The sequence below is a fragment of the Alligator mississippiensis genome, chromosome 1 (genome assembly GCF_030867095.1).
Source record: "Alligator mississippiensis isolate rAllMis1 chromosome 1, rAllMis1, whole genome shotgun sequence".
NCBI classification, from domain to species: Eukaryota; Metazoa; Chordata; order Crocodylia; family Alligatoridae; genus Alligator; species Alligator mississippiensis.
The window spans coordinates 253,190,245-253,334,423 of NC_081824.1; the positions used below are offsets into that span (position 1 = coordinate 253,190,245).

Genomic DNA, 144,179 nt, shown 5'->3' on the forward strand with positions numbered 1-144,179 from the left:
CACACACAGAGTACTTTTGGGTCAGGTCAGCAGAAGCTTTTATTCAAAAGAAACTACAGCTGTAGGGGGAGTTCCAAAGTGACATGGATTTCCCAAGCACTTGGAAGGGGTCCCCCCCCAAGAGCAAAATCAGGAGGCTTATATACTTTTTAACAGTCGCTTACAACTCACGTGATCATATAGTGAAATTAGCATGAAAAGCGGCTATAATATTACTTCATTATTTCTTTGCTGTAATCAGGATGGGAATTATGGGGGAGGTGAGGTTAGTTCACAAACCTCCTTCTTGCACCTGGAAATCTACTTTGTACATACTTTTTTTTGCTACCTTCAAGGCTGCGGTGAGCGAAGCAGTTGCAGAAGAGTTACAAAGAACAAACACTTGCCCTTATCTGTTCTACTGCACAGAGCCAGCAATTCTACACAAAGCGGTTATGTCATCTTATAACTAAAATAATCAAAGTTTAAGGCATATATTTTTTCTGATTACACACCTTCAAAGTGGATACTGAAGTAAGTGCATAACTGCAGGATAAGGACCAAAGACTCATTGTAAAGGAACATGGGCTCAAGCCATGATAAATAAAGGACTGCACTGAGCTGTTCCCTGGCGTGGAAGGAGTGTGCATGAGTGCTATATAAAGCATAACCATATGCTATGGCACAGTGCATTTTCTATAGATTAAAAACTGTGTAGGGTTGTACAAAACTATAGATGTATTTGAATAAATAGGGGAAGGTCTGGCAGGATACTGGCAGGTGACATTAGAGAAGTGGAGGTGTTCAGGTTATCAAGGAAACGACTAAGCTCTATGTCAAGACACACAACCTGGTTGGCAGAATCTCCCCAGCAGAGATACTGGTGGCATAAAGGGGCTGTGACTTCTTCTCCTCATGGAAGCAGGTGATGAGAAGCAAAATAGGCTCAAAATGGGTGACTGGCCTGGAGGAAGATGGGCCCATGGCAGCTAGTGGAAACTTGGAGTCAGCCTGCACTAGTCTTTTCCTGTTGCATGGACATACTGTCCTCTGCTTGGACAGTTCATGGAGTACAAGCGCTGAGATTGTTGGCTGTGATTTTGCCATCAGCATTTCTCCCTCATGTCTCATGCTGAATCAACTCCCAGTTGCTGTGGGGGCCTTCATGCTGTTCTCCAAGCACAAAAGTGAGCCAAGGTCAAAGACAAGATTAAAAACCATTAACTTCTGGCCTGGTGTTTGGTGCCGTCCCATCTCCACTGCCCAGATGGGTGACAAGAACCTTTGTATTGGCATCCTCATTAACTATATTTTGGCCACGGCATGCTTAGGCTGTGGACTGTACAAACACATTATGGTTAGAAGTCTGTTGTCCTCCTCTCCTGAATACATGAGAGAAGTAAACACTGGAGTTGAGGGAGGGTATGTAAGACAATACTAAGAAGCACTGAATGCTAGGCTGGACTCCTGGGTTCTGCTGGCATGCCACTGATTTACTCTGTGACCATGGCCATTTCCCTCCATTTTGCCATCTGCAAGTAGGGATAATGATACTGACCTGCCTATACAAAGTGCTTTGAGATCCTTATACAAAAGCAGTTACCACATGCTTTGTTGCTTTGATGGCTATGAGGGGGACAGCCTGTAAGGGTGTAGGAGGAAGCGCAGAAATCCTAAAGCCAATTCTATTTTGGTCTGGTAAATAAAAGGAAACAAGTGAACCCTTTTCATTTTGTTTCATTTATTTGGCAGTTATATCCAAACCTCTCCTCCCTGCTTCAAACACATTACAAAAACAAGTAAAATAAGTTTGCTAAAGAGACCTATGGAATACTGATAAATTTCACACACGTACACAAGGGAAATATAGAGAGAATGGGAGCTTTTTTGTTTGTTTCTTAAATGGTGGCTTAAAAAGTTTTGCCTTCCCTGCACCTTGCAGACTCTCCAGTGACTTATCCTAGCAAACACTGCTTGGAGCTGTTCCTTCCACATTGGGGCAGTACTGTCCCCTGTGATTACAGAGAAGAGATGTTCATGCACCATGTATGTACCAACGTACCATGGCCCTCGGTGCTGACCACTGTTTTCAACAAATGTTACATTTTAAAGGGTATTTTTCTTACTAGGTTACTGGGGTGGGCAGGGGGAAACTCTGTAGGTAGCAGACCTGTTATTATAAAGACAATTTAACAAGCCCCAGCTGTCCTGGTCTTGGCTGCATTGGGGTGCAGTATCACATAGCTCATCAGGGACTCCACATATTTTGCCTTAACTGGAGCAGATTGTAGTCCTCTTGTGGGAGATGCAGGGCAGCTGAGACTACATATCCCAGCATGCACTGCTCCAAAGTGACCAGAGTAGTTTGGCTGCATTGTATGCTAGAACCTGAAGCCTTTTCAGCTTGCACATCTAAAGTAAGTTGAGGATTGATCACGGGCCATGCTGCATAACTCTGCAGGTTGTATAAAACCTCCAGCTGCAGTCTAGCCACCCTTAACCGCACAGAATTACTTCTTTGGTTGACCCCTCCCACTTTGAGATCTTCCTGGCTCAGGAATATGCTGTGTCCTCCCACCAATGAACACTCCTGCTTTAAGGCATGGCATTGTGTTTTCTCTAAGGCACTTTAACAGGCTGGAAGGAACAAGCCAGGAGCCACGAGGGACTTCCATGGTTTTAGACTATAATCAAATAAGGCAAAGAGTCCAAAGCAGTGCTCCGGCAACTCCAAACACAATGCATAAGCTTGTTCCCGCATCTGTGGGGGACTTGGGAAGAAGAGGATTTTGAAAAACAGCTCCCATTTTACTAGTGTTTCTTGCCCTGCAAAAGGTGAAGAGGAACCAAAATAACATAACCTGTGGAGCAGCACTGCCCTTTTCTTGATCTGGGAGACTGCCCAAAGCTCTGGAGGCTGGTTCTCCTCTCATGCATGTCAGTACGTGGATGTAACTCCACCCATCTTTGGATTTATACTAAGGAAGAAAGGAGGCTCACCCCCTTGCTTTGTTTCTGTAAAGCCTGTGTGTTCTGAGGGGCAGATCGCCCTCTCCCGCTCTGCACTAAATCCTTGTCTCTGGATTTACTCAGGCATCACTGAGAACAGAGCCCATGCTCTGATATCCAAAGGCTGCAGAGAACATGGTGATAGCAAGACAAAGGCAACTATGAAAGGGGCTGGTTGCTCACTGTACTGGTTATAAACTGCCTTTTTTCTCTCTGCTCACTGGGTACTGCCTCTTCCTTTTCTCTGTCAGCCAACTCCTTTGAAAATGGGGAAGTTGGAGGCAGAAGTCCTGCTGACCTTTATGCAAGCAGAACAAACTTCTGATGTCACTAGGAACTGCAAGACAGGCGGTGACAATTGCTGACATTAGGCAAAAGGAGGGTGGGTGGTGGAAAGTGAAGCTGCAAGAAGACATCTGGACTCAGCCTGTGTGTGACCATCTGGAATGTGCTTCAGGGACATGAGTACATGGCAGTGGGGTGTGTGGGCATGTACCTTGAACACAGAAGGCCCTGTGGGACCCAGCACAAGGGTGTTGCCAACAGAGTAACATGTTTATAACTGGGGCAATTCTAACAAAAAGCAGTTGGAAGAAAATGTTTCAGGAAAGATGATCATAATGGTCAGAGACCTGGACAGACAGGCCTTGTGGGATGTCACAGGGGTCCCTCCCCTCAGCCTGGTTCAGCTGGAACCTTGGATTAGAGGGAAAGGAGAATCCAGCTGACCTCACAGCAAAGGGAAGTAGAGAGAGAGAACACCACTCCTTTATCTAAGGCTTCAGCTAGCAGTGTGCTGTTAAAGCATCCCTTTTGGTGTTACTTTCCTACTGGGGCACCCCTCTGGCCTTTACCTAGCACAGCTCTCAGTCCCATCCACACACATTAGGGAGACCTTGTACAGTGACACAAAGCTGGGATAATCACTCTAGAGCAGGGGCGGGCAGGCAAAGTCCAGTCCATGGGCTGAATCTGGCCCTCGATGGGCTGCATTTCCTAGCAGCCCCTGCCCGCATTGCTGCAGCTAGTTTCTATGGAGACTCCAGGAATGGTGGGGCCATGACAGCGTGGAGCCAGGGTTTCCATAGAGACTGACCCAAGCAGTGCTGGCAGGGCACGTGGGTGGGCGGGGAGCTGTTCCAGGGCCAGGATTTTGTGGCAGTGAAAGTGTGAGGCAGAGCTGTGATCCGCTGCCTGCATGCCCTTGGCAGGGGCATGTAGGCAGCCGACTGCAGGTCTGGACTGGCTTCAGACCACGTCGTCACCGCCACAAAATCCCAGCCCCAGCTACTGGGCAGCTCCCCACCCACCTGCGTGCCCTGCCAGCACTGCTTGGGTCGGTCTCCATGGAAACCCTGGCTGCTGCTGAGGTCTCCATGGAAACTGGCTGCAGTGATGTGGGCAGGGGCTGCTGGGAAATGGCATCCGGCTCCTGGCAATGCTGATAGTTCCCTGCTCTAGAGCCTAGAGAGAACCACAGGATCTGGTTGTATCCAACCACCCCCACAGAGAATCCCCATTCTATTTATTACATGAAATCCTGTTTCATTACCATGAGGGACACAGCAGCACCTGCCCTTCAGCTCTGGGCTTATAAGTTGATTGTACTTGCTGGGTACACTTCAATACAAACCGTGCACAGAAGCTACAGCACTTTCATTAACAAAAAGCATCTTGTGTTTCCTTGAAAGATCTAGAGCTACAAGATACAAAAGCAGAATTGCTACCATAGAAAATAAAGTAATAAAAAAGAGGGAGTTGGCCTGCAAGTGCAATGAGAAGAAATACTGTAGCACCTTTAGGAAGGGGTGGGTGAGATGAGGTCAAAGGGAACAGTGCCACGTTGGAGCCCACACTGCACTGGAGTTGCTGCTGGGGACTGGCTGGCTGAAGGCAAGGGGCACATTGGATCGCTGTCAGTGGAATGTCACCAGGGACTCCAGGTGCCTCATAGCCCATGGGAGACAGGGTTTAAGACCCTCCCCACCCCCACCCCTACCCCAACACTTCCCTGGGATTCTCACTTTAGCTATAAAGCCAAGTGCCAATTTTCTCTTAAGTCATTTCCCTATACAGGGGAGCAGATGGAGGACGAGAGCCACATGGAGGAAGGGCAGTAGCAGGGGTGACCTGGAGCTTGGGGAAGGACACAGAGTGGGAGATGCGATGAGGGGGGTGGTGTAAGGCAGAAAAGTTAATGGAGAGTGGATGGCCATGGGGTGAGGGAAGGCAAAGGTCCCTGGATGACAGTGCTACACAGGAGATGCACTCAGTCACAGTGCTGTCCCTCACATGCTGCTGCAGTCAGTGCTAGTGGATGCTGTTCCTCAGAGCTCGTACTGGAGCTTGCCAGCAGGCTGCAGACATTGCATAAGGTTAAAGACTCCCTCCCCACCAACACTGACCCGCTCTCCTTCCCCAGATTCCCCTCTTAGCATAGAAACCCACACTGACTGGCCTCCATGGCCATTGTCTACACAGATCCATAGATCCCCTCCATAAGAGAGATCACAGGGGCTGTGGTAACTTCCTCCTGGCCTTGCTACCCCCCAGCAGTGAACACTCCCTGAATGTGTGGGCTGCACTCCCCTCCCCCACTGCATTACAAAACAAAAATCCCAACGCTATACAATGTAAATATCTGTGTGATTGGGCAATGGTAGCAGACACTTGTGCATACTGAGGTCGGCATGGAGGGACAGGGCAGCAGGTCAGGCCCAGCCTCCAGGCTCCTCTAGCACAGAGTCCCCTTACATCTCTTTGGTGCTCATTCGCTTGGTCTTCTCAGCTGTCTCCTGGGGAAAGAAAGACCTAGGTTAAGGGTAGGCAACATTTTTTGGCCAGAGTGCCGAAAACCACCACAATGCCTACCTTGGAAGGTGCTGGAGTGCCGGCATGGCAGAAAAACAAAATGAGGGCTGGGGTACATGGCAGGATGCCCTGCTTGTGCCCCTTGCCCCCCACCCAAAGCCCCTGCTCCCCAGCCCTGCCACCCTGTGCCCCCCACCCAAAGCCCTTGCCTCCCAGCCCTACTGCCCCATGCCCCCCACCCAAAGCCCCTGCCCCCCAGCCCAGGCTCTGTGGCTGCCAGCACCTACCCCGGCTCTGGGTAGCTACTGGAGCCTGGGCTGCTCGCAGCAGGGCTTGCAGTGTCCCAGCTGCCTGCTGGGAGCAGCCCGGGCTCCCAGCTGGCAGCAGCTCTGCATAGCCAGGGCTGGCTGAAGCTGGGAGGCTCTGAAAAGCTGTGTTGGGCTCCACAGCTCTGGCATCAGCTCCGTGCTGGCACCCTGCTTGCTTGCTGCAGCTGCCCAGAGCCCAGGCTGGCTACAAACAGCTGTGCTGGGCTCTGGAAGCCTGCCATCACCTCTGTGCTGGGAGCAGGGGAGAGACCGGGGCTGCGCTGCCTCAGGCTCCTCCCTCACCGCCCGCTCCAATGCGCGGGTGCACGCACCAGTGCGGAGCTGGTGCCGGAGCCCAGCACAGCTGTTTGGAGCCTCCCAGCTGCAGCCGGCCTTGGCTCTGGGGAGCTGCTGCCAGCTGGGAGCCGAGGCTGCTCACAGCAGGCAGCTGGGACACTGCAAGTCCTGCTGGGAGCAACCCGGGCTCCGTCGCTAGCAGCAGCTACCCAGAGCTAGGGCTGGCCGTGGTGTGCCAAGCAAAATGGCCTCACGGGCCATGCTTGGCACGCGTGTCAGGGGTTACCAACCCCTGACCTAGGGAAAAACCTTGCAGTTGTACTGGGAAAGCTACCAGCAGGTGGAAGGCTCCCGATTATCCCACAGGACTGCAAATGCACTCCCAGGAGCATCTACGTCTCAGCACCATCCCCATCAGTGTTACCCACTCCTAACCTGATGCTTCTGCAGCTCCTGAACGTATCTGGCCAGCTCCTCCTCAGTCAGGTCTTCATGGCGCTGCTGCCCCCGAGGAGACACTTTCCCATTCTTTCCTATAAACACGAGCAGAAAATCAGGATAGGCTCAACCTGGCTGAGACCACAGTGAACTTTACACTTGCTGGGGCTTTTTCTGGAGAAATAAAAGGTGCCCTGACCTATAAGGCAAAAGGGTAGTGTCTGCCCTACTTTCTGAGGTGTACATCCACACAATTCTTCCAATACAAAATTAATAAAAAATTAAATGTATAAGGGATGAATTAAATTCTGCCTATTTCCCCAACTTATTTGGCTGGGTAAATAATGTTTTTGTAGATAAGAGCAGACACCATGTAGTCCACTAAAGTGGAAAATGTGCTTCCTCTGGCATTTCTCAGGCCAGTGATAAGGCAATAATTGATGCTTAATGAAAGCAGGAATTCTGCTTAAGAGATGCATCTAGCTGATGTAATGCTGTTCAGATATGTTTACTCCTTTAACAAGAGCCTCCAATCATAGCTAAGATGGGGGCAGAAGCAAAAAGAATTGCTGCCTCACTGCATGCTTCCCTGAACCTTAAAAGCACTTGGTTGCCACATGATCTCATAGCTGCATCTACTGATCCAGGCAGCCAATTTTCCAGCCACCCTGGGCCTATCTGATAAGATAGTAGTGTCTACAGCATCCTGGGTGAAACAGCATCCCCTCTGAATTAAGGGACAAAAACTAACAGCTGCTTAATTCAGAGGCCTCCATTCTGTATTACCAAAGAAATGTTGCAAATCATTTGATAATAATAAAAATACTTTTCTCTGTTTTACTGTCCCTGTATCTGGTCAGGGGGCTGGTATCTCCTTGTGGATCAGAGCTGACAGTTTGCAGAAGGAGATGGCAAGCTCTGAAAAAGGAAAGGGGCTATATTCAGGTAAAGACCTTAGTTACTAAGGAAGGGGGCAAGAAGAATGCAGAGTAGAACTGGGAGGGCAAACCCAGCTGGTTGTAAAGAGGAGAAAGCATCTTTCAGAGTTTTACACAGAGGATCCATTGTCTTCTCCCTCTAAGAGAAGGCTGTCCTCCAGATGGGAAGCCTGCAAACGAACAATTCTTTAGGACTTAATTTGTGGCACTGCTGTCCAAGCTGGATTCTGGATTCAGGGGGAACACCCCAGGGGACAAAAGAGGGATGGCCAACCATTCTTCACACCAACATGTTATCTTCCTTCTCTACAGCTTTTATTCCCAGGATGTCATGATCGGGTCCTAGCATAAAGGATCTCATCACTCCTATAAGGATCACAGTTCTAATTTCACAGGAGCTGGAGACAGAGAGGGCAAGTAGCTCTCTCAGTGTGTCCCAGGAAGATCTGAGAACAAAAATCAGAGATACAGGTGCCCATTGCTACCCAAACAGCTAGAGATCACAACCTTCCTTTATCTGAGTGCAGCCCTTCTCATCTCCCCAGTCTGGAGCAGGTCATACTTACCATCACAGGTCATGGCAGTGCACACCCAATTGCCACAGGCACAAACGCAGCTGTTACACTCCACTTGGGTCTCTGCTCCATCCTCATAGGTTTCATCTTCAAGGGCGCATTCTGGAAGAGGCACAGGTGAAAGGGCATGGGCTGTGATGGATGAGGCGGACACCAGAACTGAAATTCTGGAAGCCCCTTTGTACAAAGAGGAGCAAAAACTTTTCTGATGATTAACTATGATTATCCCCCACAGTGAAACAATCCAAGCACTTCTTAAATTATTCTTTATTTTGCCCACAAAAAAACCTCAGGGTTTTCCTAGCATTTTTATTTGGGTAGTGAACTAGAGGACCAACTCTCCTGCCTGGGAAGTTCAGTCCTGTTTTGTGCAGAAAAGGATGGCAGATAATACGTGTGACTGTCGAACATCTCACTAGAAGGGACAGCACAGAGTTCCAGCAGATGGCTCTCCAGAAGTACAGCCTTATGGACCTCTGCCACTGCCACTAAAACCGTCCCAACCTCCGCCTTGAATCTGGTACCACCTGAGTGATGGAGAGAGCACTGCCGATTGAGAAAATTCAATCAGCCACTGCAGAATGTTTAATCATTAGAACGCTGAGCAGTTTCCAGGAACACTGCAAGTCTAAGCTGGGTCCAAAAGCTTACGGGATGTGTGTCAGGGAGGATGTCTGGTAACTGAAAGGCAGAACAGGGCTTGACTTTTATACATCATTTTGGAGGATCAGATGAGACCAAACACACTCCTCCCCATTCACTGCTGAAGAGTTGCCTTGATCTCCCAGACAAATGTTCCTCACCTGCCCTGATTTTGAAACTTATCTCCCATTCTCCATAATGGTAGGGGGTGCTGCAGGCAGTTAGGACTGTATTGCCAAAGAGGGAGAGGGCACCAAGACTGGAATAGCAGGGGATTCTGTACATGAGGAGAAAGGGGCATTGGCAGAGCTGTGTGGGAAGCCAGTGGGTGAACTAGTAGGGGGAGCTGCAGGGCCACGAGTGAGGTGTACTGGCTGAGTAGAAGTAGCAAAGCTCATAGGTGCCAGTCCCCTGTGCCCAACTCAAAGCCAACCTCTCCCCTCCTCCCTTCCTGTTGCCTGTCTGCCCCTGGTGCAAAGGGAAAGCCCGTACTTTTCTCCGGCGGGTTGAAGGATGGGCTGAGGCACTTGAGGAACTCATTGAAGCTGAGTTTCCAGTCGGCATTTTCATCAGACAGCTCAATGAGGGCATCCACACAGAGTCCCCTGAATGGAAACAAACACACACAATCTGCTTGGGGCTCAGCATCCCACCCTGGGGGGTTCCTGCTCCTCCTGAACACTCTGTGCTGGGACTTCAGGCCAGGCCTGCAAAACACCTATTTTAAGAGATGCCAGAAGGTGCAGACAAGGGGAAATGAGCTCAGGCTGCTCTCTTGCTGGTAAATGGCAAGAAGAAAGACATCTCCAGCTCAGCCTCACCCACGCTACTTTAATATCAGATTCACTGCAGGGCTGAGGAGTGTTTGAGACCTCCTGTGGCTGTTTCAGGGCCCCATGTTGCTGGCATAGGCTCTTACCACTGAGACAAAGCTACTGGCTACCTCACTTGGATTGCAGACAGACAGAACTTTTACCCTACTTTAAAGGGGGAGGATTTGCCACCATAAAGCCAAATCTGGAATAACTGATCCCCTGTCTGCTCTTAAACTATAGAAAGTGAAGCTGAGCTGCCATCATTTTCTCATTTCATTCAGGGATTAATTGTTCTCATTGCATTCATGTGGTTTAGTTTCACTAACTGAAGGTTAGGAGTGGACAGATGAAACGCACTGGATCAGCTCACATGAGCTCTTGACTGTTAAGTGCAACTTCCCCCTGCCTCCCAACTTTAAAGCGTTGTAAATGTATGTCTGTTCATGCTCCTACTCTCCGAGCCACATGCACACCTGCATGCTCCCACACCACAGGCTCCTGTACCTAGAGGAACATACCAGCAAACACAGATTCCCATCATCACATAAGTGCATCCCCAGAGTAATGCTACCCCTGCAGTGAGTTGCAGGACTCCCTTTGGGTGTGAGGCACACTGAGGACACTATTCAGTGCTGAGTTACCAAGGTCCTCAGTGTCTCAGTGCACAGTGTCCTGCTGAAAGCAGAAAGCCCTTGTGTCCCTGGGACATCAGTGTGTACCTGCCCTTCTCTGACAGCCATTATGCTTCTTACTGAGCACATACCAAAACACAAAGCCCAACCTGCTTGGACTGCATGTTCCAAAACCAGTCAGAGATACCAGAAAATGGCAACTCCGAAGGAGCCTCAGACGTGGAAGAGTTCTGTGCACAGCACACAGGCTGGTTTATTTACAGCCCGCCCCCCGCAACCACCCTTGGATGAAAGGCTCTTTCCTTGGGCTGCAGATAAAAGGTACAGGAGAAACAGAAAGGATATGTTTAGTTTCTCTTGCCATGTAGAAGAATGCTTCCCTGGGGTGTTCGATGGGCTACAAGCAGTCAGCTCCCCCATCACACCTGTTTTTACCTCATTGCCCCAGCCCACCTGAGTAGCTTGTTGGTCTCCTGGTCCATGTACGTGGTGATGTTGATGGCTGTTTCATTCTGCTCCACAAACTTCAGGAACTCACTGGAGTCCAGGCGAGAGTCACCATCATCAAAACTCTGCGGGGACACAAGAAAGCATATGAAAGAGGCTAAGGTATTTCCCATTCCTGGCCCTTTCCTGAAGTGCCATGTGCTTGTACTTAGCACCACATGGCACTTTGCATTTTCAAAGCCTCCACTATGCTGGAAGGCAACAGAGGCTTAGGGAGCTTATTCAGTGCCTGGGGCTGGCAGAGGGGTGGTATGCCAACCGCTGTAGAGCTGGGGCGGTATAGTGGGCTTGATTTATGGCCGTAGCAAGACAGCATCACTTCCTCCTTTGGTTCTAATTGGACTCTGTGAACTTTCTGACCTGTCCTAGCTGGTGCTCTGTTGCAGCTCATGCTGCCTTTCAGACAGGTATAAAACCAAAATCTTGTCTAATGCCAGTGATCTACAAAAACATCACAGGAAGAGTTGCTGTCTGCTGACACTGAACGGGGGACTTTTTTTGACTAAGGAAATGCATGCTGTGCCTTAGAGTGCTTTGTCAGCCTCTGCTTCATGTTAGAGATTCTGTCAAGTACCTTCCCCAACACATTAGTGTCAGTCTTCTTTCAAGTGACTGGAAAAAACAGAATGCCTCTTGGCCTAGCCACTTCTGGCAGCTAAGGAATCCCTGGCTCTAAAATGGACAGTTTTTAGCCCCAATATTCTGGTTGAATTCCAACAAGAATAATTACACTCCTGCCTTCCTAAATTCCTTCTGCACTTTCATCTGCATGCAAAGCTCTCTTTCATTTCCTGCCCCAAACTGATACACTCCTCAGTAGCAGCTGTGTCCTGCCTCAGAGGTGGATGTACTGTACTGATGAGAAAACTGTATCCCATTCCTAGAGTCCTACAATAGATGCTGGAGGATTTTAGCTGGAGGGCAAGTCACTTCTTCTCCTTGTCCCATTTTTGTGCTCAGAGGCTGCAGATTGCTCTGGAAAGTGTTAGGGCAGGGAAAGCCCTTATTCTCACTGAAAACAGTACATAACCCTCACATGTTGCCCCAGCATTTCCAACAAGGGGCTAGTGTTCTCTGCCGATCCAGGTTAAGTGAAGACTGTCTTTTCTGCCAATGACAGCTTTGTCCTGTGCTGGAGGACTCTGGTAAAAAGGAACCGTCTCCTAACACTCGAACAAGAGACATAACTGCCTTTGAAACAAGGCCCTTGAAGATGTAGGCCTTGCTGGTTTGTGACCATGCTCAAAGTGTACCAGTGAGCTGCACAAAGCTGGCTCTGAGTAGGGAAAGAGTTTTGAGCCTAGTGGCTGGCCACTCCCCAAAGCAATGAGGAAGGTTGTTTCCTCTCATCCTAGTCCCTGCCCTTCAATTCAACCAAAGTGGCATGCTGTTGCCATCAGGGAAGGCCTTAAGATGCGGTAGGGTAGGAGCGAGGAGCACTGGCAGAGCTGTGGGGGGAGCTCAGGGCTGGAATAGCAGGAACTCTAAGGGCTTTATTACATGTATAAGTGCCACAGTGCTGGGTGCTTTGAAAAACTCCCAGCGCTGTGATGCATGCAGTTGTATAGGTGGTGAAATGTGCATCAGAGTGCAGAAAATGGCAGCGGTGTGCTTTTGAACTAAAACTCCTCGGAGGTGCTTTACTTCAAAAGCTCACGGCCGCCATTTTCTGTGTGCTCATGTGCATTTCACCACTTTTACAACTGCACACGGTGCAGCAAAGTGCGCATCAGCTCACGTGCAGAGCAGACCCGATTAATCAAGTCAGCTCCGAAGTGGTGGATCTCTGGCGCACTGTGGGACAAAAAAAGTACATGTATAAATGCCCTAGAGGTCCGGGCTGGGGTTCATTTGTTCAACTGTGTGGAAACAGCTGCACTTTCTCTGCCTCATCATTCAGTGTGTCCAGCTCAAGCCAGCCCCGTCCTCATAGAAATTAAAATTCACCCCAAAGTCTTTTAAGCTCTTCAGGAATGTTTGCTTTTAAATACCACAAATAATCAGGGGCAAGAACTCAGCTTCTCTGCTGAGGAAAGAGATGGCTTTGTCACAGGGATATTCCCCCTGCCTGTGTCTGGAATCAGGGGCGAGGGAAAGAGGAAGCAGCAAGATGTTCCGTCCTGCACAGGGGAGCTTGCTTGCCACTGCACTTCAGGCTGAGATTTTCATTAGGCCTGCAGTGGGAGGCAGCTCCTTATTGTGCCCATGTCAGCTCAGTGAGCACGTGGCCAGCTTTGGGTAACACAGCAAAGTGTGTGGCACAGGGAGGCGCTTTGAGGAGGGGGCTGGGGCTAGCAGGCTTGTGGGAGAAGGGATTGTGATGCACAGCTCTGCAGGTCACCACATTGTTCGGGGTGACAGCAGGAGCCCAGGGGTGTGCACGAGGCAGTGGGTAATAGGAGGGCCCCCACGAAAGGCACCAGTGTTAATGGCTACAAAGGCTCAGATCCTCGGGGGGGGGGGGATGCTGGTTCCTCAGGTCTCCCTGGGGGGTTGGCCATTGCCATGGCAAATTTGCTTTTAGTGGTAACTCCTGTCAGGCATCGTTAATCTCTTGCTGTCAACAGCTTCTTATTTAAACCCACCCCCCACCTGCCCCTCCTGCCCTGAGGCTGGGCGCTTTGAAGTCTTTATCAGGCATGATGGGAAGGCAGAGGCATGTTGAGCCTGGCAGGAGCGCTGGTGGGGCTCACAACCTGCTGGTTACCAAGGGGTGGGAAGAGGGGAAGAAAGGTTTGTGCATTCCAGGCTGAATAGATAAGGCTGCTGATCTGGGGGGCCTTGGATCTGAGTCTCACACCACAGCAAGGGCTGCATCCCTGAAGCTGGGGACCTGCAGAAGCTCCCACATGCCTCCCACCTAAGCTCAATGGTGCTGGTTTACACTGCAAGCAAGGGCCAGCAGTACCCCCACTGTATTCTCTTTCCTGCTTTTCACAAAAAGAGTCACCTCCCCCACCCCCAGGTTTAGCTACTCCCTGCTTCCCCTTGCCCTGCCTTACTGGGTTTCTTGCCTTTGAATTTTCAAAAACTTTCACCCTCTCCCTTTTTATCCTTTTCCTCAGCAGCTCCCAGTTCCTAGGGATCCATCTTTTCCTTCCTCTTCCCCACCCCTCCCCTGCCCAGGTCTGCCCTCTCCTCCTTTTTATCCATAAGGCATGTCTGCCAGCCCGCACCACCAGCACTCCATGGAGCGGAGCCACATTGGGCTTTGTGCCGCTTCTTGGCTGCTCCCAACACCCTGGGATGTGACCTTGCTCACCCCTCGTGCTACCATATTTACTGCATACACACCCCCTTCCTTCAAATATTATGTATTGGGGTGCATGTCTTAAACAAGGACAGCTGGGGAACATGCGGGAGTCGAGCTGCTCAGTCCGTCTTCTCAAGCCAAGTGGGCAGCCAGCAGTGCCTGTGACCTCCTACAGCCGCTCTCCCTCTATTGCTGCTGCCTGTGTTTCCCCTAAGAAAACGTGTATTGACATTTTCAAGGAAAGACCTTTTTTTCCCTTCATCCCACCTTCCAAAAAAAAGCACACGTCTTATTTGAGGGCAGGTGGTACATGAGAAAATATGATATATTTCTAGGATCACCTGAGGCTCCCTGGTGCCTCACTCACTGAAGTCACTAAGAAGGTGGAATGTGAACGCAGCGCTACCTCCAGCCCAGGCGCAGGCTCCTGCCTCTGGGGAAGGCCTCCTCACCTTGAAGTATTTGTCCAGGACTTCACTGTAGTTGCTGCCCTTAGAGAACCAGCCATCAGGGATGATCTCTGCCTCCAGCCACTGGATAACTCGACGTCGAAGCTCATCCCGGTCGGATTGGTAGCAGACAACTGTGAAAGGGTGGAAGAGAAGCAGAGAGAGAGAGAGAGAGAGAGAGAGAAAAAGAGAGAAACATTTGAAGAGCAAGGCCCTGCTGTGAGTTTCCAGACCTCTCTTGCTGGTGCCACAGAAGGCGCTTGTACTGCGAAGGAGGAGTTATTTCAGTCCTGAATCAGCCATGCTGCAGGGTGAGTCATGGACAGGCCAAGAGTGACACTCTGTGGAGACGCAGGGGAACGACAATGTCTCCATCCTGCCCACTGCTTTGGCAGGTTCCTGCCACACTTGTTCATGATGCCCATGGAAGGGGGTAAAGTTTGATTTGGAGCAAACACTTTCTCTGGCCAAATACACTTAATTCCCATTGGCTAGAAGAACATCCAAGCTAAGCGGGTCCAAGGTGTCTGCACAATACAGCAATAGCTTCCCTCATGCACCCTTTGCCTGTGCCCCTTGGCCCAAAACCTGAGAGTCCCATCTCTTTGGAGGAGAGGGGATTTCAGTCTCCAGGGTCAGCCCCATGCCTGGCCTTTCCACTGTCAAACAGGGGGACAGTTTATGATGACCAGGAACTGATTGTCCCAACTACCTGCCACAGACAAGCCCACAACTTTCTTCCAGTGGTCGCTGTATTGTTCACTGAAACAAAAACTCAAGGCCACATTTTAAGCTTTTCTAAATTGCCAGGTCTTCATTGAGGTCAGTGGAGCTAACAATTTGCAGCAGCCGGGGCTCCAAGCCAGACAGACGGACAGCATGGGAGGATTCTGTGAGGCCAGGTCGAAACTACTTTTTGACTGTTGGGAGGTGACAGCATAGGTGCTGAGTATGTGGGGGCCCAAGGGCCCTGGCTCCCCTTGGGTAGACGGTAGGGTAACCATCCATCCCTAATTGGGTGGCACAGTCCTGAAATGGGAACATCAGGTCCTGGTCCTGGGTTGCATGACTCTGGGGCAGCATTTGTCCTGGATTCTCAGTATTGTGCATGGATCCAGGTTTTTCATTCACCACAGAAAAATGTGGGAAATGGCGGGTTCCAGATTGCAAGGGGCTGTGGGGAGTGGGATTCAGGGGGTGCCACAGGCATGTGTGCGCGTGTGTGCGTGCACACACACACACGCACACACACACACACGGCCAGGAATACAGCCCCAGGCAGCAGTGGAGAACAGCTCCTCCAGCTGCCTGCAGGTAAGTCTAGCGGGGAGGTACAGATCAAGGCCCCCATGGTAAGGGAAGGAGTGGGGCAGGGTCTGGGTCTGCTGCCTACCCACAGTGGTGCATGAGGCCTGGGGCCAGAGCAGAGAATGGGACAGAGCCACAGGTGGCTCATCCGGGGGGCGGTGGGAGGGCGGTGGGGTGGGCAGCAGCTCCCTGCTGCTGCACACACTCCTGGGGAGGAGGGCATGGTGGGGGCACATGCCCCCCAGATTTGTGTGCGGGGTGGAGACAGATGCGGGCTGGCCGCTGCAGGCTCAGAGCTCCCCGCTCTGCTGCCCTCCTCCCAGGAGTCCTGCGCTGGCCACACCACCAGCAAGGCACCCCCTGCCTGCCTTGCAGCAGTGGGGGGTGGGGGACGGACAACTTGTGTCCCCACTGCTGCTTGGTGGGCAGGGGGTGGCTTGCCATGGCGGCGTGGAGCTCCCAGGGCAGCGAAGCAAGGCGAGGAGCCACGAGCTCACAGCAGGCAGCCTGCATCTGCCCCTGCCCCTTGCACGGGCTCCACTCCAGTTGTGCTGCTGGGGATGGGGTGGGGGAGTATCACCTTAGCCCTGTCCCCACCAGGCAAAAATAAAAATCGGTGCCTTCAGGTGACACCATGCTCCAAAGAGGCCCTTTGCCTTAATTATGCACTGAGGTTTTGACCTGTTCAATAAGATTATCAAACATCAAAAAAGGCAAAAATATAGTAGGCACGGAATGAGAATCTTCATTCAGATGGGGAAGGGGACCCTGAGGTACAGGGAGATGATGGTCAGAACCCTATTTCTCTTAGTGGACAACCAAAGTACAGCCTGAGACTAATTCTGAGTTACCTGACTAAAGCATAGGAGTGATTTCATTGCCCAGATTCCATTACTCTGGGAGTTGCAGCAATTAACGCTGCCACCACTCCCTCGACACAACATTTTTAGACCTGAGGGGAGCCCCAGGCACCACCTATGCTGGAGAAAGAGAGCAGGATACAAAATAGTGAAGACCAGTTGTTTTCAACCTTTTTTCATTTGCAAACCCCTGAAAAATTTCTAATGCAGGTGCAGGCCCCTTTGAAATGTAAGTGTGAGTATTGACATACTTTTGATTGATCATAGTCATCTTTCACAGACCCCTTAGACATAGTTTGAGGAGCCCCAGGGGTCCATGGACCACAGATTTTAAACTACTGGTATAGACTGGAGTAGGCCTTAAGCTGTTTTAATGATAGGTTAGTACAGAGTTACTTGTATCTGCTGGAACTACAGTTTGGTTCAAAGGAGAACGGGCAAAGGAAATGCTCAGGTGAGAAAAGGATGCAAAGTGTGAACCATTTTACAAAGTTTGAGCAGAACAGATGGAAACTAGGGTAAAGGTTGCAAGGTCATCTCAAGTACACTTACTGGTTTGATGACAGACTAGGCTGAGTTTAGATAATGCTTATATATGGAATAATAAACAGACATATGACTATTAGAGTAGCACCTACTAGAAACACACACACCTATATATATATATATATATATATATATATATATATATATATATAAAATATATATATATATATATATATATATATAAAAACCTTATTTAGTAATTTTTTTACATTTTAGCCAAGGTATGGAGAATAAAAACCAGGTTCACTGTGGAGTTTTGTTCTTAAGTCTTGAACTGAAGCTTACAAGGCCAGGCGACATTCTGTTTTTTTCAGTCAATTGGAACTGCAGCTATCAAAGGTCATGAAGGGTAACAAGAAGGGTTTCTACAAGTATGCCAGTAAAAAGAGGAAGATCAGGGAACGTGTGGGTCCCTTATTGAATGGGGGAGGTACAGATGATGTAGAAAAGGCTGAAGTACTCAATGCCTTTTTCACCTCAGTATTCACAGGCAAGGTCAGCTCCCAGAGTACTGCACCTGGCAGCACAGTTTGGGGAGCAGGTGAGCAGCTGACAGTGGTGAAAGAACAGGTTGGGGACTATTTAGAAAAGCCAGACACATACAAGTCCATGGGGCTGGACACAATGTACCTGAGGGTGCTGAGGGAGTTGCCCAGTGTGACTGCAGAGCTGCTGGCCATTATTTTTTAAAACTTGTGGTAGTCAGGAGAAGTCCCAGACAATTGGAAAAGGGCAAATATAATGCCCATCTTTAAGAAAGGGAAGAAGGAGGATCCAGGGAACTGGTCAGCCTCATCTCAATCCCCGGAAAAATCATGGAGCACGTGCTCAAGGAATCAATTTCTAAGCACCTGGAGGAGAAGGTGGTGATTAGCAAGTCAGCATGGATTCACCAAGGGCAAGTCATGCCTGACCAACCCGATTGCCTTCTATGAGATGACTGGCTCTGTGGATGCGGGGAGAGCAGTGGACTTATAGTTTCATAGTTGGTAGGGTCAGAAGGGACCTGAGCAGATCATCAAGTCTGACCCCCGTGCCATGGCAGGAAAAAGTACTGTGGTCAAACGAGCCCAGCAAGGTGTTCGTCTAACCTCCTCTTAAAGACCCCCAGGGTAGGAGCCAGCACCACTTCGCTTGGAAGTTGGTTCCAGATCCTAGCCACCCTGACAGTGAAGTAGCGCCTTCTGATGTCTAGTCTGAATCTACCCTCTGCCAGCTTGTGACCGTTATTTCTAGTCACTCCTGGTAGTGCTCGGGGGAACAGGGACTCCGCCAATGCCTGCTGGTCCCCTCTGACTAGTTTGTAACATGCCACTAGATCCCCGCTCAGCCTTCTCTTGTGGAGGCTGAACAGGTTCAGGTCCCTTAGCCTCTCCTCGTAGGGCCTGCCCTGCTGCCCCCTGATCATGCGGGTGGCCCTCCTCTGAACCCTCTCAATGCTGTCCACATCCCTCCTGAAGTGTGGTGCCCAGAACTGGATGCAGTACTCCAACTGCTGCCTGACCAATGCTGCATAGAGGGGAAGGATCATCTCCTTGGACCTGCTCGAGATGCAACTGTGGATGCATGACAAGGTGTGGTTGGCCTTCCTGACCGCATCCCCACACTGTTGGCCCATGTCCATTTTGGCATCAATAATGACTCCAAGATCCTTTTCTGCCTCTGCACTGATGAGAAGGGAGTTCCCCAGCCTGTAGGTCTGCTGCTGGTTCTTCCTCCCCAGGTGCAGCACCTTGCACTTGTCAGTGTTGAAACCCATCCTGTTCTCATCTGCCCACCCCTGTAACCTGTCTAGGTCCAATTGCAGCCTATTCCTCCCTTCTAGTGTGCTCACATCCCCCCCACACTTGATATATCTTGACTTTAGCAAGGCTTTTGATATTCTCCAACAACATTCTTGCAATCAAGCTAAGGAGGTATGGGGGTTGGATGAATGGATTATAAGGTGGATAGCAAACTGGCTGGATCATTAGGCTCAACAGGTAGTAATAAATGGTTCAATCGCTAGTGGGCAACCAGTATCAAGTAGAGTGTCCCAGGGCTCAGTCCTGGGGACAGTTTTGTTCAATATCTTCATCAACAACCTGAAAGATGGGATGGAGTGCACCCTTAGCAAGTTTGCAGATAACACCAAGTTGGCAGGAAGTAGTAGATATACTGGAGAGTAGGGCTAGGATTCAGAGAGACCTCAAGAAATTGAATGACTGGACTGAAAGAAATCTCATGAGGTTCAGTAAGGACAAGTGCAAAGTTCTGCATCTAGGACAGAATAATCCCATGCACTGGGACAGGCTGGGGACTGACTTGCCAAGCAACAGCTCTGTAGAAAAGGACCTGGTGGTTGCAACAGACAGTTAACAGTGTGCCCTTGTTGCTAAGAAAGCTAATGCTGGGCTGCATTAGTAGGAACATTTACAGCAGACTAAGGGAAGTGATTATTTCCCTCTATATGGCACTGGTGAGGCCACATCTGGAGTACTGTGTCCAGTTTTGGGCCCCCCATTACAGAAAGGATGTAGACATTTGTTATACGGGGGGAGACTGAGGGAACTGGGTTTATTTAATCTGCAGAAGAGAAGACTGAGGGAGGATTTGATAGCAGCCTTCAACTACCTGAAGCGGGGTTCCAAAGAGGATGGAGCTAGACTGTTCTCAGTGGTGGCAGATGACAAAACAAAGAGCAATGATCTCAAGTTGCAGCAAAGGAAGTTTAGGATATTAGGAAAAACTCTCATTAGGAGGGTAGTAAAGCATTGGAACAAGTTACCCAGAGAAGTTGTGGACTCTCCATCCTTGGAGGCTTTTAAGACTTGGCTAGACAAAGCCTTGGTTGGGATGATCTAGTTGGGGCTGGTCCTGATTTGAGCAGGGGGCTGGACTAGATGACCTCCTGAGGTCTCTTCTAGCCCTCATTTTCTGTGATTCTTTCTGAATTGTCCAACTGCAAGTGTATCTGGGTAGTGCTATATAAAGACTTTGTTTTGAAAGACGGTCCTTTCCCTAACAGGATGGCCACCTGTTAAAGGCTTTTTAAGACTTGAGGACTTAGAAATTTTAAGGTGACTTTGCTTTCAAACATTGATTATAAGCATTTTATAAATTTTAATCATTTGCTTGCCATGCCTTATCTGCACTGCTTAATTAGTTACATCTTTTCTGCTTTTTGTTAGTGAATTTGCTATTAAAAATTGAAATATCCTTATGTTGTGAGTATTTAATTTGGTGGGACTGGCTCTTCAAACCGTTCTTGGTTCTCAGGATCCATCTGAAGGTCAACAATAGTCACCATCACAGTGGCAGCTGACTGTGCCATTGCCATTAGCACAGCAGCAGCCAGTGCTGCCCCAGGCATGCAGCTACCTTTGCTATGCCCTCCAGGGAGACCTGTAGGCCAGATGATGTGGCCCAGTGCACTGGAGCAGGTTAGTGCACAGGATTGGCCTATGACCTGATTTGGTGCACGGTGTCAGTCCATGGGCATAATCTGGCCACAGACTAACACCACAAGATGACCTAATCCATCTTGAGGACTGACCCCACACCACTCATCCAGCCTGCTGGACTGGATGGGTTTGGCACCACTGCTATTACCCATTATGGACATGTAAGCGTCCCCATTATAGGAACAGAGCTAGTGTAGCAGGGGCTTGGGCACAGGACACCTATCAGGTAACACAGCATCTAGAAAAGCCCCTCCCAGACTGCTTACCTGGACTGCAAACCAGGAAGACAGATGGGACAGGCAAGGAATAGGGAACAGCTGGGGGAACATTGTACACAACAACCATGAGCCAGTCACAGAGGCACAGGCAGAGATCCCGGACTGGTTGGTAAGGCTGCATGGATCACATTTGAAGCTGCTGGAGGCGGCATGTTGGGGTGAAGCACCAGGAAAGCTCCAGAGGAGTGGAGCCACACTCCCTCACTCCAGAGGAGTGGAAGCCTCCTCCCTCACTGGACAGGAGATGCAGTGGATGGCAGGTAGCAAGCAGTTTGGCCTGAGGGACTCCCAGTAACTTGGCTGACCCCAGGTGGGCAGGCGGGTAGCACCTAGGGAACTGGGAGGGGAGTAGCCAGAACCAAGGAATGAGGCTCAGGAAGAAGCAGGAGGTGGGAAAGGCCTGCAGTAGCTGGAGCCCTCAGGCTTCCAGAAGGGCTATTGCACTGTTTGGAATGACTCACCAAAGGAGCCCTGGTTTTGTTTATTTGTTTGGACTTGTGACCCTTAAAAAGTAAGGCTTTGGAACAGGGTCCAGTGTTCCTTAAAGAGGCAAAGCTAGAGGCAAAGGAGAAAGGAAAATCAGAGGGGGTACAGTATGAGGCTTGAAAGAAAAGCTGTCAACATCTGCTACAGAACACCTCATCTGGAGGCGTGTGGGCAGGGTGATGAGAAAGGAGGGCGGGGCTGTCAGTTAATACTTCTGCCACTGGAGGGTCCTAACCTTTGCCCCAACTACAACTAACCTCCAGAGACACCCAGGCATCTTATTCTTTTCCTACAATGAGGGCGCTTACTTGTCCAGAAAGGGTAGCACAATTGTTCCTGCACTTCAGTTGGGGTAATTCAAGTGTAAGACTCAAGCTGCACTTAGACTGCCCACTAGGGTGAGGTAGGCATTCTGCTAGCAATGGCCTGCTGAGAGGTGATAGCCCTGAGATCAAGCCCAGGGACTCCACTTTCCTAGACAAGTGCCCTGTTTCCTGCCCAGTGCTGCTTCGCTTTCCCTAGCCAGTCTTGAAGCAAGATCTGGCTTTGAAAAGCACTCCCATAGAACAGCATATGGGGCTCTGTTTTCATTCCATCTCTGAACCACTGAACTCAAGTAAAGAGAGGGCTTTCCCATAGTCAAAATGGGCTCTTTCCACCTTGTGCCTCTTTCTTAGTACTTCTAAGCTGCAACGGCCCACTGGAGCATTCAGTGCAGAGCCCCTCACTCTCAGAATCCTGCAATGAGGACTTTGCTAACAATTCAGCTGGCAGTGCATAAACCTGAATAGAATGCAACTCCCTATGCCAGGGCTGTGCGTGGGAGGGCCCATGTTGGGGGGAGGGGGAAGATAACAGGGAGCTCATCAGTAGCTTCAGCAGCTCAGGTTCTGCCACAGCCAGGGAGCCCATCTGTGGGGCAAAAGGCAGTTTTCTAACCTGTCTACCATCTAATAATAAATTAATAATGATAGTTATATAATTTATAAGGTTCTCCATCTTCAAATCATTTTGAATCAAATGGCTTTATCACGAATTAAGATAATATTCCTCATTTGATAGAGAGGCCTAGGCAGGAGAAAGTGAAGAGTATTGGCCAAGGAGAAACAGAAAAGCTCCTGGTTCCCAGTCCTGTGTGCAGACCTCCAGAGCACACCTTTCCCTATCTCCCTGTCAGGCAAGAGCTGGTTCTGGACCACACCAGTCTGCAGGTGACCCTGCAACCACATTAGGGGTCATTCTACCCTGGAGCCTTGCAGTTCCTCATCAAATGATCCACCTGCTTCCCTACAAATAAGCAGGTTGAGGGCTATGTCCAGATGTCAGGCATAGTGGGGGTTGGGGTTTTCTTACCTGGGCTTGCAGCTGGATTCTCAGCCTTCTTTTCTATTAATAAAAAGAGAGGATAGGACATTACTGAGGCAGGAAACACAATCACTGGCTCATTTAGGCCATGGTTCTAAGCAAAGAGTAACTCAAGACCCCTCTCACCCCAGGAGCAAACAGCTGATGTCAGAACATGGCTCTCTACTCCATACGTGCAGGTTTCCCATAGCCTAAGGGCACCCAAAATGTTTGTCACAGAGGGCCAGATGGACAACTGCCCAGGAACCAAAGCATTCCCCCTCTCTCTTGGGCGAAAGCTTGGAGTGAGCCCTTGTTCCTGAAGCCAGAGTAGGCTCTGCTTATGCAAGCAGAAAGGATGGACTTCAGGAGTTGGCCCATCTTCTACATCACTCCCTAGACCTGGAAGATGCTTGATGAGTAAATCTGTGACTGGAAATGATAGGCAATTGGGAGCCATTTAACCCCTCATTCTCATCCATGAACTCTGTCAGGGATCAAAAGGCATCTGCCTTCAAGAACAGATTCCCCTCTACCCCCTCCCTGGGTGGCCTTGTTTGATGTGGGCACAAAGCCCTTAGGGCTGGCTTTACCTTTACAATGGCCATCATAGTCCACCTGGATCTTGGAGCCAGTGAGGCAGGCGTCACGGTGTAACTCACAGTGGTTCAGGTAAGTCTTGCCATTGCTGCCACACACAGGCCGCTTGTGAGCTTTGCATTGCTGCAAAAGAGCCCCCAGAGGGAAAGCCTTACCCCCTGCCTTGAATCCCAGGACAACCAGAGGCTTCAGAGTCACCTCATCTTTGGTGCATTCTACATAGCTCCCTCCACAGGACTAGGGTTTGAGAGACAGGACCAGACTCATAGAAAATGAGGGCTGGAAGGAACCTCAGGAGGTCATCTAAGCCAACCCCCTGTTCAAAGCAGGGCCATCCCCAACTACATCATCCCAGCCAGGGTTTTGTCTAGCCAGCTCTTAAAAACCTCCAAGGATAGAGATTCCACAGCCTTTACTATCCTCCTAGAGAAAGTTCTTCCTAATTTCTGGGCTAAACTTCCCTTGCTGCAATTTTAGACCACTGCTCCTTTTTCTGTCATCTGCCACTACTGAGGACAGTCTAGCTCCATCCTCTTTATAGCCACTCTTCAAGGTAGTTGAAGGCTGCTATTAAGATGCCGACTACAGGGACCTTGAGGAGCTCATGTAGGACCAGAGATGTCTACGCCAAGGGGATCATAGACATCTGATGACCCCAAGCTTCACAGAGCTTAAAAGCAAATCAATGGTGTAGAGGTACCCCATGGAAAATGCTAGCTCTTAGTTTTCACTCATTTTTTGACTACAGAAAAATACTAGAGCAGTTCTTCTGTTTGAAAGGAAGAGAAAGACCAAAACAGATCAGAATACTGTGGATTCTTATTTGAAATCCTTGGATTTATCTCATGAATCATGTTTGCTCACTTAACACTGCTAACCCTGTGTGGCACCCTACACCACCCTTGAAAGGATCTCAAGGCAACACAGGGTGCCATGACACACTGGCTGAGAATCACTGGTCTATACAGTCAACTTCCAGCCCTGACAGTGGTGCCCCTAGGTGCTCTACACAGCTCTGGGCTGGCTGCTTCTTAAGCAGAAGCTGAGTCACTGCCTTCATATGACATCTGGGAATGAACTAATTGGCACGCTCACTTAACATAGCTAATTAGCCCACCCCATGCTAATTAGTTTGCCCATGCATCTATGGCCCCACTGCTTTTGGTTTATCTTGCCCACAGTGCCAGCACAGTTGCTACTTTACTGAATAGTCATAGCTCAAGTGTTCCCAAGGCTGGAAAAAGCTCATCTCTTTATCCAAGCATCCCTGCACTACACACAGCAGTCTGCACTGCTTTTCTAACATGTGTACGTGGGCCATCCTTACAGCAGGCTGGCTCAGAGAACAGGCACTACAGGGATTCCTGTGCCAGGCAAACTGCATGTTCACATGCTGCTGTATCCTTCCCCACATGAGGAGTCCTCTCGCAGGGTCTCCCTTACCGGGAAAGTCTGAGACACAGGGCAGGGCTCCATACTAAAGTGTTACAAACATCCAGGTCACACAGATGAAAGGGATTTTTATTTGCCTTCCCTCAGAAGCACTGGGTGGTGACTGCAGTTGAGGCTAGGGATTTTAATTGGGGTGTTCTGATGCTCCTGCTAGGACTTAAAACTAGAGGTTCCTGGTTACAGGATCCTGCCCTTCTGCTCAGGGTCAAACTAATCACCACATTTGGGTCAGTCCATGGGCTCCATCCCATACGGAATCAGCACATGGGGTTTGTCATGACCCAATGATTGTGTGTGCGCTTTGGCACTGCAGAATTATTTCCCGCCACATGGAGCTTTCTTTGCACGGTGCAATTCTCAGCTGCAGAGAGAAAAACCCCAGTGCAAAGGAGTTCCCGCCACCCGTATGTAAATTTGTTCCCCATTATTGGCTGTTTCTAAATTATTCCCACGTGGCGGCTAGCGATTGGCTTGCTAGCCATATAAGAGGCTTGAGCAGTTTCCGCCCACGTCGGAGATCTCCGAGAATCTCAGGAGGATCCTGAGAACCCCGATTCCGAGAATTCTGGAAGAAATCCGAGAGAATTCCAGCAAGGAGTCCACGATTATCTCGTGGATTTCTACGTATATCTCGGACCGAATGATGGTTTGATCAGCCATCAAGAATCTCTCCCCATCACCGGACGATCCCTGACGTACCCCTGCCCTGCGTGCTCGTTGAGAGTCACAGCACGGACTCTTGTATCGGTTTAGAGAGCTCTCATCGTTTGAGTTTTCTTCTTTTCTTCTATCTACAACTGTAACCAAGCAAGTTTTCCTGCCTGCACTGCGACCATCTACGGTGTAAGTAAAATAATCTTTAATCAACCTCTACGCGTCAGTGCCTAATTCTAGTCTGCCGTGCCGACTTCCCCGGCCCACGTGCCCGGGCTGCTGGCCACAGCCCCTCGGCCCCGACACGTGGGTGTCATAGAATCATAGAAGTAGGGTCAGAAGGGACCTTGTAGATCTTCAAGTCCGACCCCCTGCCTGGGCAGGAGAGAAACTGGGCTCAAGTGACCCCAGCCATGTAGGCATCAAGCCGGTTCTTAAAGACCCGCCACCCTAACCCTAACCCAGCACCACTTCCCTTGGAAGTTGGTTCCAGATCCTAGCCGCCCTGACTGTGAAGTAGTTCCTATGGATGTCTAATCTGAACCTACTCTCCAACAACTTGTGGCTGTTATTTCTTGTTATCCTGGGGGGCGCTAGGGGAAACAAGGTCTCCCCCAAACCCTTCTGGTACCCCCTAGTGAGTTTATAGACGGTCACAAGGTCCCACCTCAGCCTTCTCTTGTGAAGGCTGAACAGGTTCAGGTCCCGTAGCCTCTCATTGTAGGGTCTTCCCTGTTGTCCTCAGATCATGTGGGTGGCCCTCCTCTGGACCCTCTCTCAATGTTGTCCACATCCCTCTTGAAGTGGGGTGCCCAGAACTGGACACAGTACTCCAGCTGTGGCCTGATCAGTGTCGCGTAGAGGGGGAGGATCACCTCCTTGGCCCTACTTGAGATGCACCTGTGGATGCACGATAGGGTTTGGTTAGCCCTGTTGACAGTGACCTCGCATTGTCGGCCCATGTTCATCTTGGAGTCAGTGATGACTCCAAGATCCCTTTCTGCCTCCGTGCTCTCAAGAAGGGAGTTTCCCATCTTATAAGTGTGTTGCCAGTTACTGCTGCCCAAGTGCAGCACCCTGCACTTTGTCGTATTGAAACGCATCCTGTTTTTGTCAGCCCACCCTTGAAACCTATCCAGGTCTTTCTGCAGTCTTTCCCTCCCTACTAGCGTGGCCACCTCACCCCAGATTTTGGTATCATCAGCAAATTTGAACAGATTGCTTTTCACCCCGTTGTCCAAATCGCTGATAAAGAAATTGAACAACGCGGGCTCAAGGACCGAGCCCTGGGGGACTCCGCTGCCCACTTCCCCCCAGGTCGAATATGACCCGTCCACCACCACCCTCTGAGTACAACCCTTCAGCCAATTAGCAATCCATCTGACCGTGTAGGCATTGATGCCACAGTTGCCTAGATTTTTTAACAAGGATGGGGTGAGAGACAGTGTCAAAGGCCTTGCTGAAGTCCAGAAAGACTACATCCACGGTGACACCTGCATCCTATGCTTTTGTGACCTGATCGTAAAAGGCAATCAGGTTGGTCTGACATGACCTGCCTCTAATGAAACTGTGATGGTTGCCCCTCAGCATCACCCCTGATGCCGGCCCATCACAGATGTGCTCCTGTGTGATCCAGCATTCTGGTGTGACTCCACATGTCTGCATCCAGCCACACGCTGGTACAATCTAGTACACAGGGCCTTATCTGGCTCACAGGGTTTCCCACAAGTCCAAAAATTTGGCAGCAAAGGAGAGGCAATTAATGCTGCCACTGCTCCTCTGCTGCCATATTTCTGGACCCTTGGGCAGCCCCATTGGCTGGATGACTTGGCTCTGCAGGCTAGATCTATCCCACAGGCTGGGGGTTAAGCACTCCTGCTTTAGAGAATTTTAACAAACTATATCCTGGTCCTTGGAGTGGCAGGATGTGGACAGTGCCCTCATTCCCTGTTTTACTTGTGATAAGTTAAAGTGTGTTTTTGATGTCCCAGACCTTGTGCCTGGTAGTTGTGCATGAGCATGAGGGCTGTTCCCAAAGCTTTCAAAAACAGGTCAGAAAGTGCTTGTTTGGTATGGTCTGGATAAGGATGATCCTGCCTTAAGCAGGGGACTGGCCTGGATGTGATCTCCCGAGGTCCCTTCCCAACCTACTTTTCTACGAACAGAACAGTTGGAGACGTTTCCTCTGGTATCTCCAACCCAGTAAATGGTGGATGGAGTGTCACTGCAATGAAATTTGGCACCCGGGGCAAAGCCCATAGCGGAAGCCTGCCCTCGCCTCATGCACAGATCAGGAAGGCAACCCCCCCCCCCCCCCCCCCATGCTTCCCCGGGAGCGCATGCAGCAGTGGGATCTGCCCTCCCCCTGCCCCCTAGATGAGCCGCTCGCGGCTCTGTCTTGTGCCCTACCTGGGCTGGGAAGCACCTGTTGACACCTCTTTGCGTTGACTCTTGGGGCAGTCACCCCGCTCACCCTGCCCCCCCCCACCCCAATGGCACTGGGTGGATGCCAGGCTGGGTACTGGACTAGAGAGTAGATCACTCTAGGTCAGGGGCAGGCAATTATTTTGGGCAGAGCGCCGCTTACTGAGTTTTGGCAAGCCATCGAGGGCCACATGACAGGCAGCCAGGGGCAGATATATATTAATTTTCTAAATTTTTTAGGGGCCCCACAGACCAGATACAATGGCCTGGTGGGCTGCGGGCCACATTTTGCCCACCCCTGCTCTAGTGCTATCCAGTTCGATGCTATTCTTGTATAGCATCCACACTTGCCACAATGCGAGATAGAATACTAGGCTAGATGAACCACTGGTAACCCAGTATGGCACTTCTTATATCCTTATGACTCTTACCCCCATACCCAGGTCAGTGCCTGTATGCTAGTTCTCAGCCATAGCAGATACAACTGAATAGTGGCAGGGCACTGAAAGCTGTTGTGGGTAATGGGAGCCTGTTTCTGGTGCATGGGAGGAGACCGTCAAAGTGAATTACAGAGACTGTGAAAAGATGCATGAATATGGAGGTGAAACTAGCTGGGAACTGTAGACAGAAGGTGCTTCTTAATTTGGGACGGACTAAGAGCAACTCCCACTGAGGCCCCACTGGCTCCTGCTCCAGCCTCATGGATCTTTGGTTGGATCCTGCCTGTCATCCCAGCTCTCACTCTCCCTCCCCACCGCAGCATGTGGCAGCTGCTCCGGGCCCTACCTCAATGCAGAGGCAGGTGGGCTCTCCCTTCTCCGTCACTGCGCATTCCCGCCCGGCTCCACAGAACACATTGGCGCACACCTTGGATTTGCTCTTGGGCTCTTCCTGTGAGATACAAAGTAAAAGAAAGAGGATGGGTTACTCAAAACAGCACGCAGGTCATCCCACTGTCTCTCTGCACTACTATGCTAGTCCCCATCCTCCTGTCTCCGCTGGTGGCAATTCCCACGCACTGCAGAAGAACAGTACTTATGCTGGATAATTACACAATTGTTTTCTGGGGGGGGGGGGGGAGGGGGGGGGAAGAGGAGGAGGAGGAGGAGGAGTAGGGCAGGGAAGTTTCTGTCTTGTCCCAGGCAGTTAGTGGTTGGCTTATGTTTTGAGGCAGGCTGATTTATAAACCTCATCCATTTTTATGTCAGTTGGTGTCATAGTAAATATTCTTCTTCTTCATTCAATCCTTTCCTGAATCCTGTTAAACTCCTGGACTCAGTGTCAATCAGAGGCACTGACTGCCATGGGTTAACAGCACCTTTCATAAAATGATGCTAAAATTTCTCATTTTTGATCTGGTTTCCATTTGCTACCTTTTAATTGTATTCAGTAGCTCCGTTTCCTTGTGTTCCGAGAGACTATGATAGCTCACTAGCAAGGGCACTGAGGGAGACCCAGGTCTGGTACCATGTGCTCCCATTGACTTCCTGTGTGACCTCAATTTCCCATCTGTACTTTGGGGTAACAGACCTGCCCCACTTCATCTTTTAAAGGTAAGTACAGGAAATAATACAAGGTTAACAAGGGCTGTGTTAGTACCCTAGGCAAGGTAAGTAGGAGTGTGGGATGGACCTTCTCAACTCCAGCCATTATTTTACATTTCTTTATCTCCTTGTTTCTATTTCTCTCCCTGCCAACCTAAGAAGCAAGAAGTTTTCTAGTCTCCCATCTGACAGCTGTCCCCTGCCTCAGAAATGATTGCTCTTGTTGTTTATTTCTACAGTGTGCTGTGGAGAGGAGGTGACTGGGACTATACACAGTATTTCAGCTGAGGGTGCCCTACTGATTTATCTAACAGTTTCCTAACATTTCTAGTGCTATTTTCGATCCCATTGTGCATGCACCCTAATAGGTTTTTTTGCTTGTTTTTAAACCACTGCAGCATAATGGAGCTGGCATTTTTATTGAGCTGCCTTCAGTGATTTTTCTTTTTAAAATTACCCTGCACTTCTCTGTAGAAAGTCTCATCTGTCATCCTGCTGCCTGTTCCCCTAACTGGGCTGGGCCCCTCCAAAGAGCTGCATAATGCTTTCTTCACTGAACTAACTTGAATACATATTGTATCAACTGCTAATGTTGCTGCTTTTCCTCTTCATCTCTTTCTTCAGATAATAAATAGATGTCCAGGGAAATGATAATTCCCCTCTATGCGGCATTGGTGAGGCAGCAGATGGAATACTGCATCCAGTTTTGGGTGCTGCACTTCAAGAGGGATGTAGATAACCTTGAGAAGGTTCAGAGGAGGGCTGCTCATATGGTTGAGGGCCTGCAGCTAAGACCCTGCAAAGAGACTGAAGGACCTGAATCTCTTCAGCCTCCACTAGAGAAGGCCGAGAGACGATCTTGTGGATGCCTACAAACTCATTTGGGGGGGGGGGGCAGCAGGGAATAGGGGGTACTCTGTTTACCATGGCGCCCGTTGGGGTTACCAGAAATAGTGGCCACAGACTGAAGGAAAGGAGATTTAGATTAGACATAAGGAAGAAATTCTTTATGATGAGGGTTGCCAAAATATGGAATGGGCTTCCAAGGGAGGTGGTGCTTTCCCCGACCTTGGAGGTGTTCAAGAAGAGATTGGATAGGCATCTGGCTGGGGTACTTAATCCCAGCACTCTTTTCTGCCTGGAGTAGGGGGTCAGACTTGATGATCTGCCAGGTCCCTTCCGACCCTAGAAATCTATGTAATCTATGAAATCTATATTAAACACCACCAGTCTTAGTGTAGAAATATTGGGCACTCCTTGGATGACCACAATCCACAAGAATGAATACTGATTTCTTCCTAGTCAATGTTTTTTTTCTTCTATTTTCTCACAATTACTTTCTAGTTCATGACAGTACTTTCTCTCTCCCCCATAAATATGAGTCCTTAATATTCTCTGTAAGAGGAACAGGTTAGCTCAAAGGTGTCAAACTTACAGCCTACAGAACCATGTCACGTGGCCCACAGGGCTGGTAAAGGCACCAGCTGGCAGCGGGAGCTGGGAATGGGAGGTGGTGGTCAAGGAGAGGGGTGGTTGTGTTAACCCCTGTGGCAGCACTGGCTGCCACCACTGCCACTGCATCCAGATCTGCCTGGAAGGGCAGGGCAAGTGCGACACTCTTGGGTAAAATAAACTAATCAAACTTTTTCCATTTTTGATTTCTGTTCTAGGAATCATTTTACATTCTGCTGAATGTCTTTGCTTCTGGAGTGGACACCATGGCTGTTTAACAGAAGCAAATATGTGCAACAGCACAGATCAGGGAATGAATAATATTTTCAGTTATGAAAAGCATAAGGAAATGTTTAGGTTGGACAACAGAGTAAAAAAGCATGCTGCATAATCTCTAATGATCTATTTAAGATTTTTCTGCAACGCCCATTATTACACCAAACTCAGTGTCTGGAACAAAAAGAAACAAAGTTTACACCATATTTTGAAACTGAGCCAACCAGGGCTACAATTCAAATGCCTGGCAACAGGTGGCAGTATTGCCCCTCTGCCTACCCACTCCCATATGTTGGTGCTGCAGTCATCCCTTCCTCTGGCTGGGTCTGTGCTGAAGCTCAAATGTGTCTCCGGTTCTCATTAGGCTGTTTAGACAGAGGACAACTGGAGCTGCCGCGGCTATGGACACTTGGCAGAGACTCTGCTAAGGATTCTCCACACTCCTGATCCTGCCTAGTCAATACATCCTGGGCAGCAGCCCTGAGCAGGTTCCCCTGGTAGCCAAGCTGGGACGCAGCCAGGGGGCAGGTTGGAATGCTGGCAGGAGCACACGGCAGGAAATGATCCTTAAGATCAACTTCCCTTTTTCATGTCCAGGTGCTGGACTGGGAATAGTTGCTCTGATTCTTCCCATTAGGCAAAATGTGGTGGTTTGGCGTTTTAATATTAACCTATGTGGGCCATGCATCGTGCATCAGGCTAGAACTTAAATCCTGGCTACTCTGACTGAGTCAAGGTCAGGCTGAAAATAAAATCAGGTCTCAGGATGGTGCCTTAGGGATGGCATGGCTCATTGGGCCTCAACCTTCCTGCCTCCGGCTGCATCCAACCGGTATCCCAAGCAATCACTGGCAGGGATCCCCAGTGTGGAGTCTTAGGTACTGCTCAGTGGAGGGCAAAAAATACTGCAGTGGTAAAAGCACTTGTGCCAGTCAGGGCTCTCAGGCTCAGCTCCTGACTCTGCCAAATTATTCTTGGTGACAGCAAGAAAATCAATGCTGACTGAGGGACCTCCCTATGATACCTGGTGTTTCTTTTACTTCAAGCTCTACCTCCTGGAGTCCCAGGAATAAGCAAGAATCTCAGCTTTGGTTCAGTAGCAGAGAGACAGTCCTGATGGTCACTGAGAAACACACAAAAGAATACACCTGCACAGCCCAAATACCAGAAAGCAAACAAAGCAGATCACCTTGTGTTATGGTTTTAAATACAATCACTGTTAAGCAAGTCTCATGATTTGGGGGAAGGGGGGGAGCTGACCTGTGATTTTAGCTACATTTTCCTTTTTCTCCGAGTGTCAGTATCTCACCTGTTGCAGCAGGTTGGGATGATGTGTTCTTTGAGCGTGTACAGACATTTGCTCTGCCAGGACAAAATCTCGCAGAAGTTATTTAAGTCTGGTTGTTCTCAGGTTTTTTTTTTTTCTTGGAGAGGCCATTTTTACTCTGGGAGAAAAAGCCTGTATACTCATGGTTTCTCCTGGGAGAGCAGCAACTCTCCTAGGAGAAACTGAATAGGTGTACAAGGCCTTTGTTTATTAGCATATAGAACAAGAAGGACAGAAGGCCATGATAGGGAAGAATGCCCAAGGGACTCTAAGGGAAGACACTTCCTCTTTTCTATCTTGGGTGTGATTGACACCCCAGTCAGCTCAGGCACCTCAGCAGCCACCAGGGAGACATTACATTTAATCTGTGTGAGTGCAGCCATAAAAAGTCCATCATGAGATACTGGAATCCCTTGGGGTCTCCTCCACCAAGTACCAAATACTATTCCCAAGCGTCTCTGGACAGGGGACTTACTAGTCCCTTGCTCTTCATCCCCCGCCCAAGGAACTGGTCCTGAACACTCCGCCCTTTTCTCAGGACTGAGCACCACCCCTGGCAGACTTTCCTCACTACACTTGTGCATAGTGGAGCAGACCTGAGCCAGCTGCACATTTACCCTACCTGCACTGGGCCAGGGAGTGCATCTACCCACCCAATCTACAATAAGGGTGGGAACACAACCTAGAAAGCCAGTCCCAGCTCAGAAAGGGGGAAGGGTGGCAGATCCTGTGCACAGGACCTGAAACTGTGCAGCAGGGTCAGCAACAAGATATATTAACTGCCTCTTTCCCCAGCAGCCACTAGGTGCAGAGAAGGTGGTGAGGAAGAAACAGACATTTCCTAGGTACCTGCAGGCTGTCCCTGGCTGGGAGCAATTGCCATGGCAACAAGCAATGCAAGCCCTCAAGGTGAGATCTAAAATTAGGTAGTGGGGCTGCTGCTTCTCATCTCCAGCAGAAACTGCTAGTGAGGGCAGGCAAGAAGCCCCCTGCACAGAGTGATCCAGGGCTGGGGGCACATCAGAGCCTGTTTTCCTCAGCCCTCGGGACATGTTACCTGTGTGTATGTGCTAGCAAGAGCACATCACTGCATGGCTGAGTGTTCTACTTAGCACACACTTGCATGAGTTTTGTGCTTTTCTGAGTGTGTGTGTGTGTGTACACACCCATATACTGGTCTGCATATGCTGGCAAGCCCAGGTCCATACATGTGTCTGTGTCCCTACCTGCAGGGGAAACATATGTGACCATGAGCAGCTGTTTGTGTGTCCTATGTTCTGTGCATAGCAGCACATACACAAGTGCGCAAATGGCATGCAAGGGTGAGTGGAGGTGTGTGGGTAAGCATGACCACCAGTCTGCAGGAGGAGCTGGGATGCTGCACTGAGGAAAAAGTAAATATCTCACCATGTGCAGGGACCTGTCAGGTTTTTTCTGGGCAGCCTGTGTTCACTGCCCCTTTCCTGGCACTGTGTGCTGGTCTTCCTCATGCTAGGAACTGCCACCCCTCCTCCACTCCCCACCTTTTACTGTGCTAGCTTCATGTGGGGAAACACAGACTTTCCACAAGAAAACTAGGAAGATTTGGGGAAGGCCAAGACATGAAAAACTCTGCAGCACCAACAGCTCTTTGCAAGGGAGGATAGTGGCTTCCATCAGCAACTTCAGTATAGGTGACTGTGTGTTCCCCCTCTGCACACCCCAAACACATCCCAGGGCCTGGCAGGGATTCCTGGCATCACACACACAATGACAAGTCGCAAAGAGACCAACGTGCTGCAGAAGGGGGCACTGATAACCTTGAAAACCAAGTACTGCCCAAATTGCTTTGCATAGATAAAGCTCTTCTCCTCTCTTCTCTGCTCTGCTCTCTACCAACCCTGGCCCATAGCCCTAGCTACCCTGGGAAGAGAACTTGGGCTCTTCAGCTGGGAGTCAGTCCTTCTCTCACTGTTGATTGTTGCCTATGGAAGTTCATACCTCTCTGAACCAGTTAAGTCTCAGAGGGCCTTTACACACATGTGAGGAGCCTGCTCTGATGCGCTGGAAAACCAGCATATTGGAGCACGTAAATTGATGTGCTCAGGCAGCGTCACGTATCATGTGTATTAGTGGTGCAGCGTGTCTCCGCACTGAGAAAATGGCGGCGGAGCGCTCTGAACTAAAACATGTTTGATGTGCTTTAGTTCAAGGCACACACACCACTGCCATTTTCTCAGTGGGGACATGAGCTGTGCTGCTGACGCATGTGTTCCCGATGCAGTGCCGGGCACTTTTAAGTAGTACAGCTCACTAACGAAAAGCACTTGGCCCCATATTAAGACGGCTTGTAAAAACGCTCTAAGGCACCACCCTAGCCTGCCTTCTACCTGGCCTCAATAGGGAGCTCTGCCATTGATTGCAGTCTGAGTAGGTCTGGGTTCCTTCTCTTCCTCCTCTATGCCAGAATTACCATATTTCCTGGGAGGAGGGAGGGGAAGGGACAGCAGAGGGTGATGAGGTGGGGAACAGCGGGGCAGGGAGAGTGGGACAAGCAGTAGCTGTGGCTTGGGCCGGAGCTGCAGCAGCTGCTTGCCCCTCTGCTGCCTTGTACTCGGTTCCAAGATGAGAGGGGAAGACGGGGAACCTAGTCTTGGAATCTAGTAAATGCGGTAGCTGTGGAAACCTAGTAAAACTACCAAGACTGGTCATTCATACAAGGCCCAGTGCTATCGCTGGCAGTAACAGGGTTTTGCATCCCTGTCCTGCCTTAAGTCCAAGGAAATCAAAGTGTCTTACACAGACTGATGAGAAGCAGGTCAAGATTATCATCTCTATATTACACAAAGGGAAACTGAAACAGGGAAGCATTGTGTACACTAGGAAAACTGCCACTGAATATTGGCTAGAGCATCCTGATATTTCTAAAACTGCTGTGACAGCTTCCTTTCAGTGCAGTGCAATAAGTGGTTCAGGCCACCCAGAGCCAGGACAAACACCTAGACCGCCTGACCCCCAGAACTGTGCTCTCTCCATTGAGGGAGGCCAGCTCTGAGAAGCGGCCCTGAAAACCAATGGCCCTCAGCGTATGCATGGCTGGGGAAAGAGAAAGTACATGGCTCATTCACCTCCACCCTATCACACGATTATGTCTCTAGGCAAATTAGGCCCTTATGGAGCAAGACCTCCTGTTAAGATCTAGGAAGAGAGGCACCACATGCATGGAAGGAAACATGGGCAGCCTGTGTATATCTCCAGTGAGCTGTGTAGCCTTCTCAGAAAGGATGTTTCTGGTTTATGGCTAAAGAAAAAAGGCTAGGTTCTCTCTACAGCAAACCTTACCTCCCTTTTAGGCCAGAGCCCTTTGGATTTGGAGGCAGCCTGGTGTGACGGAGAGAAAATTCAGAAACTGCTGCACAAACTGAAAAGATCAGCAGTGAAACCAGCTAACGATGTCAGCAACAGGACAATCAATACATAACTAGCTTGTAAAATTATTGGTAAAACCTTGTTAAGGTGGAAGTTTCAATTCTCCCCTCCCAGAGCTGCTACCTCAGGTGGGGCACCTCACACGCAGTACATAAAGGGCCTGTTTGGGAGGTTTCTTTTATAACCGTTAAGGACTATTTATTGATTTTTCCCCAAATGCGGCCTAGGGTACTAATCTGAGACTTGGGTTTCAGCCCAATATCTGTGCCGAATCCAGCCCGCCCTGAGAATAGCATCCCATCCAAGAGGCAATACCAACAGAGGTTAATTAGGTACAAACAGGGGTTCAGAGCCAACTATTTGCCTCCCCCAGCACCAAATATTTTTTAGAGAATGTCCCCAGAGCAGGTATTTGCAACCCAGCCTCTTCTCTCAGACCCAAGTCTGGCCCACCCTGCACAGTTCTGAACTCAAGATCTGCTCAAACTGGATTGTGAGCACAGCCCCACTTGCAGCTCCCCAGTGGTGGCAGGTTTTATTGTTGCCAACAGGGTAACATCAGATCTGTGACAGGCATGTTTTGCTACCCAGACGCCAACGTGGAAGCCTCTGTGCTTCTAGCACCTTTCCTGTGGGGGCTGCCTTCAGCTGGCATCAGGCTTGCAGTACTGACAGTCCTCAACTGCCTCCACTTCTCAGCTGTGCCCTTCCCCAGTCCCCTGGAGCCCTCCTGCCACACTATAGACAACAGTCCCTAGTGTTCAACACCCTTCTGACTCTTTTGGTCCTTGCTCTTTTTCTTACAGCCTCTTCCTGTTCCATTCCCAACTTAACTTTGCCTCTGACAGTGCTTCCCTTGTCAAGGCATTTCATTCCTGACAGATCAGCAATGTGCCAACAAAGAGGCCAAGGGTGCCAACAACTGATGGCCAATGGGACACAATGCCAGGAAGAAAAGCATGGCTCTGGGGAAACCCCAGTTGCAGAAAAGTCTTCTCCACCCTTTGTCTGCCCATTCAAGTTAAATGAATCTGCACTGTAGGAGCTCAGGCCAGCCACAGGCTTCTCACATCCCCTGCTCTCATACCATACCATGGGCTGGGCCATTGTAAATAGATCACACCACACAGTGATGCCCCTGGAGGATCTGTAAAGCTTAACAGATTAATATTTCATAGGAGCTGTGTTTTGCTAATGGAAAACAACTCAAGCCAGGCATTTCCGAGTATACTGGGAATTACAGCATGTTCCCATCTATGATCAACCTGAAATGAGAGGCGGGTGGACTAGCCAAGAACTTGTCTGACACCCTGAGGGTTCAAAGGAGGACATTTTATTGGTTTTCCTCTCTTCATATTTTGGCATGTCCTCCTAGTTCCATCAAGGAGTGGAGAAATTCCAGTAGCTCAAAAACAGGCTCCTTCCAGGAGAGAAGGACAAGACAGAGGCCATGTCTACACTGGGGAAAGGCACTATGTAGATCAGTGGTGCTCACCCTTGGGCTCCTTGGGCCAGATGACTGGCACAGGGCTGGACCATGGGCCAGAACCCACCCAGCCCTGTAAGTCCAGATCAGGACCCGTGCCACCTTGGCCTAGCTGTACGAGCCTGGAATGGACCTTGCGTCCCCCAGCCCTGGGTACGCAATTGTCCAACAGGGCTCCCCACAGGTCCGGAAATTCAGCAGGAGGGAAGTGTCAATTAAGGCTCCCTGTTTTCCCACTGCCAAATTTTAAAATCTGTGGGGAGCCCAGTGGGGCCAGATGACATGGCTCTGCAGGCTGGATCTGACCCACAGGTCTGCAGTTGAACAGCCCTGATGTAGAGAGTTATTTAATAGCAAATGCTCCAACAATGCAAATAGGCCATAACAGCCCCAGGGAGTATTACTCCCTGGCAGGGGCTGCTAAGGTTGCCTCCCACAGCTCAGCATTCTGCCCTCATGGGCAGCTAATTTGGCTCAGCATGAGCAAGAGCAACCTGCTCAGTAACAGCTGTTCTCCTGAACCAAAGCTGAGCTCTGGGCTGGAGGGCACAGTAGCACAGACAGCCCTGAGATGTATCACAGGTGCAGCCACACAGATGGTAACAGAGAAGCCTGAGCCCCACATGGCTACACTACACTTACAGCCAGCAGGGAAGGGAGGGGGAGTAGGTCTTGTCAAAGCCTTGTGCCAGGACTAAGAGAGCTTTCCAGTGGTGGCTCCAGGTGCTGAAGAGGGGCCCTGTGCCCTGGGGAAACAGAGAGTCATTTAACAGGCAGGACTCGTGCCTCCTCTTCTAGCAAAACTGTTTGCAGGGAGCTGCTCTGCAAGCAGCTCCCCTGCAATGCAAGTCTGTTTTTTTTTCCTTTTAAGCTAGTGTCTGATTCCCAAAAATTTCAGAGTTATTTCAAACATAGAAATCCTATGACAATACTCTGAGGCCCAGTAGTAAAACTAAGGCCCTATTTACATGTTACACTTAAGGTGTGATTAATCAATTAATCATGTCTTAAGTTGTGACCCAGACACATTCAATCAATTAATGACATGATAAAACAAGGAATAAGCCACAAAGTTCTTCTACAAAAAAGTGTGATAACTTTGTGGCTTCTTCTTATCAAGCCATTCATTAAACATGTGATCAGGTGCTCCCCAGGCTGGGAGCCTCATCACCTGTAGGGCTCGCAGCAGAAGCTGTGAGCCTTGTGAGCTGTGGGGCTCGCAGCCATGGGGAGCTTGCTACTTGGCGGTACGCAGGGAGCTTAGGATCAAGATCCTGGGCTTCCCCTGCACAGGCAATAAGGCATGATTGGTTCTGATACTGGCCATCAGGTCTGCCGGAGTGTGGCAATTACCATGCTCCAGCAGCATCCTGCATCTTGTGTATCAGCATCCCTGCACTTTGAAATGGTGGTGAGGGCACTTTATTTAAAGCTCAAACAAGCTCTAGATAAAGTGCCCCAGCTGCCACTTTGAGGCGCAGGGATGCTGCTCCAGGCGCTTTAATTAGAGTGGCTGTCAGAGCCAGTCTAATTAAAGCACCCCTCCCCCATCCCAGAGCATGTGTATAAATGCCTTCTAACGTGAGGTACTAAATTAACATGCATTAGGTTGCCCTAATGCACAGTAGTGCAAATGCACACTTTTTAGGTAATGCTTAATGTGCAGTAGCTATTTTACTGTGCATTAGCGTAATAGCACCGTTTTTTATGCACTGCTTTAATGTGCAGTAAAATAGGCTACTGTGCATGATTAAAGTGCACTTAGATGCACCCAGGAGGTGACAGTCTTAAACTGTAATGAGGGAGATTCATCAGGTCATAGATTAGGAAGAACTTTCTCCCTCTGAGGGTGGTTCAGCTTCAGAAGAAGCTGCCCAGAAAGGCTGTGGAATCTCCATCCCTATAAGTTTAAAGAGTAGGGCAGACAGACGCCTGTCTGGGATGGATTAGACAGGGACAATCCTACCCTGAGAGAGAAGTTGGACTCGTGATCTCCTGAGGGCCCTTTCAGCCTGACTATTCTATGAGTCTATATTCCAGAGAGGGAAGCTGAAGCCCAGCAAGGTGAAAATGAAATGCTCCATATCTCCCAGGGTCTAGGCAGCACAAGAGGAAGAACACAGCTCTTTGGTACCTGAAGCCTTCTCTTTCCCACCCATTTCACTCAATGACCTGAGAAGTTCCTACCATATTCTGTGATAACCTCCCCCTTTTTGGGGTGGATTGTTTGGTGAGTGAGCCCTGGTATCACATGCCCTGATGTGGTTGTTATCAAGGATAGTCTACAGCACATCACATATCCAGACAGAGCTCTGTCAGGACACAATTCTCAATATTCAGACCAAGACTCTTTACTTCATACGCAACCTAAATTGCCCCATTTCACCCCAGGGCTTCTACCCCAGGGCCTTCTTTGGTCCTATGACATTGTCCACACCCTGGGTGACCTGGTGCTGATCGCAGTCACCCAACAAACAGCCTTTCCATGCACACTCAACAACCACACAGATGTCCTAGGAACAATATGGTCAGAGGAACCTGCAGTTTATTGCTCCTGCCAAGAAGCTGCCTCTGACCCACTGCCTGGACAGCTGGGTCTGTGGCGATTTGCGCTCTAAACATTTCTGAACAGGATTAAAAACCGACATCTTCCCCATACCCACAAAAAATCCAATGTGGGGAAGGGTGGTGTTAGCCTAGTGACAAGGTGCCCACTTGAGGATGTTCCCCTCAGACAAACACTCCATGTCCCCTGATAGCAGGAGAAAATGAATACCAAAAGAAACTTGCAGCAGATAAGGAACTCTGGACCCAAACTCCAGCGTTAAGGCATACTGCCAGCCTTTGCTTCTCTGTGCAAATCGCCCCTGTAGTATTTATTTCCCCTGTCACCTGTTCCTAACATTATGCATAATCAGATTCACTGGTTTCCAGGTTTCTACCTTGCTCTTTCTTTCCCCTCTCACACTTTACTCTGTCCTTATTAGTGGTGGGTATCTCTGCCAGTCTTTTGGGAGACCAGGGATCATTTCACAGTATGAGAAGGCTGCAAATAATTTAGGCCTTGGCTAATAGCTCAGCAGCAGAAATACTGCCCAGCCAAGTCCAAGGTCCTAGGTTTGAGGCCTGCCTGCACTCCCATGTTTCTTGTGAGACTGCATCCCCTCCCAGCCCAATGCCTTCTGGGGGTTGGGCCAGACAGCCCTTGAGGTCCCTTTCAAGCCTAGGATTCTGTCACAGAACTTCGCAAAACGTAATGAATGACATTCATGCATGACAGGTCAGGTTTGCTGGGCTAGATCCTCTTCATCCATGTTTTCCAACTCCAAATTTAAGAAATAAATAGATTGTTTATAAAGATACAGTATCTGTGGTGCATATACAAGATTTTTTTTCTTTCTTTAATTCATATATAAGATATAGGCTACTTTTAGAGGAAATATTTAATGGGCATGACTTATATTCAAAGGAACATGGTAATTTGTCCACAAACGCCTAGGGAGGCAGTGACAACCCACCAAAGATTCTTCAGATCAGTTTTGGAGGTGCAAGGAGCCCTCTGGGCTTGCCACCGCCCCATCCTGTCCTTCTGATTACTGCTTACAAAGGAATGAAAAGATATGGGAAATACCACTAAGAGCTGGGGTTATCTGGTCCAATAACTCCTCTACATAGCCCCAGTCTTTGATGAGTGCCACTCACTTTAAAGAGAAAGGGTGCCTATGCAGGGTGTGGGTTGTGTGACTTCACAATGGGAAATTACTGAAAAAAAGCAGGGTAAGGGGAACCTGCCAAAGGATACGAGTCTGGGGAAAAGCACGGCTCTCCTCCTGACACACGGCAGGATTGGCTTGACTCCACTGGCCAGTGTTGGCCAAAGATCGTGATGGTGCTCTGCAGACACACAGGGCTTGCTCAAGAAGAGGAATGAAGGAGAAAGGGTCTGCAGACAGAGGGCACAGGGCAGGTCTGTCAGGGCTGCCAAGATGTGACATGAAATCCCCATCAAATGCAGGGCAGGCAGATGGGTAAAAATAGTAAAGAAAGGAGGAAAGGTAGCTCAAGATTCTTACATGGTGTGATTTTTACTGCCAGGCACCAGATAACTACCCAAGGAGTCATGAATGGCATGTGCCCCCGGCAGCTGGAGGGGCACGGCAGCGGCAGGAGCATGGCAGTAGTGGCAGGAGCATGGCGGCAGTAAGCAGGGGAGCTCCCGCAGATGCCACCAGTGCTGTCAGCGGCCGGGGAGGGGGGAGGTGGTGAGCACTGACCAAGGGTCAGCGACCACCCGCAGCCACTGCCAGCAGTGATGGAAGCGGCCAGTGGGAATCACGGGCCACCTGCAGACGCTGCTGGCGTTGTCAGTAGTGGGGCGGTGAGTGGCGAACACCTGCAGGCGCTGACAACAGTGTCAGCGGCACCTTTTTGCAGGGGGTGCACCACCATGCATAGGGGGCGCACATACATCCCCTACGCGTCACCCCTGCAGGGAGTGAATGAATGTATGCATGCATACATGTACACGTGTGTATGTGTGAGCAAGCATGTACCTGTACATGTTGGGGGAGAGGAGGCCATAAGATTTCAGTGAAAAATCATTACTAAGGGGCATCCCAAGGATGCTGGGCTGCAAGGAAAACACATTTCCCCTCTCCTTGGACAGATCTAGGAAAAGCAAACTTGTGGCTAGGAAATACCAGTGATTTGAATGGACAGTTGATCCCCACTGCAGACCACAGAACAGCTGTGCTGGGCCACTTAAAGTACAGCATAAGAGAAACAGTGGACTGCAAGTTACCACTGTTTATTTCCTTTCAATAACACTGCCATGTTGACAACCCTGAAGACTGAAAATCTCTGTAAATCCCCCAAAGAGGTGCAGCCTGGAAAATGATAGTGAAACTTCCCCCATGTAGCCCTGCCGTTGTTTATGGCACTTAAAAGTCTCGGTGACTCATTTGACAATTGGGGTTGTAGGTTGTAGAGTGTTGGTCTAAGGACGTAGGCAGACAAGGTTCTTTGGCTAGATGTGATATATTTTATTTAGACCAACTAAATACTTGGAAAAAAATGTTCGTGGCAAGTTTTGGGGCACAAACACCCTTCTTCAGGCATAGGGAGAGTTTGCTGGTATTTTGTGTGCTCTCCTGAGTGGAATAGAAGCCAAAATGCAGAATGCAGGTCTGTGAAAATGAAAATGCCTGGCAGTGAGGATCAGAGGGAATGGGAGACAATAGGTGTGAGACAAGTAGGTGGGGGTTAAGGGGGGATCATTTGACAGGCCATCAATTAGCAGGCCAGGTTATTTGGGTAGATGTGATATCTTTTATTAGACCAACTGAGTAGTTGGAAAAATATTCTTTGCAAGCGCCCTTCTTCAGGCATAGGGAGTCTCTGCTATTCTAAGATCTCCCAGGAATGAAAGAAGCTAAAAGTGGTAGGATGTCAATTGGCCTTTTTGCAGAGGGAGTCTACACAGGGCTATAGAGAGGATCCAGCATAGAGGAAGAGCAGAAAACCCCCCATCAGTGGTCTCAGTGTAAAGGCAGTACAAAATCAATAACAACCTGTGGCGTCAGCTGAGACATGGCTCAGGGCTGGACTAGTAGGGAAAGCAAGAGTGAGGAGCACTGGCAGAGCTGTGTGGGGAGTCCAGGCCTGGATAAAAAGGGGTGCTGGAGTGGCAGGACTTAATAAACTAACACCCATAATCCCCCTGAGAAATCCTTTCATCGACTGACTCTAAGCTCTTCTTGTTCTTGTAATGCAAAGTGTCCAGCGGTCCCTGTGATTGTACCTCACAGCTTGCGCACACAGAGGGGGATGAGGGACCCACTGTGTCTGCACTGGAGGGAGGGCCCCAGCAAGCAAAGGGAATGAAGCATCCTCCCACACTCTGTAACTATGGCAACTGCTATAGTTGGAGGGGAAAATTTTCCAGTGGCAGGCAGGCTGGGGATCCCAGTCTTCCCAGGAAGTGCCCTAGGGCTTGTGATCCATGGCAGGGGGCACACTCAGCACAGGATATCACAACCACAAGCTGCCCACAACCCCCTTCTTGTACCGTGCTCCCTGTAGCCCCAACCCCCCGCCCTCCTGACAAAACTCTAGATACTGGGTCAGATCCTGAGCATTATATTTAGGTAAAACTGCTACAAACTCTTGCAAGAAGAGGGTTACAAAACAGAAGACTGAAGGGAACAGAGGGTCTGGCCTCACATGTGCAAGGTGCAGGACCCAGTGCTTAAGACTCACGGACTAAAGTTCAACCTTAAAAAGTCTGTTTGGTGGGGAACAATGAACTCAAGGGAAGCACAAAGGGGCCAACTTCTGCTCTCATTTACATGGATGTGACTCAGGGGTGGGCAATTATTTCGGTTGGCAGGCCACTTAACGAGTTTTGGTGAGCTGTCAAGGAACATGCACATAAAATCTTTCAGAAAGTAATATTTTCATAGACGTTAGGTTTCGTAGCCATTAGGGCTAGAAGGGAACTCACAAGATCATCAAATCCAGCCCCATATTTATAGACAAATTATAGATAAAAACAAATCATATACTAAAAATCTACTATAACATATTTTAATTTTATTTTAAAAATATTGTCCTGATTTATGTGTTTCTGAGATTGCACAATAGCTCAAAATAAAGACTTGCCCTTGTATGCATGGGAAAAGTGGGGTGTGTGTACTTGGGGGATAGGTGTGCACATGTGTGTGTGTTGGGGGGGGGGGGCTGCCCATGTGCTAGGTCCTGGGAGCCAAACTGGGGTGGGGAGGACAGGGGATGTGGGCAGCAGAGCTCGCCTGTGTGGTATGGCACAGTTGTGGTTTGTGGCTGTTTCTGTGGTGCTCTGTGTGGGGCTAAGCCCTGCCTGCTCTTGCCTGGGGCAGCCTGAGCCTCGTCCTGCCCATGCCCACCAATGGCTCCAGCTCCACAGCACGCACAGCTTGCTGGCAGGGCTGCAGTCACCTGGGAACTGCTCGGCTCCCCCTGCCGCCTCCTTCTCCACCTACCCTGATGCGCCACTCTGGAAAGCAATGGCAGCTGTGGGGATGCATGCCGGACACCACACACACAGCCAGGTTGAAGGGGAAGCTGCAGCTAGGCAGCTCCTACCTTAGTGCTTGGGGCTCCAGCTGGTGGCCACCTTCCACCCACTCTGCCCGCCCAGTGCAATGAGCAGCCACCTGTAGGTGGCCAAGTGAGTGGAAGGTGGCCACAAGCCCCACGGCCTTCGATGCTTCCCTGCACAACCTGCCGCTTGGAGCAGCGTAGCAGGGGCAGGAGGATGAGGAGCTGCTAGAGGATGGGGGAGCCGAGCAGTACCCAGGCAGCTGCAGCTGTATGGGAAGCAGCCCCGTTAGGAAGCTGTGCAAGTCGGCTGGGGTTGGGGAAGTTGGTGGGCACAGGTGGGAGTGCAGCGAGGACTGCCCCAGGCAGCATTGGGTAGGGCTCAGCCCTGTCTGAGCGCTGTGGAACAGCTGCAATCTGGATATAACCAGTTGGTGGGCATGTGGCAGATCCAATCAGTTGTGGGCTGGATCTAGTCCACTGGCTGCATTTTGCCTACCCTTGGTATAGTTCCACTGATTTCTAGGAACAGTTCTCAATTTATAGCAATGTATGTAGGTGTGGAAACAGGAAGAGGTCTGAGACTGTATCATTCTGGTTGCCAGTTAGCAAGGGAAAATGTTTTGCAGATGTCTATATGAGGACACCTCAGAGTGCTGGCTCCTACTGTGCTGCCCTAACCTTACCACCAGAAAGCACACTTTTTCTCAGAGCTGGGATTTAAGCTGGGGACTAGCTTAAACCCCAGAAAGCATGACAGCCAGTCCCTTTCTCACACCACTCAGTCACAATTGCTTTCAAGGACGAGAACAGCATCTAGCACCCTGCTGTAATCCCCTTATGGAATACATAGGGGCCCTGTGGGTGACTTCCTACTGTGAACACGAAGTGTAGGACTGTGCAGCCAAAGTGCCTCAAAAGTGGTTTTGGGATTGTTGGAGGAAGAAGTCAAATGTTTATTCACTTGTAACAATTTCTATGCAGAGCCCCAGCAAAACTTTTCAGACAAATAATTTTGTCATTGAAAAAGGTAGTTTTGGATGGACCAAAACAACTCGCAAGCTTGCACCTAATTTGGTGAAGAATTTTTGGCCTCAAAAAGGGAAAAGTTAAAAAAAGCTTTCCTATTTTTTGAACGCCCCGCTTTCAATGTTTTTCATTTTAAAATGTGCATTTTAGAAATTTCTCTACATTAAATTAAATAGAAAGACAGAAATATTCCCCCCCCAATTAAAATGATTTGGTCAACCTGAAAAAAGAAAAAAAAAAAAGTTTGGGCTTAAGCTTTTTTGTTTTGCTGAAGAAACAAACAAATGAATAAAACCAGAACTTAAACTTTGGTTTTGATTCTTGGGGTGACTCAGTGAACTTTTACAGATATTTCTCTTTCCCTTGTTCTTGTTTTCCTTTGTTAGGAGCTTTGGCATTTTTATTACTCTGTTTGGAAGGGATCTGTTGAGGCAGATCCCCATGTTTTTCTTTAAAAAACAAACAACCCCCCCCCCCAAAAAAAAGAAAGAAAAAAAAAATAAAAAGGAAAACCCAACAAAGCAACAATTTCCATTTTGTGGTCAGGACAACCCAAATACATGTCTAGTTTAGAGTGCTGCAGGGGGTGGTGGAGGGAAGGAAAAAAAATCTCTCCTCTGAGTCATTCCAGTTTCATGAGCTCTCTGCCAGGAGGGCTCTTAAGAACCGTTTCTCCACCCTCACTTCACTAGAAACTCCTCCCAAATGCTCATTTCCCAATTCCCTGCACTTAGGTCCTTTAGGAACCTCCCAAAAGACAAAGGATAAACTGCTTTGTTTGGCGCTGTTCTGGAACAAGGATGTCTCACACTCATGCATTAAGAATGAATTGAAGTATATGCGTGGACGGGTATCAGGAGGCAGTGTGCATAGGGGGAGGCACGTGTGTGTGTTAGAGCAGAGACTGACGTCTGCTGTGCAATGCAATGCAATGCAATACAATGATACTAGCGTTTGCAATAAGAAACAGGGTCAATTAGTTTGGGCTAATCCCATGTGCTACCATTGTTCAGTGTAGACATAACCTGAGTCAGGACTATTCTCAGCTCTTTTGCTCAGGCCAAAATTTCCTACCTTGCCTAAAATTTGGCATCTATATCCAGAGGGAGGCATCTGGAAAGGTGGCCTAAGTTGCAAAGATGCAGAGCACCAGTGGTTCCTACTTAAGTGAACACCTCCCAGACCCGTCCGAGTCCCCTGCCCTCGCTGCTAAGTCTGGCATGGGGAGCAGACAATCTGTGCCAGCTGTAATGGTGATTACTGTGATGGGAATACTTGCCTATTAGGAAACTCATTCAGAAGAGATCACCCATATCCCTTTCCAGACTAGACAGAATAGCCATCAGGCACTAAGTATTTTCTCAATATTAGCTGGGTCTAAGGAGTAGCCCCTCAATGGTAACAGGGTCTGAGTCCCATTACTGAACCCCAGCCCAGCCCTTAACTCCCCCAGTAAGCTTGCAGTGCTATTGTTCTCAGGATAAATGTTTTAGGGAGGCCCACTGTGCAAAGGGCATCCTCTGCCAGTGCTTAAACTTTTCCTGTTCTGTTCTGCTGTCTGCCCTGTGGCTCAGCCAAGCTGCTTCAGAGATGAAAAGCCCTGGATACAGGCAGATTCCAACATCCTTACACATGCCTGGCTCACATACTTTCCTTGAAACAGCTGCAAACGCACAACTGGGGGAGGAAAAGGAGCGGCGCAGCCCAATCAGACCCCAGAGCCTTTGGCAGGGCCGGCCAATTGGAGAACGCCAGGTACACAGCACAGCAGTGGCTGAAGCCCCTGCTTTGAGACCCCCTGGCTGAACCAACCCAGCAGAAAACACCACACGCCCTGCTTTGTCTGAGGACTGGAACAGCTTTAAAGGGAAAGTGCACACAACTGGGCAAGCAAAAGTTGCCTCACCGATCATTCAGAGTTTTAATCAAGTTTTCTATGACAGGGGTTTTCAACCTTTTTTGGTTGGTGTACCCCTGCCAGCCAGCCAAGAAGCAGGGAGCTGCCCAGCCAGTCGACAAGTGGGGGGAGGGGGTCCCCTGCGGCAAAACCAGAAGCGCCGGCAATGAAACCGAAAGTGCCCCCGCTTCTCTGTGCCACTGCCACATACCCCCTGGGGCCTTCCCTAGTACCCCCAGGGGTATGCGCATCCCTGGTTGACAACCCCTGTTCAATGATAATCCCTTTTTCTCCTCATGTCCCCCAAGCATGTCACTGGCCACATATGGAGGGATCGAGTACCCCCTTCCAGAATCCCTGCTGGTTTTACCAGTCTCCATGGGATGCAAGAGGACCTCCCAAGCAACTGTCTGGAAATCTGAATCCACACTTAAGTAAGGGAGTAAAGGCAGAACTCTGGCAATGCCCCCCCAATGCACCCCTGAATGCGAGGGAAGCCAGAACCTGGTTACTACTCTGGGTCAGCTGAACAGTCCTGGACTGAATCAGAACTCCCCACAAGCAAATGCTTCAAGGTAGTTCAGATTCAGATGTCATTCTAGGAACAAACACAGGACTCAAAGGGGCCATTGAGCCCAGTCTCCTGCATTGGCAGGCAACCCTTGACCCAAGGATCCCCCCTAAATCGCTAACTTCCCACCTTCCCTAACAATTCCAAGGCACAAACTCAGAATGCTGTAATCCAGGCCCATCTGGGCAACCAAGGGAGAATTTCAGCAAGCCTTTTGCAGCACTTTGAACTCAGAATGCATCCTCCACTAGTCTGCAGGCCCCTGCTACTGCCACTTTTGGGTCTCAGCCTTCAGCACTATCACTAGACCAAAACTTCCTACATCAGTAACCGTCTCCCCAATCCTCTGAAACTACTCTGACCCCCTGGCACAACACAGCTTAATGCAGGTGAGGGTCACAGTCACAAGAGCCAGTCACAGTTCTCAAAGAAGAAGCTTGTCTGTGGAAGAAGTTGCAGGCAGGTAAGATCAAACTAGAGCCCTCCCTGGCTTCACAGGACCCTATCCATATCCTATGCACAGGACCATATCTTATCCTGGCCATAGCTACTCCCCTCCCCAATCTCCCTCCATGTAAAGACAGGGGTGATTACTGATGCTGACATGTTGGAAAAAGCAAAACAGCAGCGTGGACAGGGGAAGGGTGACTGCAGCATTACATGGTCTGGGTGGACAAAACTCTGACCCCACCAATTCGAGGCAGAACTCCCGCTGGTTTAATGTGGAGACAGGATTTCACCCAGGATCCTTAGGGATTGGGGGGATGTCCTCCAAATGCTTCACACCCTCAGGCCATTCTTGTATGATTTAAAAGGCTCTGAAAAGGAATTCACCCTCTCTTGGATGCTGCTGCTGCTGCTTTTCTCCATGTGAGGGGCCGGTCTAACCATGAAGCCATGCTGTTCCACTTGCATGCGACGTGCCACAAAGTGTTACTACATTTTGCGTATGTCCTGCCAGATTCTCCAGCCCATCTCCTCACGGGAACGCCACTAGGCTGAATAAATGTAACAAAGGGCGGTGCTGTTTTCTTGTTCTGAGAAGCTCTAGAAACTGAAGGCATCTCTCTCTTTGAAGCCACACACATGACCCTCCAGTGACAACGACACCTGTGCTGGGCAAGGAGGTACCCAGATACCTGGTCATGCAGCAGTTCTTTCTGGGACTGCATTTTATAGTTAAGATGCTTCCACACACACCTTTCCTCTTGGCAAAGACACCTTCCTGTACCAGCTACGTGAAAGTCTTGCAGGGTCGAATTCTGTGCTATAACTCATAGAGGGAAGGGAAAGCACGCTGCAGGAGCAGGTGAGGTGGTTTTGTCACACTTGTGCCTCCCAAATTTGAGGCTGCCCCAGTGGCTGTTGGAGGTGTTTGGCATAAGTTAAAGCAGTGCAGGACACTGCTCAACCCTACAGCAACCTTCCCTAGCTTCTGTGCCTACTGTACTCAGCACTCTTTTACAGTGGGGGCTCTGAGGCAGGGAAGAAAAGGAGCGGCACAAGCCAGACCACACCACCCTTGACCTGGGACCCAGCTGCAGTCCCCTCACAACCCTGCAAGAGTACAAGGAGGTTCTAGATGAAAATGAACTGTCTTTGAATAGACATGGCTGCAGGGTTACATCATCTTAAGCCAGATCTGGACTGTTTATCTCTTCTTATAGAGTTCAAGGCTTTACATTTATCGCACCAAGATTTCCCTTTGCTGCCTGCAGCTGCCACTGCTCTGATCATTTCAGTCTGTTTAGTTGGAGTTTTTTGCACCTCTCAAAGTGGACAGAGGATGTCATGCTGGAGTTTCTGGGTCTTTGGAGGGTGTGGGGGATCAGGATGTTTGGGAGATGACATTGTTGAATACTTGGAAGTTTGTTGTTTAGTTTTCAGCTTTGTTGGTGAAATGGAGCCTTAGGTTTTTAGGGTGCCTTTGATGTCCTAGTGCTCTTGACTTTGAGAAAAACAACATAAAAAAAGGTCACAAGCCTGAGAGTCCAGAACCAGGGATCACAAGCCAGGACAGGAGTCCAGACCCCAGGAGCTAAACAAAGGTTCAGGCAGGGGATAGGGCCTAGTCTGTGCAGCACTGAGTAGACAAATATAGTGGGAGGTGACTGATTATATCCAGGCCACCACATCCATGCTGGCTATGGGCACTGGCTGGAGATAGTTTGGCAGCCTGCAGTCAGGCCCATGTGGATAACCAGGCCCAGCTGAGGGCTAATCAGTCTGCTGCTTCCCTGACTCCTAACAGCAGGAGACAGCAAGGGAGACACCCACTCACTCTGCAATTTTAGAGCTACAGTCAGCCAAAAAAATTAGTTAAGCCTAAAAATCAAGATTATAATCAGTCATATCCACAAAATCTCTCATTTAGCTCAATTTTCCCAGGGAACAAATAAAAAACAAAAACTGAGTCTAAAACAAGACATGGCTAGTAAAAAAAAAATATGGGAGACTGGTTTTGATTTTGGCGCCATTAGCACAGACATGAATGGAAAGAGGGTTTACCAAGGGAAATCAGCTTGTGCTTTCACATATGGAAGGATCAGTGCCCCACCATAGAAACTTCCCCATCTTCTTTGCAAGTAGGTTATCATCAACCACCAACCCTCTTGCTCTCTCAATGGGTAACCAGGAGAGGAAAAGGAAAATTTATCAACACCGTTCACCTTCCTTGATGTGTCAGAGCTACAGACCCTGCAATTAAAATCACCATTCTGCATGCAGTAATTGCTGCTGTGGTCTGGGATTTTTTGTGTGTGTTTAAGCTCGCTTGCCCACACAGATGGAATGTGTTCAGGACTCCAGAACAATTCCTTGGAGGGTGGGAGGAGGGGGGAAGGAGGAGGGGCACAAGCTGCTGCAGACTAGCTCACATCTGGCGCTCTCACTTTGTTTCCTTTGCCCTCACTCCCATAGAAAGAAACAATTCTTCACTTGCAGGTTTCTCATGATGAAGTCATCTATTCATTCTCCCATTCAGTCCTAGAACAGCCCTTGGGACCCCACTCCTAGCATCTCCCCAGCTGGACTGGTTAAGCAAAAATGGATCTGTGACCCTGGACACATCATGTGTGGTCATCCTTCACAGAGAAGCCAGCAGCTGCGTGGGCCATGGAGACAGAATTTGCCATTCCCCACTTGCTACAAAACCTTTCCACATCAGGGCATTTTTGGATCTGTGCATGAGACGCCTGCACTCTAGCTGCTTGCATTGTATCTGTTCTTTGGGTAAATAATGAACTTCAAGTTCCAGGGCTGCTGATCCTGCACTATATTTATTATGAAAAACAAGCCAGCAGCAACAACTGGGAAAGCTGATAACAAAACCATTTCATTATAGATTCATTTTCTTTTCATCCTCTTTTTCTTACTAGCAAAAAAAATTAGGTTAAACTAGAGACTTTCCTTCCCCAAGCCTTTCTGCTGGCTGATGGCTAATTCAACAGAAACTTAAGCTTTTAACAACATAATGGCTTTGTTATGAAAAAAAAAATTACAATTATATTATTTCCCAGGGCAAATCCTACAATATTAAATCTGCAAGCTAGACTGCATTGTCCTTGATGCTGTTAGAATATTTTGCACAAAGAGATAAGAGGACAAGATCAGCTCTCAAAGGGGACATACTCCTATACACAGATCTCCAGCATTTAGACATTTACAGGTTCAAGGACGTGGAAAAGGATCCTGCTTTCACAGCTAGGCAGTACACAGGATGGATTGAGTTTTGTATCCTTTATCTCTATGTCGTGCTTCCCAGCATCATCAGTAACTAGAAGTCATAATGGCCAATGCATGACATATGTGAAATGATCATGGTCTCAATTCAGTTCTTACTAAGGATGTCTATACAAGTATATTAATGCAATGCATGAGTTTATTGATCCTAGGCACCGCATTTAAACATGCGCCCAGGACCACAGCACATTGAGCTGGGTGAGAGCAGCCCTGGGCTGGCAGGGAGCGGGATGGGACACGACTACGACGACATGGACACACACTACTGCAGCTCCCCTGCAATGAAGCACCCCTGTGCCCTAGCCAGCGTCTACACATGCACTGCTGCGAAGTAAAAAAAACCTGCTGCAGGATAGTACTGGCATTAACAAGGACTAATGTGCGGCAAAATTAATTACAGTAGTTTACTCCAGCCTAATAGCCCTGCATGTGTAGACACTATGACGTTTACTGTGGAGCTAATTAGGCAACTGCAGTAAATGTCTTGTATAGACACTCTCACTGTGTAGGTTGTGTATGTGTTTTCATCAAACCCATCAGCACTAAGGCTGCCAATCAGGCAGTCAGAACAGAAGCCAAGGACTGCATGGGATGTGGAGGCAAGCCCTAGAAATGGTGTCCAACTTGCAGAGATGTAACAAGCAGGGGTTGCACCCTGGGCAAATCCTGAGTGGGGAGGGGAGGTGCTGCTGAGCACCTGAGGGAAGGGGGTTGGGGGCCCAGGGAAGGGGGTGGGGCAGGAAAAGAGTAAATTGGCAGCAGGGCTGATATCCCACTTACCCCACCCCCATGTGACACTACTGCTAATTTGGGACACTGATGCTGGTGTGGGGGAAATGGTTATAATGCTGTGTCCAACACTGTCAAATGGGTCACACTGTCACCCTGGAATATAAAGCAGGGAAACCAAGACTAGACAATAATCAGAGCTAAAGAGAACAGAATGGAAAGAGGCCCACACACACTCTCACCATGTCATACAGAGCTTATTTTTAGAACTAATTTTTCCTGCAATCATTTCCTTAACACTTTCTAATAACCATCACATTTGCTAAAGGGATTTTTAATTCTGATGGAGGATCATAAGTGCCTTTAAAAGCAAATGCCTAAAAGAGAACTGGGTATTAAATGGAATGAATTTATAATAAATGCCAAGATCCATCACAGAGCTCTAAAACCTTTGTGTATCTGAAGTTATCCAAAAAAGGTAGATGAGAACATTTGAGATTCATGCCAAGAATGAAGTTGAATGTCCTGCCATGGCAAGCATGCCATTCAGCAGCTGGAGAACCATGAAAACTGGGATGATTAAAAGAATCCCTCCATTAAACTTTGCTCAGAGAGGGAAAAATTTAGAAGCCTTAATCTGGAGGACACACGAAGAAAGTGCTGACAGACCCCAAGAGACCACTGACAATGTGGGAAGGATTGAGATCCAGAGATCATACAGGAGAAAATAATAATAATTAAAAAAAACATCATGAAAGTCATAATCTTCAATGCACCTAATGAAACACATTTGTGGTTGTAGGAAATGAGACCAGCTCTCAGGCAGGCACGTTGGGACATGCATCTAGCAAAGTACCAATTGTCTTTAAACTCTGTTGGGCCTTGCACTTTGAAGACTGACCTCTTTCTCTGGAAGCTCTAAAATTAATGGTACTGACCCATTCATAAACACCAAGATGCTTCCCTGTATTATGGGTGGAACGATTAGCACTAATGCTTCCCATTTTAAGAATCTGGTTTCAATTGCTTATAACTGCCAACATTTAAATGCTCGAGCTAAAATTTTCCATACCAGGTGTTTGTGCCTCAGGCTACATTTCTTTTAAAGTTTCAGCAAAAACACAGCTCAGCCAATCCCAGGGACAAGATAAGGGACAAATAAGTTTTTTTGTTCAGGTTAAAAAAAAAGTCTGACAAGTATTTTGCTGAGAAACTGTAGCTCCCCAGTCTGAAAGAGAAACTTGAAGTCTGGTAGGAAAGTCATCCTGTTGGCAGGAATATGCCTCTTGCAGCTCCTGTAAAAATCCACCCAAATCTGGCCTAGTTATAAGCCTCTGAACAATCTCAGTTTGTATTGGCTCAGTAGAGACTTGAGATCTGGCAGCTAAATTTCCAAAGACTCAGTCTGTGCTGAGCATTACCCATCTCCTCCCAGCCCCTAGATGCTGACTGCACTGCACATGTCTCATCCCCACACAGCAGCTGAGCAAGCTCCATCCTGAGGATGCTGAGGCTGAACAGGACACTCCCAGTGATGCTGCTGAAGCAGGGAGGCTTCTTCGCCTGTGTTCTAGATGCTCCTCTGCTACCCCTCAGGCACTGCAACCCGTAAGACTAGAAGGCGAGGAGGGAGAAGACTGAAAGAATAAGTAGGGAGGTGGAGAGTGGGACTGCAAACTGGAAAGAAGTAGGAATGGCTGGACATGAAGACCAGAACTAGCATGCAAAGGTTGTGGGGGTGGGAATGAGCTGCCAGGGACAGACAGGGTGGAAGATTCAAGGCTGGGATAGAGCCAGACTGGAGAGGACAGGGCAGAAAAAAAAAAAACCCCAACATATGGAGGATCTATGCCTCTGAGAGCACAGTACCTGCACACAGACTAGAGTGAGCCTTATCATCCCCCTGCTGTCAGCGTAGAGATTGAAACCTATTAGCTGTGTAAGTCTCATCCTACCCCGAGGGAGTCTGAGTCTCATTCCACACACAGGATGACAACCTGCTGTGCTATGGGTCTGCAGAGCCAACCCCTGCTGATGAACCATGTGGCTATCTCCCTTCCTATTTCTTCCTTTCTTTCAAAAAACCTGAAGATGCCTCGTGCTTAGGGACAAGGGAAGTGGCAGTCTGGTGTTGATGGGTCCAGATGCATCTCTGGAAGAGGAACACGGTTTAGGCAGACAGAGCAGGGAATCCAGTTCAGGAATCCTGGGTCTCTCTGACTTTGCCACAGAATCAGCACATGGCACTGGGAAGGCCTCTTCATTTGTCCTTTGCTGTGAAGTGGGTTTAATATCAATCTGTCTTTCATAGAGGCCAGCTTGAGCCTTACTTAATGTGCTTGCAAAGTGCTCTAAGAGGTGGAAGGTGACACAGAGGGCCAAGGAGAATCCTGATTATATGCCTCAAAGTTACACAAACCCTTTAGGGATAGTGTGAGTGAGGGGCATCATCCAAACTATCCCTGCATTGCAACATGACTCAATTCTACTGCCTGGGACCTCTGCCCTCTTGATGACTGGTCCAGCATTGCCTCAGCCAGATGACATCCTCCCCAGTACATAGTTGGGTACCTTGTTCAGTAGGGCTCAGGATACTTCTGGGCAGCCAGGCCTTGCCAATGGGAAATGTGTACTTTGGCTACACAAACAACAGCCAAACAACTCATGGCTCAACTGTGTTCATCTCCCAAGAGAAATTATTTTGTCATAACAAAAGCAGCTGCAGGTCAGTGGATGTGTCACAGAGCATCCATGGCTCTGCATCCACAGCGGTGCAAGGGCTGTGGAGCAAGACCACTGAAAGACCCATGACCCAGGTGGGGATTTATAGCACTTCTGGGGCAGCTCACATAACTCCGAGCAGTCAGGGGAAAAGACTGACCTCTCTCCCCCTTGTTTGTGGCATCTGGGGGACTGCTTGGAGACTGTCTCTGAAATACATGGGACTTTCAGTGACACATGGAACTGGAGAGACCAGAACTGCAGAGAACAGGTCTGACCCTTATATCCAATGCCACCAATCTTTGGCTGGCGTGGAAGGGGGGGGAAGGCAGGAATCAGAACCGTCATGTCCTACTCACCCCATGCCCCTACCTGGAGTAGCCTTACTTTTGGTTGCAAAAGCACTTCAGGACCCTTTTACACTTCAGCTACTGTCCAACCCTTTCTCCACCTACTCAGTTGAACCACACTGCCAGGGTTCTTTTCCCCAGGCTGGATTTTCACTTTAATGGCCTCATTTTCACTGGGACTGAGAATTCCCACTGATACCAATAGGAGGTGCAGGTATTATGCCCCTATGGAGAAAATCAGGCCACCAGTATAGGCCAATGACCCTTGAGTTCCAGAAAGCTCAGCTCCATGAAGCCTCAGCAGGTTGTATTTGCTCTCCACTAGCAATGCTGCAGGAATGGCTGAGAATCTTTTTGTTCAGATCCCGTTTGTGAAATTTAAGAACTGTCCTACATGGTTTATGCCAAAATTAAATCAAAGAGCAGGGGAAAAAAATCAGTTTGGACCTATTTTAAGTGTAAACTATTTGGCAAGTTCCTGGTGTTTAAGGTAGTGTAAAACATTTTTTATATTTGGCACAGAGAACTTCCCATTAAATGACCAAGACAAATAACCCTGAAGAGGCCACACTGTTTTTGCAGCACAGAAGAATGATTGTGAGCAACACACCGCTGCAGTCTGTTGATGCTCCACAGTACCTCAGGCATGCAATCTACTGTTCGAAATAAATGCGCCTTACAGCTGAGGCGCTGATCACTTGTGGTCATTAAAGAATATTTGGCACTTCTGCAAGAGTGCAGGCATTAGCTTGAGCCTTGTTGGATACACTCCACCTCTGATAACTACATTCCCTCTTCCTCAATCTCTCCTGCAGGCTCATCCTCTCTCTCCTCTTGTCCAGTGTGCTGTTAAACAACTGATATTCTTTTACAGAGGTGGATGTATTGCACTGGTAGGCGGAGAAATGCTTGTAGGATGATAAGATCCAGCCTAGCATCCTCTGAAGACAATGGGAGTTTTTCTGTTGGGCCACTGTGGATGCAGAACTGCTATGGTATAGTCTAAGAACAGTGACATGTAAATCAGTTAAGACACAGACTGTGTAACTTGGAACAGATAAGGATGTTTTTGGTGTTATCTTTTATAGAACCAGCTGTAGAGTAGGAAGAGATGGTAGACAACCTTTCAAGCACAAAGCACCCTTCTCTCTTGTCCAACATCTCTCCCAACTATACAATTGGCCCAATAGAAGATACCACCAAAAAAACCCTTGCCTCATATTTTCTGGACCATCACTACTACAACACCACTCCAATCCTACTGTAACTCAGAAGAGTACAACATAAATGTTGCTTTAATTCAATGGAATCTGCTGGAAGAACTAAAGAGCTGAAGGTAAGGCTGACCAACTAGGATAAACATGGCTAAGTCAAAATGGATTTAAACTCATAGCCTGATCAGAAAGTGAGAGAGTCACGTGATTCCACCCCAAGGTAGAGAAGATGGCTAGGGGCCGAAGACCTGACAGAAACACACTTGAGACCAGGAAGAGCTAAAAACTAAGTACCCCAAATAACACTGATAGAGACCCCCTTTTGTAAAGCACTTTAGGATCTTAGAATAAAAGGCACTCTGTAAATATAGGCTATAGCTCTAAATGGAGTGACTACATTTTGCAATGGGTTGTAATGAGCATTCTCCATGGAGTGGAGTAGGAAATACATGCACAAATCCCAGTGGCACAATTTGGCCATAAACAGTATATTCTAAAGTGCCCTACAATTATTGATGCTCAACTTTGGATACAATGTGATCAACGGAATACATAACCAGGGCTTTTAAAGAGTCTAGCTCAGTACATTTCTGCTCCATTATGTCAGTGTCTAAGGCTTTCTTGTGAGGGGGAGAATTTTTAATGTAAAAATGATATATGCTAAAATGTTCAATCAGATTTTAAAGATCCTGAGCCAGGAAACTCAAGAGGTACAATAGGTTTTTCTTTTCAACAGATGTTTAAGGGGGAAAAAAAACCTCAAGGAAATTCACACACCCATAGCATTTATTAAAATATTTCTGGAGCTGGCTTTAAGCCAAGACAGCCAGGAAATGCAGTGGTAACCCTTTGAATACCGAGAACCCAATGCTGCATATGAAGAGTGCATTTAGAAATTATTTTCATGTGCTGTGCATACTTTGCATGCACTTTGTTGTACACTGCCATAGTCTGTTACCCTGAATGCAATCTGAGATATAGTGTGGGATAATGTAATTAGACTGCACCATTATGCACATCCCCAAGGGGACGGAGTTAAGGTTAGGCAGGCAACCTTAGTTGCTTCTAGCAGTGCCTGACTTCTGAATGCCTAATTCTGTTACATTAAAGATTCAGCAGCACAGCCTTTTTTTAACATGAAATTTCCTTGTTTGTTTCTCACAAGGAAGAAAAAATGACTCTGAGCCATCTACAATAATTTGTGTTACCTCAAAAGGAACAAAAGAAAGAAAAGCTCCTTGCTGCAGATGTTAAGAACTTTGCTTGAGAAAAGCCACATTGTTTATCCCTCCTAAGCTTGCAGTCTCAGAAGAGGCACTGAGATTTTAATAGTGATCTATTTTGGCCTGCCAAAAGCTGTCTGGTAAACTAGTGAAGGGTTTGTATAAACAATCAAATTGCAGCAAGTTAAATGAGAGAGGGCCTTAGCATGAAGCAGCTGATGTGAGGTAACTGTCCATCTGCCTACACTTACCCCATGGTAAGAGAAAGCTAAACTCAGGTGTATTGCCTGAGACTGAAACAGAGCTAAATTGTTGAGATAAGCTTTCACTTACCATGGGGCAAGAGGCAGCAGATGGACAGTTATCACATGTCATCAACTCGTCAGTGAGCTCCTACACTTCTACACTCTGCGATATGACCATTTGTCCTGACTGAACATTTTCTGTATACCAGAACATGCCAATTGGATACTAAATTTAGCACATAGTCCCCCCTCAAGCTGTTTGTCATACAAATAGTCCTTTTACTGTCAGCAGGGCTACTGCAGGAGGAAAGGCAACTGCTAGGCAGACATGCTTGGAGGATAAATTTTGGTGCAACAATCAGTGTCATAATACTCAGCCTTAGCAAAAACCAACCAAGTTTTAAATGCCCACCATGCTCTGGCAAACCACAGCCTGAGTACAGCTCCAACACAGGGGTCCAGACTCCCTCAGAGCAGAGCAATGAAGGCAACTTGTGAGGCTCTTCTCTCCTGCCCTCCCCCCTCAACTGCCCCACCAAGTGACACTCCAGTGGACAGTCGCTGGTCTCCTACATAACCCAGGGATGGTATTTATTTACCTCTTCCTTGTCTTAACCTTCCGCCTGAGCTGAAACACTGTCATTTTTTTAAATTCTTCCCTGTTGAAAACAATACTGCCCCTGATGGGATCAGGTTATGCCAGGGGTGGGCAATTATTTTGGGCTGGAGGGTCACGTAAGGAGTTTTGGTAAGCTGTTGCAGGCCTATAGGGAGTGCTGACCTGGCCTAGCACGGTGGAGGGAAGGGGGCAATTGATCCTATTGGGGCCCCAGGCCCATTTGCCCCCAACCCGCCACTGGATGCACCAGGCAAAGTCTCCATGGAGAACAACTCGGGACCCCCTGCAGGCAGGGCATGCTCAGCTGGGCAGATGGAATGGGGCCATGGGTGGGTGAGGAGCAGCACACGGGAGCAGTGGGGTGGTGACAATGCAGGAGTGGGGGCTGGAGCAGAGCAGCAATCCATCCCCTTAAGCTCTGCAGGGTTCCACTTCGCAATCTCAGCCTGCCTGCCTGCCCAGCCTGCTTCTGGATGCTGCTCTACACCTGCCCCCGGCCCCATCCCATCCACCTGGGCCAGTCTCCGTGGAGACCCCACTTGCCCACCCACCCGCTGTCTGGCACTCCCAGCTGTGGGTGTGGGCTAGACAGGCCAGGCCAGGGTGCCTGGACAGTAGGGCCAGGTCCAGAGGTGGAGACACTGGCAACAGCAGCCAGAGTGTGAGGGCAAGAGCAAACTGCCAGTGCATGGGCTGCCAGGAAGCCAAGACTGGCAACTGTGCCTCCCCAACCTTGCTACCACACCACCTAGCCCCTCAGACTACAGTTCCCATCCTGCCCATGAGCTGCATATGGAGACAGGGCAGGCTGTGCTGCTCCCTGCCAGGTGGCACCTCTGCACTGAGGGGCAGCAGGACCAGCCATACATGCCACAGCCTGGGCTGCCACCCCACCCATGGCCCAGGCTGCCCCCTGTGCCTGGACCATGCAGGGCCGAGGGATCTGCTGAATACTGGATAGACACCCCTGGTGGGCCAAATCTGGCTCGCAGGCCATGTTTTGTCCACTCCTGGGCTATGCTGCCACTGGGATTGCAGCTAGGAGCATGTGGTCCATCTGATTCAGCTGCTGCACTCCATGAATAATAATGACATGGAGAGACCTGCTCATTCAGATATCCCCAAGTTTTCTGCAGACTACACCTGGATTGGATGTCGATGTTTCTGGGTGAGACAGTGATGACCAAGGTTAAATCTGGGACATCTAGATCTTACTGCCTGAGCTAACAGACCTACCTCATGTAGCTAAGGTATTAGCAGGCTCATCCACCATAATATGGCCTGTCACCAGCTTAGAGGACAGAGTGTTACTCTGGGTGGGCAAAGCAGATGCACAGGAATCCTTTTACCTACCCCTGAAATTGAATAGTTTACCGTTTTGCCTCAAGAATGGGAAGTGATAATTTGAGGCAGAAAGCATGGAGGAATTCTGAAACTAACAGAAACTGCCAGAGAAATATAGGGAGACATCATTTTATAGAGTACAAGGCTTTAGATCATTTTATTATCAGAGTTGTAGTGTAACCAGGATGCCAGCATTAGTTACCTGATCCACACACAAAAAAATCCCCGAGGATCTTAGAGTCATAAAAAATTAGGACTGGAAGGGAGCTCATGGAGATCAGCCCCAACAGCACTGGCAAGGTGTGCGGTTGGGCAGGGAGCTGCTCTGGGGCCGGGATCTTGTTGCAGTGACAGTGGATTGTAAATGAGCATTTTTAGTGGATCCAGACAGTAGATCATGGCTCTGGCCCATGCTGTCACCACTGCAAGGCCCCAGCCCCAGAGCAACTCCCTGCCTGGTCATGCGCCCTGCCAGCACTACTGAGGCTGGTCTCCATGAAAGCCATGGCCCCGCACTGTCACTACTATCCTGGTGCTTCTGGGGTCTCTATGGACACCGGCCACAGCAGTGAGGGAGGGGCTACTGGGAAATGGAGCCCAGCTGCTGGCCAGATCCATCATTTTGCCTACCTCGGGTCTAGACCCCAGCTTACCTCTCCAAGGACTCAAGGAAGTAAGGACAGGAAGTGGGGCAGCAAAACCTTCTCAAATCCATGTTCAACTCACACCAATTCCCAGCCACTCTTCTATAAGGAAATGACTGATTCTGGGACCCAGCTGCCAGAGGCTGGGCAGGGTGGGCCCTTCTCTGTGCATAACACTGTAACAAGAACTGGGACTCCCGTTTTCTTAAAATGCCTTTTTCTTTGCTGAACAACAGGACTGACTGATAATGGCAACAATGAGAAACTGCTGCATATCCAAACTGAACTCTAAAGAGACAGGGCAGCTGGTAAAGGCTACAAGAGGGACTTCTGTCCTAGGTCTGATAGAAAGAAAGCATCTTCAATCCAAGGATCTCAGTGCTTTACAATCCTGAGAGTATTCAGCCTTACCCCCTGCCCTGATGATTCAGGAAACTTGTACTAAATGTTATCTTACAGATGGAGTAACTGGGGACACAGCAGGTAACTGACCTGCTCAAAGACATATGGGGTGTCAGTGGCAGAGCTTGGAATAGGATCTTGGCTCCTTATTCTGTCTTAGACAAGTCAGAAAAGTCTTCAGCTTAGAAGTTTGGAAACTGTCATCCCAGCAGCACAGGACTTCAGCCCCTATTGCCAGATGAACATTAGAAGCTGGTATTCTTGGTTTAGACTTCATGGCAGAATATATGAAGAAATATTTTTAGTTTAAATACAAATGGGAGTCTGTTCCCCACCCATCCCAGAAAGCACAGGAAGTTCCACCACAAGGATGAACAATGTGAAAACAACACTACCCTTATATATCACTCGTGATCTCCTCCTTGACTCATAGGCCTTCTATACACATGATCTGGGATGGTGATGGGGGACTCTTTAATTAGAGCAGCTCTCAAATCTGCTCTAATTAAAGCACCCACAGTGTCATGTATATTCAGCACCCCATGCTTCAAAATGGCAGCAGGGGCACTTTAAAGTTCATTTGATGAGCTTTAGTTAAAGTGCCCCCATCACCATTTTGAAATGTGGGGATGCTGAATACATGTGATACAGAGGCTGCTGGAGCATGCTAATTAGCATGCTTCAGCAGACTTGATTAATCGAATCTGCCCCAATGTGTGCTAATTAGCAGAGCTCAGTCACGTGTATACACGCCCAAAGTGCTGTCCTGTTAACCTGGCCATGGAGTGATGCCTCCTACCCAACAAAAGCAACCAAAGTGAAAAACTTGCCCTTGCCCCACCTTCAGGTGTGAACTTCACAGCCCAGCAGAGTCTATCTATACTCATGTGCTTAAACTTATGCACCCATATCAAAATTTGGAGGGGAAAGGTAGGGTAAAGGTCTGAATCAGGACTGAACCTAGTATGTACAAACTTGTCCACAACACACATGTTACTATGAACACTTCAACCATTTTTGATCTGCTATGTATGAGCTATCAATATTTTAATCAACACTGTGTTTGCCTTTGCAATACATTTAATATATTTTGTTCCTGGAATCTGTAGACTATGGTCAGTCCTCAGCTGCTTAAAGACAATGTGGTATAGCATTTGCTTAACCAAAGTGTAAGTAGGAAGAGGCAAAGGAAATGAGCAGGTGAGTGAATGTCAGAAGTGAGAATAATTTTAGGAAGTTGCAGAACAAGGGGTTAAAAAAAAGTAGGGTAAATAAACAAGACAAAGGTTGCTCAGAGTATAGGTAGTGGTTTTATGCCAGTTAGATCTACATAGAGTATAAAAATAGGCATATGAATATTAATTGGAGTAGAACCTAGTGGGAACATTTTTAGAAGTTTCGGCCTTATTTAGTAAGCTTTTTGATATTGAGGCAGGCGACAGAGTATAAAGTAATCTGAGTTCCTCTTGGAACTTTTGCTTTTCAGCCTTGAACTACAGTTTTTGCTGAATAGACCACCTGCAGATGAACCAAGATAAAATGCTCTTTTAAAACTTAATTTGAAGCCAAAGTGAAGTCCTTTTTAACTAGCAGGCTGGCCATCTGTTACACATTTTTTAAGACTAGGGTTTAAAGAAATCCACTTTAAATTTTCTCAAATGTTAATAAGTTTGTTTTTTCTCTAAATGAACACACATTTTACATATTTTAATTATTTGCTGGATATGCCTTACCTGTGCTGTTAGATCATTTATATCTTGTCTATATTTTATTATTAAATTTGCTATTAAATTTGATCTACATCTATGTTTGCGAGTATTTAATTTGGGTGGGACTGACTTATTGGGCCTCTCTGGGTTCCAAGGATACCTCTTAAGGTCAACAGATCTCATAAAAAGAAAAGATATGAGACGCATCTAAATGTGAAGAAAAGTGTTGATTAATTGACAAGCACTCATGGAAGCCGCAATAAAATTAGAAGACTGGAAAACCTGCCATGAAGTGAAAGAAATATGAAGCTCCATTTGTTTAATTTAACAAAGAGAAGGCTAAGGCGTGACTTTATCCCTGTCTATAAGAACCTACAGGGAGAAAATAAATAAAATTATGTGATTGTGGCACTAAAAATAGAATTCTCTACTGTGCAAGATGGAGACTGTAAAAACATATATACATATATACACAATGGCAATAATAATGCTTGCATTTTGCTAGGCTCTTTGAGCTGAAATTCTCAAAGCACATTTAATTACTTATGTATTGAGCCTCAGAGCCTACTGAGGTAGGGGAGTACTAGCATGTCTTACAGACAGAACATTTTCAGACGTACTAAAAGCTTGCAGGTCCTTCTGAAGACAATGCTCAAAACCTCTGCAAAAAACACGCCTTGCTAAATTGGCCATCCACATTTAATTTTAGGTGTCTACAATGTACACCTCCTAAATTGTTGTTTTTAGGCTGCACCATGGTGACCAGGCTAGGAGTGGAGCACGCTGCTGACCAGCAGTCGCATGTTCCAACCTTGAGTCTCCAGTCCCTGTGCTCCATTGCACAAAGATTTCATAGCCTCTATTGAAATAGATATTGACACCAATACAATTTTTGAATCAGAAGGCAGTGATTAAAGAAATGTTTCCTAGTTGTTTTAACAAACATTTTCATCTACTGCGGGGGGTGGGGAGTGATTTCCATTGGTTGCCATGGTAACTAATGGTAATTGCTAACCTATCTTCTCCTTTGTCAACCTTAGATAGACCTATCAGGGGAAACAAGCAATTCTACCTCCCCTAAAGAGATGCTGCTTAACTAGACCAAAGTAACAGGGAATCTAAATTATCATAATAGCAAATGGGGCTTCTAAAGCATGTCTCCATTTATCTTGGTGCTGCTGCAAAGAAAAGTGATGGGTAAGTGCTAAGCCACAAGAGCCATTTTCTGCTCTCCTGGATGAGGAGGGAAGCTTTGGGAACAAAATCCCCAGCTCCGCAGAACCCTGGCTTTTCCAACCTCAAAGTCTGTATTGCTGGGTCAGTCAACAGCACTCCAATGTATACACTGCATCCCACAAGCAGGGGTCATTTGCGTGTCCACAGTTATCTCCCCTATAAGCATCTTTCTTTCTTTCTCTTTTATTACCTAGCAATAACTGACTCAAAGAATCCTAAACCACGCAATAGGACTGGTCAAAATGTTATAAGTATTATTGTTATTAAAAATAAGGATCGCACCTACAGCACGTTCTATCTAGGGTGGTCCCAATCTCCTTCACTAACCGTCATGTAAGAATGATGTTGTAGTCATGATGGTCCAGAAATTGGGCAAGAATTTCTTCGATATCTTTTACTGGATCAACAATATCTTTTATTGGACTAGCATTAAGCCTCCTAACTCCTCCCATGTGCCAGGGCAGTTATTATCTCTATTTCACAGTTGCGGACACTGAGGTTTAGACAGATTAAGGGTGGAATTCTATTTCTTTTTTGCTACCTACGCAGTAGGATTTTAGTCATCTACATGGCATTTTTGGCACTTACACAAAGGTAGCCATACATATAAGGTATATCCAATTACCATGTTAGAAAGAACAATTTTATATGAATGATGAAATGGCATAATAAGCACTATTTTAAATATCTTTATTTAGTAAGCTTTTTAAGCTTGGATAAAAACTACAGAGAAGAAGCCCAAGTTTCCCTCAGAAACTTACTCTGCACACAAGGAACCTTGATCCTTGCTGAATTGCCCATCTGGAGGTTAACCAGTATCAGTGCTTCTTCGAAACTTCAGTCCCCAGAACCTAAGTAGAAAGTTCTTTTCCCCCTGCCAGGCTGGCCACCTGTTGAAGCTACAGAGTCCTAAAAATCTCTAAGTATGATTTCTTTCTAATTCTGTTATTCTTTTAGGCCAGGGCTGCTCAGCCCCTGGCCCTTAGGTCAAATGTGGTCAATGAAGCCATGGCATCCAGCCTGCAGGGCTCCCCCCCAGGTCAGGAAATCTGGCAATGGAGGAGCAGTGGCAGTTAATACTGCCATCCTACTCCACTGCTAAATTCCCAAGCCCCATGTAGCAGGTTGGAGCTGGGCTGGGTCATATCCCTTTCTCCCCACAGAGCCAGGCCGTGCCCCCTCTCCCTCTTCCACACAGCCAGAGGGGCCCCACTGTGCCTGCCCCAGACACTGGATTGGGACTGCCAGACAGATTTGGCCCACTGGGCAAAAAGGTTCAGCGTCATTGTTTTAGATTAATGAATATTTCACTCTTCGTAATCAGCAGCTTAATATGCCCGATTCATCTATTATTTGTACTTCAGTATTAGCATCATTAATAACATTTATTGGAATCTATTTCCTTGAGGAAGAGGTTTTACTGGGGCATGCTTCTCAACCCTTTCTTATTCCCCAGAACCTCTCTGGGGGTCAGCACACTCCCCTCTCCCCTCGTGACTTGCCCAAGGTTTTAGTGTGAGCCATTAGACAGACACAACTAAAAGCCAAAACAGGTGGCTCAAGAGAGAATGCAGACAAGCCGTCTGTTCTTTTGGTTCATAACTTCTGTTATGCTGTCCGAATCAAATGAGGCAGGCAAGTATCCTTTTCTATTTGCCTTGAGTTTCATCAGAAAACCTATAAATGAACCCAAAGCCTGGGAAGAACAAGGCTTATTTTGGGTCTTCTGCTGACCTTGACCCCACCAGCAATCCAGGGGCACATTCATCCATCCTGATGTTCTGATGGGTGCTGTTATACCACAGTACAACTCCATGATGATTTTCAAGGATCCAGCTCCATCCTGCAGACCCCTTACTTACATATACACTGCAGTTCCGAGTACATCCTGGCTACAGCCTCATGTACTACAGACTTTTTTTAAAATGGTTGTCTTTTTTACATCATTAGGTTTATCTCTATTTCCAATAACTTGGAATGTGCTCTGCAGGTTTACTGCTCGCTTGCTTATTTGTGTGACCACTTTCATTTACACAATGGGAACAAACAAATTATTTTTCTTCCTGGTATTTAACTTGTATATTTTATGGTAATAAGAAGGTTGTATATGCTTCTTTCCCAGACCTGAGGAAGGGCATTATGTTAGACAAGCTTTCAGGTATTCTTCTCCCAACTATACGCTTGGTTCAGTCAAAGATATCACCCCAAAAATCTGTCTTCCTACATATTTCCTGGACCATCATGGCTACAACACTGTAACACATAACCACTGTGTACAGTGATGGGAGATAAATGTGTCCTGCCAGAATCAGCATGACCGCAAATATTTCAGACCACAGAGGAAATAGCTGCTCTGTCAGACCCTCCTGACCTGTTAGTACTTCTGCCTGTCTTAAGCCAATCAGGGTACAGAATGCTGTAACACAACTTGGGGATAGCCACTATTTATTTGTTATATACATGCATGCAGTAAACATGTCACCAGCCCCCACCCTATGGTTAACCGGTAGAATCAGAATAACCCCATCTCCCCGAGTCCCCTCACTCCCCCTACAATGGTTGGAGAAGACACTGTACACCCCAGCAAGTTGCATTCAGTTCTGAGTACCACCAAGGTACCAAAAAGATATAAACAAACAAGAGACCATTCAAAATTAAAAAAACCAAACATTCTTCTTTCACTGGAGGGACTGACCTAGAAAGAAACTAAAACTGCTAAATAAACCAGCCTTGGCTAATCTAAGAACATTTACAGAGGCAATGTGCAATCAGTGGAAATGATAAGGAAGGAGGGGGTGGATTAATAGCGAGCAGAGTCACAATTCAGATAAATGGGTTGGAATTAAGAAAGGGAACATTGTTTACTTATTTAAGAGGACTATCAAGAGAAGCTTGCTGCCTGTGAGATGTGCTGGGCAGTGGCACAGTTCCCTTGAGGGACAGGAAGGGGATATCATCACTTGGGACATAAAAGATTACATCAGATAGGATGCTAATGGCCCAGATTTGCAAAAGCGACTGCTGATCCTCAAGTCCAACTCAATGCACCACAAAGGAAACAATGTTTTTTGTAGAGCAGAGCTTCATCACTTTCTGAAAAGAAATGAAGCTCCCTAAAGGTCTCATATTCAGCACCCAACTCCCCACTAGCCACTTTGGTAAAATTAGAGTTAATGAATACACCATCAGAAAAAATCCTGACCAAGAAGCCGTATGCTGATCCAGAGGCACAAATGTCTCGGGTGACTGAAGGTCTGAGGCCCACAGGGCTCTTAGGCATGGAGACTTGTTTATTGCATTCCAGACAAGTCCTCTTGGCTGATCAGGGCCAGTCCTGCTATCCCTAGGCCTTAGATGCCAATTCCACAGGTAACAGGACTGAGGAGACACGAGTCCCAGTGATCCCTGTGCTCAAAGCTGGCAACACTGCAGTCCAGGCTTCTCAGCAGACTTAACACAAAGAGACTTTAAAAAGGGAACAATAAAGATATATGAGTGAGTCTGGGTTCTAAACAGTGTCGCCAGACAAAACTATTGTTTCCAGAGCAGGACAATAATACCTCTTGATAGACAGAGCTCGCTTCAAGTGTGTAATGCCATACCAACAACCCTAGATATCAAAAGTCCTTCCTTCACCCACAAGAGAATAGGTAGAAGGTGGGCAGCAGCACAGGTTCCCCCACAACCCCTCTCTCATTATGCTTTCGTGACACTGTCTGGAGGCTTAGAGGGAAAGCAAATCTCCATAGCAATTTAGTCCTTGGCTTCTCTGCTTTACCGCATGGAGAGCAATGAGTGCCACCATGGAAGGTAAATGTATTTGTGTGTTTATTGTCAAGAAACAGGAGCCAACATCATTCAGAGCCAGGCAGCCAGAAACAACTTGCAGCTTGTGGTGATCGTGGCCAAATTCCAACCAGTGACCCAGAAGTGAATAGTGCAATATCTAACCTGTAGCCTCTTCCAGATGTATGAGTTCAATGAAGTATTCTCCAGTATCACAATCTGATCCCTTAGCTGGATTGCTACCAGCCTAACCAGCCATTTACCCCATGGTCACTGCAGCAAGTTCCTTTTCCTAGACTCAATCTACAATCCTATGGAAGTTAAAACTACCCTGTGGTTTTTGAGGGCTGAAAAGCACATCCTCATACCCAGACAAAAGGTGACAACAATCCCTCACATGCATAGCCATGTATTCCAGTGTAAAGACAAGGCAGACAAAGAAATCCTGAGAGCAGCCCAGCATAGCTAAAGAGTGCTATGTCTTGCAGGAGAGCACCTGGCTTTGGGCTTCAGTTACCTGTGCTCAGAGGGCAGGGGCCCCAGTGGTGCAGGAAAGCCTGGCAGGCTCCCTGTTCCAGACTGATTCGTCACCTAGAAAACAGCTGTGCCAGCAGCACCTAGACTCAAGTCTATCAGGGCAAAATGCCAGCAGCCTGAGGGGCACAGACTCTTTTATGTCTTTCTTCAGAGATGGAGAGAAACTCTTGGTTCTTCAGCTGAAGACTCTGACCTGGTCTGCTTGATCTGCCCTGTGCTGAGGGAAGGAATGGCCAAGGAAGGTCCTTCAGGGAGCCAAGGGCCATACTTCATTTTGATGGCCCAGGTATTAGACAGATGTGTTGTCACATGTCCTTTTAGGATGCAGTTTCTTTTATCAGCATGTTTCTCTCCTGGTGAATCATCCGTCACATTGCTTGGACTCTGGCTCCACCTGGCACTAACTCTCCATCAACCTTCCTACTGTGCAGGGCAGAAGATGCGACTGGGGAACGGCAGAGTCCTGGATTCTTGATGCAGCTTGGTTACGGATTCTTGGGTGACCTCAAGCATTTGCTGACTCCACTTGTCTCAGTTTTCCAACACCAGAGTGCAGATTTGCCTGAAGGCTACTTGTGAGGTGCACTTTTCAATGGAGGCAACCAAAAGTGGCATCTGCTTTGTCTGAATATTGACTCACCATGTCTGCAAGCCCTGCACATAACAGAATAGTGAAAACCCTTCATCTGCAGCCTCTTCCAGTTATCAGCATATTTCAAAGTTCTCCTTTCAGGGGAAGAGCATTAAGAATCAGGGCAGGATAACATCAGCCATATGCAGATGTCAAAGGCCTTGGACCCCATTCAGCTGGGATCCTACCTTGGGAGTGGTGCAGGCACTGCAGGGGGTATGGAAGCTGGTGGCCTCTTGGCAGATGACAAAGGTAAGCCGTCTGTGCCTCAAAGTTTGCAGGCATAATGACTGTACCTCAGGCCCTAATCTGCTCAGTCTTGCTATGGGCACAGCTGTAATGGGGCACAAGGCCATTCTGTACCCCAACCTTTTCTGATTGTGCTACCTAGTCATTTACATCTTCTGCCTACATCGGTCCCTCTATTTTATTATTCATTACTATCTATGTTTGCATAGAAGGAACACCAATGGAGGGGCTCCAGTGAGGGATTGGGGCCCCATTACACTAGGTGCGGGGCACACATATAAGCAAGAGAAATTCCCTTACCCTAATGAGCTGACAGCTTAGCCATGGCATAGCCAACAGAGGCTAACTCAGAGTGAGCAGCAGAAGCAGACCAGCAATATAAGAGTGTTTCGAGGGAGCTCTATTATGTGGGAGAAGAACAGAACCATCTAGGCAGGATTAGATGGGATCTTTCCCCATATGCAGCTCCTGTCTCCTGGCTACATCCCACCTAGGTCTCAGGGAGCAAAAGGGAATGAGTGATACAAAAGCCAGCTCTGGCTGCCAAAGCAGGGTTTGGTCTTTTCTGCCAACATGTTTGCTCATCTGTTGGACAGCAAGGACACAGGATCCATCCCCAGCTGAGCTGATGAAAGACAAAATCCCCTTCCAAGAACCCTCACCCACCTCCCATCCCCTCCTTAGCCAGCTTGGCACAGCACGGCCCCCAAGAGAAGGATCCGCCCAGTGACTCTGTGCTGTGGCTGAGGGAGATCGCAGAGGAAATTCTTTAATTTAACTGTGCAATACTTCACAGTAATCAGCAGCTGCACCCTGGGCTGCTTGGCCTATAGTACAATGAACTGGGGAGCCAGGGAGCAAGAGTATGAAATAAAACTGCACAGCAGCCTCGCTTTTAAGCAACTGGCTTCTGCTGCAAGTGAGGAAAGCAATAACTAGCTGCTTTCTGCCCAGTAGCCTCTAAAAGATGAATTCTGGGCTCAAGTGTGTCTCTCTTTGCTAGTAGCACATAGAGCAATCAGTGCTGTCACAATTACACTGATCATTTACAGTTTTCTCTACTGTTCATCATCATGGTTTCCAAGTACCATGTTAACTGGACTGGCCAGTCCAGCAGACTTCAAGGACTCAATGGGACTTTGCGACAATCTCCTTTCTGACCATTAAAGAGGTTTGGATCAAAAGGTAAAAGGTGAGAAAAACTTGTGTGGTCCCTGCTTGTACTGCATTTGTCTGTGCTTTCATGCTTGAATGCGAGTCTCCAGGTTCATTAAACTTGTTAATTATGATTGTTATGGTAACACTCAGGAACCACAGTGCAGGGCGAGGGTTCTAATGTGTGTGTACAAATAACACCAGCCCTGCTCCAGAGAGCTCACAATTGACATGACACACATGATCAGAGCACCCATAGACTCCACGAGAGTTTGGATCCCGGGACAAATTCTGAAGTTCAGATCCATATCTAAAATATACTGGGCTTCACGGTACAAGAATTGTTTTAAGTCTCTTTTAATAACCAGCACAAACTCAACAAGGAAGCTCAGCTTGTCTTGGATCAAGACAAGCACTGGAGTTTGGCAGAAGACTCTTTCACAAAGGCCCCATGGAGGCAGACATAATCTGGCTGAATAAGATACTTCTGGGAACCAATCTGGCCTGACCCAGGGGATGTGATGCAAAAACAAAGCCTGGATAATAAGAGGTGCAAGAGCCAGGAAGGACATATCTGGCAGAGTTTTGTCACAAACATTCATCTGCACAAAGGCAAACATTCCCCAAAACATGTAATGCCACACACTAGAGATCAAAGTTGCCTCCCACCCCTGCTGATGGGGAGGCAGCTGTCCCAATAACAGCAGTTGCAGCCCAACCAAGCAGAAGGCAACCTATGAGTTTCATTCAACCCCCTCCTATTCTAAAAGTCTGCCAGGAGTGGATCTGCCTTCACACTGCTCTCGCTAGCAGCCCTCTGTTACTTACAGGCAAATAATTTGCATTGTGGCAGATGAAGTTACTCAATGAAAGATGGTGAATTCCCACGGAACAGCCCAGACCTGTCAGTAAACAGCAGCTTTGTTTGAAAGCAATGTCATGGCATTGCAAGAATCCATGTATTCACTATGGTCACAACACTGATCATTTGCTAGGGGCTGCAGTATCCATCCACCCAGCCAGGCTCTTGAATTCATCTTCATGAATCCCCCATTAGTGACCAGAGCATAGCCCTAGATTCTGGAGAAAGGATTCCCAGTTTCCAGTGCTGATTCATTCTGCCCCTCACCCCATAGCAGTAAGAATATTGGGCACTCTGATCTGATGCAGGACAGCACTTCAAATTCAGTGCAGGTTTGCGAGCTGCAGCAGGCTAAGCAGTGCAGGATGGGTCCCAGTGCTGTATAGGAAAAGCCAAGTCACTTTCCTTGTCCTCTTTAGCGCATTTAAAATGTGCTCACCACATTAATATGGGTCCCGCAAGCAGGTAAGAATCTTCCCTCCCCTCTCCCTTTTCCTCTGTGCCCAGCAACATATTCACTCCTATTCCCTTAGTGTCCCCTCCGCTTCCCCTACCTGTCATTATCACTGTCCCCAGCTGACCAAGGGGCAGGTCAGGGGGACTCCAGAACTGCTCCTGCTCAATCCAGCATGGTTGCATGTGAAGCTTGGCTAGAGACAACATTGGCAGCAGGTGGGTTTTCTTCTCCTGCACTTACTCCCAGGCTGGCAGAGAACAAGGGGGTGGGGGGGGAAAGAAGGATGGGGGAGGACTTGGGTAGGGAGAAGGGACCTGCCAGCTGCTGCTGCTGTCTCCAACTGAGCCCAGCTCCCTGTAGAGCCTGGCTGGAATGAGCAGGAGTGGCTCTGGAGCTCTCTCTGCTACTGCCATCTCTGCCCCTGGAACAGTCAGAGACAGTGGCAGCAGTGGGCAGAAGACAGGGAGTGGAAAAAATGGAGAGAGACTGCGCTGCTGAACACGGAGGGGAAAGGAAGGGCAGATTCTTACCTGCTTTGGGGATTTAAATGCTGCTTCTGTAGCATGGTCAACTGAGGGGGGTGTGGAGAGCAGGAAAGAGCGATGCATGTGCTCTACTGCACCCCTCTGGATGCGCCCAGTCAAAGTCAGTGACAACATTCCCTGTAGTGGAGTGAAACTACATTTATGCTAATATGGTAAGTTGTAATGTTCACACAAGTAAGTGGAAACTAACAGGGTTCACATTTGCTGGCTAAAATACAGAGTGCCTGCTCCACAGTGGGGTCCTAACCTGTGATGAGTAACAGGAGTTAGTGACCACACATTAAAAAACTCCCTTTTTCCTAGTGAGGAAGTGTATCAAGATGAGCAGCATGGAACCCATTACCAAAACTTAACTCGTTAAGAATTTTAAAACCAATGGGGCCCTCTTAAAGTATGGGTTTGTTCAGTGTAAGGACTCCAGAGCCAAATTTAAGCCCAGGCATCACAGGCCTGACTCCTGGTAACACTGGATCAAACTTACAATCTTTTAGAACTAAAAGCTGAGTTTCTAGCTCTCTTGAAGGCAAATACAGCAATACGTGCCCAAGTTGGCAAACAGCTTGGAACAATATCTCCAAGAGAGACAAACCACTGCAAGCAGTACTCTCTGCTAGGGGCTGCAGTGTTAATTCCCAGGGTGGATTACATTGCGATGTCAAACATACGTTCCAAAGAAATGTGTCAGCTGCTACATTGGGGCAGATCTGGACACAAAAACCCCAGGGGGTTAATGCCACTGTCTGCCTTTGCACCCCCTCTCCCTGCCACTTAACTGCATACAACTTAATTTAGCAGCAGTCAGTAACTGGAAAACGAGGCATGAGTTGTAGCAACACTAACCTCCCGGATTCCAGAGCCATGGGGGCCAGTACTGCCACTTCTCAGCCCATCACTGAAGGTGGGTCATCTGGCTTGTGAGAAGCCTTGTGGTCTAGGTCAGGTCAGCCAAGCGACTCTTGATGCCCCTAGATTAGACTGATTTAGACTGTGTCACCTTAAAAAAGGATTTAGGATAAACCAAAACCATCATTTTTATTCTGAAATAAGAGTGTCTGCATGGAGTTTTATACTGGCAAGCTTACACTGGGAAGAGTGGTAAAACTTCCCCGCACAGACAAACCAGAGGCATACCTGGACACTTCTGTGCCCTGGGCTGTGCCAGTGCATGGTGCAGATATCACCTCTGTTTTCTGCTGCTGAGACGTGCATTTAGTGTGTTTAGTGGCTGTTTAAACAACAAATTTTGAGGCAAAAAAGGAAGTGCAGCAGCTAATCTCCAGCTACTGCTTTCACACCATATGCTGTTGCTCTGTCTGCCCCACTGCTGAACCTATAGCTGTTGCAGGGAAAGTGTAGGCAGGGTTTGCAGCAACAGGAGCGTGAGGCACACTCCCAGCTCTATCCCCCCACCACACCTTTAGCAGTGCCCAGGGCTTGTGCTCTGCTCATCCATCCATCGTTACATTACTAAAACAAGCCCTCAGACTCTCCTGAGACAACTGAACACAGAGATTGAATTAATTTCTTGTTAACTGGGTATTTACCTGCTATTCCTCTGGCATACAAGGACATGCCCAACAGAAGACTTACAGATTTATGGACTTAATACATTCACCTTACCTTCTCCATATCCTCTCCTAAAAGGTAACAGACATTTTGGGCCCCTCTCTCTCTCTCACCACACTGATGGATGCTTCCCAGAATCGCTCCTTCATGCTGGCAGAGCACCAGCTGTGAACACTAGTGATCCCATCTTCTCAGCAACTTTTGTAATGCTACCAAACAAATCCTACATTGAGAGGCTACCATAGGGAGGAAAAGATAAAGAGAAGTGTCTGAGCACAGTGTCTGGATGCCATCAGGGAGCAGGGCTCACTCTCTGTTGCTCTTGTGACTATTACTGAGTGCAGCCAAGAAAAGCTCCTAAGTTTTGGCAAGTCTAAGATTTTCCAGTCTAGGTAGAAGAATGCCAGGAGCTTTTATTGCAGCAATTTCTTTAAAATAAATAAATAAATAACAATGAGCCTAATACCACCACAGGGATGAGTGAGGGAGAACAACCTTGAGAGACAGAGACCTACATCCCAGACGAGCTCTGGGGCCATTTAGCCTGTGGCGGGCTATGAGTTCAAAGCCTATTGATAATGTTCTGAACCTGCTCAACATACTTAACACAGAACCCAGCAGACACAGGCAACTAATGCGGAGGCTAGGGTGGGCATCATAGAGGACATTCTAGTTTTCTGCTACTCTGTCCTCTATTGATATGAAACCCAATGCCTTTATGCCAAAATTCAGGACATAAAAGGTGTTGGGTTTCATATCAATTGAGGATAGAGGACAACCGGACTGTCCTCTATTATGGCCACCCTAGAGGCCTTGGGAAGCTAGGAAATTATTTTGAAGACAAATGAACTTAACCGGAGTACAAAACATATTTACACATATGCAAACATTATGGCATGTCAATATTGAACAGCTCACAGCTCTGCAAACTGCTTCTGAAGACTAACTAGCTAATTACCAAATGCAGACACCTCCTTCCCAGGCAAGCAGGCCAAAGTATTTTCCCAGAGCATGTGTTCCTTGCATTCAGGCATGTAAGTAGTTTCATTTAAAAAAAAAAAAAAATTGACCATTCAAAAAAACAAAACCCAACAACAACAAAAAACAACCACCTCCAAATAAAACACTGACCACTCATCAGTTCCTCCTGACTATGCTGGGATAGCTCTTCTGCCAATAAATCCCTTTATGCCTGGGTTTAACTTTATGTCCAAGTCAAAAAATTTTGGCCAAGTTCTCCCACTTTATGGATCAAAAAACCGAGGCACAGAGCTGTTAGGGTGCCTATATACATGTTCCGATGCATTTTAATTAGCATCAGATTAATTGAGTCTGCCAGGGTGTTCTACTTAGAATGCTCCACCGTGCTGTAGCATCATCTGTATTCACTGTTTCAAAATAGTGATGGAGGAGCTTTAACTCAAGCTCATTCGATGAGTTTTAGTTAAAGTGCACCATAGCCATTTTGAAATGTGGGACACTGAATACACATGACTGCAGCGTTTTAGAATGGCTCTCCAGGAGACTCTCTAATTAAAATGCCCTCCCACCCCCAACCCTGGAGCACATGTATAGATACCCTTAGTATCTAACTTTGGGCAGCCAATGAAAATACCAAAAATTAGCGGCCCATTTAGATAATATGGGCTGTAGGGATTGGCCTGAGCATGCTAGTGACAGAGCTGGTGTCAGATATCAGGGACCAGAGCAATCCTTGATGTGCTGCTCCTGATCCTGTCTTCAGACCATTCTTGTCGCCAGTGCACAGCCTTTTTGGAACTGCCCTAGCGCACACCTCCTACTTACAGGAAGTTTTGAGCCAGAATTAGTAGCAGGTTTGTTTGCTGTTACTGAGAAGATGGATTAAACTGCTCCTGCTTTGAATGCCAGCTTTTTTAGGACACGGTGGGAGACGACGTGTGAAAATGCTGACTGCGTGAGCATGTCACGCATTAAGAAAAGGGTATTATTACTGTATTATTATGCACATACAGATGCAAAATGCTAGCATATGCTATGCAGCTCAAACCCACTCCCTTCTCAGTTTCCACAATCACTGCATGAGAGTTGGTTCAGCAGTCAGCTGCAACCCCCATCACCTTTCCCTCTCACCTCTGTTCCTCATGGGTTACACTATTTGCATTTTTCATCTCCTCAGCAAGATGCTGGCATCTGCAAGGAGTTTACCAGAGAGCTTTACTTTAAAAAGAGTCTTTGATCTTTTTCTCAGTCCTGTCCGTCATAACCAGGGTAGTGAGAACTATGGGTGGGAGGCAGGGGGGGAAAAATAATAGAAGAAAGCTGTTTGGTAGGAAATGAGCCATGTTTACACATTTTTAAGCAGAGCCAAATGGTGATGCTCCAGGGTGGGGCTAGCCATCTGTAGCGAGCACACAGGGCAGGGACCGGGAGGACCGCAAGTGGAAAGAAAAATCCCTCAAGAGGGATCTTTTTTCCTCAGAACGCACATTCTGCATCTCTCTCCCTCAGTGCAGCTCCAGTTCATTTTCTTTAAATCACTTCCACATTTCCCGGCTGCAACTAGCAAATATTTTGCTTCTGACCTCACTTTTGCAAGAGGCCAGAGCGCAGGGAATTCAAACCCTGCTTTCTTTGCCGTTGCTGGACCTTGGGGTTTTCACTGATGGGGGGTGTCAACCGGGTTTTCTGACCCCTGACGGAAATCACTGTTGGGGGCAGGAGGAAAGAAAGACAAGGAAAGACGAGACAAGGAAAGGAAAGGAAAGACAAGGAAAGGCAGGGAAAGGAAAGGAAGGGAAAGATGGAAAGGAAAGGAATGACAAGGAATGACAAAGAAAGACAGAAAGGAAGGGAAAGACGGAAAGCAAGAAAGGAAGGGGAGGACAGGCTGAGGGAGAGCACGGTCTAACTCTCAAACTTGCAAAGCGCAGCAACGCGAGGCGCGGACGCCACCACAGGACAACTTTGTGGCTGGACAGTTTTCGGGGCTGGGCCAAGCCCTGGCTGCGACTTCCTCGAGATCACAGAGGCAGGACAGACAAAGCAGGGGGAGCCCGAGGAGCAGACGATGCCCTCGCGGCGGACGCGGGCGCAACTCGGCCCCGAGCCAGCGGCCGTGGGCTGCGAGGGCTGCCCCGGGCGCGGGGGAGGCGGCTGCGGGTCCCCAGCGCGCCAAGAGCCGGGCGCCCCCAGCCCCGACCCGCGTCCCGCACCTACCTCGGCGCGCAGGCGGGCGGCGGCCAGCACCAGGGCGAGGCACAGCACGGGCGTCCACATCTGCAAGAGAGAGAAGGACAGGGGCGGTCAGCGCGGGCCAGGGGGCGCGAGGCAGGCTCCGGCCGCGGCCCCCAGGCCCCGCTCACCGCGGCGGCTGCTGCGGCTGCTGCTGCTCGGGCGGCGGAGTGGCTTGCGCTGCGCCGGGAGCTGCGAGGGGCCGGGGCGGGCTGGGCTGGGCTGGGCTGGGCCGGGACGCCCCTTCCTCGGCCCCGCCCCCGGGGAGGCACCCGCGCGCGCCCGCCACTTCCCCGGGGCGCAGCCCGGGCAAGCAGGGCTGGAGGGGGGCTGTAGTGCAGCCTCTGCTTCGGGCGGGCTGCGCCCTGTCCAGCCTGCCGTCTAAACTAGTGCTTCCCAAACTTTTCCTTAGCCTGACCCCGTTTGTGGCCCCATTCCTCAGCCCGACCGGCGGGGATGATCAATCTGGGGCAGATCCTCCCTGGAGCAGGGGGTTGGACTAGATGCTCCGCTGAGGTCCCTCTCAGCCTTCGTTTTCCATGATTGATTCTATGATTTATGGCTCCGTTTCCTCAGCATGGCCCCTCGCTCCCAACCTGCAATCCCCCACCCACCTCTGTGACCCTGTCTGCTGATGCCACGACCCCATTTTGGCTCCCGACCCACAGTTTGGGAACCATCGGGCTAGACCGTGCTGTAGCGTCTCCCAGCCCACTGGCCATGCCTGCCCCCGCAGCACCCACCTGCCCCAATTCCCCTGAAGGGAGAAAGTTGGGCCCCTCTGCACAGAGATCCCTAGGGCTGTCCCTGGGCTGAGCTGGGTTTTGGGGCAGGCTGAAGGGCATCAGCCCCAGGGAGACTGAGCAGGCAGGCAGGGCAGCTGGGGCTGAGAAGCATCCCTGCAGCAAGCCCTAGTTGGGGAGTGAAGCTGTGCCCCAGTTGCGGAGTGGCCACCTTCCTGACCAGGTGCTGGGGGGGCCACCCAGCCATTTAGCACCAGTTAGGGGCCTGGGGCTGCAGGCCAGTCAACAGGTCTGCTGTGGCCAGCCTGGTCCCCGAGCCTGGTTGTCCTGGCCCCTCAGTCAGTTAGCACATGCATAATTGCCAAGCCATTCCTGACCCCTGAACCTGAGTCTCAGCTTATATCTGGACTTCAGCTTTGGATTTCTCTGCAGTTCTGTTCCCTCACCCTGGTTTGGTTGTTTTTACACATCACCCTGTTGATTGCACCCTGGATGTCCTTGGCATCAAATCCCCAGATCTTGGCCCTGGACTGTGTTATAGACTCTGCTTCTTAAGACAAGGCTGGGCTTACATAGTTGGATGGTCCTGCTTTGAGCAGGGGTTTGAACTAGATCGGTGTTTTCCAACCCATGGGTGGCAACCCAAAAGTGAGTCCCAGGAATATGTGAAAAGGTCATAAACACACTTTAAAAATGGATTCTCCTTTAAAAGAGAAAAACGTGGGAAACTGCAGGTTTTTTCTTGAAGCCTGGCAGAGCTCCAGCCTACAAGGGGCTGTTTGGGTCCCCTCATGTCTCACATGCACCCCCCTGCCCCACACACCCACCCCCTTGCCCCATACACTGGGAGGCTGGGGCCTGAGGGTGGGGGACAGTGGGTTGGGAGTGAGGGGGACTGGGTTGAAACTGGTCATCAATGTTTAAAAATGGGTCCTGGTACAAAAAAGGTTGAGAACCAGTGGACTAGATGACCTGGGGTCCCTACCAGCCCTCATTTAAATGATTCTATGATCTCTCCCTGGTTTTGGTAATATGGGTGCCACTCTGACCAGCCCCAGGCTCTGCTTTCTCTCAGTGGTCTAACCATTAGACTGGACCACCTATGCACTGGTTCCTTACACATATAATGACATGTAATTTCCTCCAGTTAAAGAGAAACTAGATGCTTTACTCATGCTAGGGGGTCAGGGCTGTGTTATCTGAATCACAGAATCATTTAAATGAGGGTTGGCAGGGACCTCAGGAGGTCATCTAGTCCCACCCCCTGCTCAAAGTAGGACCATCCCCAACTATATCACACCACATTTGATTTAAGATCAAAGCAAAACCAAATGAAACCTCATTGGAATGTGCACTAATTTGCTAGATTAAATTAAGGACAAACAACAACCAGCTAGGCAAAAATAGTCAATATAGTCAAAGGAGATTGCTTCATTAGTCCTGTAGTCATTATGGTCAAATGTACGTCTTACTCTGATTTGTAAAACAAAACCTAGCCTTCTTCAGCATCTTGACAATGCCTCCAAGACTTCACTGCCAGTCATTTCATACACCTGAGTTAGTATTACCGCACCTGAGTTACAGCTTTTAGCTAGAGCTAAAAACAGACTTCAGAGCTGTGCAATAGAAGAGGCATTACCAGGACCTGAGGAAAAATGTCTTACATTTGAAAGCTTGTCTAACTTTATCCCAATTACATACTTGATCCAGTAAAAGATATCACCATAAGAAATCCTTGCCTCTCATCATTTCAGACTATGACAGCCTCAACATCACTCTTACACCCCCATTCCTAGGAATGGCTAACAGAAAACCTGCAAAAGAAAGGATAGTTTGAATAGTGGAACATCAAGATAATTAACAGTAGGGAGAGTCTTTAATTACCGCTGGAGGAAGGTAAAATTAGCAGAAAACTGGTTGGTTTTAATGAGCCATGAGGTCAATTGACTCCCTCAGCACTGCCTGAATAGAAATGTTGCTGCTCCTCCCAGGTGGTTGGTTTTAAAGTTTGGGTGGAGCAGGAATCATAGAGGGTGGGAGTGCAACTGCACCCTTCCCCCCCGGCCATGGATCCACCCTTGTGGGTTGTCCCAGCTGGAAGGTGAGGGTACCTGCTCATACTTCTGCAGTGTCAAGGGCAGGACCCAGTATCTGACAGAGTAGGCTGGTGCCTCCAAAAGCCCATGCCTCTATGAATGAATTAGCCTCTAAGGTGCCACCCTGCCCAGTCCTTCAGGCTGGTGCACCTGTGTCAGCTGTAGTGGGATAACTAGGGTGGGGAGGACAGGGTAACTGCCCCTGGAACCTAAGAAATTCAGCTGCTGCCAGCAGCCATGCAGTGGCAATTGTGGCGGCAACCAGATGTCATAGCTGCTCCCTGTGCCCTGGGTGTCCAGCTGAATCCCCTGTGCTACCCCTCAGCTGATCTACTGGAACTGCTCCTTCTGTCTGCTCCAGTCCTGCTGTAGAGGGAGCTAATCAGTAACAATGTAGCCATGAATACATCAGGTGATACATAGGCAGACAAGGTTCCTTGGGTGAATTTGATATCTTTTATTAGACCAACCAATCAGGTGATACATTAAATTATTGTAGTTTAGCTTTCAAGTGCCATGGAATAGATCAGGCAGATTAAACAGATGCAGCAGATTCAGCTGAACTGCAGTTTGCCTTTCTTTCTGCTCCTGCCGTTCAAAGTAATATAACTGTGTGCTCTCCATACTCCCCATGACCACAGATGCTAGTTACCAGGTCTGTCTATGGGAACAGAATGGCTGAGTTGTGTATGCTCCCAGGTCCTGTCGGCATTAGAGACATTTGCACTGGTGTAAGCATTTGCCTGTTGTGGTCACAAAGAACTTGTCCTCCAGGTTTAGCATTTATAAAAGAAAATGACACAAAAACTCAGTGGGAGGGTGAAATTCAACCAGGTCCTACTCTATCTACTTCCCCAAAACATCCTGCCCTGTGCTTCTGTCTTACACACCAATGACTCTTACATCTGTAACTCTGCAAGTGCACAGGAAAGCATCTCTGGGGTTAACCTCTGGTTCTCCAAGGTCAGGTAATACTTTTGCAGAAGGGCATCCAACATTGGACCACAGCCAGGATATGGCCCACAGAGCTTCCAGAGGCGGCTGCAAGGAGCCCTGCAGTCTGGATCCAGCCTGGGGGCACAAGTGAATTTGACATCCCTGTTATAGCACCCTATCCCTAGTAGCCTACCACAGAGAAAAGAATGGTCCATCCCCTTGCACTGCCTTATTTTGTGATGCTTATGGCATCTTTTCTTTTTTGCTGTGTCTGCCTGAGCTCTGTTTACCTGCTAAATTGTGCTGCAGGGCAAATGATGATAACTTTTATTTATACAGCATTACCCCTACCCACTTCTCCTTCTGTCTTTATTGCTTTGTGAACAATACCTGGCTATAAATCTAGCCTGAAGAGACATCTACTTATTTTGATGCAGATGCTCAGCTGCGGAGGATTTTTTTAAACTAACCTTCAAGTGCATGTTTGTTTCAGATTCATTGATTTCAGGGCCATGTACCCAATGCAGACAAAACTGCTATAAATTAGAAACCAATGGGGATTTCAAAATTAGGCCAATACTGAGTGACCTGGTGCTGTAAGTGCAACATAAAAAACCCACATAATTTCCAGGCTATTAAAATGGTAATCAGATTTTTGGGCTCTTGGATTCAGGTTCCCCAGTCAGTGCTGCATGGGCAAAGTTCTGACTCCCCAGCAACAAAGAATAATTCAAGTCACGTATGGGAACAGAAGCTGAGAAGGGACTCACTGGTCATTGAGCCCAGTGCCCTGTTGTGGCAGGCAGCCACATCATGTGTACCCATTCAGCAATTGCTCTGGCTGACAACAACCTTGTTGGAACCTTTTTGGTGGAATGTAAGATGTGAGTTTAAAATGTTACAGCAGTACAATACTCCTTCATCCCCTTCAGGTCTAAGTGGGACCTGTGCAGCTGTCAGGTCTAAGTGAGACTTTTCCCAGTTTGTCTTATGTAACTAGGGAGGACTGGGGGCAGGGGAAGTGTGTCTGCTTGGGAAGGGAGTTACCTGGACAGCCATATCAATAGAACTGGTAAAACTTTCCTGTACTGACAAGGCTTTAATGGTGGGTACTGGTGGTCTATAAAGGGAGTTCCTCTTAGTTCTTCACTGGAAAGATAGGGGCCCCTAATATGATACCTTGAAGATCTAGAAGTATGTGAAAAATGCGAAGACAGTTAAGTTGCATCATGACTCCTGCTAATATTGCAAAGAAAAATAATGGTGCCACCAGTTATGCCTGTTAATACACACAGAATATCCACATAGGACACGTCTACGCGTGCATTTATAGATGACTAAATTTAATGCACATTAAGTAATTTTTGGCAGGTGTCACACGTGCAGGGACTTGGCGTTAAAGTTAGTCCCGTCCCTGAAGCCCTGCCATGTGCCCCTGTGGCCACGGGGGGAGCCTCAGCCTCTGGCCACATGGCTGCAAGCACATAGCAGTCATGTTGAAGCCAGAGCCAGCTGCCAGCACCTGGAAGTCATCTGGGAACCTGATCCTTGGCTAGCACCTTCCCTGCCCAGGAGCCACGTGCCCAGTGCAGGGACAGCCCCTGGCAGCTCCCTCCTTGCCTCCCTGCATCAGGGCTGTTCCAGCCCCTGCCTCTGTCAGTAACACCCAGTGCTCTGCTGCTCCAGCCCAGCCCCTGCCAGCGACGACCAGCACCCTATGCTCCTGCTGGCCACAGTGCTGGCCCCAGCAGGCCCCCACATTCCGCCCAAGCCCCAGGGCAGCCATGTACCTGCCAGCAGGGGCCAGGGCACTGGCTACAGGAGGCCCTGCCTGACCCCCTCCTCCTGCACTCTCTGCTCCAGTCCACCTGCCCCACTGCCAACACCCCTCCTCCCCCCTGCCGACCCCCAGCAGCACTCTCAGGACACGCATATTGGTGACACACAAAAAATTATTACTGTCACAATACAAACTCATCAGGGGAGATCAACAGCAACTAGGTAGAGCTGCACCACCTGGGGTGACGAGGAACAATGGTAATAAGCTGATGGAGAATAGGTTTAGGTTAGAGATCAGAAGGCAATATTTTACAGTTAAAGTGGCCAAAATCTGGAACCAACTTCCCAAGTAAGTGGTCCTCGCCCCTACCTTGGACAAATTCAAGAGGAGGTTAGATGATCACCTGTCTGGGGTCTTTTGAACCCAGCATTCATTCCTGCCTGTGGCAGGGGGTCAGGCTAGATGATCTGTTCAGGTCCCTCCTGACCCTAGCTACTATGAAACTATGAAACACCCACACCCATCTCTTCCCCACCCCACTCAAAAAACAGAACCCCCTCCCCGCTCAGCCAGTGGAGCCCCTCCACCACCTTCCCTACCCACCAAGAATAAAAAACTCACAAGTGAGAAACTATATACAAGGGGAACACTATATACAATATTTTTGGTCTTCAAGCCCAGAGTGCAGGACTGTGGGGCGGGGGGTGGGGGGGAGGGGGAGGAGGGGGAGGGCTAGAAGGCAGGTGCCCAGCACCCCAACCCCTGGATATTCCTTGAGGCTAGGCTCAGGCCAGCCCCTTAGTGGCAGAACAGACCGGGCACTAAAGTTCATGCCAGATCGCATCTACACATACGTTAATGTGCATTAATCACACCTAAATTTGTTACCTGTATTTGCAAATTTAGGTGTGATTAGCCTAAGTTAATGCACATTATGGGCATGCACAGGTAGATGCGTACTCATAATGTAGGCTAATACACGTTAACGCATCTCATGTCCATACACTCAGTCAGAATGACATTTGCTTTAGATTAGGAAACTAATCAAGACATACCAAAAGTATACTCAACAAGAGTACAATGTGCATCTCTCCTTTTGTCATGACGTGCAAAATGAACGCAAAATGGCTGACTGTTTCCATAGACACAACAGCTCTTAGATTTAAAAGACTCTCTGCAGAAGACAAAGGCATAACAGTTACATAAGTTATAATAAGACACTGTCTGACATAGCCTTCACTTTTGTCACTGAAAAATCAAAACTCATCTCCAGTATTTAACAATGCATGGATGAAGGACATGTAGTGGCTAAGTACTCAAGAAACAAATCAGTCAGAAACTTTTGTGCTTATGTATTGTATCTATAACAAAGAATTTGGATTAGAAGCACTAGAGAGTGGAAAGCAATTGCCTCTACAAAAAAAATTTTGGTATTTTATTCCACATATCAGCATTATGCTTCTGTAAACACTAGCTTTCCAGTAACTGCTGCTCCCAGTCAAACTCTTTATTTCATTTATGGGATCACAAATTTTATATACATCAAGCAATAATGTTGTCAAAAATCAGGGTTGCAATTGCTCAAGTGGATATACTCTCAAGACAACTGTAAGAGACTCAGGAAATCTTTTCTTAAGTCCTCACCCGATCCTTTTAGCCTACCACCATGATGTCACCTTTTCCACATTACCTCACCCACAATACACACAGGCCTCCTCCTTCCACCTCCCTCCCCCTCCCTCCCCCAAATAAAGCATGCAGCTAGGAACCCCAGGCACATGGAGTGTTTAGAAATAATTGGTGCTTTTGAACTTTCCACTTGGGGGTGCAGGGTTCAGTGATTGGTGATGAAGGGAATTCTTTGTTCTGTAAAGGGAAATGACTCGTCATGTTGGGGACTTGATGTTTATGAGATCTGCAGTACTGTTGTTACAACAACATGATGAGGAAGTCTGGTGATACAGTTTGCTTTTTCAGTAGATGTTACCCTGAATTTAGAGTGAGAGCAAAGACAGGCTCACTGGGCCTGTCTACGCTGCAGGGGCCATGCATTCCAGCAGGTCCCATCTACCTCCCATCCACTCAAATCCCCTGACCATCTCCAGCACTGGAAGTCCAACCATGGGACTGCTCTGGGCTCACCCCTGTGCCTGTTCTAGGACACTCTAGGAGCCAAGAGCTTTTATCTTTGGAGCAGGTCAGTAGGGTGTGGAGGACACAGTATGTTCAGGCCTCCTGTGCTGAGACAGGCCATCACTGCACCACTCTGTCTAATGGAATACGTTTTAATTGCAGAGTTAACCTGGGCCAAGTTCCTAGGTTCCAGTGCCTGATTTAACCTATTGTAGGTGTAAGCATTCACATGGCTGAGCCACACACACAGCAAACCTATACAGCCTCATCCACAGTGGACTTGTGTTACTTCAGTTGAGGAACTCAGAATTACTGGTTCTATGCATGGCACTAACCTGCACTGCTCAGTAGGTCATCTCCTAGGGGACTGCAACATTTTGTGGAAGTATTCACCCTGGGTAGATCTAGAATTTTGAAAAAGGGGGTGCAGATGGTGAAGTGCATCATCACATAAAACACATATTTTTTTCTCCAATTAAAAATAAACTTGTCAAGTCAGGCCTCTCTTGGTCGGCTATCTGATACCAGGTAAACCAGTACAGGCTGTTCCATGGCTGGGTTGTTGGCAACTAAACCAGCACCCCAACCTGGGCTACTCTGGGTAAGGAGGGTGTGTGGACACCCAGCAGAACTAAAAACAAGACCTGTCAAAGGGCAGATAAGCTCTCCACAAGCCAATGACCATTTATACATGGAGAGGAGGTGGGTGCCACCAGGTCACTCTGCCTGAAGAATCACCAATGTTGCAAAGCAACTAAACGTCATCAGAGTAGAGGAGGGTTGTTACAGCATCTAAGGTGCCCCAATGGTCACAGTGGCCTTGGGACTGACTTGATTTGAAAAATAAACTACAAACTTTACTAATACACTAGGTCCCAAGGCCATATTATTCAGTTTAAGATTGAAGCAAAAACAAGTATAAGTGCATTGGAAAATGTTAAAAACAATCCTCAGGGCTGTGAAGTAGGAGCTTGGTTACCAGGAGCAGCTAATGGACAGCAGAATTGCAGAACAAAGGATAGCTTGATTGGTGGAACATCAAGACCATTAAAAAGAAGAGAGGAGTGTTAACACTTGTGGAATAAAGAGTTTAGAAGGGATCAGGTAGCTTACAATGGGCCATGAAGTCAAGTGACTCCCCTCAGCACTGCCTGCCTGGAGAAATGCTGCTGTCACTACCTGGCAGTTGATTTCAAACTTAACTTAAACTTTGGGTGGACCAGGAATCAAAAGGTCACCAGTGCACCCTTCCTGGATCCAATTCTGATACTCACTATCCTTCTCAGGCTTCCATAGACAAGTGTCCCTTGCCTGACAGCCGAGTAAAATCAAGGACTTGCAGGTTCCCATATATTATACTTTGTCTTTTGTCTGAGATCCAACTGCTGGCTAGGCTCTGGGCAATGACCTGCCCAGCTGGTAGCATTAGTACAACTCCCACTTCAGCAACAGCATATGTGAGATGCTGTGACTGGCATTTCTGCAGCAATCATTCACCCTGGGGAGTAGGTGGTGAACCTTGCTGGGGATATCCTACTGCTTGCCCAGCTGTGGAACCCCTCTGTGCGGACTAGTGGTCCTGGCACCAGACCACAAGCACAGGGCTCTAGGATCACATCATTGTACAGATCTGGGCTGACATGGTTCCAGAACATGTTCAGGAGGAAGGAGAAACATGGGATGCACCACAAGGGTGAACGACACCAGGGTTTTCCAGAGATCTGTTGTGCTCATGTTTGGACAAGAAGGGACTTCAATCCACCCCTGGCACCTGGGAAGCAGACTGGCAGTACCAAAATATGTTTCAGGTGCTGTAGACTTAATACTTCCACAAGTCATGCAGTGGGGCATATCTTTAGGCTGCCTCTGAAACTGTTTTAATGTTAGTATCAGAAAAAGCTTATTGCAGCATGCAGGGAGAACAAGAGGGAACAAGAGACATGCTTTTATCAGCCATATCTGTGCATCAACAAGCACCGCTGGGCTTGAACTAACAACCTCTTTGCACATCTACAGCAGCTCATGCATAGAAAAATCACTTGTTGCATGTTTAAATTCCTCGCCAGCCTTCCCTACCACTAAGAATCCATCTTGTAATTGCACACGGTCCTGAAGGGGAGAGAAGAGGGGGAGCATGCCAACATAGGCTGTTTTGCCCTCAAACCAAGGCAAACCCTCCTCACAGCTCATTAACACCAAGGCAAACCAAGGCAAACCCTCCTCACAGCTAATTAACACCCCACATAATGGGACTAGTCACAAACCAGCAAATACAGGTCCCTTATATTGTCATATTAAGCTGTAATATCCTTCATAAAATATCAAGGGTGGCAGCTGTATCTTCCCTGGCAGTTCAGGTGTTATTTCCTTTGTTTCCTCCTCACCTGTTTGTTCACCCCACCATTCTTCTTCCTGAGCAGTTCTTGGGACTCCTAAGTAATGGCTGCACTGCAAAATAGTATGTTCCCTTCTCACAGATTCACAGACATTTAGGGCTGGAAGGGGCCTCATGAGATCATTGGGTCCAGCCCCCCCTGCTCTGGGCAGGAAAGACTGCTGGGGTCATATAACCCCAGCAAGGTGTGCGTTCAATCTCCTTTTGAAGATCTCCAGCGTCATCTCCTCTGGTTTATCTGCCCCAATGTCTGATTTATCAACCCCTGTGTCATTTTTGGCCCCTCCTATCCATCATCCCCATGTCCAGGATTGACACTCTCTGCTTTCCAAAGTGCATCCAGCATGCGGGGGTAAAGCCAAGGACCAGGGTAAAGCCAAGGACCTGGCCAGACCCCTTGTGATAGGATAAAGTTTCATAGATTGTAAGGCTGGAAGGGACCTTGAAAGATCATCGGGTCCAGCCCCCCTGCATTAGGCAGAAAAGACAACTGTTGTCAATGAGTGACCAGCCTTGCTATGGTGTCTTCTGCCACGTGGCACAAACTCTTAGGGGTCTTTTTTTTTCTTTCTTCTGGCAGCCCCCTGGAGGTGTTCTTGTTGGGATGCTGATTTCAGATTCATCTCCCCAAGTTGTGCTCCTTATTGACCTCACCCCAGCCATTTCCCTGATTCATGGTGAGAGCCTCTGGCCAGCTGGCATCTGCTGGAAGGAGCATTTCCTGCATGGCATCTCCATTCAAGTCCTGTTGAAGTGTTACGAAGAAGTGTAGGAGGCTAGTAGAGGATTTCTGGTGCCAAAGATGAGGGAGGGAGTAGATAATAGGATAGGAAAAGATGGCCCCTGAGGAACTGTGGGAAGTCACTGGAGGATTATCAGTACTCAGTTTAAATAGCCTGTGTCCACACTATGAAGTGGACAGATTGAAACAGAACCCAGGCTACAACCTGTACATAACTTCACACAGGGTCAAAGCAGCTGCAAATTGGGTCAGAGGTCTGTGAGTGGTCATGATATACAAGTAAAAGCTAAGACCTAGGGAAGAGCCCTATCTGTGCACACAAACACACCTGCAGCATGTGGATAAATAAATCCCTCTTCTATACTGTATACCAGGGATCGGCAACCCCTGGCACATGTGCCAAAGCATGGGATTTGTGGCAGTTTTGCTCAGCATGCCATGGAGCCGGGCTGTTCCCAGCAGGCAACTGGGAGTCTGCAAGCCCTGCTGCAAACAGCCTGAGCTCCATGGCTGGCAGCAGCTACCCAGAGCCTGAGCTGGCTTCACGGTGGTGCCAGCTTCTTTCCAGTGGTAGAGCTGAGGGTGAACTGCGCTGTGGGCAGGAGCAGGCGGGGTCAGCTGTGCAGGGAGGGTGATAGTGGCACAGGTGGCAGTGGAGGGGTGGTTACAGAGGGGCTAAGGTGAATTTTGGGGTGCACCCAAAAGCTCCCTTAGCACTGCCCCTGCAGCTGGCTGACGTGATGGGCGGCCTCTGGACCAGGAAACTACAGTGCTGAGAAAATCAAGAATACACCTCTCTGGACAAGCAGGAACCTTGTTCTCTCTAAGTTAATCTGGTTATTAGCAGGGTGTCTGTGCCTGCTTTATTTTAGGGGTTCCAACCTATTTTCTGCTGCCATGGCTTGTTAAATTGTACTCTGACCATATAGCACCTGCCAAACAAAGACAGACACACTTGGGGACATATGGGGCTACAATGAAGGAATATGATACTGTCTACTTTTGTAAACTACCAATCAGTTTCTTTGCTACTGCTCTTGTTTTTCTATGGTTATGAGAGTTTTATACTTTATTAAAAGCTTTAGATACAACCACCTGACAGTTCTGCCTTTCCCAAGGACTTGCATGCTGATATATTGTACAATGAATCCAATTTACTAGCAAAGAAAAAAAAATTAAAATAACGTATTGAAAGCTATTACAAGCATCCCAGCTGCCAGGAGGAAAATGTGCAAATGACAACCACACTGAGAAATGCTATGATGCTATGGAAGTGTTATGGTTACCAAAACAGTGTCACCAGGCACTGGTAGTTGGGCTGTATTCTAAGTTTCATGGGGGTAGATGGAGTAGGCAACACCTCTCCATTTTAAGAGGTCATGGAGCAGTCTGCAGCCCATCCACTATCCCAACTGTCCCGTGGCTGTATTCAGTCAGCATGTGTGTAATTGCTAAGCCATGCAACAGGATCCTCAGTGGCCATGTGCAGTTCCTGTAGTCTGCCACTGAATTTAGTCAGTGGGCAAACATTGACTATATGTGACATGGTGTATGCTTTGCCACAGCTACAGTTTGGATTGTCGCGAAGACCCCAGTGGTGGAGATTGGCTGCACACAGACCTTGCCCTGTCTGGAACCTATTCAGCAAGTGCCACTGATAGTATGGCAGGTTGAAGCCATGTGGGCGGGTTGTAGGATCTGTGATAAGGAACTTCTTTGGTGGTAATGTTGACCTCCATTCCTCACACCAGAGGGTCTCCACCGTGTGGTCCTAGAGTGGTAATCTGCACCACAGTGAATGTCATGATGGTAGACGTGCAGCTGGTAGATTTAAGAGATCATCGTATAGCAGTAGGCTGGGATTGGCATAAATCATCTCCAGTAGCTTGCTAGTTGCAACTTCCTATTGGATATGAAAGGGGACAATGTTGCTCAGGACTGGGAACGATGGTAGAGGGGTCGGTCAAAGAGTTCACAAGATGATGTGCATTGTTGAATGTAGCTGCATATGAACAAGTTTAGTGTGTGATGACCAGTTCCAGACTGGTGCACAGTACTCTGCCATAGAATACAAGATGGCAAGAGCTGACATCCTTAGGGTTGAAGATCTTGTGTCCCACATTGACCCAGCCAGCTTGTTAAGGAGGTTGTTGCATGCCTTAACTTTCACTGCTGTCTTTTTCAAGTGTTTATGGTAGCTTAATGTCTGGTCTAGCATCATGCCCAGGTAGACGAGTTGTGCTTCATGCCTCAGCCTCTGCACATTTGGGTAGATGTTCAGTTTCTGGGCAGCATTGTCATTGTGTAGGTGGAAAATATCTTACTGACAATTGCCTGGAGGCACTGCATCTTGCAGTTGTCAGCCAGCTTTGGCTCTTCAGAGTATGTTCTAGCTACGGAATCCACTGCAGATGTCATCAGCATGAATGAATTTCCATGACTGGGCTTGCGACAAGTCATTGATATAGAGGTTGTACAAGGTCGGAGCAAGCACAGATCCCTGAGGCAGTCCTTTTGTCTGTCTTCTCCAAGTACTTGTCTTCTCACCCATGTACACCCTGAACCATCAATTGCAAAGGAGTAGTTTGACAATGTCAGTCAGCCATGCACTCTATATGCAGGGTCCAGGATGCACTCTATATGCAATGCCTGCCCCGAACAGACTGTGTAGCCTGTGGCATCCATTCTGGCTGATCTAACATCCATGCTCTGCATGGTACCCACTCCAGCTGTTGCAGGACACATCACATACAGTGCCAATCCTGGATTGGGTATCAGAAACACTGGATCTGGCATAGGTGGAGGAGATAGGGCCCTTGGGCCCAGTGGCCTAATCTGGCCCATGGATCAGCCTCGCATCACTCATAGATTCATAGATTCACAGATTCATAGATGTTAGGGTCGGAAGGGACCTCAACAGATCATTGAGTCCGACCCCCTGCATAAGCAGGAAAGAGTGCTGGGTCTAGATGACCCCAGCTAGATGCTCATCTAACCTCCTCTTGAAGACCCCCAGGGTAGGGGAGAGCACCACCTCCCTTGGGAGCCCGTTCCAGACCTTGGCCACTCGAACTGTGAAGAAGTTCTTCCTAATGTCCAGTCTAAATCTGCTCTCTGCTAGCTTGTGGCCATTATTTCTTGTAACCCCCGGGGGCGCCTTGGTGAATAAATACTCACCAATTCCCTTCTGTGCCCCCGTGATGAACTTATAGGTAGCCACAAGGTCGCCTCTCAACCTTCTCTTGCGGAGGCTGAAAAGGTCCAGTTTCTCTAGTCTCTCCTCGTAGGGCTTGGTCTGTAGGCCCTTGACCATACGAGTGGCCCTTCTCTGGACCCTCTCCAGGTTATCTGCATCCTTCTTGAAGTGTGGCGCCCAGAATTGCACGCAGTACTCCAACTGCGGTCTGACCAGCGCCCGATAGAGAGGAAGTATCACCTCCTTGGACCTATTCATCATGCATCTGCTGATGCATGATAAAGTGCCATTGGCTTTCCTGATGGCTTCGTCACACTGCCGGCTCATGTTCATCTTGGAGTCCACTAGGACTCCAAGATCCCTTTCCACCTCTGTGCCACCCAGCAGGTCATTCCCTAGGCTGTAGGTGTGCTGGACATTTTTCCTCCCTAGGTGCAGCACTTTGCATTTCTCCTTGTTGAACTGCATCCTGTTGTTTTCTGCCCACTTGTCCAACCTATCCAGGTCTGCCTGCAGCTGTTCCCTGCCCTCCGGCGTGTCCACTTCTCCCCATAGCTTTGTGTCATCTGCAAACTTGGACAGAGTACATTTGACTCCCTCGTCCAAGTCACTGATGAAGACATTAAAGAGTATCGGTCCAAGGACCGAGCCCTGCGGGACCCCACTGCCCACACCCTTCCAGGTCGAGACCGACCCATCCACCATGACTCTTGACAGGGCCATATGGGTTTGGCACCCCTTATGTAAGAGAATAAGACTATTCAAAAGGGAAGTGGGTTGATATTATTTGTGGAGTATAGATGTTAGTAGAGGGAACAAGCACTCTTGCAATTTTTACCAGCAAACCGGTGTACCAAACAGTATTATACACTGCTGTGAGGTCAAGGAAAACAGTGCCTGTCTTGAGGTTCCTTTGAAAACCATTTTCAATTAACATTCTTAGTGCAAGTGCTTGGTTAGTGCACAGGTACTTCAACTTTGTGCACATGTGGCTACATTGGCTGCAGGACATGGTACCATAGGGGAGAGTCCCTGGGTGTCTGAGATGGAGCTGGGACAGGTTTAGGAGTTGGGGGTCTTCATCCCAGTGATCATCAAGGTGCTCAAACAGCTCCCTCCACTACTGGCAGTCCTAGTCACTCATCCTCTGGTCATGCTGCAAAACCTCAGAGACTTCCTTCCTCTCTCCATTTTTCTCCCAGTCCTGCTCTTCCTTCTTTTGGTTCGTGAGCCTCTAGTCTGCCCTGCATCTGAAGTGATCATGTATTTCACCTCAGAGCCTTGGCTTTTCCCCCGATGAGTCACAGCCCTCTCCCAAAAGGGCCTGGGTGAATGCCTCAACCCTGTAAGGATGGGCAATAAACAAGGATATTACTTTTTGTTCCTGCAAGGAAAGGAAGGACTCTCCTTTTAATATCTTCACCATGGCAAGGCCACAGGCTGATACTTCTATCTACTTTGCAGGTTGCTATTGCTTCTCCACATGTTGATTTGTTCCCAAGTTGCCAACTCAGAAGCTCACAAGTACAACAGAGTTCAGATTTAATTAAAAAAAATTAGAAAATACCCATACGAAGCTAAAATAATGGTGTGAGGAGGAGGGGAAAACTGACTGGACTTGGGGGATTTTGCCATCCAGACCACAGTGACTATTAGTTTTAACATTGTCAAGCATGGGATATTATTCCATCCCATGAAAACCACCCCTTGCAAGAGGGAAGGAGAATGGGAGGCCATCCTCAGAGACACATTTATACTGAGACTGACCTTTGAAGCCTGGAGTTTGGAGATTGTAAAATTCAACTGTTCTGCACTGTTTTGCATACACCAACACATACAGACTTCACTTCATTCTAGGCAGACAAGGTTCCTTGGGTGAATCTGATATCTTTTATTAGACCAACCCAAATAGTTGGAGAATAGTTATTAAGCAAGCTTTCGGGTTCAAAAACCCTTCGTCAGGCTAAGGAAGTTTCAGCAGTTGGTGTGTGCTCTTCCTGGATGGAATGAAAAGTAAAGAAGCCACCGGCTGGGCTGGGGAGTCAGTTGTCAGGCAGATTATAATGTGTCATATATCCATTGTCTATATTTAATTCATGATTTTTAGTATCCAGAAGGCTGATCAAATGGAGTTCATAGGCTCGTCTCTGGGAAGTGTCGTGTAAGTTTCCTTTGAGGATCAGGACGGAGAGATTGGAGAGATAGTGGCCCTCCTGTGAGAAATGTGCCCCCACCGGTAATTGGGTATTTCTGTCTTTGATAGATTTCTGGTGTGCATTCATTCTGGTGCGCAGTTGTTGCCTATGAACACCATATTCTCAGCTATGGAGCCCTGCTGGGGATTCATGTTGGGTGATGACTGCATCAGCCACTGCGCTGCTACTTGCCCTGTCACTGTTGGGCCTGTCACTGTTGGGCCCAGAGCCAGCCTGCAAAGCTCCTTGCAGTCCAGACCCAGCCTGGGGGTGCAGGTGAGTTTGACACCTCTAATTTACATTATGGAGTTAAAACAAAGACACTTGTTTAATCTGGTATTTAACTCAAGCTGTATCTGCTTCCTTCCCAGATTTGAAGAATGACATCTTTTGTGCCTAAAAGCAGGTCTAACATTTCTCTCAGCTATAAAATTTGATCCAGAAAAAGATATTACCTAACAGTCCAGCTTTTCACATATTCACTGGACTCTCATGGCTACAACACTACAGTACTGCCTCTGTGGTTAAACAAAACCTCCAGAGCCCAAGGTAACACTGGACTGCTGCATTGCAGACTGTTGGTGTGATCGGCTGTTGCTGCAGTGGCAGCTATTTTTGTGCCCCCTCCCTTCCCCATTTCAGGGTGTTGCCTACCAGTCACCCCCTCAGTTACACTACTGGATACGATCGTTTGCTCCTTCTGATGGGCAAATTGTGGGCACTTGACTGCCACCAGTAGCCCCAGCACCATTTGTAAAGCCCATTATTTGAACTAGCCACATTATTTGGGGCACAGTTTTCTGCCCTCCATCCTTGGATAAGCTATTTAGCTGCATTAAATCCCCTCATAAAAAAACAAACCCTCAACCATCCCAACACCAACAGCAGACTGGGCAACACTAAACTGGTTTGCAAAGGACCTGTAGCATTGTGGGGGTTTTACAGATAAACATCATTACAATCTGTCCATTATAATACAATATGCAAACACAAATGTTACACATGTCAGTCACTTGTCACACACGTCAGTTCCTGCTTCACATGATGACAGGTGTGACCTTTCAGAGAGATGGGTGTCAGAGTAATTCTCCATTTTCCAGCAGCCTGCTCAAGCCTCACTTCCTATTAGAGGAGAGCAAGCAATACCCTCTGCTAGTCAGTGGTTGTTGCTAATGGCTCCGATCCTGGTATAAGTGGCTCTTGTATGCTGTGTCTGAGAGCTGGCTGAGAGAAGTGAATGTTGTACAAGGACAAATTTGCAAACATACAAGAGTGTGGCGTGTACAGTAAGACATGAAAGCCATTTCTGTTAGGATCTAAAGGTAGACAGCGCATTGAGTGGAGCGGCTCTTCCAAGGACTCCGCCACTGCCCGCCCTCCCACCCAGTGTCTGGTGTATTCTTCTTATGAAAGGAAAAGCCAAAGGGCAGCTTCTTGTGACTGCTTGTCACAAGTAGCCTCCCACTGAGGGAAGAAAACAATTAAGGCCTCCATTCCCCAACAGCCTTGTCCCCTGGTCCTCCTGATTCACTTGGGCTCCTCCACTATACCTTGCTGCTGCAGCTGAAGTGCTTGTTGGTGTGCGCTGCGGAGGAGGTGCTCAGTCAGGGCCGCAGCCTCAGAGCTCTCCAGAGGTTACTGCTTTGATGACACATTCAAGATAATCTACTTCTGGCAATAGCTTGCCTCAGAGAAGTTAACTTCTTCCAACTCACTGCATGAAGGGACCCCATATAACAATAAGAAACAAGACCCAGGCAAAATCTGATACAAACTTTTCCCACCGGAGGGTCCAGCTACTGTTTCACACATCTCTCTACTGTCTAAGAGAGTTTCTGTGATGGCTGGCTGAGGCTCCCCAAGGTGTGCAGATAGACTGAGCACATATAACTCTTCTCCCCAGCCTCCCTTCAGATCATCAGCAAGGTTAGCGCCCAAAACCATGAGCGCTGAAACCTGCAGCCTCTATCAGCTGAGCAAACACCATTAGTTAACTGTTCCCCTATAGGTGCCCTAGCCACCAGGAAGAGACAGGCTGGAATACATTTATCTCATGCTACTCCCTCAGCAGAGCTTGGGTAGTGTTTTGGGAGGCCAGCCTTTTGTGCCAGCCTTTCACTAGTTGAAGGGTCCTAGGCTAAAAGAAAAGCTGGTTCAGTGAAGGACAGGTCCAGAACACAACTAGAGAAGCTACAGAGAAGGGCAAGAAGAGAAGTGTTATGAAGGGGTTTTCACATGTGGAGTGACTAGAGAGGCTAGGCCTATTCTATTTAGAAAAGAGATGCTTGACGGGGGACATGATAAGGGTTTACAAAATGCTAAATGGTGAAGAGAAAGTAAATAAGGATTTATTATTTGCTATCTTGCACAGTACAAGAACTAGGAGTCATAAAACGAAACTAGTAGGTAGTACATTTAAAAGTAACAAAAGGAAGTTCTCTCACAAAACATCTGGAACTCATTGCCACAAGATGCTGTGGAAGCTGACAGTTTAGCCAGGTTGAAAAAAGGGATTGGACACATTCTTGAAGGAAAGAGGCATCAGTAGCTATTGAGCATGGAAGCTAGAGATACAGCCTCCAAATCAAAACTTCCATGATTCTAAATGCTGGAGGCTACAAGTGAGAGAGGAACAGTGGAAAAAACCCTGGCCATACCCAGTTTAATTTCCCTTTCAGTATCCACTCTTTGCCTGTGCATGACACAGGAGACCTGGCAAGATGGACCTATGATCTGACCCAGAAAACAGCAGTTCTTATGTTCTAGTAGCACATTATTCCTTAGAAATGTTCAACAAATGGAGATGGTTAAGGGCATTATGAAATGTGTTAGTAAATGCAGCAAACCCTAGAAACAAGCAAGTGTCATCGCTTAATAATGCTGTGAGATCATACCACTCCCATCCCAACACACTGGAGGTCAGTGAAAGCCAACAAATTCCTTTATCCCTTCAGTTTTATCACACAAAGATAAAATTGCAAGCTTAGGGCCTCCCCAAGGAATTTCTTTGGGGCTGTCAGAAAGTGATTTTGGGGCACTGTTCTCAGATACAGTGCATCCTCAATTCCTCCTGCAGTGAATGGGAAATCCAGATGCTTAGCACCTCTGAAAATCAAGTTTTCCTTTTGATGGCTAAGGATGGATAAAATATCTAACCACTGAAACCTCTGAAAACATTTGACTTCATCTCTGTGTGCCAGGCTGACCCATCGGACTGGGTGTTCATTGGTTTATTTGACCATTTACATGCAAGAGCCATAGAAATGTTTGTAAACCAAAAAGGTCAGAATATCCAACTGTGAAAGAGAAGGAAAGAAGCTGCTGGCAATATTCAGCTTAGAAACATTAATGTCAGGAAACAAAGCAGACGAGTAGTTGCAATTCCACATTGAGTGATTTGCCATCAGGGAACAAGCACTGCAGGAAAGGGAGCTCAGTGATAATGGCTAGGCAAGGTCAGCAGAAAGCTACATGAAGCACTGCTGGGTAGCCTAGGACAGTTAGGTACGGGACATGAAAGGGAATGTTTCCAACAGCCAAACATATTGGAGGTGACAGGGGAAATGAAACATGAGCAGGAGGAAATAATGGAAGAGTCATCACCAGAGAAGAACAGGAAAGGAGGACACATAGGCTGGACCTGGGATTGCATCCAAGGGTCATTGGAAGGTGGACACAGGGAGGCAGTTTGCAGTGGAAGAACAGCAATCTGTTTCCTAGCCGCAAATGGGGAGGTTCATCTGGACCTACAAGGTGAGTGGCTCTCGCCTCACCATACTCAAAGTTTAGAGTGGTGGTGAGCAACGTTTGGGAAGAGGGAGCCACTTTAATAGAGCTTAGCTCCAAGCACGGGCTGCTTCCAACTTGGCCACTGCAGTCACTGCCCTTCCCCACCACCCTGCAGCGCCACCACCATCTCTTTTACCTCCCACTTTGCTGCCACATGGGGGAATCCCCCTTCTGAAATGCCACAGCAGCCCTCCTGCAGCCAAGGTTGCTGACCCTGGTTTAGAAAGTAAATGTGTGGGTCACTGAACTGGCACGTGTGTCTTTAATGAAATGGCTATTAGAGGTGTGCAAAATTTCACCGGGCGTTTCGCTTCGATGCTGTTTCGGCTCATTTTGAGCTCAAAACAGCAAAATCAAAATTAAACGAAAGGCTTCAAAACAGCCTCAAAATGAAATAAGGGCACTTGAAACATTTTGCAAGTTTTGAAACGTTTTGAGTTTCAAAGCTGGGCTTGCTTGAAGGGAAACAGAAACTAAGGCGAGGGAGGGGCATGAGGAGGGAAGGACTACTCTGATACTGACATGTGTAGCTGGGCAGTGACTGTGATTCTTCCCTGACGTCCCTTCCAATCCCAGTGCTCTGGGGGAGGGATGGAAAAACAGTTGCACCTTAACACACACACAGTCACACATGTCACAAGTTTTGCCTGTCAACAGCTTGAGGTGAAGTTTCCCAGAAATCCCTGCATCTATCTCCTTGAAACTTGGCAGGCTTTGTGGCTTCAGCAGGGGCTAGCATGCCTGCAGTTTTCACCCCACTGCACTTTAACACACACATGTGACATGAGTTTTGCTTTCAAGACTTTAATGTGCAGTTTCCCAGAAATCCCTGCACCATCCCTGCAAGTTTAATCCAAATCAGGCAAGAAATGACAAAGTTATTGGCATTTTCGTGCTTCCCCAGTATAGCCTATGGGCAAAACGTTGAAACAGCGAAACAGTTTCAATGAAATGAATCAAAATAGCGCTTTCAAAACGAAACAAAACTCAAAACGAAACACTGTCCTGTTGAAACAGCAAAATGGAAGTTGAAACAAAATGGTGCTGTTTCACACAGCCCTAATGGCTATAACATGATTTGCTGTGGCAACAAGTGACAGGCCTTAAGCTACAAGTAACAGACATTTTTAGAACCCACAAAATCCCAACACAAATTCTCCCGCGGACAACCCATCTGCTCGTGAATGAGAATCAAAGGTCTGCGTCCATCTCTTCACACCAGCTCCTACCAGACTCCTGTCACAACCCAAGGGTGTGATTTTGTTTTGTGTGTGCTTTGGCACCACTGAATTATTTTCCCGCCGTTTTGGAGCTTTCTTTGCAGGGCGCATTTCTTCTTTGCAGCATAGAAATGCACGTTGCAAGGAGTTCCCGCCATTTGTATTAAAATTCGAGTCCCATTATTGGCTTGTGTTAAAATATTCCCACATGGCGGCTAGCGATTGGCTTGCTAGCCGTATAAGAGGCTTGAGTGGTTTCCGCCCAAGTTGGAGGACTCCACAACCATCTGGAGAGAGAAAAAGAGCAAGAGGAGGGCTTCACGTTTTGTGAAGCACTCTAAGCACTGCGGAGCCTATTGGACCCAGCGTGAATATCAAGAAGGCAACAGGGGTCTGATCAGCCTCTAGCCTCTCCCTGTCGCCAAGCGCAATCCTTGACGTATCCCTCTTCCCTGCGCGCAAGTTCCACAGAGCCTAGCAAACTTTGTGTGAGTCTATTCAGAGCTCTCTACTTTGAGTACTTTCTTCGGTTGGCGCGACGGGCTCGCGGTTTAGAGCCTCCAACTGGATGGGCTAGAAGAATGTTCACGGGAAGGAACTCTAGTCCGCCTCTCTTCTTTTCTATCTGTAACCGCAACTCAAGCAAGTTTTCCTGCCTGCACCGCCACCATCTTCGGTGTAAGTAAACTAATCTTGAATCAACCATTACGCGTCCGTGCCTAATTCTAGCGTGTCGCCTGCTTTCTCCGACCCAGCGTGCCCGGGCTGCTGGCCACAGCCCATGTAGCGCAAAAAAGGGCCCGGATTGCTCCCGGCCCGCACAACTCCAATCAGCCAGGGTCATTTGTTGCTGCAAAAGATGAAATGTTAATCATCTGCCTTGACAGTGGCTGAGTCTATGTCTTAACTCATGTTGGTACTTGCCATTTTGTCTTGCACTCCAATAGGGAGAGGGACCATTGTTGGATGAATCTGAAACCCAGAAGATGTGGACTGGACAAGTGACTGGTGAGCCTGGAAGTGACTAAGGAACTTAAAAATGCAGCATACAAGTGTTTCTCCCCTTCACGCCATTGTCTGGGGCCACCCAACCTTAAATAGCAGCACTGGCTTATGGGAAATTTGGCCCTGTAGCTATTGAGCTGTTCCAAAGAAAATGTAAGATGTTCACTTAGCAAAGCAAAATGAAACAAAATCTTTCTTCTATTGGCTTTTTTTCTCTGAATGAGGCATAGTTTAGTCTACTGATTGCAAGCCAGTGCTCAAATACTCCACAGACGTTTCCCATTACCGAGACAGCTTCTTGTCCTCCAAGACTCCTGTGAACCTAGCCTGAAAGAGAAGCTGATGTGGTGGGTAGACAGAGACCCTTTTCCAGACTGCTGACAAGAGCTGGCTGCTTTAAAGCACTGCAGAATACTGCTGAGACCACCCAAACGGACATGTTCTCACAGGGGTAGGAGCGGAAATGTATCTGGGGGAAGTGGGGGAGCTGGCACTTGCATGAATGCACTTCACATTCATCTAAACTGCCCAGCAAATTAACTCTGTTGAGATATAATTATACAGCATGAAATACACCCAGGAGAGATAGGAGACAATCATGACTGTTCATTGGTTCTACAGCATCTAGCACAAGAGAGCCCTTGTGTCGCTGTCCTCAGACACGTTCATATTTTGTAAGAGAAAATAGCTCTTTCCTATCTTGGGGGTTGGATTGCCCTGATTTTTGGAAACCACCTGGAAAAGGGGAGGGAAGAGGAGGAGAAAAAAGCTCCCCTCTCCAATTGCTCTCCAAACTGGCAGGGGTGGCACAGGGGCTCGATTCTGGAGTGGTGCCAGCACTTTATTCCAGAAATCAGCCACAGAAACATTATCTGGCTCCACTCCCACCCCTCCTCTCCTCTCAGCACAGCTACAGAGGGAGCTCTGGGCCCCCCTGCAGCTTCCCAGCCGCAGCTGTATCACATTCCAGCCAGATTGTGTAGGTAAATTCAGGGCCTTGTCTACATAACAGAGCTGCAGGATTGCCCTAACTTTGGACTGATTCTAAACTGGCTTAGTTAAGGAGTGCAAGCCAGTGTGAGGACACACTTACCTCAGCATAAAACTGGCTTGCTTCACTTTAGCCCAAGTTGGTTAAAGTAACACTGAAATAAGACACCAGCATCCGTGTACGGGTTTGCACCACATGAGCTAAACTCATTTAAAAATTGCACTTGGTTGCAGCCACCTTGTATAGACTGTAGCCAAGAGAATAGCAGCACTGCCCAGCACCAGCTCTGTCTGCTTATGCCATGGAGCCGCATTAGCTCAGAGCCAGGGCAGATCAGAGCCCACGAGCTGGTAGGGTGCAGGAAAGGGTCTTCTCGGTGCATGGATCCCACCAGGAATTATCCAACCACCGCTGTTCTTCCTCTTTCTCAATTTGAAGTTACGTATCAAACAAATGCCCTTGTCTGCATGTCATTCACACTGTATACACTGGAGACAGACCTGACCAGAAGCTTTCTTAATCACATGGTTCAATTTTGTTCTAGTTTAATTAAAATCAGGACAGCCTTCATGTGTTTATGGGAACTGTTGTGTTTTTTTTTCACTTTTGGGAACAATTTCTCTTGAATTTGCCCCTTCTCTTCTGTCTGGCATTTCTGCTCCCTGCATGTTACAATGAAGGGCATAGTCATGACTTCAGCCTCATTGCCCTCAGGCCTAAAGGGACTAGGTGAGGATTGGGAACCAGGAGATTCCAGCTCTGCCACTTGTTGACTGAATGACCTTGGGCACATCATTTGTAGTCTATGCTAACAGTTAGAGTTGGCTCCAGGGTTGTCCTCCAGCCCACATCCACCAAGCATCTGCACCATAAACCCCACAGCCTGGCTCCTAGTGACTGTTCAGCCTGACTCTGGCAGTTCTGCTAAACTTCAGGGTCAGAGACTGACTTGTGCCATGCTCCCCCCTTTCTGCAAAGTGTTTGGCTCTGACCAGGCCCTTTGCCTGTAGGAGTCTCGTGATTCCCTCTCTGCCTTCTGGCCCTTCTGTGTCTCATTTTATCTCTTTATTGCCCATAAGCAGAGATAAACCCAGGAGTGACAAGTGGCTTTCAGACCAGTTCCTAGAGTGGCTCCCCTTCATATGGCAGAAAGGACTTGGGACATATCTCCATACTGCACTCAAGAAACAAGTAGTGCAATGTGGACAGCCTTGGTGTGGACTACAAGATGTGAGGGAAGTGTGGCTCAGAGGATGATTCTTGGGTTTAGTCTTAAATGTCAGCACAGAAGTGCCCCTTTGGCCAGGTTTTTTAAGTACTTGAGAGCTTCACAAGCTGGATAAGCACTTGTCAGATTTTATGAAGCAGCTAAGTGAAAATCAGGTGCTGTCAGTACTGGGGAGAGCTCTGGGCCTGGGCAGAGGTACCACTCCAAGGACCTGGGAAACTTCAAGGATAAAACTGAGATGTTTGCAGAGTACAGGCACCTCCAGCACTAGTGACCTTGCTTAGTCACTGCCTATTTTGACTAAGACTCCTACTAAATGCCATATTAGATACCCAAGTCCATTATTGGCCCATAGTGGCTAGTTACAACTGATTCTAGAATTGTACATGTAAACCCTGATAGGCTAAGCTTTCTGCAGGCTGAATGATCCAAAACCAACTGAGAATACTTCCTGCAAAAATAAAAGCATTAATTTTATCCTATCAATTCCTCCTCTGAGCTTGGTTTCATTAATAGTAGATGAAGATGCATCCCCCCACACAGAGACACAGAACAAGTCCCCACTGCTTGATATTCTCTTACTGTATGCTTGGTATGAAGAGGGTCATATATCTCAATCCTCTTTACAGTAGCAGTATGCTTCAGACAAGAAAAACCAACCAATTAACCAAAAATAATGTCACAGGGTTTCACCTTGTTCCTCTGTCTTCTTTCTGGGGTTATTTCTTGTTTTTCCTTTCCCAGCTAACAAGACAGTAAATAAAATTTTAAAAACGTTCTCACTGCTTTGTTCAAAGCCAGGGCAAAGATCAGTCAGCTTCTCCAAAGTAACAGTGAGTCTCCTCCCTTTTACGAGCACTGCCTGAGTGAAGTCTTTTCTGAACAGATGAGACACTCTGCTAAGGAGGTGATAGATCACTTGTCAGTTCAAACATGTTTAAGCCGCAGTGTAGGAAGCCCAAAGAAAGACATCAGATTCTGGCAAAGAGGAAGCAAGACTGGGGGAAAAACAAGAGAGAAGACAAACCAGCGATGTTTGAAAACATAGAACTCAGGCAGATAAATTAAGAATTCACATCTGGTGGGCTATATTAAAGAACGTACAGGGTGGGATAGATGATAAGTACCAGGGGAAGTGAGGAATGGAAAAAGCCTTATCTGTCCCTACAAGGTTCTGTTTGTTAACCAAGACAGTAGCTAACAGAACAGTGCCCGTGTGCTGAAGATCAGATGTGGGCCAGATTAAACAGTGCTTTCCTCCTCGCAGTTTTATTTTTAAAAAATTGGCTTTAATCACTTGTCCCTGTAAAAATCACAGCCCTTCTCTCAGCCCACCCCATGTTGAGTTGTATTAACATCTCTCTGCTCACATGAATGACAATAAATATAATCAGGTTATCTCGTGACAATACAGATGAAAGAAGCGTAAAGAAAGAATAACCCATGCAGAGACATCTGTCTTAATATGCAGAGCGTTCAAATGATGAATCTAAGGTGTGAGCTGCCTCATTCCTTTCAATGATGCTTTAAGTCAGGGCTGTCCTACTTGGGCACATGCAGGGCCAACATGTGGTGTGGGCCATATGCTGAGAGGATGGGCCCCAGGATCCCAGCCCCCTGCTCTGTAGGCTGCACCAGGGACACCCCCCTGCCACCCTGAGCACAGTCCCTTGCCAAGTGGCTGGCAACTGTAGGGGCCTGTGGGCCTATGTTAGCTGCTTGAGGACTGTATGCAGCCTGTGGGTCACCAGCTGGCCAGGCCTGCTTTAAATGGTAGCATTGTTATCTGTTTGACTGCTCCTCCAGCACGTCAGGAAGGAGAAGACATGCCATATTGGGAAAAGCTACAGCAACATTTCCTGACAGAAGCAAACACAAAGGGCCTGCTAGGGGCCTGCAGAGGGAGGGCCTTTAATAACACACGGTGAGACTGAAAAGGGTGGGGTGGGATCACATTTTTTTTTTATTTTCCTGAAGGGAGCTTGGCTTTTCAGCAGTCCTGAATTAAACATAAAAAGACAGCAGAGGGCACACTATAATCACAAGTAACAGCATAGCTTGGATGTCGTTTGTAATGTAGACCAGCAAAGGGCGCGCACACAATCATCTGACTGCACATCTCCTTTGCTGTACGGGGTGTGGTTTAGTAGAAGGCAAATATCCAGCAGCCAAGAGAACAAAGGAAGGGTAGAGAGTACTGAGGAACAAGAGTATGTGATTTAAAATTATAAAAAAACTGGATCCCCTGGAAGGATACCACAATGTGATCCTATAATTAATGACTGTGTCATACTACAGACATTATGAGCCAAATAAAGGTAGCACAAACTATCTGGATTCTGGCATTTCCTAACTGTAGAGGGCTTGACTTTGCAACCTTAATGATGTTGTGCTAGTGTAGTTTTTGCATCTAATTTCCTAGGCTTTTTTAAAACAACAATCTGAATCTCCCTCACACCCCAAACCTTCCATCCCGTGGCATCCTTGCCCTTTCTTTACACGCACAAAACACACATTTCCATTTCTACCTAGGAGAACGTTTACAATCTCTGCTGTCTCCTATGCCTGATGAAAGGTGTGTGCACCCGACGGCTTGCAAATAAATAATTTGTTTGCAAATATCTAGTTGGCCTAATAAAAGATACCACCTCTTCCATGAGTTTTGATTATTTTGCCTGTAGACCATTACGGCTACAACCTGGATACAAAACACACAACCACAACTTGGATACAAATATCCACAACCTGGATACAAAACACACCTCTGAACTTGAACTAGTGGAGCAATTGAGAGCAGCAGTAGGTTGTGATTATCTATGTGGACCAGCACTAGAAAGGGATGAAACACGAGCAAGTTTCCCTGCTATCTGCTGACAGTGGCAGCAGGGTGAGACTTGTGAATCTGGCAGTCCCTGACAGACACTGAAGAAGAGGGTTGTCTAGTAGGCACAAGCTATTTTGTTTGTTCCCCATGAATGTGATATATCCTTCCCCATCCTTTCCAGTCCTGTCTCTTCCCCACCCCTGGCTCCTTTTCCCAGTCATGTTCTTATCTCAGTTTCAGTCCTCAGGCTTCTCTGCCCAGTTTCCATGCCCAGCCAGTCCCAGTCTTCCAAACTAGCCTTCATCACTCTCCTTGTCTCTCTCTTTCACTCCCAGTTCCAGTCTTCTTACTCAGTGGGTACATCTACACATACTATTAATGAGAGTTAATTTATTAATTTACTAATAAATTAATAAATTAATAAATAAAAAATTATTAATTATTAATTAATTAATTAAATGTCCAGCACACCTACAGCCTAGGGAATGACCTGCTGGGTGGCACAGAGGTGGAAAGGGATCTTGGAGTCCTAGTGGACTCCAAGATGAACATGAGCCGGCAGTGTGACGAAGCCATCAGGAAAGCCAATGGCACTTTATCGTGCATCAGCAGATGCATGATGAATAGGTCCAGGGAGGTGATACTTCCCCTCTATCGGGCGCTGGTCGGACCGCAGTTGGAGTACTGCGTGCAATTCTGGGCGCCACACTTCAAGAAGGATGCGGATAACCTGGAGAGGGTACAGAGAAGGGCCACTCGTATGGTCAAGGGCCTACAGACCAAGCCCTACGAGGAGAGACTAGAGAAACTGGACCTTTTCAGCCTCCACAAGAGAAGGTTGAGAGGCGACCTTGTGGCTGCCTATAAGTTCATCACAGGGGCACAGAAGGGAATAGGTGAGGATTTATTCACCAAGGCGCCCCCGGGGGTTACAAGAAACAATGGCCACAAGCTAGCAGAGAGCAGATTTAGACTAGACATTAGGAAGAACTTCTTCACAGTTCGAGTGGCCAAGGTCTGGAATGGGCTCCCAAGGGAGGTGGTGCTCTCCCCTACCCTGGGGCTCTTCAATAGGAGGTTAGATGAGTGTCTAGCTGGGGTCATCTAGACCCAGCACTCTTTCCTGCTTATGCAGGGGGTCGGACTTGATGATCTATTGAGGTCCCTTCCGACCCTAACATCTATGAATCTATGAGAGACAAACTCTGGAGCAGTTTGAGCCACAGTCGGGTGCTCCCAGGCACAGCATCTACACATGCACCTGGGAGAGCAGCAATTTAAGCCAGGGCAAAGCAGCCCTGGGTTGGCAAAGGGCATGGGGGTCAGCCCCAGGCTCCAGGTAGCAGTGCTGGACAGCAAAGGGGTCTGGTCCCCAGCTGGCTGGGCTGACTGGATGCAGTTTGTGCCAGGCGGTCACCATCAACACGTGCATCTAATTGCACTTAATTACTCCACCATAAGATAGTACCATCCCTGACAGTACTATCTTACAGCAGAGTTAATTAGTTTACTGTGCCCTAATACCAGAGACTAGAGATAGAAGTTACATCTAAACTGGTTTAAGTGATCAGAAACTGGTTTAAACCTGTAACAGAACATAAGTTCAGTGAACATAAACCAGTTTCAAAATGGCCGAAACCAGTCTGAGATAAACCTGGTTGAATGTAGTATCAGGCTTAACTGATTGAGCTCAAACCAGTTTATGGAACTTCTGTTCCAGACCCCTTCCTGGTTTAAGTTAAACCAGAGTCCTCCAGCATCCCAGCATGCTCTGCAGCCCTGGACTGGGCTGAGCTATGCTCTCTGCTTCAGCAGAGCAGGACCGCCCCACCTCTCTGCTCCCTAGCTGGAGCAGGGGTGAGGGCATGGCCAGATGTCTGCACCCCTAAGGTGAAGGGGGCAGGGAAAGGGTTTATTTCCTGCCTCCCTCCCCTATCCCACCAGCATGGATCCCAACTGGGGTCTGCCAGGCAAGGGTATAGCAGCCTGTGTCAGGTTCCCTTTCCTTTGCTGCTACACATACAGGGGCACAGCCAGACACCAACTGGCATGGCCCCTTGAGGCAAAGGAGGCACAGAGGGGGTTTATTTCCTCCTCTGCCCCCTCTGCTCCTGGGGGACTGCAGCCAGGGTCTGCTAGCCCTGACTGCCACCTCTGCCGATCGCTCCATGCTCAGGGCAAGCAGCAGAATAAGCCAGAGGAAGGGAGGAAATAAACCTCCTCCCTGCCCCCTTTGCCTAAGGGGCCATGCTGGCTGGCTACTGGCTGTGTCCCTGCCCCTGCCACTGCAGCAGCGAAGGGGGAGTGCCAGGCAGACCCTGGCTCAGGTCCATGCCAGTGGGACAGGGAGAGGGGAATTAAACTCCCTCCCTGGCCAGTTCACTTAAGGCTACTGCCAGGGCTGGCCATGCCCACCAGGCCCTGCAGCTGAGGGCTTGATCTAATGTCCCCTCGCTTTTGGGTTGAGCCACTGGAGGCACGTGCATGCATTTCCAGAGTCAAAAGTGAATGTCTATTCACTTGCAAACTGGTTCAATCTATGCAGGTTAGGCTACCCTGCAAAGATCGAATCAATTCAGGCTCTGTTTTTTGAATGGCTGTCCCTAGTTCTGTAGACTGTGATGTTTTACTGCAGAGCTAATTAGTCTACACAGCAAAGTGCATGGGTACCTATCACCAGCAAGTTGGTTCCATGGTGTAATGGTCAGCACTCTGGACTCTGAATCCAGTGATCTGAGTTCAAATCTCAGTGGAACCTGACCTTTTGGGAGCCACAGGGGCACAACTGGTAGGAGCATTGGTCAGCCAACACAAAGCTCCCACCAGTCCTTGCTTTCTCCTTCCTCTTTCTCTCTTGACAGAATAAGGGGCAATGGTCTCAGGTTGCAGCAAGGGAAGTTTAGGTTAGATATTATGGAGAATTTTCTCACTATGAGGTAGTAAAACACTGGAACAGGTTACCCAGAAAGGTGGTGGAAGCTCCATCCTTGGGAGTTTTCAAAACTTGGCTAGACAAAGCTTTGGCTGAGATGATCTAGTTGGGGATAGTCCTGCTTTGAGCAGGCGATTGGACTAGATGACCTCCTGAGGTCCCTGCCAACCCTAACTTGTTATTATTCTAAGTTCTAGTTTCTAACTGACTCCTTATCTCCATTCTTCATGCTCTGCCTCTGCCCAGTTTCTCCCTCCCAGATACTTACCCATTTTACCTCTCCCCTCACCTTGGCCTCCCATCTGTCCTCTACACTATTGGCTCTCCCAGACCTAAACTTCCTTCTCAGCTCTTCATCCAGTCTAAGTCTAGGCTCCTCCCAGTCTTTTTGCCCTGATAGTTCAAGCTTTTCTACTACCTTGCAGTTCTTTGTCAGATAGACAAAAAACTCCATCCACTACCATTACCTGTCAGTGGTTTCTAGGTCCAGTTGCATTGTCCAGATATTTCCCATCTTCCCTTCTCCTCCCACATGTTCATCTAAATTTTCTCCTGGTCCCCAGTGCTAGCCTCTGCCCAACAAGTCCAGCTCCATCTCCATTGCCTCCAAGTCATAGTGCCTATCTCATATTCCAGTACCTGGGTCACCAGGCCCTTTTTACCAATTTAATCACGTGTTGCCTTCCTGCACCTGAGCACCAGCAGGGTAATCATTGACAGCACATGGGATAAAAGTGCCCTACTCTATCCTAGTGCCTGTACCTAGACCAGCCAGAAACAGCTAGCCTGACAAGGAAAGTTTCACCGCAGTTGCCTTTGACTGGAGCTATGCTCAGGAAGGATGGAAGCTTCAGATATATGAGCTGTTGAATTCTCTGATGCTGCTACAGTGTGTACATGAGCTGGGATTTTTTAAAAGCTCTTAAACTAGCCATGAAAGCCACTCCTGCCAAATTTAGAGCCCCTGCTCCAAAACATGGAGGCATCAAAGATGTCTAAAGAAAAAGTTACCAGAATTTTTTAAACAGCAAACTATGTATTTTTCCTTACCTGTGGAATGCATATACCTTCTATCCAGTCAGTCTGCACACAGACACAGGTGTATGATGATGTCTCTGTCTGCTTTGCTTATTCATGATAGAATCAATTTTTCTTCCCACTGATTTCTATTTTTACCCTTAATATGCAATTGACCCATCTTGTAGGATTTCTTTGGTGCATCTGCAAATGTAATGAATATTCCACATGTGGCGACATCTCCTCTTACCTTCCCCTTTCCCTATGCTCTGATGGCATTTGCAAGTAACACCAGACAACTTTATATAACTGTGAGAAAGCAGAATCTTCTAAATGTGTAGGATGTGCATGCCAGGTATAGAGGTGGTAGGCCCATGTATGGGATATGCAGCTATTCCCACTGTGTTGCATTATTTTCCAAGCACTTGTCCCTTTATATTTCTGTCATATATTTCTGCCTATATTTTGGCCCTAGCCAAAGCTCCGTGAGATTTTCATTTATTTAAATGTGCTTTAGATCAGGCACTTTTCCCTCCCATTGTATGCCTACACTGCAGATGGAGGTATAACTACACCTTAGGTAGGCAGACCCAAGCTAGCTTGAATCTAGCCAGCATGTTTAACCATAGCAGCGAAGACTAGATAGTCTCCCCAAGTTGCCTGAGTAAGTATGAGGGATAAACACCTTAAGGAACTAGAGCAGGGGCTCGTACAATTGCAATACAGTCCCCAAACTGTGGCCATTCAGCTCAACAAAGCCAGACTCAGATCTCATTCTGATCTGCTACAATACTATCCCTGGGACAAAGACAACAGAATACCTCCACTTGTCACCTACAGCTCCCAGCTTGAACACCTAAAAACATCATTATTGACCTTCAACCCCTCCTGAAAAAGGATGACCGTCTTGAGGTAGCCTTTGGGCATAAACCTGTCCTGGCTTACAGGCAGCCCTCCCAACCTCAAACAGCATCTCTCAAACAATGGAGTAATGAACTCCCATCCTCACTGAGGCAATGGGTCTTGGAATGTACCTAAGTACCTGCTGTGTCCCCACATCAATACAGACCATATCATCAGTACACGTAATAACAAGGAGCACAACATCCAAGGTACAATATCCACCTTCATCTCTGCCCACGTTATATACAACATCACCAGCTTACAATGCCTCATGCTGTCTACATTGGACAGAGGGCGATCTCTCCGTGAAAGAATGAATGAAGACTGATTTGGCATTAGTAGCAGAAAGATACAACAGCCTGGTGGCAGAACACTTCTACCTCCCTGGACACTCCCTCAAAGTCACTCTAGTTCAGCCTCCTGTTCAAGGCAGGATCGTCCCTAACTAAGTCATCCCTGAATAAATCACCCCTGTCAAGTATCTGTCTAACCCAGGGGTGGGCAAAATGTGGCCCGGGGGCTGGATGTGGCCCATCAGGCCATTCTATCTGGCCCCTAAAAAATTTAGAAAATTAATAGTTATCTGCCCCTGGCTGCCTGTCATGCAGCCCTCGATGGCTTGCCAAAACTCACTAAGTGGCTCTCCACGCGAAATAATTGCCCACCCCTGGCCTAACCTGCTCTTGCAAACTTCCAAGGATGGAGATTCCATGTCTCTAGGTAGCCTGTTCCAATTCTGGTCCATTCTCATAGTCAGAAAATTTCTCCTAATCTCCAACCTAAATTTCCTCTGCTATATCTTAAGGCCATTGCTCCTAGCCTTATCTGCTACAGCCACAGATAAAAGCCCATCTTCATCCGTACAGATAGAATGGGCAAGCCCTTACTTCAGGTTGCTGACACTTCCTGTCATAAGCAACTGAAAGCAGAAGGTTACAAACTACCAAATTTTAACCACTGGGGCTGAAATTTTCCATTCTTGCTCTCTGGCTTAGGTCCCCTCTAAACTTCACATCTATGTAACAATTAATATGTTAATCATAGCATAAATGGCAAGGGTATTACACATGCTCCCAATTTAAGATGCCATAAAATGGCACATTTTAGGTGCCATTAAATGGCCATAGAAATGCTCTCCATATAATGTAGAACATTTCTATGACTGGTTTGTATGGGACCTTAAAATTGAATGTGTGGCAGGTCTGAGGCCAGGGCCAATAATCAGGTGATCCTTGGTCTTTGCCCTGTCCTTGTCCCTGGTCCCGACCCTGCAGGCACCATATTCAATTTGCTAGTCCAGGGAGATCCTGAGTTCATGATCCCATGGTGCCTTTAAATGAATGTGTGTCAGGGGCCTCAGATTGTGGTCATCCCTGATTCTCAGCAAATAAAAACACTTGCTATTTCCCGAGAACCAGGTGAAAAAATAGATAATTTTAACGACTGTTTTTTTCCCATTTGTTTTGAAAAGTGCTAAAAATTCAGGGATGAGAAGCAAGTACCTGAAATCTGACATAGGGACTCATGTGTTTCTGTTTCCTGGAGCCTGGGCTGAAGTTAGCTGCTTTGGATTGGAGCCCTCTAGAATGCATCCATTTGGATTAACTGGCATTAAAACCAATTCTCTTTGGGCTGCAGATCCCTGACACCATGCATTATCTGACACTCTCTGACATGACTCCACTTCCTGGAATGTAAGAATGACTTCATGAAAAGTGATAGTTGCTAGCTCCTTTATTGGGATTGGCAGTGCTATACCTAGGCTGCCCAACACATTCCTGTATTTAAAACTCCAGTTACTTTTTTTTCTGGTCAAGCTCCTGTAACTCCTGGTTTGCAGTTTTGCCTGGTGGATAATCCATGGTGGGAGAGATGCCTTTTTTCTAGTCTTATGGAGAGCTACTCAGATTAGGTGGAAATATAAAGCATCACAAATGCTGCACTCCCCATCTGTGACAAAGGACATCATGCGCTTTTGGCTGCAAAGCTTTATTGTGCATACACGGGCTCTGGCTCTCATTTTATCTCTTTCCAGAGCTGTGATCTACTTATCTTTGGCACTAAATATACTGAGGATGTGGCCCAATGGGTTTCAGGCAAAAACTTACTACTAAGATGTATGACTTTCCTTCATTCAAACTAATTTCAGTCTGATGGAATGGGCATCCTGAATGAGGAACCCAGAGCCCAAGAGCACAACGGCATGGGCTGAAGCAGTGGTTCTGAACATTTTTGTACCAGGTCCCATTTGTAAACATCAATGGCCAGTCTCAACCCAGTACCCCTGACTCCTGATCCACTGCTCCCAACCCCTAGGCCCCATCCCCTCAATGTGTTGGGAGTAGTGGGTCAGGAGTGAGGGGCACTGCCGTAGGCCCCAGCCCCAAGCAGTTCCTTGCAGGCTGGAACTCGGACAACTCTGATAGCCTGCAAGGGAAAAGCTACAGATTCCCACATTTTTCTTTAAAGGAGAATCAATTTTTAAGGTTTGTTGATCAATTTTTTAAGTTTGTTCGCAACCCCTTCATATATTCTTGTGACCCACTTTTGGGTCGCAACCTATGGGTTGAGAAATGCTAGGCTGGAGGAAGGGGGTGAGAGGCAAGCCAAAGGCAAAAGTGAGAAACACACCTGAGCATCTGGAGTATCAGGAGCATCAGGAGTCAACAAGAACCATAAGACCCATCAAATTTCAGGCACCAGAAAGAATATGTATTGCCCAGCCTGTATCCTACAGACACAAGGCCTGAAATACATGGAGCAGCCAGTCCTATGGCACTCACAGGTAGAGCTGAGATGGCTAGCTCACTATTTCACCAGCACCCCTGTTTAGCCAGGCTTGCCCTGAGACCATGAGAGTAAACTCTCCTATCATTGGTGTCCTCTCAGTACCTAGGAAGGGACTGGAGCTCATAGGTTTAGACACTGGACTCAGGGTACTCACATATGGAATCCAGACTCTGATACTCAGGCTCAGGAACATGTATCCCAGAGGGTAGTCAGTGACTGGAGCACAGGTACCTGGGAACTTGCACCTGGATACTCAAGTGCTACAAGCTGAGATACCCAGAATAGGGGCCTTCATGTGCAGACATGGGAACTCAGACCTGGGCCTACAGATGTGGGAATGTGGAACAAGATCCTTACACTCTAGAGCTTCAGAACAAGGAAATCAAGGGCAGAATTCTACTTCCCTTTAGCACCTAAATAGCAGTTTTCTAATAGCATAAGTGGCATTTTTGTGCAGGTTGTGTTTCTATTTTTTCTGCAGGGCAGACACATAAGTGTGCACATAAGTGTGTAGGCTGAGCATGTACAGTACACTATGCACTGGCCAGGCACATATGCACACACCCTTTCTGGATGTATAACTCATGAGAACATAATTAGCCAGGATCCCACGAGTAGCAGGTGTTAGCTGGAGGAGGGCTCTTATGCTTTAGTTCCAGGAGCTGAATAACTAGGGTACTTGTCTAAGAAGGAAGGATTGTGGGCCTACCATGTCCACAGGGATTTTGAACCCATGTTTTCCCAGAACAATGCTCCAACCACCAAGACCCTAGAGCTCCTTTTGAAGCTAGTCTCCTATGTAGCCAAGGAAGGAAGAGATGTCAAGGCAGGAGAAAAAGAGCAAGGTAGATTATGTGAGAAGCAGCAAGACGGGTTCTGCTCCCCTGGATGGAAGAAGGCCTTGGGCTCTAGCCTGGATCCTTGTTCCCAATGGAGCAGAATGCACCCTGTATCAATTTTATCCAGTGAATGTAAATATTAAATGCAAAGGACAATGGCTTAGTTTCAAAAAGAGCTGAAAACCTAGGTCTTCTGCTTCCTGAACAAGTACCCTAACAACCCAGCTATTGAGCAAATCCTTTTATCTCTAAATTTTTTACTGACAGCCAAACATTTTTACTATGGTTGCTGTGCATGTCTGTATATGTGTGTATGTGTGTGTGTGCATGTATGTGTGCATGCACATGCACGCATGTGCACGCATGTGTGTGCATGTGCACATGTGTGCATATGCATGCGTGCATGTGTGCGTGCGTGTATGTGTGTGTGCATGTGTGTGCATGCATGCATGTGCACACACACAATGCCCCCGCCTTGGATTTCCTTATTTCCATCCCAGGTTTATAGAAAGGATATGTAAAAGAAGAAAAAAACCCAAAGAAATTCAATAATTATCAATAGAAATATTTTTCCTGTTAGTCTGTGATTGACAGGTGAAATTGATGTTTATTGATATAAATTGAATCTTGCCAAGTCTATATATATATATGTCAGTAAAAAGTTTGCTGATTGTCAGTGTACCAAGTTCATAGATTTTTGCTTAGCTCAAACAGTTTTTCTCAGTTCATAAAAGGTGACTCAGAGTCTTGGGGACTCTTCCCAGACCCTGAGAAAGTGTTGCCAGCAGTCTTCCTTCTCTCTTCTCTCTTGTGAGTTCTGTCTCCTGGTCTTGGGCCTACTGCCTCCAGCCTTGCAGCCCTGGGTCTTTTGCCAGACCCTGGGAGAGTCCTTGGCCCAATGTTGCAGCCACCAGCTAAGCACCCTCTTCCTCCCTGTCTCTTGCAGTCCTCTCTCTCTGTCCCTCACAGGTTTCTGCTCCCAGTTGCCAGCTCATAGCTATGTTTCTCTAGCTATGTCTCTGTCCGTCTCTCTAGTTTTCTCTGACTCCTCTCTCTAGGAGCCTTTTAGCTTCCTGTGGCCAGCCACTTATCTGGATCAGCTGGCCCAGTCCTCCTAGACAGCTCATAATTACCCACCACTTCCTGCAGCTGGGCTGCAGCCCCTGTCAGCCTACAGAGGTTGCCTGAGGTGTGCAACCTGGTGCAAGCCTTTGCCCATCTGTCAGCTATAGTCAGTAAAAAAAATTTCTTGGATTTGCAACTGTGACCCTAAGTGAATTTACTGTATTTTCTTGCATACAACATGTACTTCCTCTCCCCAAAATTGGGTGAATGTATTAAATGGAGAATCTGATTCTCTGCTTGAGGTATAATTGCATTGCTTTGATTCTTGCTCAACAGTGCAGCAGCTGTGGCAGTACTATTCAAGCAGTTGAGGGAGTTGATTCATTGTTCCTCACTCCATAGGTGCTAATGAACATCTCTTTTAAAATATTTCTTAATGTCCTCCTTTTTAATGTACTTTTTAATGAACTTTGCCTTCTGGCCACCTAGGTCCTCTAAAGCTGTCCAGCCACCTTGGTTGTTACAGCTGGAAAAGAAAAATCCTGAACATGAACCCTAGTATCAGATGGTTAAAACTCTTCTTCCTGCAGCTCTTTACTTCTCTCCTCCTTCTCCAACCCCATATACATCACTGACTCTTCTTCAAAGAGATGAAGTCACATTGTTGCCCTGTGGGGTCAGGCCAACTCTCAGGATCTCAATATTGCGCTGTTAGACAGGAGGGTGTGACACAATTGCACATATACAAACACACAAATCAGGTGCATACACACACACACTACTAGCTCAGGCACATACACATCCAAACCAGCCTAGGCACATGCATATCTATCACCATTTCAAACACATACACTATACACCCCAAAAGTTAGACACAGATCACTAATTCATATATCATGCACACAATGACATATATATACACACAATCACCAGTTCACACACATACAACCCATCTACACATACACACAGGTAATTTCCTAACTTGGATGGTACAGTGTGTATGTGTGTGCTTGGGGTACCTGGGATACTTGGAGGAAGGTTAAGGTAAGAGAGAGAGTGTTAAAGTGTAGGGAGTGAAAGTTGCCAAAACCAGGATTAGAACCAGTGGACTACAGAGAAGCTGGCTGAGAAACTGAGGCTTAGGTTTACTTAAGGTAGACTGGGGCTGGAAACTAAGGCAGACAGCTAAGATATTGGTGGGGGGGCAGATAAGTGGTGGCAAGGAGGAGACAGCCAGGAAAGAGAGAGAGAGGCAGAAACCTGGGAGCTTGGTGCTGGAAACAGGCTGACAGCTTAGAGATTGTGGGAGGCAGATAAGTGGTGGCAAGGAGGAGACAGCCAGGAAAGAAACTGAGGCAGAAACCTGATTGCTCAGGGGAAAAGGAAAAGGCAGTGGGGAAAAGACAGTGGCAAAGAAACAGGGGGTTTGGAGGCAAAGAGGAGATCAGGACAGGTGTTGGAGGTGGCAGTGAGCCAGAAGCAGGAGAGGGAGAAATGAGACAGAAGTTAGAGGGGTGAGAAGCAGAGATTGGAGCAGGGCCAAACCATAGTAAATCAAAACCCAACTTAGGGGTCCAAATAACAGTTTTATTACACAGACAACACACTACACAGTCCCATTAAGTTTTTGGTTTTCACACACACACACACACACACACACAAGCACTCACAATGGCAGCAGGAGAAAGAGACTCAGTGGAAGGGCTGGAGTCCAGGTAGGGAAGAGAAGCAGAGTCCAAGTCCTTGGTTGACGAGGGGGTTGGGGGTGATAGCTACCTATCCAGGCTGGAAAGGGGTCCTTGTCCAGTAGGTGTTGTCCAGAGGGGGGTCGCTGGCAGGGCCTCTGGGTGGATAGGTGGTGTGGTGTGGTGCTGGTCCAGATGGAGAGGGCGTCCCAAGGAGTCAGTCTTCACTACTCCTTTTATAGGGCAGACTTCCTCTGATCTCCTACAGGGATGGCTTGTCCAGGCAATGCCTGTCCTGTTCCAGAGGGTTCCAGGTGTTCTTACTGAGCATGTGCAGCCTGGCACAATGGTGGGTGCCTCATCTTTTGTTTCTTGAATGCTGAGGGTGGTTCCAAGGGCTGGGTCATTGGTCCAGGTATTGGTGTTGATGGTTCGTTCATTCAGAAGGAGCTATTTTTAGACCTACTGCCATTGTCTCTCAAGCACCCTCATTCATCCCCATTCATTCAGGAACCAAGTTACGTAGGAGGGGTAGGTGTGAGTCACAGGCTACACAACCGGGCCTGGGGACAGGATGGAGACTTGACATGACTTATGCTAATTTACATATGTAGGCCTAAATCATATAGTACCAGTAAAACAGGAATATAGAACAGTAAAAATCAATATAAACATAATAATTATACAATATAAAGAAGGAGAAAAAACAAAACAAATACAACTTGCTACCAAAATAAAATGCTGAAGCTTATCTTATGTCTTAGCTCACTTATACTTATCTATAAGGAATAGAGAGGGAGAGACAAAGTCAGAAATGGTTGGGGAAGGGGAGGGAATGCATTTAAAAAAAAAGAGAAAGAAAAACTGGGGGTTTTGCTACAACAACACCTTTGTGATATTCCAATTAGCACAGAATGCTGCTGGAACACAAGGCTGGCTTGTAGATGCTTACAGAAATGCTGGATTTGGGCATCTGTTTCACAAAGTTATGCTATTTTACCAGACATAATCACCACTGACCAGAACACTTATAAGTCTTGGGATAAAGGTTGAGAATAAATTTAGCAAAACAAATGTACTACATAGTGAAAAGGTAAGTTTAAAAATCACTGCCAACTCATACTGAAAAAGCATTCAACACAATTTAGTAGGTTTGTTTATGTAAATATACTTCTTTATCTTTTAAATAAGAGAGCCCCAATTTTCCTTAATTTCCTGGAAACATTATGTATGCTGCTTTGGTTGATTACAGTAACACCTCTCTTGAACAGTCCCCCTGTGTTAAATCCAAGTCATCTGACTATTTCAAAACTTCTCTCCTTACCTTCTCTCAGACCTCATGATACAACAATATCACTTGCTGGCTGATAAGAAGCAGGACTCGTTTCTGTAAAGAATCTAGCTGTCTAGACATTATTTATTTTGCATCTCTGCACAGTATATTCCTAGATGCAGAATGTCTTGCATTCAAAAGCTTGTCTAATTCTATCTGAGCTATGCAGTTGGTCCAATAAAATATATCACACTAAGAAATCCTTACCTCTAACAATTCCTGGACCATCAAGGCTAAAACATCACTCTAACACCACCTTGTAATAAGTGATTAGATTAAATCTTATCTTATGAAATGATAGGAGAAATAAAGCCATTCACTGAGTAACTGCAATTCTGTGCCAAAATTAAAGCTTCTATTAAACAAAAAATTGTATATTTCACTAGAGGAAAAGGTTTGAGTTTGATACCAGACCATTTTATAACTCAAAAGCATTTCTAATAAATACAGCATATGCCTTTGGAAGAGGCAAAACCCCATACTCAGTTTGTTTTGAGTTTGCCCGAAAGGAGGGAAAACAGAATATAATAAGGCTTATTATATTAAATAAGCAACCATTTTCAATTATAAATAAATAGTTTCTATGCTTACCCTTTCTACTGGGTGAAGGTATTTTTTCTAGTTATAACAGAATGCAAGATTGTATGCTTAAGGTCTAGCTTTTGTGTGTATATGTATGTATATACATTATATATACATCTCTATATATCTGTATATATAAATACTATTAAATTGGTTCCTAGCATTTTTGTCATAAATTACTGTCTCCCTATGTAGCAATAGTTTGCCTGGTGCCACTCACTAGGATGCTGCACAGATCTATCAAATCTCAATACAGGATTTAAAAAAGAAAAGAAAAGAAAGGAAAACCAAACATGCTGTATGTAACTCCTCAATGCCACAAGTTTGATAATAACAAATCCCAAAAATGTAACAGAGCCCGTAGAAAAAACAGAATAATTTAATATCTTACTCCACTACACAACAATTTTAAATTTACCATGCAAAGTGAAACCTTGTTAGTTTGATATTGGATAGTTCAACCTCCAGCCTGTAGGCCAAATGTGGCCCTTGAAGCCATCATACCTGGCCTGTGGGGCTCCCCATGGGGTGGGAAATATGGTGACAAGAGAGCAGTGGTCATTAATATGGTCAGTCTCCCCCTCCCCAATTCCCAAACCCCAAGCATTGCACTGCAGATCACAGCTGGGCCATGCCCCCTCCCCCACATCTGGATCAGAAGTAAGCCATGCCCACTTCCCCCTACTCCCCCTGCCCACAAGGCCAGCTTGGGGGTCGGCCACGCCCTCTTGCCCCATGAGGCCAAGCTATGCCCCCTTTCCTCATGGAGCTAGGCCATGACCCCTTCCTGCATAGGGCCAGTTTGGCACCAGGCCATACCCTCCCCCCATGGGCCAAGCCAAACCTCCTTTTTCTCTGTTGGGCCAAGCAATACCCCCTTTCCCCTGAGGGGCTGGGCCATGCCCCTTCCCCTGTGGGGCTGGGTTGTGGCTGGGCTGTTCCCCCACTGCTCCCCTCCATGTGGTTGAATGACGCCCACTACACCCACACTATTTCTGGCAGCAGGATCTGGCCCCCAAATGGATGGGGCACTGCCCATCCAGCCCAAGAGCAAAAGGGATGAGCACCTCTAGGGGAAAAGGATAAGCAACAGTGGTTCAAGGTATTGGATACTTTGAAGCTATTGTCATTCCCCAGCCAAGAGAATAGGCTTTTATATATTTTAGGATACGGATAATTCAAAATACTTAAAGCCATCAAGGAAATCCAAAGTCCTTTTCTGGTTTCTTGGACCAGGAAAAGCTCATTAAATACTTTATCTGCCATTAAAATGCTGCCAAAGGCAACACATGCTCAGTCATGGGAACCAGTTACACAGTTGGTTGAAGGCAGCCCATACTGAGCATGCCCATACACTAACACAAGGCCAAGGTCCTACTTATTAAATATGCCAGTGGGAAATTACCATAAAGCGAGGTTTGTGCAGCCCATCTGAATAAAATCTAATACCCATTGCATTGTGTCCTCATCAGTGCTCTTTTTCCAGTCGTAATGAACTACTACATTGACTACATTTCAACTTCCTCTTCCCTCCAACAGTTGAGCAGTGCCTTTTTCTCATTTTCAATGATTCCTATTTCCTTATCAGCTTTAAATGCCCAGCAAATGTCACCAAATGTCTATGTAGATGAGAAGCTCAGTGGCCCCCTCTTTTGGTCCATTGTATGTGACTGGTGTGGCCCTTCCCTCCATGCCTCACCTACATATAAATTTTTGGAGGGTCCCAGGACTTGTGACAAGAATACCCAGCTCCAGTCATGAGTGTGGGCCTAATTAGCATGTTGACGCTTTGTGGAGGGTATCTGTAGTACAGACACATCCTTACCAATGCTAGGTTGTGCTATCAAAAATGTTCAAAAGTGCTATCTATCTCTCTGGAGGAGTGTCCTTGTTGAATGAAAGCCCTTTTGAGATTTGTGAGATGATGATCACGGGTGTTCTCCTCAAAGCAAATTCGGTGGTATTGGAGGTCTTGGCTGTATGTTACAGTTTTCTTGGTGTGTTTTGGGCAGGGGTGGGAAAAATACAGCCCATGGGCCAGATTTGACCTGCCAAGCCATTCCATCGGGCCCCTAAAAAATTTAGATATTAAATATTTATCTGCCCCTGGCAGCCTGTCAAAGATGACAGGACACAGGGGCAGTAGGACCCAGGGGGAGCCAGCAGCAGAACTAAACAGCCACAGCAGCAAGTCCAGCCTGGCCCCCACACCCAACCTGCCACCCTGAGCCCTAGCCAGAAGTCTAGCAGGGTCTGCTGGAGGCTTCTGGCCTGGGACTACTCCTGCCTCCCTGCACTGAGGGAAATACAGATAAGAAGGAGTGGGGGAGGAAGGCAGGGGAGGACTATGGGCAATGGCTCCTGTGGTCCCAGCACTACAGCCAGGGAACCACGTGGTGCTGGTGGGTGGTGGGGAGTGGGGAAGTAGCAGCAACAGGTGGTAGGAAGGGGCAGTGAGTGGGTGCATGGAGCACAGCGACAGCCAGGCAGGAGTGCAGGGCCCGGGCCGGTGCACTGGGGCCAGCGCAGGAGGGGCCAAGAGCAGGGGAGCAGAAGCACAGGGCCGGGCTGCCAGGGGCTTTGTGGAGCGGGGCTGTCTCCCTCCTTCCACTGCTTGAGCAGCATAGCCTGGACCCTGCGCTTCTGCCATCCCACTCTGGGCCTTACCGGTGCTTACCCCAGTGCACTGGCACAGGCCCCATGCTCCTGCCCAGCTGTCACTGCACTCCGCACACCCTCTCGCTGCGCCTTCCCCCCACCTGTTGCAGCCATTTCCCCACTCACCCCCCCCCGCCCACTGTGCTCCAGCATCATGTCGTTCCCAGCAGCAGCAGGAGAAGGGCAGCAGTGGCAGATGGGGGACAAGGGGCAGCGAGCAGGTGCATGGGGCCCGCACCAGTGCCCAGGGCCAGGAGTGGCAGAAGCACAGAGTCTGGGCTTGCAGGAGCACTGTGGGGGCTCTGCCTGCCATGGGGAGGAGGTGGAGCAGGCTGTGGGCAACCCCCCCCTCCATGCAAGCCAAAACCCTTCCCAGTCTCCCCCCTCCACACACTCACAGCCCCCGACAAAACCCATACCCCACCACACCCCACACATGCACACACCCATGGCTATCTAACCCCCCCATAAATCCCACACACACACCCTACCCCACACCCCACATACCGACAAACCTATACCTACACTTCCACCCACACCCTCCCACAATATACAAGAGTAAGACTTCATTTTAAGCTATTATACTATCACCTCTGTGTACACTACACAAACACATGTAAATCAGGACAAAAACATTTTTTTGAAATGTTGAAAACCTCTTGCTGAAAGGAGTAATTCTGGGGGCAAGGGGAGGGACTTCTGGTGGCAAAGGTCAGGGGTTAGGGGGGTTAGGCACCTGTCAAGGGGTGAGGCTACCCATGTGGCCCTCGATGACTTGCCAAACTTGGTAAGCAGCTTTCCGCTCAAAATAATTGCCTGCTCCTGCCATAAATTGACTGAATCTTACATTAGTAAAATTTTAATTATAAACCAGACTTACACATCAACACGATTTGAACATCAAAATTATGAATTTACAAAAAAGTATCTTTGAAACAAAATATACCATTTCTCCTTTGGTCTCCTTCCTTCCCCCTTCTGCTCCTTTATGTAATATAGGTTTAAAATTTTGAGTCCCAACTTCAAACATTCTTTCACAGACAATTTAGCATGTTTACCCAGGATGAGGTTTCTCATTTTCCTCTTTCTCTGAAGTTCTTTCCCAGTCTCTGGCTCTTCCACATCGTTGCCGTTGAGCTTTGTGGAAACTCAGCCCATAGCACTGCCTCCAATGTTACCATCTGTACTGCCATGAATATAGGGAGGAGCCCCCCGGCCCCAGTCACTACCATCGTGGCAAAGAAACAGTGTCCAAAAATATGCCTCTGCATCTCTTCCTTCCAGTAGTTACTTAGTCCTGGGGCACTTGGTAACCTGGTCTAGCTGCCAGCATGTTGCAGCACTTAGGCCAGCAGTACCTGGTATACTCTCAGCCATCCCAAGTCCCAGAGTTCTGCCAAAAGGCCTTCCTGGAATATGTTTCTCCACACCTGCTGCGTTCTTTCATCATTTAGGTATCCTACTGGCATGAGCCTATCCTTCTTCCACACACATTTTCAAACCTTCCAATGGTCTTTCAAAACTTCAGGTCCCACCTGTTGTAGTCCATATCTGTTCCTGAAAGCCTCCAACCCTGTGTACAGTGGCGGTGCCTGCAACATCCATAGTTGCATGAATGGGCACGAAAACACCCCTCACTCTCTTCATAAGGTTCCCCAAAATACCTAGCAAAACATGCCCTTTTTTATTCCCCACACTGCCACCGTCATGCAACACAGGCTTGTATACTTTGTCAGGATAAAAAGGAATACATCTGGGAACTGCCATCCTCCATGTTTCCATATCCTGTAAAGCTTTTCCCTTACTAATCTCCCCTACCTGGATTGCCAAGAAAAGGAATACAAACTTTTTGAAACACACACACCGTCTGTGGTATATGGAATGTACCTTTAAGGGGCCAGTAGTGGGATGACCCAGTCTCTCCTCCTGATGCCCTGTGTGTGTGGTTTGTGGTGGTGGGTAGTTATAGTTCTCCCTGCAAGCTGCTCAGATAGCCTAGCCTGTGCAGTCATCTGTGTTTGAGTAGGGCTGTCACATTTGGTAAATTTGCCCTTCGAAAAACCTCTGCAGTGGTAACTCTATTTTGCCATTTCTTGTTGAGTATGTGGCATAAACAACACAGGTGGAAGCTGTTTAACCCTTTCCTTTCTTTGCAAGTACTCAAACCAGTAATTATCAACATATAAGAAGAAGAGACCTTGAACTGTCTCTGGAATTGCTGCAGGTAGCATTACAGAACTTAAAGAGAGAATGTGGTATGTGTATTCCAGTCTTCCATTATTAAGACCAGAGGATCAATCCCCAAAATCCAAAGCTAAAATGCCCCTGACTGAGTCCCTCAGTTCAAAATTGTCCTTCCTGGAGCCTGCTTGTGTCCTGCAGGGCAAACTGCCCCCGTTTGGGGCCTGCCTGGTACCTGAAGCCCAAAGGCCACTCACTCAGGATCTGCCTAGGCTCTTCAGGCCAAAATGCCCCCATTGGGGCTGGCCCAGGCCCTGTAAGTCAAAACATCCGTACTTGGGGCTGGCCTGGGCACAGCAGACCAAAAATCCTCTGCCCAGAGCCCACCTGTTCCTGTGGGCCAAAAAGTTGCTACCCAGGGTCTTCCTGAGCCCTTCAGGCCAAAACTGGAATGCCTGGGGACCCCCTGAGCCCTGTGGGTCAAAATGCCCCGACCTGAGGCCCATCTGGACCCTACTGGCCAAAATGCCCTCACCCAGGGTCAGCCTGAGCCCTGTGGGACAAAAAGCCCTGTCCAAGACCTGCTTGGCTAGCTGTAGACATCCTTCTGCTGAGTGATGATGGCTGAAGAGGCCTGAACTTTGAGAGCTGCACCTAGATCAGGGGTGGGCAATTATTTCGGGTGGAGGGCCACTTACTGAGTTTTGGCAAGCCATTAAAATAAATGGCAGATAATTATTAATTTTCTAAATTTTTTAGGGTCCCCGTGGGCCAGATAGAATGGCCTGGTGGGCCTCATCTGGCCCGCAGGCTGCATTTTGCCCACTCCTGACCTAGATACTTGGAACCTGGAACAGCTAGTAGCCAAGTCTCTAGGTACAGCTTCCAAGTCGCAACTTCCAAGCTGGGGGTATGGGGTTGGGGGGAGAGATTTTGGTGAGGACTACTTATGTTAATCCAGTGGGGTTATATTTTCTGTTAGTAACTTATTTCTAACCACTGGAGGACCAGGAGCAGCTGTAAGGGGTGGTTTGGAGGCTTCATAGCAGAGTGCTTTTTATGCTGTGGGGTTGTTTTCTTTTTTCTTTTCTGTGAGAGATGGGGGCCTGAGTGGAGAGGAACTGAGGACTGGATACAGGAAGAAGGAAACTGCACAGTTCAGACCCAAGGAGGCATGGCTGAAGCCAGGGTCAGGGTCCATCTGGCTCTGTCACATTACACGCCACGGCAGAGAGAGTGGATGCTGAAAGCGAGGATGAACAGGGAATGGCCAGAATTTTCCACTCCTTGCTACTTTCCCACTGCAGCTTCCAGCATTCAGAGGTACCAACCTGACCTCTAGGGAAAATTTCTTCATGACATCAAATTTGATGATGAGCCTGACCCTGAACAGAAAAGCAAAACCCTAGAGGGAAGACACTCAAGCATCCTCAAAGGCCAGACTTCAGTAACAGACAGCAGCAGAGGAGATTCTCATTGGATAAGATTTCCACAGAGCTCCCACCCCACATATGGGATCCAGGATCCCTGTCCTGGGTCCTCCTTCTTGTGTGGTGGCCACTTGTCTCCCTCACACCAGTGCCAGCCTGCAGATCTGGCCCAAAGTTGGAAGGAGCGAACCCTGCATCCTGTAAATGGTGCATTTCTTGAGGAAAAACATTCCTTTGGCACTGCAAACAAAGCTCAATGTCAGTAACAAGGAACGTGGGGCTGTTGTCATAATATGGATAATAAATAACAGCACAGACTCATCTGTCACATCCATTGCCAGATCTGAAGTAATGCTATTGAAGTAATTGGTATGAAAATAATGTAAAGGGAGGACAGAATCAGTGTAAGTCTTACCTCATGTAAGGAAACCAGCTCATAAAGAACTCCTTGAAATTAGAGAAAAGTAATTGTAATGGCATCCATCCAACGTGACTTAATTTTCTGTTGAGGTTAAGCTGCATTAACAAAGCAGCTTTCTTGCCAAAAACGTCTTTTCCTTGGTTCACATTAAATGCTGGGACTTGCACCTTGGGAAGTCATACCCATCAAAGGTTCTCTGAATTTTCAATGAAGTGCCACATTATAATTTTCTCTGGAGTACACAGCGAGTTAATTAAAATATGCACTCTGGACATGGCAAATTTCTTATTATTCAGTAGGAAGGTATAGTCCCGTGTTTAGCATAGGCAAACTGGAAATAATCTGAGACTGAACACCAGAAATTCAGTTTCAGGCCCAGTCAACATTAGGGGTGAGATTTCCTAACCTCCCCAAACCCCATCTTAACCAAAACAGCAATCCTAACGTAAGTTCTAGTATTGACATAGTAGCTTTGGAAGAAAAGTACTTTTGGTGACTTAGCTCAGAGGTGCTCCATCTGCAGGCTAGATCCAGCCCATGGCATTGTCATTTGGCCTACAGGGCTCCCCATGGGTCTGGGAAATTGGCAGTGGGGGAGCAGTGATACCAGTCCCATACTGCCAAATCTTCAGACCTATGGGGAGCCCTGGATCCCAGCGTGCAGGGCTGAGTGGGGGCAGCTCAGGGCCAATAGGGCCAAATCCCAGTGTTGGGTGCCAGGAAGGGGCAGTGCTAGTCCCCCAGGACCCAATCCTGGCATGCAGGAGGTATGAGGGGGTAGTGCCAGGTCCCTGCAATCCAATCCCAGTGGGAGGGGGTGTTGCTGGGGTCCCAAAGCCCAATCCCAGTGTACAGGGTGCAGGGCGGTATGGCACCAGGCCCCCAGGGCCCAATCCTGATGCACAAGGCAGAGAGGTGATGGTGCTGGGCCCCAGGGCTTGATCTGGACCATGAATTGGCCCCGTGTCACTCATGTGGCTAATGGGGCCAAAAGATTGAGCACCACTGACTATCTTATTCCATTTGGGGAACTGGTTAAAGGTCTACTGGCAAAAGAATACTTGTTGGTATAAACTGTATATATATACAGGTATAAATCCTCAGTATAGCTATGCTGGCAAACCCTTCAAAAACAGACCAGGCCTTAGTTAGCTTCTTATCCTCCAAGAACCCATCCACACCACAAGTGCAACAATATTCTTGCATAATCTTGTAACCTTTTCAGATGACATGATTCCAACAAACATAATCAGCTTGCATCCACATAGCAGCTTTTTATGGCATGACCATAAGTCCCCCAAGTCTGTCTATTCATCCTTTCCACTGCACCTTATCTTATTTGTATTACTTCCTACCTGGAAACCTGCACTTCTCCCCTACAATATCTCCACAGGCAACTGAGTGCCCAAAGGACATATATGTGGAATGGAACCAGGAGCAGTTGGGGGAGTAAGATGTGGGAAGTTCCCTTCTCTCTCCACCTGAGGTTTTGTCTGCATTATAGCATACTTCAAGAAGAGCTAAGCTGTCCAAAAGGTGTAAAAAGATGACACCCCAAAGCCAAAGTAGCTCTCCCAACAAAACCCCTAATGTGGACCCAGGTCTGCCAGAAAAAGAAGTCTTTAGCTTAGCTAATGCCATTCAGGGGAGCTGGTGTGTCCATTGGGTCATCAGTGAGATTGTGGCATTCAACTGCAGCTTTGTGGTTCTCTGCATCTGACCTTCCTCACTTTGCACATTCAAAAGTCCAAAGAACTTTAATAATACATTTTCTCTTAAATTTGATTCCAGCAAGCTCAATTAGCTTCAGAGCTGTTTTTAATTTTATGTTTTGCTTCAGAATGTTGGTATTCTAAAATGCCATCCTCAACCTCATCTCCCCTTAGGCAAGGCTGCATTTTGTTCATTATTCTTTGGGTGAATTCTGGGGCACTTGGGATAATGAGAAGAGACAAAAGAAATATCTTCCAAACAGCATTATAAAAGCTGTCAGCTTGGAAGTACCAGAGTGGTGTAGGACTGGCTAGAATCTGCTTCACAGGGGAGTAGATAGTTATCTAGCTCCATTAAAGCTTTTGAAATTACCTCTGTACTCAATGCTTAAATGCTTTTTTTTTTAAATACCTTCTTACAGAATGCCCCTTAATGAATAAGAGCAGTTATCCCTATGCCTTTGGCAGTCAGACTAACACTTAGGGGCTATTTATTCTTTTTTTTTTTCCTTTCTGGACAACAACTCCGTCACAATACTGTGCTAAAACAAAGTACAGTGTACATAGGGCTCACTGTTAACCTGGTAAGTCAAACTCTGTGTGTCCTTGAGGTTATGTGGGACTCCCCCTGATTTAATGGATGACGTAGGTGTTAGGCCAAGGGTAAACTGTAGTTCCTTAATGGAGATCTGGGTAGGTACAGAGAATAACAATGAAGGCTTTTTTCCCCTTCTGTGCAGTATATTCAAGAGAATAGAGTTAATCTTCCTGGAACCTAAAGAAATATATCTCGGCCTGTATATAGGACAGGAATACTTAACATGTGGACGACATCATAAATATCCTTGCTTTGTGATCATGAGGTCTCCTGGAAACCAGCTACTTCTTTCAGTGGCTATTCTGCATGCTAAAGCATAACCATCCGTAATGCAGTTTCCAGGGTCTAAAAGAAAATTGCATCCACTTTTTCCCCCTCTTCTTTTAGGGCAAGAATAAAGTCTCATACTTGGTTAATAAAAGGGATCTTTTTAAGGCTTGAAAGCAGAGTGACATATTTAAAACAATAGGAAATCATACCAAGGACATTTTTTGCTTCAAATTTTGTCTTCCCCCTCCAAGACTGTGCAGACTGTGCTGGAAAGGTGAGGTAAGAAGAAAAGCAATTAGCGATTTTTGTCAGTGGTTAAGATCTCATGAAAATAACATGTTGATGTGGGAGATGGGCATCCTACAGACATTCACATTGCAAGCTTTCTTCACCAAGCTCTGCTAAAACACTTCACTCCTTACCTTGTCTAATCCTTGGGCATCTCCTAAATAAGAGACAGGCAAACTGTGCCAAATTCTGTGTTTATAAGGAAACTGTTAATATCTGCTGAGACCACACAACTCTTGACACTGGCAATCTCATCCCAAATTTGAGCGCCAGCCTTCAGAGTGTAAAGTTTTAGCACGGGAGCTCAATAGTTTCACAGCCACACCAACTATCTGAAAAGCACAGCAGGCACTGGCCATGTGCAACCAGAGATTCTCTATAGGTACTTCAAACAAATCTGTAAAAGAAGCCTGGAAGAAGTAGTTGTGTATGTCTTTCTCTTTACACTAAAATGAACAAGTGTACCTGTGACCGTTTGGCAAGACAGCTGGGTCGGTTTTAAAGGGGCCCTTGCCAATCCTGCAGCATGGTGCTGTGAAGGAAAATGTTCAGGAAACAACCAGCAATGAACCATGCTGGATTTTCATCTCTGTGGTCCACCTGGTGGCTGGTACTTGCAATCACATTTTAAGTCTAGTCAGAAACAGCACAGATCTACCTGCTTCTGACTCCTTTATTCCTAATTGCAGGGGACCAGAGGCTCCTGCTATGAAGCACAGAGAGGAACACAGATCAATAGCATCCACTAACCTAAAAACTCTCTGTGTTGTGATTTTTCCTGGCTTTAACAGTTCAGGGTGGCATTCTGTTTTTTCCTGGTCATCTAAGTGTCCAGAGTTGATCATCTACATAGCTGTCTAAGTGCCTGAAGTGCTACTTAAGCACAGAATGTAATTAATCCTGGGCAACTTGTATATGCACACACAGACTGGGCATGAGTGCTGACAATAGAGGCTTTTCCCATCTTTTTTCCCAATAGTTTAGCGATTCGTGTACTCTCCAAGGAAACCAGGGGACCTGGGTTCTGAGCCCCCTCATTCAGAGGACATTTGCTCCTGTGTCTGACTTCCTACCGTATGACAGGCCAGCCATTATGAAGGCCCATTTCCAGCACTTTTGAAGATGGCCCCCTTGGAATCCATAAGAGGCAAATACGTGGGGCCAGAAAACAAAGAGCAAGCCAGAGGCTGTGTGGTTCAGTAAAGTGGCTGCTGCCCTGAGAAAGAGAGATCCCTGGGTTCTCTGAGGGCTGGAAACTTTCTCACTGTGTTGCTCTGCATCCATTTTTTTCCCTAATGACTATATTAGTGGCCAGACAAGAGTTGAAATAGTGGTTGCCCTGTGACGTCATGGTTTGAGCACTGTGCTGGGAGGTTCAGAGACACCCAAGTTGAAGCCTCCTGTGTGCGTGAGAGGAATGCAGGGCCTCTCAAGTGACTGTCCTACTAATTACTAAGCTATGGGTGAGAGGGACCCATCCCCTCTTCCATTCCTGAGTCTAAGTTTGGTAGTCACTACTTTTGGCCAACACCATTTTCAGGCATAGCTGGATTAATGCATGGGCCAGATGGGCCTGGGGGCCTCTGCCTTGGTGTGGATGAAACTGGTGGCCAGGCCAGGCATGTGTGATGCAGCAGGCTGTGGCTGCTGGGCACCATTTGCTGTGCACCACTACAGCTGGACTGAGCTGTGATGGGGCAAGAGGCTGCCCCCAGAGCTCAGTCCACGCTGCATGTGCCCAGTAGACAGCATCTCCACACCCCTGGCACTGGCTCCAGCATTGACCTGTGGGTGGGGGTGGCTGCGGCTCCTGCTCTGGACCTGGTGAGCAGCACATCCCGCTCTGGCCACCGTTCCTGCTGAGCCACCCAGGGACGGAGCCTGCAGCTGCTGCGTAGGTTGGGGGGGGGGTGTGCTTAGGGCCCCAATGAATCTTAATCTACCCCTGTTTTCAGTCACCTAAGGATGCTGAAAGACATTCCATTAAAGGCACAATGGGATCTGACTCCCTGATCCCAACCATCACACCACCTACTGTGCCACACATGCATGACAGGAAGTGCAATTGTGGGATTGGGGATCAGATAGTTATTGTGTCCTATTGCCAGTACAGGAGGAGAATCATGATCCTGGGCTCCCCATACACCATCAAGTAGCAAGCCAGTGCCTAGTGTATCTGTGGTGGAAGCACCAGTCTGCTGCTCAGCACTCACAATCTGAGTGCACAGGAGCCTTGAAGGCTGGGAACACAGTCAGCAGGCTGGCAGTCCCAAGGCAGGCAGCCTCAGTCAGCTGGTCAGCACTGACAACCCCAGGAGCACACCAGCCACATGTTCAACTGAAGGAGTGACGGAAATCAGCCACAAAAGGATCACATCTATTTTGTGTAAAAATGTTGTTGTTTATTCCCTGTTCTAGTGCATGGTTTGTTACATGAATGTATGGCCAAGTTACTACTTAAGACATGATTAACTGGTTAATCGCATCTTAACTGTAACATCTGCCAGGGGCCTAAGGCAGCTATGTGTCCACAAAGGGCACACGTACTGGCCTCCACTACTACTATGCTTGTTCAGTCTGTGCAATTATGTCATTGTGCATAACCATTCTTGTGTGCTGAGCTATGTAGCCAGGAACATCATTCCAGCAATGCATATTTGGCACTTAGATGACTAGAGATGCAATGTAGATGGCTGCATCTGGACACTTAGATGACCAGAAAGGGCAAGGTATGCCCCCCTAAGTCTCTATTTTTGCATTTCGTTCTTTCCTTCTTGCCTAGTGCCCCTCTCCATTCTCACTCTCTAGGACTGTAGTGGCACCTCACTGCTATTTCAGAGACTTGAGATGGAGCCTAACTTTGGACATCTACATAAAGCTACCCCCAGATAACCCAGCAGTATCTGATCAGCCATGCTGAGGAGTCAAAGGCAGATGGATGTGGTGCCAGCCATATTGCTCCCTTGTGTGCCATTGGCTACAGAAACTGGTGTGATGGAGCAAAGCTAGTCTAATGGGTTGCAAGGCTGGGGTGAAACCTTGACCTTTCTGGATTTTATCTTTTTGACTATTGTCATCTCTTTTGCTGAAAAATTCATACGGAGGAAGCATTACTTTCACAGACAAAAGTCCCCATCACTCTATCCCCCTCTCCCAATCTGCTTCTCTTTTCGAATTTTTTCCTTCCTCCCTCCCTCCCTCTGGTGGTGACATGTATACTGTTCTGTTCTCAGCACACTGTATAGGGGTCTACCAAACTCAAGGAGGCAGCCTGCTAATTTCTGTGCGCAGATCCTGGGGCTGGCTGCTATTTTCATGGGCTGATTGTGGCAGGGCCCCCACACACCTATGGCCATGGGGCCCCAGCAGTCCTGGCCCTCCAGATTTCCAGATGGCACAAAACCACAGGTTAATTGCTTAATAATGTTTCCCTTAATGGCTTCTTCCAGCTTAATCAGGGGATTAAGCCCATGGAAGCCATTAAGGAAAACATTATTCAAGGAATCTAAGCATTTCATTAAACTCTAAACTGAAATGTCTTATGAAATTAAAACTATACACAACATGAATTGTAACTAATACCATCACTATACACTTTATTAAAGGACATTGTAAAAAAGAGTTTACTCAATGCTAACCTTGAGACACGAAATTCATATTAACTGTTAAATGCTAGCATGCTGCATCCAGTGGCAGTAGCTGCAGATATTTTATCTTTCTGTGGGGTGAACCCTTGTCCATACACTTTGGTGGCATGCTCAGCGCCCACTGAGTTCATTGGAATGGTGAGGCAGCATCTTGCCAGGGCATAGAGATATGGAAACCAGTCACAGAGTCCCAGAACACAGGCACAGGCACCTGGCACTCTTTGACATAGTCCACGTAAGCAGCATGTTCCTTGTCATGCTCTTTTCCCCCATCCAGGGATTGCTTTCAGCAGCTGAGGGTCACAACTCAGAACAGGCACCTGGTTTGGATTCAAAATGCAAACAGCACTAAGGAAGGAGGCAGCTGGTTGTCTGAACTGATGGCAGTGACGGGCAGCACCTGTAGTATTGGTTCAGCTTCACAGTTATTGCCTGAAACAGGTCCCTTCTCCACTAGTTTTCACAAAGACAGCTTGACAGTTCTCATGATGCTCTGTCTTTGACCCAGCTTATCAAATCCATCAGCTTGTTCTGTGCATGGCAGATCACAGTCTGCCAGCCTTCAAACCACATTAGAAGCTCCATAAACTGGGTGGCATTTTCAGCCACAAGCATCACATGAACTTGAATGTCACCTCATCTTAAGAAACTGCAAAGCTTAAGCATTCACTGTGTTCTGGGTGTGATTTCCAGCTCCTTGCTCACAAACTGCTGGTAGTACTGCATATGCTTGGCACTGTAACGGACCACGTTAAACCACAAATCCTACCTTGTGAGTGCTGGCTCCGGTGGCAGCAACACAGTGGCATGCGAGTCTCCACTTTGATTCGCAATGGACTACTTGTACCAGACCTTACAGACTGGACAGTGTTTGAAGGCTTTCTTGAAGGAGGACACCAGGCTATCCACATCAGGGAACTGCACGTACCAGATGCTACTTACTAAAGACAGAATGCATACATTGCAGGTGACAAATTGTGTTGGGCACATCACTTCTTGGAGCACATCAGAGAAAGCCTTGCACATATACATGGCATTGTTGGATAGAAATGGTGAGACCTCATTAAATTCTAAGCCATAGTTGACAATTACCTTCGCCATGGCCTGAGACATGGTAGAAAAATTGACAGACATGAAGTGGACTGGCTCTGTTTGAAACATAGGCAGGTCCTGGTCTGTCCAACTCCCTGGTACAAAAAAAAATGTGCAATATGTGAGGGTCCATGGCTTCATCAGCCGCAATGGAGAAGGATTCATACTCTGCCACTGCAGACTTTGTGGACTGTACATGCAAAGCAATTATAGCAGGGTGACATTGTTGGTGAAGCTTGTTGGCATACAGAAAACTCTCAGTATTTGGCATGTTTTGGTTTGGCATGTTTTGGTTCACCCTTAACGTAAGACGATCAAGTTTCTCCAGTAGGATATCTGCAATTGCAAAGGCCTCCACAAGGGAAAATGGCACCTCTCACCTTGCCAAGCTGCTTTCTGTGGTCCTTTTAAAGAGGGAGGACTCAGTCACTTGCCTCTTGCTCTGACCTTCAGCCTCTGCAGCAGCCTTTCACTTCATGTGCACCTTGATATATACTGGCTGTCCTCAGCACATCCACAGTCACACTGCAGGCAGTACAGAACAGTCTGCCTCCATCTGTGTTGAAGGTCTTTGCAGGATACTGCCTTACAGGGTCCAGAGCTGAAATGTATTTGGCCCTCTTGGAGGATTTATTCTCAGTGGTCATGCTCAATCTTCCTCAGGCTGCAACATGTTATAGCAGCATGCTTCTGGCTGCTTAAACTTAAAACATAGCACCAAAACTCTCTCACTTCCCCGACTGGCCCCAGACTGGCTTCTGTACTGAGCCTCTCCCCCTTCTCTCTCCCCCCGCATGCCCCTGCCCCACAATGCTTCAGGACTACAGGGCTTCCCATCCTTTCTCTACTTGCCAGTAAGTTTTTGTTTTGTTTTGTTTTTGTTTTTAGTGAGCCTGACAAAATTAGAGTCCTCCATTTTTTTGAAGAGCTCACCTGATTATGTATTTTCTGCAAAAACATGAAATTGTGATTTTGGTAGGTCCCTAACTATAGCAATGAGCAAGAACATGAGTGACTAGTATCCTTCATACTTTTTTACTTTCATTGCTTCAGATGCTTAGAAAACACCTGAGGGTCCAGGGTGTGTAACTGCCAAAAACCCTGGGTTGGGGAAGGGAGCCACAGCCATCCCATGTTTTGCAAAAACATTACCTGTGGTCCTGGTCATCTATTCATGCAAGTATTACCGTATCACCTTAATAACCAAGAGCCTCAGCATGAGTAGATCTCTCTTCCTAATACCCCAAGAGGCAGGTTAGTGGTGTTATTTCAGTTCACATAATTGCACAAATTCCTCTAGGAAGCTTACACTAGAGCTGTGCAGTGTAGTTAGCTACTGGAGCTGTTCGAAGCTTCGGGTCCTGATTCAATTTGGAGGAGATCCGGCCCGATTTGGTGGCTGAATCTCTGAATCTGAATCGAATCAGGGGACCAATTAAAAGGTCAGAATCGATTTGAAGCTCTCTGAATCTTTGGAAAAGATTCAGAGAGCTTCGATGATTCAGACAGTCCCCGGTGGCTGCAGCAGGGAGCTGCAGCTGGACTTGGAGCTGGTAAGGAGGGGGCCGGGGAGGGGGGGGCTAGGGGGGTGCTTTAAAAAAAAGCCCAGACTCAGCGGGTGCTGCTGGGCGGGGGGGTGGGGTGATCCTCACTGCCCCCCACTGCATGGGGGGTTCTGCCACAAGCCCCCCCGGCCTCCGCCTCATGCCCCCAGCCTGCCCCCATGGCTGCCCCGCCTGCCCCAGCTCCGGCTCTTTAAGAAAAAAAACAAACAAGAAAAACCCTGGGACTCACCGTTCCTGCAATGGCCTTGGGGTTTTGAGGAGCTTGTGCAGAGCCCTCCATGTGGCATGGGGCAGCGGAGGGCAGCGGGGATCACCACCCGCTGGGCAGGAACAGTGAGTGAGGAGTTTTTTTGTTTTTTTTTCTTAAAGGGTTGGAGCTGGGGCGGGTGGGGCAGCCATGGGGCAGGGGCTGGGACAGTGGGGAGGAGTCAGGGGGCTCACGCAGAGCCCCCCATGCAGCAGAGGACAGTGGGGGGCAGCAGAGATAAACCCCCTGCCTGGTAGCACCCAGTGAGTTGGGGCTTTTTTTTCAGAGTGCTGGGAGCTGGGGCAGGCGAGGCAGCCATTGGGGAGTGGGTGGGGGATAGGCCTGGCTGATTTGGAGATTCGGCAGCCGCCAAATCTCCGGATCAGATTCAGCCGAATCAATTCGGGACAGTGATTTGAATCATCAAATCAAATCACTGTCCCCTGAACCAGCTGAATCTGAAGCAAATATTAGCCGCTTCGCACAGGCCTACTAGCTACTTCCTTTACTCTTTCCATTATGTGTTACTCACAGGTGAAAAATGGGCAGAGAGGTGTGTGTGTGTGTATCTTATGCTGGTGAATTGCAGCAAGATGAGCACCTGGTAAGTAATGCTTTAAACACAACTTAGATAAGGACTTTCTGGGTGCCTATACACATGATCCAATGCATTCTAATTAGAACCCTCTAGCATTGCCACAGTGTCACATGTATAAGCCCCCAAGGGTTTAAAAATGGCCACTGGGGCACTTTAACAAAAGTTCATTAAATGAGTTTTAGTTAGCATCTCGTGGCCATTTTTAAATGTGTTGGAGGTTAATACACATGATGCTACAGCATTTTAGTTAGAGCAGCTCTCCAGGAACCACTCTAATTAAAACGTCCCCTCCCCACCATTCCCAAATGTGTATAGTCACCCTCTGATTTTCACATCCTGTGCCCTGAGCCTGGTTAACCAGGACACTAGCAAAACATGGATTTCTTGTCTCCACAGAGGGGTCAATACTGTTTGACAACACATGTTCTAACATAACTTGTGTAGTGGACCATCCCTCAGGGAAAATGTAGGTAAATTTAAGATTTAAAAAAAGCTACAATTTTCATGTTGAATCATCATGCATAAATATTTCCCTCCTCACTGTGAAATTAGTACTAAAACAAGTTAAAAAAAATGTACTGCCAATAATGTTATTTCTCAGACATAAAGCTGTTTCTAGCAGGAATCTTATGCCTGTTTGTCTCAGCCAAAAACTTCGGTTTCATAAGCAATTAAGCCTCCCCCCCCAACCAAATACTGCAAGTCTACACTATATAAAAAGGAGCAGGCTTCTGTGAAATCATCTTGTAACACAGCTGGAAGGTGATGCAGATTTTCCATACTGCCCTGTTCATAGCTATGACTGTATAGGGACCAATGAACTGAGACAATATTTTAATCTCCAGCTATAAAACACTTTGCAAGTTGAATCTATATAAGGCAGATGTGTACTCTGGTTGGTAAGATAGGCTCTAAATCTATGAGGCAACATATAAATAATCGATGTAATTATTATACTGAGTGTATTGTATGCAAGCACTGAAATGTGAAAAGACATCTGCAAAACTGAAATGTAGAACTGAAGGGGGAAAAAAAGCACTCTCTTACTTCCTATGGTAATTTAGAGCACCCAAACCAGGCTCATGAGAAAAAATGTGTTTGTGCCTTTTTATATGTATCGTACAAAAATAAATCTGTCAGTTTTCTTCAAAATAGTTTTCCATGTTATTTTTTTATATTCGAAATTCGGGCCTTTCTATCTTGTTCTTATTGAAAGACTTCATGGAAACTGGAAAATTGGCAACATTTTGATGTCAGAGATAACATACCGATAATAGTGGATCCTAATTTTAATTGAAATGGGATTCATTTCTTTTCATATTAACATGGATTTTGTTTGTTTATGTTAACATCTTTTTACCTCAAATGCCTAAGAACTGCTTAGGGGAAAAAGATAACTTTGTTAAAGATTCAACAACCTCCAGCCTCTGAATTCAGAGCTGAAGAAGCTCTCAGGTTATATCTGAGACTCTCAGTGGGACTCCCAATGAAACCAGGGAAGATTGGGCTGGGGGTGGGAGGGGAGGGAAGAAGCAATTAAAAGACAAAACCCTAAACTCTTTAGGCCCTCTTTACTAACTATAAAGAAACAAGAATGCAAATTCCCTTTTTGTTCTTTGCAGGTCACCTTTAAAAAATAAATCCCAATTTATTATTCTATTATTTGAAATTAATCTTCCCTGGTCCCATCGGGTTTAGAAGACTGAGCAGGCTGCTATGCCTGGAGCTAGCCAAATAATTTTTCAGTTAAGAGGCTATTACTTGAACCCCCCCAGGCAATTCATTCTGGGTGTGACTGGGCGCATAATCCCCTCACACTTATCATTTAATTATTTCAAAGTATGCTATAAACACAGCTAAGCTCTCCTGAGTGTATCTCTGTTGGAACATTCTGAGAATCACTTAATTATAATTTCCAGAAGTCAGCTCTGCCACAGGATGACACTGCAAGTGTTGTGATCACAAAGCCTTTTGAGTATCCATTAGTATGCTGTGTACCACAAGATCTGAACCAACGCAATAGGTGCATTGATTCTAGGCTAGAGCTGGTCCAAAAATGTCCACGTGACCAGATTTCCATGGAAATATGCGATCTGGATGCAATCAAAACCCCTGTTGTGACATAGTGATCAAAATATATTGACTTTTATATTCTAACTAGCCAACTGCCCATCAACAATGATGAAGGGGTGCGTAGGCAGGGACAGAGCACTGCCACTCACCGGCCTGCACTTCCGCCACTTTGCCTTCAGCCCCATGCACCCACCAGCCCCCCACTACTCCACCCCGTGGAGCCACCACCTCCCAAGTGTGGGACTGGGGTTAAACCCCCTCTCCCCCAGCTCCACTCCCTCCCTCCTACCTGTTCTCAGGGCCCATTGGCAGGGTGCCCCCACTGTGCACCCCTTTCCCCCCTTCCCACTTTCCTCTTCCCCACCACCTCCCCCTCCCTGCTGGCTTTTGTCAGGGCCTGGTGGCAAGGCCAGTGCTGCTGCTGCCTCCAGGGAGCAGGGCCAGGGTGGGAGGGGCATGGCCAGCAGCTCTGGCCTCACCCCCCTGCTCCATCAGCTCCATTGCCGCCATCATAGTGGCACTCCGCTGCACTGCTGCCTCCTGTTTGGAATGCTCTTGGAACACTCTGATTGGTTGTTTCAGATAACCAATCAGAGTGTAAATAAAGTGTTATGGACAGACAGACAGGCTAAGGCTTTTATAATATTACAATAAGATTTTACTCAAATTCAAAAATAAATGTTTTGGTGTTATGAAAAAATGTCATTCGGATTATTTTTTTAAAATGAAATTCCATAATTTTGTTTCATGAGAAATTTCAGAAGTATGATCTTTTGTTCCAGCGTGTAATGAAAAAAAACGAAGAATTAAATTTCACTTGAAACATGAATTCTGGGTTCTAAGCAGCTGTATTCTGGACACCAACCTGTGCTAAGTCCTCGATAGATATTGACCCACATCCATCAAGAAAAAGAGGACACTTACTCAAGCGGACAAGAAGAAAAAAAAAAGGTGAAAATATTCTAGCTCCTTTTCTTAGAGGCTAGTTAAAAAAGGAGATATAGAGAGTTTTCAAGGTAGGTTCCAAGTGCTTGGTCCAAACATAGATTTTCACACGCTATTTCATTCAGTGTCAGCAGACAGTAAGAAGTGAAGACTTTGATTTTCACACTGGGCTCCTAGCTCAACAAAGGAGTTATATTTACCCCCAGTTTGACCACGGTTAGTTCAACCAAGAACCTAATTGAAGCCAAACTCACGGTTAGTGTACTGAAATGGAGTGAGCACCCCACTGTCCCAAGCTGAGGGGGAAGCAGTTGGAAAGCCAAGTTCTTCCAAAGCAGTGACAGGATAAGGCACCTGCCCTCTGCTTTGTAGTATAAGGGCAGTGGTGGTGTCGACTTCAATGTCCCTTGTTACATTAATTCTTGACCAAAACTAATTTAAGGGCTTTTAAACATTAGGGAATCATATTTATGCGGCTTGAACAGACATACAGAGAAAAGTTAGCAAAGGAATAGAACTGGAAAGACTTCCTGGGACACCTATCCTCCTACTATAGCATGAAGCACATGACTGTACAAGAAAGGAAATGAACCCTCATCATAAGAGTGGCTAACTTCACCACATTGGGGTGCAAACCCACCAGCACTGGGAAATGGTGCTTTATACCACAATCCAGTTTACCAGTTTCTGCTACAACACACCATGGCCTTTTTAATCTAGAAAGATCTAGTAGCAAAGCTGTGTATCATTAGGGAATGAAGAAATCTGGCACTTGCCATTTGCAGAGGCAGAGTCAATGAGAGTATGGAGGGTATGGAGTTGCCATGGCTTTCTAGAGGCTGAGGGTCTGTGGATACAAGGCTATTTAACATGTGCAGGCTACCTGTTTGGCTCCTTCACCATGCCACAGGGTATAAGGTACAATTTCGCTTGCATGCAATTTCGTTCTTTTCCTTAGTGACCATGTCAGAGCCACGTGTGGGAAACAGCAATTCCAAAATGTAAATAACCTAAAAAGCCTCATGAACCTGTAGAGACAAGTATGCATTCAGTAGTGCTTGTGAGCAAGGAATAGAGTGTTAACTACATCAAGCAATGCAAAGTCTCCATGCACTAAAAGCCATCCAGGAGACACTATGAGTCAAGTGATTCATGAACACCAAGGAAAATAACAAGGAAGTGAGAGAGCACAGCATGCATGCATCTTCTAACAGGCTTCAGAGCATTACTGAGAACAAAATGGCTGCCATCTCTATGTACAGGTAGAGGTCTTGGCGATATAAAGGTAACATACACAGAAACAGCATGGACACCAGTAACATGGTTTCACTAAAAACTCTGCTTGACTTGTGCTCTCCAGCCTAGCAGTGAGCTGCTTCTTCTGGGTGCTTTTTGCCTGCACCTGATTTTGAGTCATTTTAATCCTTCATCCTAATTGCTAAAAGCCTCTAACCACACAGTGTGAAGGGCTTGTTACAAAGCCTGGGAAACATGTGTAATGGAAGTGCTCAGGGGCTAATAGCCATGCCTGCAAATCTTAAGAGCTGCAATATCTGAACTCAGAAATAGGACATGCACTAAATTAGCAACAAGTATTACACTGAATATATCCTGTTCTGGCTGAAACACGATGTGCCTACAAAAAAACAGAGACCTTCCCAAGACAGCAGCAAGGCAAGAGAATATTCACTACTATGGAGCTGTTGTAAAGTCCATCAAATGAGTTATTTTTAACAGCAGTAAAAGGCTAATTAAAAGCCCTTTGTTTTATAATATGGTGATCACTGGTGATGCGTAGGGGGTACACGTGCATGCACATGCACCCCCTGAGCCTGGTGATGCACCCCCTGCAAAAAGTGCCATCAACGCTGCCAGTGGCACCTGTGGGCAGTCGCTGCTCACCACCCTCCCCCCTTGCCACCACCAGTGGCATCTGTGGGTGGTCCCCGATCACCACTGGCTGCTGCTGACACTGCTGGCAGCATCTGCGGGTAGTCACCGCCTGCCACTCAGTGCTTGCTGCCTCACCACTGACAGTGCCATGGCTGCCTGCAGGAGCTCACCACTTGCCGACACCACGCTCCCATCACCAACGGTGCCACTGCCACCTGTGGGAGCTCACCATACTCCCCAGCCTCCAGGGGCATGCGGCATTCATGATGGTGATTAGCATGGTGTGCAGACAAAAGCTGTCCTACATCTGCACAGAGGACTGGCTTTCAGAGCACTTCTTCCTCAGTCTTCCATCAGATGCAGCATTTGTTGCTGGCGAGGTTGGGATGACAACTGTGGGTGCTGATACAAATGACATTTTATCGCATGATCAGCCCCCGAAAGCACTCTACACCCGTGCCCTCACAGAAGTGCACAGCTGCAAGATGCTTTAAAAGGGCCCAATCCCATGACAGTCTGAACCCTTATTTACATGAGGATTCAGATGAAGGTGCTCTAAAGCAGAACACCTTTATTATCTTCTGTCAGCTCATGGGGGGAGCAGGGCTCAGCTGATGCAGCCCAGCCCTGCTCCCAGCACTGTCTTCTGAAGGGGAGGGGGAGAAGAGTGGGGAGGGAGTTCCCTCTGGGGTTTACCCAGCCTTCACTGGAGGTGGGGATGGGAGCTCCTATCCACCTGCCCTACCCTCCAGTGCCAGCTGGGCAGACTCCAGATGGAGCACCCTCAATTCTTTCCCTGACTTCCATTCTGAAGACAGCACTGGAGGAGGGAGGGGCAGGGTTAGGACTTGCAGCCTCTCCAAACTTCAGCTCAGTCCCCCAACCCCTGGGACCCAGCAGTGAACATCTGTACGTCCCCCCAAGATCTGAGTAGATCTCAGGGGTTTTGGCACAGGTAAGGAGCGTCCACACAGGGGCCTCTTACCTCTGTAGTGCCACTTTCCTCCCATCTTCCTGCTATCCCTCAGAGCAGCCCTAACCACAGCGATCGGCTGCAGGGGGATCTCTCGGCCCTTTGGCTGCAACCAGAAGCTCCACTCAGGTGTTAGATTGGATCAGTGTGTAGGCAGTCAGTCTGCAGAGATCATACTGGGTCAGGGGGTTGCCAGCGTAGAAGCACCAGCAGTGTGAATGCAGATTCTTGTCTCTCACTGGCTGGAAGCTGAGCCCATGCTACAGCCAGGGAGAAGAGGGCAAAGAGAACTAGCAGCAGCAAAGAGAAGATTCCAGCTTCCTGGTCTAGGTACAGACATGTTCTAAGCTCTCTACAGCTGACACGCCACCAAAGCCCTCCAGTAAAGGTTATCAGCTGTTGCTTTAGAGCAGAAGTTTTCAAACCATGGTCCGTGGACCCCACTGCTCCACGAGCGCCATTCAGGTGGTCCGCAGAAAGGTTGCGGCGCAATCGAGAATATTTGTACTTGTGTAGTGAGCATGTTTGTTACTACCCTGAAATAAAATAGTTAGGTTAACAATAATTTGGATTATTAAGAAGTATTAGCTTTACAGCTGAATACAAGGCATGACCTGTGGCCTAGCAATGCCGCTGACCACAAGGCAGAATGATAGCTAAGCCTTTGCTTGTGTCAAGTAATCATTTTAACTGTGTTAACCATTTTCTGAGTAAAATGCAGCAAGTGAATCTGTGTCTATGTGCTGTAAACCAGATACAGCAAGGAACAAGATAACACAAAGAAGCCATTGTTCTAAGTACAGTGATCGTGTCCTTAAGAAGTATCTACTACTGTGCAAGTTTTTGCTAACCTATCATAATGTTACTGTTACTTAACTTTTAGCTTTTAGAAAGTGCTAGTTCAGCTTAATAGAAATATGCTGTTCTGAAGATCTGTGAAGCACCGCCCAAGTATTGCTTTTTGTTAACCCTGTAGTCTTGCCTTATTGTAAAAAGTATAAAAGATCGCCCAACCTTGAGGGGGGGCCATTTTGCCTCTTTGCTGGCTTAATGGTCATTGCTCCAGCAAATATACTGCAGTAAAACTTTACCCGTGTTGTCTGGTTCCTATGCAGCTAGACAATGAACCCCAGGGAGTTTTCTCCCACCACACTTGTAAGGTAAGACTACTAATATTAAAATATGAGTTACGTGCTTTGATTTGTAGAACAAAAAAAAGTTTATTAAGTGGTTCACCGAGACCCTCAGCAATTTTCAAATGGCCCACAAAAAAAAAAAGTTTGAGAAGCACTGGTTTAGAGGGTTTCGAAGCAGATCAAGGACACGGCAAAGTCTGTTACTGAGGCAATTTGCTGATGTCTGCTTTGGGATTACCAAGTTTAAATGGACAGAGTCTTCTTCTGTAGCTCAGGAGATGACTTAGTGTAGGCTCTAATTATTTCCAGCTGGACTGGATCAGTCCCAGTTGGGCCTAGGCTTATTATAACAGGGAGGGAAGTTTGCAAGTTTGCTGGAAGATGACTGCTACAGAAGTTACTATACAACAGGGGTGGGCAAAATGCAGCCCATGGGCCACATGCAGGCCACCAGGCCATTCTATCTGGTCTGCAGGGCCCCTAAAAAATTTAGAAAATTAATATTTATCTGCCCCAGCTGCCTGTCATGCGGCCCTCAGTGGCTTACCAAAACTCAGTAAGTGGCCCTTCGCCTGAAATAACTGCCTGCCCCTGCTGTACAATATCTCTTGGGAGGCTTGGCTCAGTCCACTTCTACCTGCAGAGCCTGAACACCACAGAGACCCCATGGAAAGATTTCTACAGGGCTAAGGCAGAGGGAGAATGCCTCAGACACAACACTCCTCTCTTGAAGCTGGGTGTATTAGCACATGCTCTCCTCTCCTTGTGTAGGCTGAGGGTAATGTTTGCTTCTAGGACAGTGTCAGCTTCCAGGCAAAAGAACTGTCTTGTGAGGAGTATTTCCAGAGCCCTGTTCAGAGAACCTATTCAGAGCACATTGGAGAGCTACAAGAGTGTAGGTTGTAGCTGTGTTGGTCTAAGGACATAGGCAGGCAAGGTACTTTGGGTGGATGTGATATCTTTTATTAGAGCAACTCAAATGCTGGAAAAATTCTTCTTTGCAAGCTTTTGGGTTTAAATACCCTTCATCAGACTGAGGAAGCATTTGCAGTTGGTTTGTGCTCTTCCTGGATGGAATGAATAGTAAAGCAGCCAGAGGCTGGGCTGGTATGCATGCAAGACAGGCAGTCAGTGAAGATGTAAATTGAGGAGTCAGTGGGTGAGACACAGGCTGGGGGTGAGAATGAATGTAGCTGGTAAATAGTGGAGAGGTACCTGGGGAGTCAGTTGTCAGGCAGGTTATAATGTGTCATAAATCCAATGTCTATATTTAGTCCATGATTGTTTTTTGTATCCATTGGGGAGCTATACACCTGCAGCCAGCATGGATTTATTTCTCTAAATTCAGCAGTATAAGTAATGGCAGCCTCCTCACAGCCATAGATACCTGCCCACCTTGCAGCTTTAGAAACAAGGGGGGATTAAACCAAGTTTCCCTTTGCAAGGTTTGAGAGGGCAGCTGATGCCTCCTGGAAAGCTCCACCAGTAGATCTTCATTTTTCTCCAGGGCCTCTTCTCTGCTCCCAAGTTCTAAGCATCCTAACATACATCAGCAGTGCATTTTAAACCTGAGCAATGTTACAATGCCTCAGGTATTATTTCTGAGGTAGTACTGGGGATTTAATGGTGCTGGACTGAGGCGCAGATGTTCAATTCACACAGGGGCAACCCGGCAGCCACTTGAGTCAATTTTAATAACTTCAATCTGCAGCTTGCACTGGGCACATTTTATCCTGTGACTATATTTTGAACCCAAGCAGGCCTTTTGTCTCTGTCCAGGGAATGATGCCAATTTCCCAAATGTATTCCTTATTCGTGATTGTTCACCCTATGGTTTATGCAAATATGCTTCAGGCTGTAAGGTGTTGACAAACTGTTCACTATTCTTGATTCATGGTGTGTGACTAGTCTTCTAAAATTGCATGATACTATTTCTGTTCCCTGATTAAATGACTGAAATATTTTTGAACAAACAGAGTAATAAATAACCAATGCTGAATAATGAATAACAAATATCTTTTTATGCCAATGAATGATAAATTAAGGAGCTGTCTCTACTGACCACTGATAAGTGCTTGTGACTGTATCTTAACAATGATATTCTTGTACAAATAAGGATGATTTGTGTGAAGAACAACTATTTCCCACTTATAGGAACACAAATCCATAAATAAGAGATGCAAACATGATCAAGCCAAAAAGCCACTTGCAATTCCAAAGAACACTGTGTTTTACAGTATGTGGCCTGCTGTGTTTGCAACTGATCTGAATAGGATCCCAACAGGTGACAGTAGAGGTAAAAGCACCATGGCACATTACTGATTCCAGGTGCTAGGCATCAGAGCTTATTTCTTTAGAAAAGATGGTGAGCCTGCAAGCAGAGGCCTATGCCTCCAGGGCACTCAACCAAGCATGACTGTGTCTCAGTGCAAATGTTCAGAGTGTTAAACACACCAGGTGAAGTAAAGAAATGGAAAGGGCCTGCTTTACGAAAACTGATGTTGCTCTAAATAGAAAATTTTGTGAAAGCTTACCATGAGGCATCAAAAGGCTCATCAAAGGCTTTAATGGAAGCTTCACACATCTGCTTTCTCTCTCTCTGCCACACAAACTGAATCTGCATATACACTACCTGTTCCCTAGTCTGAATAGTTCTCAGGCAGATAGGACAAATTCACACTGATAAAATTATTAAAAGTTAAATGAAGATTAAGATAACTGAAGGGGTCTTCTCACAGGA

At 47.5% G+C, this 144,179-nt stretch overlaps 1 protein-coding gene and 1 non-coding gene across 2 annotated transcripts; one reads left to right on the top strand and one right to left on the bottom strand.

Annotated features, from left to right (window-relative positions):
* Positions 1-1,703: 1,703 nt before the first annotated feature.
* On the bottom strand, positions 1,704-77,677 carry FSTL1 (follistatin like 1). Its single transcript, XM_059720504.1, has 11 exons — positions 77,425-77,677; positions 77,279-77,338; positions 28,835-28,939; positions 23,512-23,641; positions 22,928-22,960; positions 14,657-14,787; positions 10,898-11,016; positions 9,490-9,602; positions 8,347-8,457; positions 6,840-6,937; positions 1,704-5,783 (listed from the first exon to the last, which is right to left on the bottom strand). Exons 2-11 carry the CDS (start codon positions 77,336-77,338, stop codon positions 5,739-5,741), a joined length of 945 nt encoding a protein of 314 aa, XP_059576487.1. The 5' UTR covers positions 77,425-77,677; the 3' UTR covers positions 1,704-5,738.
* A 29,575-nt stretch (positions 77,678-107,252) lies between these two features.
* On the top strand, positions 107,253-107,324 carry TRNAQ-CUG (transfer RNA glutamine (anticodon CUG)). Its single transcript has one exon. It is a non-coding gene; the product is annotated as a tRNA-Gln (tRNA).
* Positions 107,325-144,179: the final 36,855 nt, after the last annotated feature.

Excerpts from the sequence above, each read along its gene's own strand:
- FSTL1 (XM_059720504.1), bottom strand. The coding sequence starts at position 77,338 with ATGTGGACGCCCGTGCTGTGCCTCGCCCTGGTGCTGGCCGCCGCCCGC. Across the intron at positions 14,788-22,927 it reads GAATCCAGCTGCAAGCCCAG|TTGTCTGCTACCAATCCGAC; the intron begins GTAAGAAAACCC and ends ACCCTTTCACAG. Across the intron at positions 5,784-6,839 it reads AGGAGCTGCAGAAGCATCAG|GAGACAGCTGAGAAGACCAA; the intron begins GTTAGGAGTGGG and ends TTCTTTCCCCAG.